The 113448-nt window shown below is 40.0% G+C and overlaps 8 protein-coding genes across 19 annotated transcripts; 4 read left to right on the top strand and 4 right to left on the bottom strand.

Annotated features, from left to right (window-relative positions):
* Window positions 1–985: 985 nt before the first annotated feature.
* On the bottom strand, window positions 986–10747 carry rx1 (retinal homeobox gene 1). Its single transcript, XM_051377983.1, has 4 exons — window positions 10432–10747; window positions 8781–9105; window positions 5352–5605; window positions 986–3951 (listed from the first exon to the last, which is right to left on the bottom strand). The coding sequence occupies exons 2-4, from the start codon at window positions 9088–9090 to the stop codon at window positions 3457–3459; spliced, it is 1059 nt and encodes a 352-aa protein (XP_051233943.1). The 5' UTR covers window positions 9091–9105; window positions 10432–10747; the 3' UTR covers window positions 986–3456.
* An 11230-nt stretch (window positions 10748–21977) lies between these two features.
* matk (megakaryocyte-associated tyrosine kinase) lies at window positions 21978–37600 on the bottom strand. Of its 3 annotated transcripts, none has more exons than XM_051377191.1 (13): window positions 37343–37600; window positions 37039–37084; window positions 34697–34810; window positions 34498–34610; window positions 33918–34137; window positions 29631–29724; window positions 29423–29488; window positions 29148–29247; window positions 28566–28650; window positions 27381–27454; window positions 27033–27228; window positions 26776–26862; window positions 21978–23865 (listed from the first exon to the last, which is right to left on the bottom strand). In XM_051377191.1, exons 2-13 carry the CDS (start codon window positions 37045–37047, stop codon window positions 23638–23640), a joined length of 1386 nt encoding a protein of 461 aa, XP_051233151.1. In that variant the 5' UTR covers window positions 37048–37084; window positions 37343–37600; the 3' UTR covers window positions 21978–23637. The 3 variants fall into 3 exon arrangements, with proteins under 3 accessions (XP_051233151.1, XP_051233149.1, XP_051233150.1); XM_051377189.1 differs by having other exon boundaries at window positions 34498–34613; window positions 37343–37599; XM_051377190.1 differs by lacking the exon at window positions 37343–37600 and adding an exon at window positions 37180–37319 and having other exon boundaries at window positions 34498–34613.
* Window positions 37601–39122: 1522 nt separating this feature from the next.
* Window positions 39123–59588, bottom strand: zfr2 (zinc finger RNA binding protein 2). 7 transcript variants are annotated; one of them, XM_051376237.1, is made up of 19 exons: window positions 59459–59588; window positions 56059–56308; window positions 55597–55714; window positions 54786–55013; window positions 53799–54139; window positions 53502–53690; window positions 53015–53252; window positions 52274–52461; window positions 51790–51909; window positions 50603–50766; window positions 49885–50011; window positions 49580–49785; window positions 48425–48593; window positions 46924–47098; window positions 44130–44218; window positions 42643–42738; window positions 42161–42290; window positions 41843–41940; window positions 39123–41386 (listed from the first exon to the last, which is right to left on the bottom strand). In XM_051376237.1, the coding sequence occupies exons 1-19, from the start codon at window positions 59509–59511 to the stop codon at window positions 41213–41215; spliced, it is 3153 nt and encodes a 1050-aa protein (XP_051232197.1). In that variant the 5' UTR covers window positions 59512–59588; the 3' UTR covers window positions 39123–41212. The 7 variants fall into 7 exon arrangements, with proteins under 7 accessions (XP_051232197.1, XP_051232201.1, XP_051232202.1 ...); XM_051376241.1 differs by having other exon boundaries at window positions 42179–42290; XM_051376242.1 differs by having other exon boundaries at window positions 50621–50766.
* Window positions 59589–60398: 810 nt separating this feature from the next.
* Window positions 60399–71952, top strand: atcaya (ATCAY kinesin light chain interacting caytaxin a). Of its 2 annotated transcripts, XM_051376244.1 has the most exons (14): window positions 60399–60495; window positions 61123–61523; window positions 63148–63247; window positions 65657–65715; window positions 65818–66066; window positions 66723–66896; window positions 67073–67175; window positions 67390–67521; window positions 67878–67964; window positions 68330–68428; window positions 68638–68673; window positions 68905–68970; window positions 69114–69172; window positions 70874–71952. In XM_051376244.1, the coding sequence occupies exons 3-13, from the start codon at window positions 63171–63173 to the stop codon at window positions 69145–69147; spliced, it is 1116 nt and encodes a 371-aa protein (XP_051232204.1). In that variant the 5' UTR covers window positions 60399–60495; window positions 61123–61523; window positions 63148–63170; the 3' UTR covers window positions 69148–69172; window positions 70874–71952. The 2 variants fall into 2 exon arrangements, with proteins under 2 accessions (XP_051232204.1, XP_051232205.1); XM_051376245.1 differs by lacking the exons at window positions 60399–60495; window positions 61123–61523; window positions 63148–63247 and adding an exon at window positions 63336–64681.
* A 4696-nt stretch (window positions 71953–76648) lies between these two features.
* On the top strand, window positions 76649–80230 carry mibp (muscle-specific beta 1 integrin binding protein). Of its 3 annotated transcripts, XM_051377303.1 has the most exons (8): window positions 76649–76838; window positions 77545–77635; window positions 78189–78237; window positions 78478–78652; window positions 79199–79270; window positions 79451–79557; window positions 79666–79751; window positions 79934–80230. In XM_051377303.1, exons 1-7 carry the CDS (start codon window positions 76813–76815, stop codon window positions 79749–79751), a joined length of 606 nt encoding a protein of 201 aa, XP_051233263.1. In that variant the 5' UTR covers window positions 76649–76812; the 3' UTR covers window positions 79934–80230. The 3 variants fall into 3 exon arrangements, with proteins under 3 accessions (XP_051233263.1, XP_051233265.1, XP_051233264.1); XM_051377305.1 differs by lacking the exon at window positions 78189–78237 and having other exon boundaries at window positions 76651–76838; XM_051377304.1 differs by lacking the exon at window positions 76649–76838 and having other exon boundaries at window positions 77557–77635; window positions 77784–78237.
* A 6282-nt stretch (window positions 80231–86512) lies between these two features.
* Window positions 86513–92545, top strand: loxl5a (lysyl oxidase-like 5a). The gene is made up of 7 exons (XM_051377616.1): window positions 86513–87593; window positions 88322–88430; window positions 89071–89208; window positions 90065–90221; window positions 90399–90494; window positions 90609–90724; window positions 90818–92545. The coding sequence occupies exons 1-7, from the start codon at window positions 86588–86590 to the stop codon at window positions 90822–90824; spliced, it is 1629 nt and encodes a 542-aa protein (XP_051233576.1). The 5' UTR covers window positions 86513–86587; the 3' UTR covers window positions 90825–92545.
* A 3783-nt stretch (window positions 92546–96328) lies between these two features.
* Window positions 96329–103640, top strand: mydgf (myeloid-derived growth factor). The gene is made up of 6 exons (XM_051376651.1): window positions 96329–96531; window positions 97492–97542; window positions 97640–97701; window positions 98000–98081; window positions 100258–100330; window positions 101980–103640. The coding sequence occupies exons 1-6, from the start codon at window positions 96385–96387 to the stop codon at window positions 102057–102059; spliced, it is 495 nt and encodes a 164-aa protein (XP_051232611.1). The 5' UTR covers window positions 96329–96384; the 3' UTR covers window positions 102060–103640.
* On the bottom strand, window positions 99696–112856 carry LOC127350228 (bromodomain-containing protein 4B-like). The gene is made up of 4 exons (XM_051376640.1): window positions 111226–112856; window positions 107010–108144; window positions 103375–103506; window positions 99696–99948 (listed from the first exon to the last, which is right to left on the bottom strand). Exons 1-2 carry the CDS (start codon window positions 112333–112335, stop codon window positions 107158–107160), a joined length of 2097 nt encoding a protein of 698 aa, XP_051232600.1. The 5' UTR covers window positions 112336–112856; the 3' UTR covers window positions 99696–99948; window positions 103375–103506; window positions 107010–107157.
* Window positions 112857–113448: the final 592 nt, after the last annotated feature.

The following is a 113448-nucleotide window of genomic DNA, read 5'->3' as shown; positions in this document are numbered from 1 at the left end:
AGCTGCAATTTTTTGATAAAAGGTCAATTGTGTGACAAACAGGATTATAATGAAGTACTTTCGTGCTGCCCTGACCTATATATCTTGTTCTCCAGATTTAAGAGCATGTTTGTTTAGTACAGACCCCCCAAAATGTTCACATAATGATGATTTAAATTGTTTTTTCAGTTTGTGATGAAAATAATTGTGAATCATATCGCAATCGCGATATCTCTCAAAATATTTTTTATTGTGCAACAGTTGGAATCATTCATACACAGAGTTAAAAAAGTCTTTAAAGGATCCTGGAAATATCTTCTGAACAGCTGTAAGTGTTGTTAAATTACCTTCTGGGTTTATAAAAGTATTTATTTATCTGAAAATCAGATGCTTAGCCCTGTGACTCGAATTAAATGCTAATTCATGACAGGCACAAACCAACAACCCACCACTGGAGTGTAACACAGTATCTAAATAAACATTTCCCAGTTACATCCACTGGCCTACCCATATGGCCCTTGTAGTGAGGTCCATCCAGGCCTCCATCTGTCCAAGAAAGTGATTCACACGCTGAGGGGGCCAGCTAGCACGGCGGCACCGGCCCCTCTGTGAACATGTGTTGCAGCGGCTGAGCCTGCCGGCCCGCCTGCCTGGGGGCAATTAGGGAGTTGGGCCCTGCGGTCAGAGGCCCCCCTGGGAAGCTCTGATTGATTGGAGTCTCATCTTCCTAACAGGCTGGCACCCTGCCATCAAACCATGGAACAGCAGAGAGGATTGGGAGGGGTAAAGAAAGAGAGAAAGAGCTCTTATATGACAGAAAGAGACGGGGCTCAAGTGTTAGAGGAAAAGAAAGAAAAATGTCTCTGCCCATGTATGTCAGATGATAACGATTATACTGTAGTAATCTTGGATCGCTCTTTAGACTTACTGGAGTAAAAGAAAAAAGTGACTGTGTGGGAATGAGTGCACAGGTCAACATGAAAGCACTGCAGTGAGAACGTGGAGATTCTATCAAACTATATTTATTTTCAGTAGATCTTCATTCTTTCCAGAATATAGACATCCAGACAAAATCAAAAAGAAAGAAAACAATGATATCACTAGGACAGATATAACTAGGACATGTAAGAAACAAAAGAAAGAAAAAAATATCCTGTACAAAAAACTAAAACTGTCAAACTTCTAGTGCATTTTTGCCCATTATCTAACCTTTGGCTTGTTCTTGGTCCAAACATTTATGTTGCAAATCTAAAGAAGCTCTTAACGTGCAAGGTAATCCTTATTTGCTCTACGCTGTGAGGTCCTGGCACTGTTCAATAGGGACTCTAATCTTCACTAACCAGCTATCTTAAAACTCTACACGAGGACAAATGACAAGCAGCAGATGTAGAACTGTGTTTTTCCCTCCCCGACCAGTAGTACAACAATGGATTTTAAATTGAACCAGAAATGACTTTATATTGCTCTTGCTGCTGTTGTAGCTGTAGTCGGTGTGGACGTCAGCACAACTTTCACGTCATATTAAAGAGAAATATCACAACCATACAGTTAACACAAAAACTGTCTCTTTTTTAAAACAAAATATAAAAAATAAAAAGGAGTCCGAAATTGCACTTTAAGATGAAGGAGTTTCTCTCCCTCTTGTTCCATACCAACAAGTCAAAAAAGTGAACATACGGGCCTACCATGTAGCTTCTCTGACTGTACTGTACATATTCAGTGATGTGAGATGCTGCCTGTAGATGCTGTTGCTAAAATGTCTCAATATCAAATACAAATCTGTTGAGCTCTACTGCTCATATGAAACACATTGTACTTCTCTACCTTTAAGAGCTCGGCTATAACAGATGGTAAAAGACCAATATTGTGTCACTAATGACCGTAGCAGCTACAATACATGTTTCTCCTCCTTTGATTGAGAAAGGAAAAAAAAACTTCCATGACAAAATGGTTACAAGGGCCTATTTAGTGCCGCCTGAGACCGCTTCCCCCCCCTCCCCTTCAATTTCGGACAAAGAGGATGCACTTGGATCAATTGTGCCGAACAAAGACTAAACTATGTGGGGTGACGCATCACACAGGGCTCTTTCTGCTGCCCTGCACGTACACGCAGCCACCCAACACTGAGCTGCCAACAGGTTTTCTCCTCCAACAGCCACTCAAGCAAAAAGAGGGTTACTCCGCTCACTAGCCTGTCTTTCTTTCTTTCTTTCATACTTCCTTCCTTCCTCCCTCGCTTCCTTCTTTAAAGCATCTCAGCATTCAGTAATAGTGCAGAATTATTTTTGGTATATTCTCAGCCCTGGTCCACTTAGAAGGTGCCATCAGATCTCTGACCTCTAGTACACTTTACCACCTAATAATTATCTATTTTGTAGTTTTTGACCCCATATTGAGAGATTCTCCTCTCCCTGTATATAAAAAAAAGAACACGACAGCAGGCGTCACTGATCCTCGGCTGTCATCTTCCTCCAGTCATACCAGGGCGTGCATCTAAGCTATAGGCTCAAATATTTAAACGGGGCAGTCAGTAAGTAGCAACATAAACCATGCTGTAGTTGCAAGATTATCTTCTTTTCTTTTTTTTTTTAAATCAACAGTGAGATATTAATTTGCAGTCACAGTCAGATACATTGTCATGTGTCTTCACATAGCTGCTCTCACATTAAACTGAGACTGGACTTTCATTCACAAAGTAATCTGAGACTCTGATTAGCTGACCCATGAAAATGCGACAATTGGATTAATTAGTAAAAGCACAAACTTTGTAAAAAAAAAAAAAAAAAAAGGGAAACATGAACAGCTGAATGATGTTTTGTCTGACTCAATTTCTGATGGTTTACAGAAATAACAGAAAAGAGATGAGAACAAAAATAATTCCATATTTGGGTGGTTTTCAATGACAGTGTTTCCCTGTTCATGAACAGCTGTCGCAATGGACATATAAACATATCTAAGTAAGTACGTTTGTGACCCATGCCAGTTTTACTAGATAAGCTGTTCAACAATATGGACGAACCAATGCATTGATCCAAAAGTACCTTTAAAGATAGTTTGTTATGAAAAGTAGTTGTTAAGGAAAGAAATCTCCGTGCTCCTGGGGTGCAAGTTTGCGTGTAGAGCATTGGTCATTAAGAAGACATTTGCTTTTACAGCACTCAAGGCAACGCTAAACACTTAGAGATTGGAGGGAAAACAGATGTCTGGTAATTAGTGCTTTAAAATTAACACTTTAACAAGACTGTAGAGTTCACGTTTGCTCCATGTCCTTGAGATGAAAAAGAAGAAAGGTCAAAGGCCTAAAATCCTCAGTTTTCACAGTTCAAAATTCATTTCCTTCCTTTGCTTTGCTGGGTAGCAGACATGTCACTGTCATTTTCCAACATTTTACTGGGTATCTTTTACCCTGAATCCCAAGAAACAATTTCAATTTCTTCATTTCCCAGTGTCATTCACATGTACTGCCAGGTTTGTTAGTCACATGGGTTGCCAGGTCTTGTCCATAGACTGGATGTGTTCCTTGGCTTTCATTCTCAGTGCAGCGATACTAGAGCTGCGCTGGTCCACGTCCTCCATAGGGTATTTATCAGGGTACGGTGCAGGACACTGGTATGGAGGAGGAGCCATACTTTGCATCCCCTGGCCCATGGACGGATGAGAGTGAGGATGAGAATGAGAATGAGGATGAGGATGAGGATGAGGACTGGAGTTGAGGAAGCTGTGGCTAGGGTAGCTGGGCTGGAGGCCTTGAGCTGGACCCATGAAGCCCGGGATGCTGTGAACTGGTGTAGCACTGGACAGGGGAGAGGACAGCCAGGGGTCCAAGGGGAGGGAGTTAGTCATCGGACCCATGCCGGTGTGAACTGGTGCTGGGCGGTTGAAGGACAGCATGGGCGAGTCGTGGAGCTTCATGGTGCTGGCATCCAATTTTTCCTGCCGACGCCATTTAGCTCTTCGGTTCTGGAACCAGACCTGGGGGACAAAATCAAGTTACATCACAGTATAATATCACGATCATCTAAATAAGAAATTATTGTCCATCAATACACCACTGCAAAATAATAGCACAATGATTATCTCAACCCAACTAAACTAACTTCAGAAACATAAAGTTGCAGTTAAATATGTACAAGCACTGCAGGTATGGATGGTGTTTATCATCATGTTTGCAGCACGAACCAAACATTTCTTGAGAAGTTGAGCTTGAAGGTTAATTTATTCAATTCTGCATTGATCATTGTTCATTGGCTGTTTCTACTCTTCTCTCTTCCTCTCTCTAACTCCAACCAGTCGAGGCAGACAGCCACCAACCTACAGCCTGGCACTGCTCGAGGCTTCTGTCTCTTAAAAGGAAGGTTTTCCTTGGCACTGTCGCCAAGTGCTTGCTCATGGTGGAAATTGTTGGGTCTCTTTAAATAATTTTATAAAGACTATGGTTTGGACCTGCTCTATTTGAAAAGTGTCTTGAGATAACTTCTGTAATGATTTGGCGCTATACATATAAAATTGAATCATCTCTTCAACCACTGATGGCCATAAGATTCCGCTAAAAACTCACAAAATGTCCAGTAAGAGGCCAATGTGTTAAGTTATTTAAGTTTATAAGTTGCCAAATTCTTTGAGAGCTTAATTTTCACGTAACTTCTTCCTCCCTCTGCTGAATCCAGCTGCCGACAACAGCCTGTATGTTCTCCCTGAAATTTACATTATGTGGAGATTGTCCGTTTGTGTTTTGACCTGTGTAATCCCACCGCCTATTTGGACACCCCGGGTTGCCACATATGAAACTAATTTGCGTGTGGAAACAGCATGCTGCAGCCGTGGTTGGAAGGAAATAAAAATGTGAATCAGCAGACATAATGCTGGATTCTGCCTCAGCATCCGGTCAAATACGGGTTAATACTGGAGATGGGTTTGAAAGACAGAGACAGGTTTTGTCCTTTTGTCCTTAGTTAGCCCATTTGATTCCTCTAAAGACGTTTAAAGACTGCACCTTTTTGTCCTTACAACTCAACATGACGTTGGCATTGTGGGATTTAACAGTTGGAAACACCCTGCTTGCGTAACTATCCAGTACAATCTCCTCACCTGAATACTGTCAAGCCAAAGGCCAAAGGCTTAGCGTGTTTCCTAAAGAGCACCTCAGCATTTGGAAACACACCACTCAACTAGTGATGTGGTACTGTAATTATTCTACTGCTGTAATATATTGAGGAACACAAGACAAAAACAAAAAACATGAACACTGCGGACTTGGACACTTATGTAAATATACACATTATCTTTAGCTTCATTAATGAGAAAACTGACTGAAGGAACATTTCTGATGTCAAAGGATCTCTGTGATGTTGACTTCTTGTGCATCCGCTTACCTGAACTCGGACCTCCGGGAGGTTCACCTTCATGGCGAGCTCCTCGCGGCTGTACACGTCTGGGTAGTGGGACTTCTCAAAGGCACGCTCCAGCTCATGCAGCTGGTAGGTGGTGAAGGTGGTGCGGTTGCGCCTGTGCTTCTTCTTGGGCTGATCGTCCTTGCATGGCTCCGGAGACTTGCCTTCATCACTCTCTACACTCTTCCTCAGCTCATTCAGTTCCTCATCACACTTGTTTGTGAATAAACTGGTGTCTGTTGAGCAAGAAAAATTTGTCAGGAGTGTAGATTTTCTTTATATACGTTTTCATAGTTTCGTGAATTGTGACTGTCTGTTACAAATATGAACTATAATTTAGAAGAAAAACAAAAGCAGAATGGTAAGTTGAAATGAAGGATGTAGTGCCCACTTTCCAGTAGAGCAGACATTGGTTTGACACCTGCAACAATAGGCTACTGTAGGTCAGTGAAGCAAGCAATCCCCTGAACTTCAATGAAGCTCAAAAACATTCCTAATCGGATTTAAAAAGGTTTATCTTTTCCAAAAGTAAACTTTCCTCAAAAGATGTTTGGAAACAAGAGTGTTCCCTTTCCTTTTCTGGACTGAGCTATAAATTACTTTGTTGTTTACATGGCATCACATTCGTTATTTAACATTTTATTTTTACATAGACTGCAAAGTCGTTCCTAGTTCATTCCCACGGTGTAGTTGATTATTCTGATTATTATTGAAGCAGTGGCCACAAAAATAAATATTCACTAAAATGAATCAAAAATGTGAATACAACTACATCCTGTCAACATTTAGTTTCAACACCAGAGAAACACAGTACCACATTACACATTACGCAGCAGAATGGAGTCCTTAACACTGAATTAGTCTAACCAGCAAGTAATTGAATTAAACAAAGTACAAAGATGATGATCCAGCAATCAGATCAGTCGCTCTTGTGAAGCAGCCAGAAGGGTTTATCTCTGCTAGGATCAGACCTGAATCAGGTACCATACACGATTCAGGTTGTGTTGGAGAAGTTGTCAATCACAGAAAGTAGGTTAAATTGACTTTAAAATGCTTTCCTGGTAGAAGGATTAGAATTTGCATCTAAGTAGAAAGAAACATTTGATCCTGATTTGGCCCACAAAACACTGACATATCAGCATCCCTTTAAAGTAGTATGGAGAACCTTATGCTTATTTACACATCAACAGTTATTAGGAGCATTATTATTCAGTCTATTGTATAATTTTTAGAGGTTTTTCAGTTGCCTGCCAAAGATGACACTATGAGAGCAGAATGAACCAAAACAGTAAATTTAAGGACTGCAAAGCTAAATAATGAGTTTACTTGCTATATACCTCCTTAGAGCTGAGGGAAGCTGCATATTCAAGCTGCACTGATAATCTCTGTATCACTACAAACATAGTTTTCACATTGTTGCTTGATACAGTGTAAAATGTTGATTATAGCTGCTTTAATTTACAGCTTATTATGTCGAACTAGTGATTCTAAAGTCAAGAATTAACCCTCACACTTAATGTTATTGTCCTGACTGTAGTGTGGAGTTAGAGGTTTTCTCAGCATCATTCTTCAACACATGTTGACTGTCAACCTGTCGCTGCAACTGTCAACAACTGACAATATTCAAATGTAAATGTGAGCATGTGTCTGTGACTGAGACGTGTTGATGGAGATAAAGTGGGGGTCATTGTGGTCTTTCAACTGGCAAATGGGAGCAAAGGCAAAGCAGGATTTTTAGGGGTTCATTTATCCACCTCTCATTAAGCAGCTATGACAAAGGCCAGGCTCTGACAAAGGCAGAGGTCAGGTCTGGTTCAGTGACCAGCTCTCGGCCTGTCAGACCATCACAGCCACTGGTCTGAAGGCTGCCCACTGTTTATCAGCCAGCAGAACATCTCAGCACAGCGAGGAGGAGGAGGGTGGGGGGGCAACTGACACCAAGCACAGAAAAGTTGCTCATTCAGGGGGAACTGGGCTGACTTCACAGGATAGTTGCATACAAAAGAGTGATGTCATTGGTGTTGATGTACGTTAATCAAGAGAAACGAATGTCCTCCTGGATTCAGCGACTGAATTTGAATCACTTATAATCAATTTTTTTGCCGGACAAGATATATCCGTGTTTCTGCCACAAAATCACCAACCACCTGCCAGATCCTGCATGTGAAAATAGCTTCAGATTAAACGTGATGAATTTGACTCTGAAGAGCGAATAATAATAACAATAACACCCGAATGAACTACTGTACAATCTAATCTGCCCAGAAGAGAAGATTAGGGGAATTCCACAAGGGGATGGGATTGGGCTTGGGGACATAAACCCCTTGCACCATCTTGTTCTGTGATTTATCTCTCAATCTCAGCCCACACAGTTAATGCAACAGGCTCGATGTGGCTACAGTGTGTAACACAGTGAGTCTACATGTGAGTGGTTTTAAATGAATGCAAGCTGCATTGCATAAGATCTGATGGTTCTAAAATTGGCTCATTTAAATAGGTCAGATTTCTAATTATCAGTTGTCTCTGCCTGTCAAACAATGGTTCAAATAATTAAACAAACAAACAAACTAAACACATTTCACAGGTCTCAGGTCCACAGAGTCCTGGCGTTGTGTTGTTAACAGAAGAATAGGACTGATTTCAACACTTTGTCTTCTCATTTGAATAATTGCTGAATAATTCATGTAATATTATACCAAAATGATGCTCCATTGTTTGGTTAATTAAATCTTTTTCATTGCCCTTGCAGTTTTTAAACTTATAGGCCTACAGTGCAGATTTGTCAACATACAAAAGAATTACATTATATGAAATAATAAATGTTTTGAGGATGTTTTTCTTTTAAAGCTGTGTCTTTAATCTCTTTTTAAGTGAGTCAGAAATAGTTTTTTAAGGTTTAAGTTTTGGAAGTACGTCTCTTGAGTGCATGCTGTGCTTGCTGTACATGCTCTTTGATATGCTTCCTTATCTTATAAACTTCATACCGGTCAAACTTAACAGTATAAACTCATATTTTGGCTTTGAAGTTTTTCAAAAGATCATAACTTCATTCTGGCATATTATTAAGTTTTGTTTGAACCATGAAAGACTGAATCTGTGTTGGTGGACAGATAACTTTATGGTCAGCTCAGTTTGCTGAGAGGCATCAATATTCTCACTTCAGTGCAGCAAAATCAATTCTTTCTTATCCAATTCAAATCTCTGAAACACTGAACCTGGACCTCATACTTATCCAGCTTTCCGAGACCAGAGGTGCGATAATCAATATCCTTGACCATCATAACCAAACTCTAAGGCATTATCTGCATTGAACCAAAGGAGCTCAATAAAATTGATACCTGGTGGTGCAGAAAAAACATCTGCTACTCCAGGATGGAGACCAACATCCCCAACATCAGCAGCCCGACTCACCGTGGTGGTACTGCTGCTGCTCTGAGCTGCCGTTTCTCAGGGAGGAAAGGTGCCCGCTGTAGGTTGGGTGTGACGAGGGCTCCTGCTGCTTCCCAGGCTCTGCCAGGCCATCTATGTCCACTTTATGGGGTCTTGGGGCCCCAGCAGGGTTGAGCAGGGGGTCCTGGTCCTTACTGAAACCTAGAATGACATCAATGCTGTGGACGCGGCCCCCTGCACCGATGCCCCCACCTTTCCCCATTTCGTGGAAGTTGCTGGGTGAGAGGCAGCTGTCGTCCACCATGCTCATGGTATCCAGTGATAAATGCATTCGAGCGTCTGGGCACTGTGATCAGAGGAAGAAGGTTTACAGTAAGCGAAGAACTAAAAGTGTAGTAGAGAGTAAGAGATCACCTGGTTACCCTGGATGACTCTCCTTCTATCCCTCCATCCATCTAAACCCACTTATCCTCTGCAGAGACCAAGGGGGGGTCGAGAGTCTATCCCTTAAACTCTGAAAGCTACAGTACATATGGAAGAGTGATGAACACTAATGGTACAAACGTTACTTCTTAATCCATACTTTTCACTCTTTCTATGAATGATCCACACTAATGGCCCCACAGTGTTGATTATGAATATGAATTAACAGCAACATTTTGAATTGACATTCAGTTTCCACTGTTTCCAACATTTCTCATAAAAACCAAACCCAGATCAGAAGTCAAGGTCTCTCTTTTTGAATAAAGACTTATATCCTGTCATTCTACTGATAATATTGCCTCTCATTACTTTTTTACATACTATAAGCTTATAACTAAAACAAGTCTTATTGGTGTCAGTATTGTGTTTTAATAAGTATAGATTGTAACTGTAGCAAAGATCCAAATCTTCAAAGAGTAACAAACTATTTTTTAGGAAGTGTGATGTCTGCAGTTATGGTCTGTATCTATCTATCTATCTATCTATCTATCTATCTATCTATCTATCTATCTATCTATCTATCTATCTATCTATCTATCTATCTATCTATCTATCTATCTATCTATCTATCTATCTATCTATCTATCTATCTATCTATCTATCTATCACATTTCATTCACAGGTCATGTAATCTTTGGATAAGTAATGCATAATGAAGAAAAATTAGGTTTATGTGTTGGAGAACATATGTCTGCAAAAAAGGTGGAAATAAGGTAACGTGAATGAAGTTGAGTAAATCACATTGTTAATTAATATACCATCCCAAATTAGAAAGAAAGGAGTGTAAAGTGGGAAAGTTAATTAATCTTACTGGATTTGATTTGTTTGTTTTTTTATTTGTGCGTTAAATTTATTTTGTATTCTTGTATCTATTACTTCTACAGACATAGAGCAAAAATTCAAGCGTTCACACACAGAGGAGCAAGATTGTGTGTCATTTTAATAAAACATATTAGTTTAAAGAGCAACAGCGTGTGTCTGTGTGTTATGTGTCTGCATCCAAAGATTTACAGTGATTTACATATGTATATATATATATATATATATATATATATATATATATATATATACTATATACATATCTCTATCATTTTGGACCACATCTCCACTTTGCATGACGAGTAACAGCTGAAGTTCAGTGTCATTGAGAAGTGTGACAACCATAAACCCAGACAGTGGCAGAGCTTACCTTTTGGAAGTAAATATGTTGAATTGTTAAAAGTTGCTGATGCCAGTGCTCCACCTGTTCCCCTCAGCAGTTCACCCTCCTGTAACTTCACTCTTCCCAGATCCGCAATGTGCACCGCTCGCAGTCACTCAGCCGGATTTGCTTACCTTGCATCTCTCTCTAAGTAATTTCTCTATGTAGCAAAACAGTCCTGACAGAAACACTCCAACAAAGTGCAACTAAACAAAAGCCGTCCAGTGCAGAGAATGCTCAACAACTGAGTTCAGACACCATGTACTCCAGCTCAGAGAGGAGAGTGGAAGAGGAGAAAGACAGAGAGAGAGAGGTGGACAAAGCTGAGGGGGCGTAGGAGGTGTAACGAGGGGATTAGGAGAGGGTTATTAATTGGAATCCTTCCCCTTTAAGAGTGATTGGCAGCTGTTTTCTGCTCAAGTAATTGTTTTAAATGTCATTTCCATTCACCCCCACAGGAGGAGGCCCAGGCTAATGAAGCCTGGACAAGACTTTCTTTCATAAATTTATTGTTTTAAAGACAAAAGACCCACTGAAAGTTTTCGCTGAGCTTACTCAGCCCCTCCATTATGTGTAATAACAAGGGAGAGAAAGGAAACTTGATGATAACACATGCGGTAAATACTAATATCAGCATAAAGACTATCTTCATGCAACAAGTTGATGTCCACTTATTCATTTACAGTTTTTCTAAAATAACATTTACACAAATATCCCACCAAAACCATAATGTTTATTTCATTCATCAAAACTGTAAATGACATCAGTGTGATTGTCTTAAATTTCACCAAAATATTTTATTTGCTGTAACATTCCTACATGTGATCTGTCTTGATTCAATCTGACATCCTAATACAAGGACCAATACATTTATTTTACATTAATGCAATGTAAGTCATTACTTATACTTAATTAACTGTAGCCAGATACAACTTATTTTGCAGTATTTAAAAAGAGACAAATATTGAAATACTATCTGTTACCTACAGTTTGGCTGAAATGGGTTTTACTGCCAACATCAGTTTTTTTTAAATCAAATCATTGAGAGATTAATATTTTATGTTGATGTTAATTATCTTGAAAAATCCACTTTAATTCAATTAATTCATTTCCTAGAAATTCTTCTCAGAGTTAAAATGACTCTGAAAACATCGCAGTAATATTTAAACTACATTATAATTCAGTTGGGACACACAGAGGAAACTGTTCTCCAGTCATATAAAGTAAAGTCAACCCACCATGCCCATTCACCGATAGGGAACACTAAAGCTTAAATACATTAATTAAAAAATAAATAAATAAATAAAATAAATGAATACATGAAGCGTGTAGAAAAAAATTGTTTGTATTCTGGGAGGAACTTCCATTGTATTATTGTCAGATGACACTGTTGGAGAAATACTGGCCTGTAGGAGGAGAGGATGATACAGGAACAGGAAATGTGACACAAAAACTCCCCTTGTGGAGATGCAGTGTGTCTTCAAGGCTTTTAATGGGAGGCTTTTAAAAATGTCCCATTGGCTTTAAAGCTGCATTTGACAATGAGATAAGACTATGATATAATGATTATTAACAGACTCCTAAAGGTTGCTTGATGTTTAATGTTGAGTGGAAACAAAAGCCTTCAGCGGATCAGAAACAGTCATAACTAGCTCTCTGGATACTGGGATGTTGTTTCTTTGTGTACTGGAGCACAAAAGTTTTGCTGTCAGCTTTAAACCAGTGGAGACGGTGCAGTTCAAAGCTGACCCCGGCTTAGTGTCACAGAAATCAGCCACGACTCTAAAGACGCTAAAGAGATTTCCTGTGACCTCAAACATATCTGAAGCTAAAGTTAGAGAAACATCGACAGCTCATTCAATTTCAGTCTTTACTACTGGGAGAAAGTGCACATGAAGAAGCCAAGTCTGCAGAGAGCAACAAGGAAGGAGATAAAAAAAAATGTCATTGTTTTCTTAGGGAGAGTGGAGATTTTAAATCATAACTGCTCAGAAACTAAATTTAAAGTGGATTATTCAGACACTCTGTGGCCCCTTAATGCACTGTTTGTGTTAACTATAATACAGCTTAGACATTAAAGCTGAACACGCCAATAACGCCAATCTTTTTTTATGTGTATTAGTATTTCATCAGCTTGAAACAGGTGGTATGCATTCAGATTTAACTGCTAACCCAAAACATGTACATAAACATACATACAAACAGAGATTATCTATTAAATTAAATGTCAAATGACAATATCAAAATTCATTATTGTGACAGATTTGTCTTCTAAAGTGGTATCCTGATACCTTGCAAATTTAGGCGAGAAAAATATAATTAAAAGGTAATTCTGATGTTTTCTTCATTGATTGCTGAACGCTTTAATCCAGGGGCCTCAAACTGCCGGCCTGGGGGCCATTTCCGGTTCAGTGATATATTTTTTTATCCCTTCATATACAATTAAAATAAAAACACAATTCTATTTTTAAAAATGTATTTCATTTGGCACAAAATAAGGGAAAATGTCAAAGGTGTTTTTAACAGAGGTAGAAAGCATCCTGACCGAAAACATCACAATCTGGCATTAGATGTGTTCGGCATAGGACAGGAGGACTCTGCAGCGGGTGATTAAAACCAGCCAAAAGATAATTGGTACTCAGCTACCCAGCATCAGTGATAATGGTGACGTGAGGTACTTGCACGGAGCCCAAAGGATTCAGCTGCTATCTGTGAAGAGGGACCACCAGACTTAGATCAGCTTCTTCCCTCAGGCTGTAAGACTGTTAAATACTTCCTCAACAATTCATCATTCAAATGGATATATTTTTTATTTTTATGAGCCATTAATCTGTTTTTATTTTGTTTTTAAAAGAAGTATAAGGGGAGCTGTATTTAAATTTCATTCTACAACCTTATATTGTAAATGACAATAGAAATAATGTAATCCTTGAAATTCATGCAAACAGTTGATAAAAAGGTTTATTTGTTGTTTGGCTGTGAACAACAAAGCTGATATAAAGATGTGTAGAAAGTAGTATGATGTTAGTAATGGAAATACTTTCAGAATATTGCGCTTTCTTGTAGTACGTTGACAATAAAGTGGCTACAATAATATTTGAGTTATCTTCAATACAACTGTCCTGCTGGTGGGACAGTTCTTACTTACTCTGTCAAGCCAAACTATCGTTCACACCCACAAATCTTTGTTTTTAGTTCTAGTGGATATTCAAAGTTTACACAGACACCAGATATAGCAGGCTAAATTTTGAGGAAACATGCTGAATGATACACAAGACTGGATTATTTCCACCTGACTGAATGTTGCATTCATAAAAATACATCCATATGTACAGTGCCTGAAATGGGTATGAGTACGCTTCCCTCTTACTGAGTACAGCCACCTCTGGTGAGCATGGCTGTACCCACCAGTGAGGTCACCAGTATTTTTTTGAAGGAGTAAACCATAAAAGTCTAAAAATAACTACTTTGATGCTTTGATGAATGCCCCAAAACCCCCTCTAACAAGTTCAGTTTTTGGACCTGGGTATTTGAAAAAATTTGAGTACAGCAGCGTTGGATGACTTACTCCTAAACAACTGCGTACCTGCTCTGTGTAAACATGTAGATGGTTTAAGGTTGTGCTGAATGATGGTACTGGAACCTTGTTTTGGTCCAATTCAGGCACTGCTTATGTAAATTCTTTATTTACTTGATAGCTTGATGACTGGATGTTAAGTGGTTTAATAAACCGACTGTAACATGCCTTTAATTTCTTTGTGACAACTCATTCATGTTATTCAAACTGTGTTTAGGTCGAATTATACCATTGACAGTATATGAGGTGATAATGTGCATCATTTCAATTTCAGTTGAAAGCACAAATAAAATATAATATTATATAATATATAGATATATATAATCAAATATCCATAACAGAGGCATTAACCCTCTATGGTACAGTGTTGCCCTCAGGCAACACACCCATTTTTGGCCTGTCAAATCTCCACAATGCATCTTTTTAAATGATACTATACTTTTAAAAAGAGGGAAGACCATAAGGAACCAATAACAAAGCTTTAATTTGTCACATGACTTTCAGGAAGCCATATTGAAACCCTTTTTGCAGACATTTTCAAAGGAAACAGCTTTGCAATTTTGCGCCACAAAAAGGGTCTGAAAACATCATTTCTGGGAACTTTTCAAGCTGGAAAAAAATATATTCACACTAATATGTGACTAACCCTTCATTTCTGATAGTTTAATGCATTTTTTTTTTGCTAATTAAATAATGGAAACTTGATAAAATGCAACTGTTGCCCAGAGGCAACAACGTACCATTATGGACAATTGCATATGTTTGAGGCAACAGTGAACCATTATGGAATCACCATGGCAGCATGAGATTTTGGTAGTGTGTGTTTAGGTATATATAATGTTCAAAAGCATATATAATGTTCAAAAGCATGTGATCTTTACAATTTAACAAAGATACATTTGATGTTTGTTGCAGTAAAGTAAAGTTCAGACTATTACTATACTCTGTAGGCCATAGTGAACTTTGCCTTATTTAGCCTTATAACTTTGTCTTATTTGCTTATAGTTTCCACACATTTCCCTCCATTTTTCTTTACCCCTTTAAGGAGGTAGAGGGTAGAAATCACACTTCAGGTTGAGCATAGTGAAGTTGAATAAGAATTAATTAGTGATGAAGAATGCAGTGCTATCATAACCTGTGTGTCAGGACAACACTGACCATTGACCTGTTTGGGTGGAGAAAAAGGGGCAGGTGCAAATACCCAGGATGTAAGGGTATAATGGAAGAGCAGTGCACACAATGTGTCACCTAGCTGTTCTTCACTCCTGAAATAAACTGCCATAAGCACTGAGCAGCAGTCGAACGATCATTACAGTGTGTTGTTCCACAATGGTACAATGTTGCCTACAGGCAACGTTCAGACAAGAAACCCTTTAAAATAGTTCCTTTTATAATATTTTTCAATTTAAAATGGCATGTAACCTGTTGAAGCTATTGAATCTTTTACACATGTTTATGAAATAAATTATGTTCAAATAAAAAAAAAACCTCTCTTTTTCACTTTAGCACCATTATTGTACAATGTTGCCTACAGGCAAAATGTATTTTTAAAAATAATTTTTATAAAATTTCTTTAGATTATGTTTATTTAGTCTATTTTAGGACATAAAAACACTCCAAACATTTTTTTCCTAACTGGCATCATAATGCGTACCATAGAGGGTTCAATAGTCATCTAAGTTCTAATCATCTAACATTATCTTGCCTCAGCAATCCTTCATTCCCATTATAGTCCCCAGTCAGGTCACAAAATGACTCTCACTGCCAACTAGTGATGATACTTTAAGATGTCCCTTTATCCCATTATGATTTTGCTAATACATTTTGTCCCTCTGCTGTTTCTCTTTTACCCTAATTGAGCATAAATTGGTTAAGAATGAGCAGTGTAGTTATCAAGCTGCTTAGTTTTATCAGATGACAATGTAATTCCCTCTGATCCTATTAGAGGTAAAAGCAGCTAACGTGTAAATGCGCAGTGTCAGATTACTGAGGCCGGTGGAGAGAGATGGTGGGCAAGAGGGAAGCGGGGTGGAAGGAGAGAGGCAGAAAGGGGAGAGAGAGAGAGAGAGAGAGAGAGAGAGAGAGAGAGAGACGTGGTGTAACAGGGAAGGTGGATTCATGTAGCTCTCTCTCTCTCTCTCTCTCTCCTCTTCTTCTCTCTCTCTCACACACACACACACACACACACACACACACACACAGGAAACGCTCGGCTGTGATTGGCTCCTCCTGTCGGGTTAAAACTTCAGAATTCCATGAAACTGTTGAGGTTGTTTCCATGGCAACGTTAGCTCCTTCCCTGCTGACACTGGCTGCTTTCACGCAATGTCGGACAGATTGGGAAGAACAGGAAAACCTCCCGTTACTCAGGAGTGTTCACACTTGGTTTCCTCCACTGCTAGCATTCAACTCACATCAGTTAAATGGCCTGAATTGGCGACTCTTGTGGTGGAAATGCAAACTGTGGACAGATTAGATTAAGTGAATTGATTGTATTAATGTTAATTTTTGGCAATGGTTTGTTTACACTTCTTAAGTCGTAAACAGGTAGTCACTCACATGGATGTATCTTTGATTGAAAATTATAAACAGCAGTCAGTTAATTACTGTCTGACCAATTTGAATGTGACAATAATGCAACCACATATCAACTCTGTTTTATTTAGGCCTATTTAATAATCTTTGAAACAGCTTCAGGCAGATTTGATCAACTGTAGCTGGATAACTGAACTAATGTTTGTTCAAAACTCGACTTTTTAATGTTTAAAATTATTTAAAAGCAGAATCTTGTGAAAGGATCTTAAATATTTACTTTTTGAATCAGTATGTTTGTTTGTTTTGGGGCTTTTATTGCCTTTAGTTAATAGTGACAGGTGAAGAGTGACAGGAAAGGGTCTGACACAGCCACAGGTCAGACTTAAACCCTGAGCCGTTGCAGTAAGGACTCAGCCCTGCTACATGGGACACTGAGTTTTTTCCTTCCCCCATGTTGATGCATTTTGTAAAGTTTCAGATCATTTAAGATTTAGATAAAACAGTGTTCATGATGTCGGCTATTGAAGCATATATTGATCACTCCATGCCATGATAATTAGATTCACCATTGTGGTTTATTGTGTGAAGATTTTCTTTGTGTTTGGTCTGAACCACTGACAGTATAAATATATATAATGTCTGAACACACTATTGAGGCCCTTTCAGACACAACAGTTTTTCCTTGCCCTTGTCGCCAAGTGCTTGCTCATGGTGGTACTGTTGGGTCTCTGTAAATAATGTTATAAGGAGTTCGGTCTAGACCTGCTCTATTTGAAAAGTGTCCTGAGATAACTTCTGTTATGAATTGGCGCTATACAAATAAAATTGAATTGAATTGAATTGAATTAGTTTTGTTTCCTTTGTTTATTAAATACGTAACTATAGGTTTACATGTGGACTTAAAAACCCACTACAACCCAGTATCTTAAAAGGTACTTTTTCTTTTTTTCAATCAATCAGCCACTTTGTCACGCAACCAATGTCCGACTATGACCAAGAGACAGACAGCTGCTCTTAACCTTCCCTAATTAAATTACAGCTGCCCCCCAGGGTAAGCTTTCACACTGTACACACAGTAACAGCAGGTTTATATTCAACCGGACTCACTAATTCAATTTCAATTCAATTCAATTCAATTCAATTCAATTCAATTAAATTAAATTTTTTTTTTTTAAAGCCAATTCAAAAAAAAATTAATTTCAAAAAACTTTTAAAAAAAAAAAGGTAAAAAACAAAATAAAAAAAAAAAAAAAAAAAACTAACAAATAGAATGACTGTCAGCAGCAAAACATCAGTAGCTGCTGTATGGTGACAAATTAAATTTCACTTGAAACATGAAATTCTTTCCCTGAGCGCAGTTTGATATTCATAGTTATTATTATTATTATTATTATTATTATTATACTAATAATAATAATTATTATTATTATCATTATTATTATTATTATTATTATTCACAGTATTACATGAGGCCTACGTTGCAGCTTGGTAATAGTTTGATAATAAAGTGGTAGTAATGAAATAATAGCATGCAATCCCTATACCTCATCATGTTTGGTTTTAAGTTCTAATATTACAATGACATTAAATAGACACTGATAGTTCAACATGTTTGGCCGTGGGTTGATGGTTATTACACAGAAAATACCAAAAACTACCAAACTACCTTTTAAGTGTTTCCAGTTAATAAGTCACAGCATTAAACATATTATTTGTGCAGCAAATATGGAGCATAAAGGGGGAAGGAAGTAAAGGTTTATAATATGGCAATTACCAGTTTTGACTTCCAAATATTTTCATATATCTTGATGTTATTACGTTGATAATACGTATGTAGCCTATAAAGGCATGAAAACATCACATCACTGCATTATTATCAGGTTATTAACCCATTGATGTCCCGATATTATCATTTTTAATCCAAATATTGCACTGATATAATCATTTTGTTAGCAGGTTGCCATATTGTTACCAAAATATTACAATACTAATACTATATAGTTTGCCATGTTGCTATTTTTATATGTGTTTTCTCTTTATTTTAACATTAACCTTTGTTTTTGGCCCCTTATTACCCTGTCCAGTCTATACAAATACAAATAGCTATTACCTCGTTATAACTACTCTTTTTACCATGTTTTTTTACCAAGCCATAATGCAAAGTGCTACAGAAACATTTTGTTCAAATTGTTTTATTTGGAGTAGAGTTGTTTCCACAAGGACACAATATGATTAGGACTTTACAAATATTCAATTCAATTCAATTTCAATTTTATTTGTATGGCGCCAATTCATAACAGAAGTTATCTCAGGAAACTTTTCAAATAGAGCAGGTCTTGACCGAACTCTTTAAAACATAATGCATATTATAAACTACAAATATATAAAAAATAAGAGAAAATGTCAGAGTTTGAAATGCCAGCAATAAACTGTGACAGGAACAGGAAGTAAGCCTTGTAGCTAATTTACTTGTCCTGTCTGGAGATTTAATTCCATGTATGGATGAAGTGTTGTTAACTGTTCAGTGTTAAAAACGCTGGTCAATCCATGACGCATATGGACTTTACTGAGTCTGACCTAATTACTCACCGTACGGTGTGTTCTGGGCTAAACATACTTCACACACTTCTTAGGGCATTTTTAGTGGGAAGTGCACCTGTTGACTCTGTGCCAGACTATTGATCCAAATGGCATTACGTATGCACTGATCAGAAAAGGACAAGTGACAAGTGTGTACTTAATTCTTATAAATGTTTAAGTTAAAGTAATCAGTCAGAGAGCAGAAGGTGCATCATTTACATTGAGCTGCATTAATTTGCCTTATTGAATTTTCTATTGAAGAGGTGGATTCTGTGTGTTAAAATGGGTTAAACTATCTACTTTGGGGGCATCTTGCCAACTATAACAGCAACCAGTGGTCGAAGAAGCACTCAAAACCTTTACTTAAAGCCCCGACAAGGAGTTTTTTTTAATGAAACTGTGATACTGATGCTCAAATGACCTAGAAGCAAACAAGAACATCAGCAAGAACATTGACTATTTCTACATAGTTGGTGTTGATGCTTGCCATCAGGTCGGATTCCCTGCGAAATCAGACAAAATGGCTCTTAGGTTGGGAGAGCCTATATTTTTATTTTCCCAGGTAAAGTTTGTGAGTGGTGGTTAGCAGCCAGTTAAAAGGAATCGTGGGATCTGAAAATATCTATGATTTTGAGCCAACATGCACCAGGCAATCGATTGTAGTTTGTGTAAAGTTGAGAGTTTCTGAAGTGAAAACAACTACGACCAGGCTGGGATCTTCCAGTATGTGTGGTACGTTTGATAGCCTGACTTCAGGTAACGTTGGCATTGTAAGGCTCGGCTTCAGGTGCTATATCTCGGCTAGGTTAGGCTTCAGTTGGTAGGTACTAGGTAATCGCTACAGTCAGTTGGACTGGATATTGTTATTGTTGTTGTTGCAGAGCCAACATGTAGAGTCTAACTCAAGGATGCCAAAGCTCAAACAGAAACAGATAGGAGTGGTTATTATTTGGTTTTCACTATAACACTATGTGGTGGTACAGCAGTGGATAATTCAGTTTCACCTGGCAGACAGCAGCAGAACAACTGGCTTATAATGAAGCATTTAATGTTGGCGTTGTTACTAGGGTATCTTGCTTATGAGGCGTCCTGTTGGCTCACCTGCTAGAGCTGGTGCCCAATGTACAAAGGCTGAGTCCTTGCCACAGTGGCCACGGGATGAATCTGGCCCCCTGCTGTGTGTCATCCCACTTTTCTGTCTATCTCTCAAGCTGTCCTGTCTAATAAAGGAAAAAAAAAGCAACATCAAAAATATGTATTTTTTAAAAAAAAGATATCTTGCTTATTATTATGAAGGCATAAAATTACTTACATTCTTAAGAAATCACAGAGAACCGACTCGGTTGTGGGCTGAACAGTATGAACCGTAACCCAGGTGCAGCCAGTTTTACCTACCCCCTCCAGGGCCACAAGATAAATCTGGAGGTTGTGAGATGATTAATTGGGTTCTGCTACACAAATCTGTATTCCTTTTTTCGGATTACTGCACTAATATTTTAATCAATAATTTGGGTCTTGATCAGTTATTTAAATTAAAGTATCTATGAAGTTTAGAGGGGAAATCTCTCTTTGGTGAAACTTTAAACAACTTCATCATTTGAAACCTGTGACAAGGCCCCAAGTAGATGCTGCAGTTTTGTTTTGTATTATCAAAATGGTTTTGAATGGATGTACAAAGCACAATATTTCCCTTTGTAGTGAAGTAGAAGTGTAAAGTATCATAAAATGTTAATACTCAAAACATAAAAAGGAAATAATCATCATGACCAATAGTCATAATAGATGGAAGAATAACGTTGCAGGTTTACAATAACAAAACAGAATTTCTGTTTTAAAATGGCACCGATCAGTCTGGTTGTACAGGTGGTGATCTTGCTTTTTGATGGGTAAGGGTTCATTTATAAGGCTGACAAAAGCCCCTGGTAAGCATCTGCTGATGATACCATTTTCTAGGAAGAGCATCTTATGTCTAATACGTATATTGGCTCAGAGAACCAAGCTACTCTTTTCCTCTTAACCTCCAACCTTCTGAAGTGACCACATCTACTTAAACCTAACCAACATAATCAGGTCAGTCCCTAGACCGTGTTCATACAGCTGCACATCCAGAGGCTGTCAGGTGCAGCACTGGCTCCACTCGGAGCAGATGTAAACACAAACGTGAGAGGTATTGAGCCACGATATGCCAGCAAGCAATAACTAGAATAACTTCTAGAAAAGAATGCATATGTTGGGACTGAACACAGTTGTTGTCAGAGACATGTGAGACCAGACCGAAAGCAAAAAAATTAAAAAACAAGCAAAAATTGAGGGTCGCTGCAGTACAGATCACAAAGGGGTTTACAACAAATATTAAATTTAAGGACTCATAAATTGATTTTTGTCCAATTACAGTTGGTTTCCTAATAATTAGGGGACTATTATATTTATAAAAAATTTAAAAGCCAAAAATCAAAGCTAAAAGTAAGCTCTTTGACGTCACAGTAATTGTTTCAAGTCATTTGCTATTTTGTCAGACAAACAGTTCAGAGAATTTGTCTTTCCTCTTTTTTGGAACTGATGAACGTGACAGCTGTCAGCTCATTATCTGTCAGTCCATGTCTCTGCCACAGCAGATTAGCTCTTCACTAAGTATCAGTAGAAAGCACACCTTAGAGGGCATTAGATCCTCTGAAAAACATCTCTAGAGCTCAAGCTCTTAACATATGGGTACCAGGAAAAAAAAGCTTTGTCCTGATATCCCTGCATTAGTGCTACAAAACACACATTGACGAGCAACGAGGAAATAACTGCTGATATTCAGAAAAAATCCTTTCACTCAATAATGTATAAGTCACCCCCATCAAAGACAGCAAATCTTTTATTATCATTTGGTTCCTTTATAAATCCTTGTGCGGAAAATTGCTGCTCATCCCATTAGAGAGATTCTGGAAAACACAGAGCAGATTGAACAAATCGTGGAGGACCCTCGCTCGCTCTGTGTGATAACAAGAGACGGAGGATCAAGCCTCAATTTGGGGTCCGTCTCCTGGGACAAATACCAGGCTTTTCGTAGACTTAAATCAAATGACATCTTTAATTTGGTCTTGTGACGTGACAACAATCCAAAAAAGAGGCTTCATTTTGTGGTGAAACTGAAAGTGTGTTAGTCTTGTCTGAAAGTGAAACATTTCATGACATTACTATAAAAAGCAGCTATCAATAACATCGTGTGAAATGTGTAATACATGTACTTTAATAAATAGAATACATACTATATATGTAAAAACAACAAAATAAAATCATCTGCAGGAAAGCAGAAAACATTTTGGACTTGAAAAAAAGAACCCCAAGAGGACGGCGGATAACACAAAGTCACTCCAATAATGTCAAAATCCCAATAAAAGAGGGAAGAGAAAGTAGGAATAAATACCATATTTCCTACAGATTCAGTCTCAAGAAACAAATTAAATTTGAATGAATTGAATCAAAGTTTGCCCCGAGTATGCTGAGTGGTGACGGACAAAGTGTCAAAAATAGTATGAGGGTTTGGTTTCTAAGAAGAAATCTGAAAAAATTAAAGACATACCGAAGTTCATCTTTGACTTCTGGCACTTCAACTGTGCTTTGTGAGAATTAACCAAAGACCTGCAGTGTATCTGCAGAGAATGACAAACCATCCAAATCTTCTCTGCACACAAGCAAAATGCAGCTTAGTATTTACATAAAATTATTTACTTATTGTACACCAGCAATAACATTACAGATTTGCCATGTTAAGCCCTGAGTCCATGGCATATTGCTGAGCATTAATGCTGGGCAGATTTGGCTATCTGTGATTAAATCCAGGATAAACATTTTTCCTCTCCTCCATCTCTGTCCTTCCCATCTCATTCCTGTACATATGTTTAATCTTTAAATGACATCTCTCCCTGACATTAAATATCTGTATTCACTCTTCATGTGAAACAGTAGATTTCTGATCATACAGGTACCACTGAATGAAGTGACGTTCATTCTTTCTCCTGATGAAGGTCTACAAAAACATCACAATTAAATGTTATATTGCAGGTTAGACAGTGTGCGAGAGTTTATTTATTAACTTCTGATCTACTCATTCCCAGTGTTGTAGTGGTGCCTGAAGAAGTGGGTCTACTCTTAATTTATGCCCCAAAGTTTCATCCAGCAAAGGATAAACACCCTGTGTTATAAACAGTGACGTGTGAGAATACTCTAACTTGTGCTGTTTTACTTCGGGGAATAATGATCATTATGAATATAACATCAGGTGCAGATTTTGCAATCAATACTGGCCCACAGATGGGTGAGACAACTACATTTTTCCTTTCTCAGATCCACTAAAGCAAAGTTTAGTCTATTCATGGCTCCATTATAAACAATTTATCATTGTCATTACATGATGATTGTATTGTCTCAACCATTAAAAGGAATCCAGCTGGAACTGTTTACTCCACAGGAGGGGTTCACGATGTGCTGCTGGAGTTCAGGATCCACAACCAAGATCAGCATCCAGATGCAGACCTGATCCCATCTCGACGCTCCGACCCAGGGCTCGGGCTGCATTTACCCATCTCTCGTTCAAGTTTCTCTCTCAGTTTGTGGAAAGCGGGCCTTCTGCGTGGCTCCTGCTCCCAGCAAATCTTCATCAGGGAATAAACACCAGGGGGGCAGTCCTCTGGAGCCTCCATGCGATAGCCCCCCTCCACTCTCTCCTTCACCTCCTTCAGAGACTACATGAGCCGGAACCACAGGAGAGGACGGCAGGATCAGTGAGGACAAAGAGGGAGAAGTGGTGACATTAGTTTGTGGTACAAGTGGATAAATTCAGAATACTAAACAGTGAATTAAACCAATTTATTTAGTGGAGTAGTTATGACTTCTTTATTATACTGTATATGTTCTCCCCCTTTCTACTTTTTCTTTTGGTCTCTTGGCCCCTCTTCCTGCCAACAGATAACAAATTACCAGGCGCAGGGTTTAATTGAGGGGAAAATAAACTTGACCCTAATAAATCAACCAGCGTATATGTTAAACAGGCTGTAATTAGGAGGTAATCATCTGTATTTAAAAAGACACCGCCTGAAATAAGATGCAAAAAGACACATGTAAGGTCGTGCTGTGCTAATTGTCCCTTCGATTAATGCTGCCTGATCTCTCTGTCCTCGCTGAACCACAGGCCAAATGACAAATCACCTCATGTGATCAGGGAGCAGGGATTACATGAGAAAGACTATGACAAACAGAGCTGTGTTTAAGTAGCATAGTTTCTTTCTCTCCATTACAGTGTCAACAGGATCCAGTCTTCGTGTGACGTCAATCTCTGACCTCTCTGTCTCGCCGACCTGCTCTGACGTCTACATGAATGCAGTGGCGGAAGTACTCAGATCCCTTACAACTGACATGGTAAAGTACCAATGCAACAGTGTTAAAATACTCCATTACAGCATTAGATTCAGTAATATTATCCAGATATACTATAAGTCTAATACTATAAAAATATAAAGTATCAAAAGTATGTACTCATTCTGCAAAAAAATCATGTATGACATTACCCAGATTATTAATACTGATGCATCAATGTGTACAAAGTATAATGTATAAAGTATAAATTTTATAGGTAATTTAAATACTTAATATAAAAAGTGGTTCCCACCCAAGAGTCAGAGTCATAATATAGATCTGAGGGGTTGTGAGATGATTAATGGAAGAGGAAAGTTCTGCTACACAAATGTTCTGATCTCTTGGTGAAATATTGGAGTTTATTTCTTTGGATTTGAACAAGGGATGCATGATAATTATTGGGACAGATCAATTATTGTCGAATAACATATTATTAATAATATAATAATTATTTTATTATAATAATAATAATAATTTATATTATTATGAATCAGCAGGATCATTAAATTACAGCTGATAAATAATCGGTCCATAATGATGATAATTTATTTTTAATTATTATGCAAAATGATTGATAGGTTTTATGTTCTATGAAAGCTAAAGTATGTTTGTAACTTAAATGTAAAAAATAAAAGAACATTTGAAGAGTCAGAAGTGTTGTTAATAATAATGATGTTAGTTAGAGTTGATTATAGTTATTGAATATTAAATCATCCATCTTTACTCACTATATTTTAGCCTTTCTTACCTTCAGGGGTGTAAAAACTACAGGTTATGAACTTCCTGATGAACTTTTTAAAATACAAAAATGTTCCAGTTATCAGTATCAGCCATGAGAAGCAGGTAATTATCGGTTATCATATCGGCTTAAAATAGAAATTCATATTGTGCATCCCTAATTTGAACAGTTCACATTCAAAGTGGGAAGTTCAGAGGGGGAAAAAACACTAATATAATATTTAACAATGTGAATTTCATAAACTTATGTGGTTTATTTTTTATTATCTTATTCTGAAAAGTAACCGCATTTGTCAGACTACTGTAGTAACTGAAAAGTACAATATTTCACTCTGTAAAGTAGTCTATGATTCAAATATTCAAGTAAAGTGCATCAAAACTGTACTTCCTGTACTTCAGTACTTTAGTAAATGTACTTAGTTACATTCCACAGGTAAAGGGTACCTTCCTCTTCCTTCCAGCACAGTTCATAAAGCAGATTATCTACTTGCTAAGAACATTACGGTTACTTTCTACACGTTATCCTGTCACAATGTACAGCAGCAGCAGAGACACTAAACCTCTAGCCTCACTGACGCACTGCCACTGTAGCTTCCTGCTCAGACACAGTAAATCCATTCAGAGATGACGGTCTGACGACGGATCTGACCCCTGAGTCTGGCAGCTTTCCAATGACGCTGCTACTACGTGACAGAGACGTGAATCCTGACATGACATGGAAGTCGCAGTTATGTAACAAGCTTGAAACTCATTCTTGACACGTTGAGGACAGTGACTCAGTCAGTGAGAAGCTTATGTTGCAGATGTTTTTAATGTTCCTTTATTTCTTAAACTAAGTTTCTTTAGTCGTGAGCACGGTGAGAAAGTGGTTTTTTTATTATTATTTACTCAATCAAACAATGTATCAAATCTAGTGTAATAGATTGTGAATATTAGATCATTTCACAGACAGAAGACTGATATTGGGAAGATGAGAAGATAAAGTTTGCTAGTTGCCCGGCAATAGTCCCGCACATAACCTCCCATAAAACTACAACTTGTAATGTACGAAAACCCAATAACTTTGGTTTGGGTATTGCTCTGTGCTAGGCTTGTCTATGTTAAAAAGACAAGCACATTTTGAAGATGGTTTAAATATAAAAGCAACATATACATATAAAGCAAGTTAGCAAAATGTTAGCTAAAAGGCTAGCTAATCAACAGCAAATTAGGTAACTTAAGATGTGACAATATATGTACATATGTAAATACAGGAAAGTTGACTGAGGTTTATGTAAATGTGTTTGGAGTACAGAGCAGAAAGAGGTTGGTGGATTTTATATCCTTCGGGCTGAGCCAGGCTAGCTCTTCCCCCCCGTTTCCAGTCTTTGTGCTAAGCTAAGCTAACTATCTTCTGACTGTTGCCTCAGCTGTAACTTACCTGCCTGTAATGTGCTGAGTGCCGCACATTATAAAAATACATTATTAATTAATAAATTATAATATATACTGGCGCTACATACCATCTTAGGGTAAGGTTGACGACCATAAGAGAAGATCTCCCAAAGAAGAACACCGTAGCTCCAAACATCTGACTTTGTGGAGAATTTCTGCACAATGGGAGCAAATGTATACACGTAATTAATAAATTCCCTTTAAATTAAGTGAAACAGCAGCGTATCTTTATTTTATGCACAATGACTGTATTGTTACACTTAAATATCACAGAGAGGCAGAGACAGATATAGAAATATAAGAACAAAAACAAACTCAAACTGACCTCTTTCTTCAGAGCTTCGGGGGCCGTCCATTTGACCGGCAGTTTGACGTTATCTGACACCTTCGAGTCCACCTTGGTCAGACCAAAGTCGCTGACCTTGGCCATGCTGTCGTCAGAGACCAGCACGTTACGAGCTGCCAAATCTCTGTGAACCAACTTCTTGGACTCCAGGTACTCCATCCCCTCACACACATCGCTGACCACATAGATAGTAAACACACAACAAACAAGTCTCATTTTAATTTTGTACTGTGAACACACACACACACGAGCGAACAACACAACGTCATGTATATACAGATATAAAGCAGTTTTTGCATTAAGATTGTCTTTGAAGTTTGAACTCACAGAGCGAAGTGGAGCAGCTGAACTGGGTTTACGACCGAACGTCCTCTTGTCCTGAGAAAGTTAACGAGGTTTCCCTGAAACACAAACACACACATACACTTATTATAAAATACTTGAATGAGATTTATCAGTTAGAACGAGGGGGGGTAATGTTTTGGTGCTGCAGTATATTTGTAAATGTGTTAACCCAGCGATAAACAAGTTATTTAGTGCCATAAAGTCGTAATAGGATGTATATAGATATAGACTCGAGGCCCAGCAACCACAATGAGCTTCCGGATTTGGACCTAATGTCATTAATCAGGAGAGGAAGGCAGACTCTGACTCCTTAAAGGTGCACTGCAATCATTGGCATGTTATTGCATCAATGGTGGCTTCAAGTGGCAGCAGGGCATTGTGTAATGTGACTTTTGGAGGTTAAGGTTACTTTTACAGTCTCCCATAGGAGAACAATTGTTTTGGATTAGGGGAACTGCTGCATCAAAACCAAACATCACAATAAAACCCTCATAAACAAAACCACATGGAAACAATAGCCTGAGATGAAACAACCAAAGCAATCTGTTAAAAATGACAAACATCTGCATCCATCCTAAAGCATACACATAAATTAGTACTTAACTTATAAACACATGCCTACAAGCAAACACACGATCAGTGAAAACCTGCAGTGCCGCTCTACCCTCTGTCTCTCCTCCAGGAGAAAGTAAAACAACCCCAGTAAATAATAATAACTCTCGCTAGCTGTACGTATAACTCTTATTTTCTATTTCTATTACATCCTGTATTTTCTATTCTATGTGTATTTTCTCGTCTCTCCGGTGTGGGAGAAAATAAAGTCTGTCTGCTGGTGGTGAATTTGCAGAAACAGGTAGATATATTCATCGCTCGTGGCTCCAGCTTCTTGTTTAGAAAGAGGGTTCCCATCGCTGCTATTTAAGAGACGCAACATCGAGCAGATTTTCCACCAGTGACTCATGTTGACTTCTGAAACTATTCTGGTCACAGAGGTCAAACCTGTTGGGTTCCACTTCCTATATATGATTTTATTTTGTTTCACTGTGTAACGTAATATTTATTTAATATGTTTACTATTTTTATTATTTATTCTTGTTTCTGGTTGTTATTATAATTAAGATTAATTTTCCAGCTTAGAACCAGTGATAAATGATGTGTTTACTGTACCTTTGTCATGAGCTCTGTGACAATATGAAGCCCTTTGTGAAGAATGACCCCCAACAATCGCACCAGGTTTTTATGCTGGAGTTTCCTAGAAGAGTGAAACAACATTAAAAACACAATAAAAATAGTTACACCAATACATTTAATTAAAAATGATATGATCACTTTCACTTTCATTTAGTGGCATCTAGCGATGAAGTTGCAGATTGCAACCAATATGAATACAGCTCAGCAAGTGTGCTTGAGATACTACGGTGGCTGTGAAACAAAAAACATGAAAGGCACAATCTGCAGCCAGTGTTTAGTTTGTGTGGACTACTGTAGAAACATGATGGTTCAACATGGTGGACTCCACATGACAGGACCCACTCCCTCTGTACATAAAAACGTCTCATTCTAAGGTAACAAAAACACAACGATTGGTATTTTCAGGTGATTATAAACTAACTATTTATATTATATTACGTTTCTGTCAATAGACCCTCCTAAATGTTACACACTGGACCTTTAATACACACCTCGTCAAAATGTTTTTTGTGGGAAAAGTGGGAAAAACATTAAAAATGAGCAAATCTTCAGACTCACGTCATAACTGTGGTCTCCTGCATGAAGGCCTGAGCAGTGACATCACATTTAATGGTCTTTACTGCCACCCTCTGGCCCATATACTCTCCTTCATACACAGCTGGGGTTGACAATCACACATCAGAGAACAACAACCAAGACAGCACACACACAACAACAACAACGCAACTCTTACAGACACTTTTTCATTATACATGTTGCTCTTTTCCTCAACACGTCAATAAATGTTGATATGCTGATAATAGTGACGGTAGATAGAATCAAAGAAAGCTCACCACCAAACTCCCCTTCTCCGATACTCTCCCCCAGTTTGAGCTTCGTAATGTCCAGCAACCATCCAGCTGGAGGGGAGACATGAACAATACTGTAAACCCGACATATACCATCACATGCTATCATAATCACTGTTATTATATTCAATTACCAATAATCCATTTAAATATTTTATGAAAAAAGACCTTATTTACTATTTAAACTACTTACTTTTAGACAGCTCCAACTCCGCTGACTTGGTTCCATGTTTTTGTTTGGGCTTCAGAAGAGTTGTAGCAATGGAGCCTTTGTTCTTTGAGTAAAACTAGAGACAGAAAAACACACAACAACAGATATTGACCACACACATTCAGTCAGTTTCCTTTGGTAAGCGCTGATAAGATGATAAGAGTCAAGGATCTGTTTTCTAAGTCTGATCTAAATGTTTTTGAATTAAGAGCAGGTGGGAGAAAAGTTTAGTTTATTTTTTCTTTTGCCCGGAAATGTATTTTAATTTAAAAAACATTACTGTAATGTAACATAACTTGCTAACATACATTATATGTACCTTGTGTTTAAAGCGCACAGAGAAATTAAAACAAAAAATGCTTTTAGTCCTCTTTAGAATTTGGGGTAGTTTTGCACTTTAGCCTCTTGTGACAGAAAATGAGTATTACAACAACACAAACAAAATAGGGCTGACCAACAAAAAAAAAAAAATATTTGCACGAGCTAGTATTACCATGGGATCATGTGATTTACAAACACACATCTGTGTTCTGTGCAGCGATTTCAGTACTGAAAGGTGGAGAAAAGTCTGTGGAGACAGCTGTGGAAACCGCTTCAGAAACCGCTGCATTCACTGTAATAATAACTTTACTAATATTACACATCAATGACCTGTATGACTCTTGCAGCACTTCTTCCACTGTGGCTCTGTTACATTAAAATACCAGTTAAATAAAAAAAACGACCCTAATTACAGAGGGACTAATATTACCTAATATTATAGGACCTTTGTGTAATTTGCGGTGGAATTTTTGGACGAGGCAGATTTGCACGGGATTAAGATCACAGACGTTCTCCACAATTATAACAAATCACATCAGGTCCCCTGATACTAGTAGTCCCGTGCAAACAGGGCTTTAGCAAGATTATTCTGGCAGAATGTTTTTTTTTTTTTTTAAACACAGGAGAAAAAACAATTTAGAGCAGACATATAAAATTAATCACCAGATTATTTTCTTCTCTTGCCTCTCAGGGCTTCCGTAATAAACAGGAAAAAGTTTGTTGTAAAGTGTTTTGTAACGGTTGACACAAACATCAGGTTTATGAATGTACAGTAGATATTATTATACAGTTCTCTAGATAATTTGAGCCCTGCAAGAGCCTTCACAGTACTCAGGAAGCCAGTTGCACTCTGGGCAGGACAGTGGCTTCACAGAAAAACAATGAAGTTAAACCCCTATTTATCTTTAATTAGCACCACACAATCTATGAACAGATACTCTTCAACTTTTCTGTTTCCTAACCACAAAATACAAAGCATCAACGGGCGGCAGCTATTGTACCAGTGACACATCAGAGGCTCGTTTTATATTGTCAGCAGTCTGCCAGCAGTGAGACATTTATAACATGATTCAGGCCAAATATTCATATGAAACGCCTTCAGTCTGCTTCCTCGCAGGAATCAGTCAGCCAGTCTGACTCAGGCCTGAAGCCATCTGCGGCTCGCTGATAAGATACTGCTGAACAAAAGCTGGCCGTCTCTGTTGAGTCCACATCCAAAACCTCACGGCAGTGAAGCTTTGGATGCACCCTCACATAAACACAGGCCAAACACAGATAAACCGTAACAGGACTGCGTTTCCTGGGCTTTCCTGTTTTCTGCTTAATTTTGACTCATGCAGTGTATATTTTTACACTGGTGTCACTCATGCTGATGGGTTTTCACACTTTGGCTGTAAATACAGCTGGCATCGGAGTGCCGAGGACTAGTAGATTTGGATGGATGAAATTTTGTACAAACTTTCATGGTCTTACTGACTTTGGTGATCCCTGGACCGTGTGTTTGGATTGCTATGAAATTTGGTGAACACAGTTGTTGCTGCAAAACAAATGACAATCCAATCACCCTCAGTTATACTTTGTGTGGGAGTTCTTTACTTTTACTTAAAGGTCCAGTGTGTAACATTTAAGAGGATCTATTGGCAGATATGGAATATAATGTATGTTTTCATTAGTGTATAATCACCTGAAAATAAGAATAAATATGTTACTTTAGATTGAGCTGTTTTTATCTTATATTTTGAACCACAGTGTTTCTACCGTAGCCCAGAACAGACAAACCAAACACTGGCTGTAGACATGTTTTTTGCCATCAGTATTAAGTTGAGACAGTTTCAGGACCTTATAAAAACTCCCTTTAGTAGGTTTAAGTACTTTTTCACTGTGTCCCACTAACGAATGTTAAATACATTTTAAGCCACACTGGCAGTGAAAGGTCAAGTGAAAAATTAATGAGAAACAGTGAGACAATGGAACAAAAGAAAGGTGTGAAGTTGGCAGCTGCAGCAGAGCAGCTGGTGGGTCTGCACCTTATATATACTTTCATACGTCTGCACCTGCACGTGAGCAGAGACATTCTGCATTTAGCTCACACTCAAAACATACATGTTGAATGCTCACTGGTTGAGTGTGTAGTCTCCCCCGGGTTGGGCCTAGCTGTCAGTGAGCAGTAAAACAATGCACAATAATGCACTAAAATTAAGGACAACGCCACTGTGCGTTATGGTTAGCATTACTGTACCTCGGCCTCATCTATAACTGACCTAATACACGTTAAGAGACCCAAATCAAACAAATCACGCTGTTGATTGCTGGTGCATGCTGGGTCTGGCAAAATGCTACAATTCTCACAGTTAAAGGGACTTTAACATTTGTTACATTTACTTTAGACACAGCTGGGACTGTAACACCTTCTTCAGTGGAAAATGTTTGGTTGGTAAGGACTTTGTGGTTTCACAGTGGTCACAGAATGACATTCAGACAGATGAATAGGCTACAACAACTACAGAGAGGGACAAAGAGGGAGCAGTATGTAAGAACTGTGCTGCTGTCTTTGATGTGTGTTTGTGGCTACCATAGCTATGGAGTTTATATTGTATATACATCTCTGTGTTCTCTGTTCTTAAAGTAGCAGTTATTTTTATTATTTTCTGGTTAATTCTGGTGAGGCTATTCAGAGGAAGGGCGTTGTGTGATTATAATTGTTAGTCAGTGATATGCACAGGCTGCAAAGTCAACACAGAATGTATTGTTGGTTTGGACATTAGGGCTAGGTGGCGTGATGTTGTTTGTTGACGTTTAATGCAGTTGTAGACCAAAAGAACTTGAATTATTTCAATTTAACGGTAGCATCATATATGACTAGATAAACTCTCTATATACCCTAAAATAAACTCTAAAATGTCCAAGTACTTATTTGACTTGAGTAAAAGTTCTTTAAAATAACAGTATTCTTACTTCAATATAGTATTCTATGACTCTTTCCATCCTACGTAGCATGCTAATCGTGTGATTAGATGACTCAAACCACTTGCTTGCTGAGGTGGTTCAGGACGCTTTTGATCACGTCTTCTGTCTGTGAGGCTTCTTGGGCCACAAGAATGACTGCCTACTCAACTAGTACCAACGAAACACGCTGTAAGGTACCTGAGTAAGGAGCAACCTTATAAACTTTGTAAAACGCTGTCTATAATAAATTCTTAATTTTTTTGGCCTTCTTGTAAATTCAGCAAACCTTCAACATAAAGTACCTACTCCTCACTCACAAAGCCCTCCACAACCAGGCCCCCTCCTACCTTGCAGACCTGCTCCATCACCTCCGCTCTTCCGATGCCAACCTCCTGTCTCCACCACTGAGGACCAAGCATCGTACCTGAGGCGACAGAGCCTTCTCCATTGCTGCCCCCTCCCTCTGGAATTCTCTCCCCAAACAAATCCGAGACTGTACTGATACAGCCAACTTTCAAATCACTGATCAAAACCCACCTTTTCAGAACTGCTTTTAATGTTTAATTCATTGAGTATTGTAGATAAGCAACAGCGTATTTGGTCTTTGTACACGGAAATGATCTAAGTGTTCACTTTTGATCAGATCACCCAAAACTCATGTTAATGCCAGTGTATACAGGGCCACAGAGCTGCGTGCAAAGCACAAAATTAAGATAAGGTATGATTGACTTTATTGAGTGGTAACTTCATCCACTGCAGTATTTTGTTATTACAATTTTTTTGTGGAAACTCCAGCAACAGAAAGAAACTTATATGTGAGATAAATCATGTTTTAGCTTGTGGGTTTCATTTGACCACAAGCTAAAACATGTTAATCTCACAACAAAGTTGTTATTTCTAGAACAAGTGTTGTTGGAGTTTCATTTGTCCATGCACCTTGGAAGTAGGTGAAGTTCCCTTCTCTCTGTTCTGGGTAAAGACAGTAGAAGTGGAGCTTCTTACCTCTATCATGTCAATGAGGTTGTAGAAGTACTGTGTGTTATCGATGGTCAGCTTGTTGTCCTGATAAATCACGCGGTAGTGGATGACCTCTCCGGAGACGCTGACACACAGGACGTAGTCTCCGGGATGGCGGATGGACTCTCGAACGAGGTACAGACCATCCTCTGCCGGCTGCAGCTTGCTCACCGCCTCTGGACCGGAGATCTTCCCATGAAACCAACTGGTTAAAGACAGCAAAGGGTGAGCCACAAAAATATACACATAACAAACCTGTGATCATACTGATACATTATACATCTCAAATAAGTTCAAGATAACTTGCAGATGCAAGAACAGGCAGGACGTGAAAACATGTCAAACATTCAGTGGTTCACTCGTCAGGAAGAGGAAGTTGAAGTGATTAATTCTGAGAAAAGGTTTCTTTGCACCAGTGTGGTCACAAGTGGTTGACCAAAGCAACGGCTAAAGTTAGAAACTAGTCTGCCTCCATGTGACAGTCACACTGCTTGTAAACTGCATGTAAACGTGCATGTGATGACACACAGTTGGGCGAAAAAAGGGTAAAATTGAGAGGACGTACGGCATGAGGCTGAGGCTGGGGTCCACACGTAGAGCCTCTCTTTCACGCACATTGGTGGAGTTTATGAGTCCCTCCTCTCCTGTGGTGTTGTGTTTGGCTTTGTAATAGCCCTTCTTCTAGAAAAGAACAAAGTTTGGTGTCAAAAATAATGACTCTGAGAACAAACGCAGTCTGTAGCTCCATTCACAGGCAACAGTACCGTGCTTGTGTCGATAATAGTGAGGATGTCTCCTTTGTGGTACGCCAGTTCTCCTGGTTTTGGTTTCCTGTGGTCCCCCTTGGCTACACACTGCGTACCGGCAGCCCAGCTCATCTGCAGCAGCAAAGGAAAAATAACAAGAGACCCTGTAACACCCTGTCTGTCTGATATTAAACAGGATGATTATATATATAACATTTCAAAGACCCATGTAGTTTGTTACTGATGATGGGGAACAGAGAGACACAAAGCCCTGTGGCTGCTGCGTTGAGTTTAAACTTCACTGTTGATTTCCATCTTTAAAGAACTGTTTCATTTAAACTCAAATAAAAAAATACAGATTTTCTCATTATTCATTAACTATTATAAACTCCATTCTTGTTGTTGAATAAAGTATTTAAATGGAACTATACATAAACGTGGCTACACGAGCAGATACCGGACTCCAACGTCACCATTCCCGGCTTCCAGACGGTTTGAGCCGACAGGGACACCACTGCGACCGGCATGAAGAAAGGAGGGGGACTGTCCGTGCTCATAAACAACAGGTGGTGTAACCCCGGGCACATCTGTGTGAAAGAGCGTGTCTGCAGCCCGGACATCGAGCTTGTCGCCGTCAGACTTCGTCCATGTTATCTGCCACTTTCCAGTGTTATCACCATCACTGTCTATATTCATCATCATCATCCTTCATCATCATCACTGTCTATATATTCCTCCGTCTGGGAAAGCAGAAGCAGCGTGTGACGTCATCCACACTGTGACTGCAGGACTACAAACGAAACACCCGGAGGACTTCATCATCATCACAGGAGATTTCAACTACGTTTCTCTCTCATCCACACTCCCAACCTTCCACCAGTTTGTCTTCTTTGCTGCGGTGTCCTGGGGTGTGGGCATCAAGGCAAAGGACGCCAACAGACTGAACAAACTCATTAAGAAGGCTGAGTCTGTTGTTGGCTCTAAGCTTGTCACCCTGGAGGAGGTGGTGGAGGAGAGGATGCTGGCAAAACTGCTGGCAATCATGGACAATCCCTCCCACCCCTCTACACAACACTGGACAAGCTAAAGTGCAGCTTCAGCAACAGACTCTTTCAACCCCGCTGCAATAAGACTTTCTAATAATAACTGACTCTTAATCAGCTCCTATAACATTAGAATTTCCCTTCGGGGATAAATAAAGTATTTCTATCTATCTATCTATCTATCTATCTATCTATCTATCTATCTATCTATCTATCTATCTATCTATCTATCTATCTATCTATCTGAGGTGTACAGAGGTGTAGTGGTGGCTGGAGAAGTGGATATAGGCCTACTCTTTATTTATGCATCAATTTACTTTTTAAAGCGGCTATTGTTATAAACAGTGACATGTAAGACTACTCTTGCATATTTATCTCAGCCAGGCAGTGAGGATCATTATGAAATTAACATTAGTCACAGGAGAGGTGCAGATTTTGCAGTCAGAACTGGCTCAGAGACTAGTGAGACAACTACAACACATCAGAGGGGATTTACACCCAATGCTTACTGGAAAATAAATGGGTATATGCTGTAGACCTGCAGTACTACACAACTTCACAATGTCTATATTGGACCTATAATCAATGTCAAATTACATAATTCTTTATAGGAAACTTCCCAGGAGATTGTTAGGACCAAAAAAATCAACAGAAAGAACATTTGTCCCTGGTTTTATCCTGTAATCATTAATGATTAAGTTCCATGTTTGACACGTTAAACTCTTGGTTGCTTAAGAGTTTAGAGATTTAACAGATCTCACTCACAACTTTGAGGTACTTGTACTTTACTTTTTTCTTTTCACGCCACTTTATAACCTCTACAATTTGGAAGTGTAATAAGTATGAAGTACAATACTTTATACTTATAGTACAGCTTTAGTTACTTTACATATGAAATTAGAAGAAGCTAAAAGGATGATTGAATAGAATTTTGTCCTATTATTTGGACAAACAAGCACTGTGACGATGTCATTTTGGGCTCTGGGTAACTGTGATGACATTTCTCACTATTTTCAGATTTTCTTTCAAATTAAACAATCAATCGATTAATGGAGAGACTAATCAGCAGATAAATTAGATTAGTTGCAGTCCAATACAAACTAGGCTATAAAAATGAGCTCCACCTATAACAGTAAAATCCAATTAATCCGTAAGTAACAATAATTTAATGTATCATGTAAAAGTAATATTTTAATGCATTACTTTAACATGTAACAGAGTATTTTTACAATGTATTAAGTATTCATACTTCCGCACAGAGTTGATACATTCAGACTGTAGTTTTTTAAAGATTTTGAACCACAGGAGTCTACATACCTTTGCCATGAGCAGGACAGGAGGGCTGGATAATTCTGTTTAACACCTGTCAAAGAGGACAGATGTGGACACATTAAACTCTGTCCATAGTACACACACATATATAACAATCCATGTAATAATATAAGAAGGCCTACACACTATTATCTTCCTCGATAAGAGTAGCTGCTGTCGAGGAAACTCACAATGAGGCTCCAACAAATACAATAAAGCAGAAAAAAGCTGCTCCTGTCGCATAAATTAAAAGTGAACCACCGGACAGCTCGCCCAGTCTGGTTTCGTGTCGACATTAATGTTTCAGTACCTGCGGCTGTGTGGACAGATGCGGATCCTCCTTCTTCTTCAGGACAGCTGCTGGCTCACTAAACTGAAAGGAAACATCACAAGAACTGGACTTTCTAGATCCTCCGCAGCCTCCGTCCGAGCTTCGTCTCAGTCAGCGGTGATATTTTCTGTCAAATTTCGTTATTGACACAAACAAAAGCGGGAACCGAATCTGTGGATATTTATGAAGCCAGACATGTAATGCAGCTGTGGTGTCAGTCTGTCACTCCACTTCCTCAATATTTATTTGAATCATTATTCATGAGGCGACGCGAGAAGTGACGCTGTGGGTGATTTCTTTTCCTGTGTAATATCGAGTCAAATTTGATTTATTTATTCGCCCCTGGGGGCTTTACAGTCTGTACAATATTCAACATCCCTCTGTATATTACAGAAGTCCATTAGCGCCAGTAAAATAAACAAATAAGATGAAAAAATAGCTTTAATAAAAAAAAAAAATTCTTCAGAACAAGTCAAATTACTCATAATTCATAAAATCGTAATTATGATATTTCATCTTTGCATCTAGTAATTTGGACTTAACATTAAGGTTTTTTTTTTATTTTACTGGCAGAAATGTGTTTCCATATTCTTTAGACCCACAATTCAGGTAAGGAAAAACCCCCCAACCCATTTTAAGGACCAGTATGTAGGATTTAGTGGCATCTTGTGGTGGAGTTAAAAATTGCAACTCTGTCACAACAAGAAATACGGTGGCTATGAAATGCGCAAAGTGCGTAAAAACGCCCCCATCTAGAGCCAGTGTTTGGTTTGTCCGTTCTTGGCTACTGTAGAAACATCAACATGGCAGACTCTGTAGAAGAGGACCCGCTGTGTCTGTAGATGAAAACAACTCATTGTAATGTAACAAAAACGTAATGATTGCTATATTCAGTAGATTATACACGCTGGAAAACATACCTATGAATATTTCATTATATTTACACACTGCAGTGGACCAGCAAACAAATGGAAGAAACATCAGGTAGAGCCACAATAAAACGTGCCTCTTGACAACAAGACACTACAGATGAATACGTTTCACATTTTAACTAATATATATATATAAATCAACATGACACTAACCCAGTTGATCACCTCCATTAAGACATTAAGTTTACAGAAGTTTTTTTTTTTTTTTTAAAATATGCAAATGAGGCAAAACCCAGGTTAAAAATTCTTGTTTCATTTGTTCACATATTAGAGTCAAAGAATTTTACCAAATGAATTTTAGATCTCTCTTTGTATTGCTCCATAAAACAGAAAATACTGTCAGCAGCCAGGGAAAAAATGTTACATAAATCAGGCTATGAATTATTTATGACCAAACCTCTCTGTAAAAACCTTCAGAATACAGATAGGAATAAAAATAGTTTGTTTGTTAGTGCTCCTGTAATCACGAGTACGACAGAAAAAACATCCTTCAAAATTTACATTTTGCAAGACATGTGTGAGTAAGGTAAAAATGATAATAGATATCACCATAAAACCTGCCCAGTTGATTTATTACATTAAGACCAAAATTATTTTATATATTAAAAGTTTTCAGAAATTTGATGTTTAAATATGTAAAGCATACTTTACCTAATGCTAGGTTTGGTGAAATTAGGAGAAATCTACAGATGCAGATAGACAAGGTGTAGTAAAATAAATACCTAAATGTGTATTTCTGGCATTTTTGAAAGACATGGAAGCAAAATCTCCAAAATGTGAAAGAAAAATGTTTGAGCCTTTATTAAAACACAATCCAGAAGACAAAGTGGCTTAAAAGTGTTTTAATATCTCCCATTAATTTTAGGCAACACTACAAAGACATTCAAATAATAAGACAGCAACGTTCACACTTTCCGTTTAAACAATACAAAATAGATTGCAACATCCTTCAGAAATAAAATAATCAATACTTATATGATGCTCTTGGTAAATGAAAAATCAAACTAAAACTGCACAACAATTCTCAAACGTCAACTTTCAAGCCAAACGAGTTGTGCAACTGTCCCTTCCCTGTTCTACATCTTTGTGAAATAAGATCATTACAATATTAACCTGACAACTCAAAATGTTCCCGTACTCAGACTTTTGTAACACACAACATGATGGAGGCACAAGGAAGAAAGTCAAAGGACTACTTGATCATTACAGTAGATATTCAGTCTTATAATTCGGACTAAAGCTTCTCTCTTCTGCTAACCATACTCTGGAAGAAAAAAGATTACTAGGCATTATTATTTAAATGATAAAATTATGGCTGCATACAGTAACATTGTCATTTCTTAAGTGCTTCATTTCCTCAGCATGCTACAGACTGTGCAACATAAGACTTCTCTCTCTCTTCCGAGACAGATTTAACCTCCAGTGTGACCTCTGCAGAAAAACCTCATGGGCGATGCTGCACAAAGCAAAAGTTTTCTCGTCTTTGTACACTTCTTACTAAAACCCTAGTGACGCATTTTCAAGGGAAGTTATTTTAGTGTAGCCTTGTTTTTGAAAGGTGTGATGCAGGCCGTTTGGATTTCAAAACTTTCTCCACTTAACTCTCAAGTTCTCAAAATGTGGAAACGGCTTTACAGGACACTTTAGAGGGAGTAAAGTCGACATGAAGAGTTCAAGGAGGAGGTTCGTGTGTCACCTCAGGCACAATAAACATCACAGTACTGTGTGTATGTAGATCCTAAACGCTGCCACTCGCAAATCATCTTCACACCCATCTTTCTTTTTTCAAACACAGATGTCATGCACCAACATTAGTTCAGCGAGTTCTGACTCAAGAGTCGGATGGTAAAACTAAACCAGCCTGAAGAGCGGTAGACTGTTTTGGAAATAAAGCTTAAGGTGCTGATGATTTAACTGGAGGCTTTAACATCATAGAAAACAATACAACTGTAGTTGACAGTGTTGGTTTAACTATAGTGAATTAATGGGGAGAGGTGGTCAGTAGTTAGTAGGGGTGTAACGGTAAGTGTATTCGTCCTGAACTGTTCGGTACGCCCTGTGACCCAAACAATTATTATTATTTATGTCTACTACTCACACGCTTGGAACACATGTTAGTGGTGAGAGAGGGTAAGTTGGCTCTGAAGGGGACAGGAACGCAACGTCTCATTAGTGTTTACTCTCAAACTACTCTAATCCGCTCACCTAGCATTTCCCTTCAGTTTCTCTCCGCCTGTCTGTTGACTTTCTTCATCAGCAGTAGGTTTTATAAAGTCGTAGAAAGAACACAACTTATGTTTTCGTGATTCAGCAGGTGAGCAGCGTGTGGAGGACCCTTGTTGTGAATGACGTAACCTATCGAAGCGACAGAAACCAACAACGTACAGAAAGCTCTACCTGGTCCGTGTTTGTGAAACAGGAGATCCACAGTGTCTGCACCTTGTACCGTAACAATGTGTCTCTCTGCAAAATGCTAAAATGGGTTGCAGGCCGTTAATACACCTGGGTGGACCGCTCAAATTCGAATACTGATTTGAATAAAGCTTCCAAGCCGAGTCATCCCCATACAAAGCCGTGAATTGTGTGTACCATTACACCCCTAAGAAGTGAGTGTGCAATTACACCGAAATGGAATGACGCTATCAGTAATTATCATGATTATTTACTGGACCAGTTTTCTCTGCAGGAGTTTACGATACGGGAGAAGCGATTGCAGTACAGATTCTCAAACTTCAGTTTCTTCCTCCAACATATTATTCTTCCTAATTCAAGGGTAGACATGTAACATGTACAGTCAGTTATATTCATATGTGTATAGCTGCGTGTTAAGATTGTTTTCAAGATAAGAAAAGTTTTAAAGTTGTGACATTCTACCAGTCTCTAAACTAGCAAACGCCTCCCGCTCTGGAGGTAGAGGTCAAGCACTCTCCGCTTCCTCCTTCTTGTCTTTTTTGCCTTCGCCCTCGCCTTCGCCTGTCTCACTGCCGTCCCGCCGGCGTTTGCGGTTGCGAGCGCTGGCTTTGGACGCTGGCAGAGACTCCATGCCCAGAACCTTGTGGATCTGACGGAAAGCAAGCAGCCGCAGAGCATGCTGGAAACGGAGAAAACAGGAAAGAGAAATGAAGGTTTGTGCAGCTGAAGGCATCTTTTTTTAGACAATTGTTTTGACATTTGACAGCTTAGAGGCCCACAGGAAATGGGGGTAACGTCATGCAACAAAGGTTGTGGTCCTCTCCTTTCCCCTACAGGCTACCAGCTTCACCGTGGCTACAGTTATTTTAAAGTCCACTCTTCCCTCCCACGACCGTTAGTCGACTTGGATGTCCAAATTTAAAGAAATATCACACACTCTTGAAATAAATTTGCGTGGTTTTCACAGAGCAACTATTTTTTCCCCACTTGTTATTGGTGGTTACACAAATAACTTCAGCACCAAGCTCTTTAGCTCTGTTGCTGTCTTCACACACAGTCTTATACTGCCGCTTACTAAAAGTGGAACCACACCTTCCAGCCAGTCAGAATCGATACAAATGCTCTGTATGGGTACCTGTGCACTGGCAGTTATGTCCTCTCTGGCTTGAAGCATCATGCTCTCCAAAGCATCTGTTGGCTCTTTCTCACAGGGGTCCATCAAGCCTGGTCCATCTGAGTGAGGAGAGGAGAAACACATTAAAACTGTACATGTGCTACAAGAAGTTACTAAAGAGTGACTGTCACCTTTCAAAAAGGTCTGACAGAGGGAGGCACAGCAGACAAGAAAATGACATGAAACAATCAAACTTGTTCTTGGAAGTGATAAAAGTTCTGTATAAGCATGAAAATATTTTCTGATACTGTGAAATAATCTTCTTCTACATCTCATTACCATGTATATTTGTCTGACCTGGCAGCAGTATGCCTGTGGAGATGCACTCTAGGACTCTGCGCATGGCCTCTCCGGGGCTGAGCGGGCCTGCAGCACTGCTGATCACTTTCTCTACCAGCAGCTCCATCGCCTGGAGGGAGGAACATACAGAGAGAAACAGACACACTGAAACAGAAGAATACACTCCAGACAGTGGATTGAAGTCCGCTCTACCTCTCGATGTATTGACTCTTCATTAAACAGCTGGTCATGACATTTGAATGTTTGGAAATATACTTTTTAGGTTACTGTTTCTGTCTCTAAGGCACCAGTAGAGACACAAAAAGGACAGAAATTCACAACAAACATTAGTTAAAAGTTAAAATCAAAACGTACAACGAGCTTGCAGAGATGAGATGACACAATGTTTAAAAACGTATTAGGAGAAGGTTCGCATCCCACCAAAAAAAAGAAAATTAAAAACACAGTTAAACACTGCTTACCCAGCCGGGCATCTTCCCCCAGGTGGGAACCCGCTGGCATAAATCTCTAAGCACCCGAATGATGATCACACAGGACTGCAGCCCGTTGGCTCGAGCCTAGAGTAGAGAAAAAACCCCAAACACATAAATTGACAAGAAAAAGGCATTTATTTTAGATAGTGTCATTATCAGCAGTCCAGTCTATGAAATCTAACTGGTCAAAATAAAAACATGTCAAAAATACAGATCTGTTTTGTGAGTTGAAATCTTGAAATGGTTGAAAAGATGGCTGCACACTCTTTATAAAACCGCAGATTTTAGAACTTTTAAAAAGGACCAGTGTTTGGGATTTAGTGGCGACTAGCGGTGAAGTTACAGATTAGAACGATTTGAATACAGCTCAGCCTTCAAAGTGTAAAGGAGAAACTATGGCAGCCGTGAAACTTGCAAATAAGGTGAAAGGTCCTATCTCAAGATTGAGACTGCAAAAAATCATCATAGTCAAGTCACAGTATAAAAGAACACATTATATTTAATCTCTGCCAATAGATCCTCCTAAATGTTACACACTGGACCTTTAACCAATTTTTTTTCAAAGTAACGTTTTAAAACATGTAAATCAAAACAATTCCTCATTACAGTGATATTCAGGTTATAATGGGATGCTTCAGTTATATGACTTCCTCCATAGTTATGTTACAGCCTACCGAACAACCAGTCCCAATAACAAAAGATGGAAGTAGGCATTATTCTCAAACGTCACATCACAATTTTTTCTTCTGTAAAACCACAACGAAAGCAGAATACCATGTAATGACTATTGTTAAGATAATGTGGTTGTCATTTTAAAGCAAAGCTCCACCATCTGTTTTTTAGCCAGATAGGAAGTGAGATCAGCTCACTGGCTCACTAATTCCCATGGTTAACCACTTCTGCAATATACCTTTCACACTTTATAGTGAGGGTACAAGAATTTACAGGATCTCATACCTGACTTAACAATACATTAATTAATGAAGCAACTAAAGTATTTCGATCATCATGACATCCTAGTTATTAATAATGTTCCCGCCTTCATCGTAGGTAAGTCTGCAGTTATACTATTAGTCCTTAAATGAATGGATCCCTGACAATTCATGTAGCCTTACCATAAAGATCTACCCATGTCATAAATATCTGATCACAAATTACAGACCTTTTTAGGTCAATGTGACTCAGAAGGATACGCACAGGTATACTAACAACAGTAATGCTGGCTCCACTGCATTCAGGTCAGAGTCATTGGTGCTCCTAAATGTAATGCAGCCATTATTAATGTTATTGTTGTTATGTTAATATGTCTGACAGATCAAAATGTAGCAACTTGCAGACATTTTATCACGTCACTATAGGAAAGCAGAGGTGTGCAAATGACTAGATTGTGGCTATTTTGCTTGAATTATACTTATTTTTTAAGTTTGAACAGGGTGACACAAAGACGGGAAAGAGAGCTCTTGTGGTGCATTTACCTGAAACCATTTGGCGTGACGGAGAGCAGCCAGGTATTCCAGACATTTTCTCTTATTCAGAAGATCAGGAGGGTCCTTCTCAGCCACATCTGGTGGAGATAACATGTACTAGCTCATGACTTACAGTCAAACTAATGCAACATCCAAATCATGACTGCAATACGTAGTAAGTGTCGATGTACAGATGTTGGATCAGGGATGAAATTATAAAAAACACTGGATGCTCATGTTTGTGTCATGTGACCAGACATTTCCTTGAATCCTTAAAAACTCAGTTTGTTAAAATAAAGAGCATTCGACCATCGGATAAGGAAGACTAGAGTGTTTCTGTGTTTCACAGATGGTATTCTGAGAGGGAAAAAAGAAACGCAAAGAAGTAGTACAATCACCAGCTTGTTCTTTGGAGTGGAAGGCACATGCAAATAAGAAGGAAATCCAAGGCATTCAGAGAGAAGAGTGATTAAGAGTTTATATTTAGCTCATTGTTTAACATGACTAAATCACACACATATTTTCTTGTTGTTTTCTTGTTACCTGATCTAGTTGATTTAATAGTGACCTCAAATTTGTCTGACAGAGTAGATCTTTCACTAGAGAGACATTTTGACTTGTCAAACATTTAACTGTCCATCCATCCATCCATCCATTCATCATCTGTAACAGCTTATTGTTTGCAGGGTTGCCGGGGGCTGGAGTCGGTCCCAGCTGACAGCCGACTGGCAGACAGATCGTTAATCATTTTCCTGCTATGTCAAGTCAAAATATCTGCTATGAGAAAGACGCATAAAAGACTATTTAAAGATTATTTTCCATCATCATGTCCCAGTTTCCATCTCACTACACGCATTATGAGTTTCATCACTTTCAACACGTCTAAAAAGTGCCGTAACCTTTATTCTCTAACTGCTCATTGAGCCCCATCTTTTGACACATTTTTTAAATCTAAACAATGTTAAATTTGGCGTCCTTCACACCACTAAGTCCTGTTACAATGTTCATACTGGAAATTCGTAATTATTTAAAAGTTACATTTTTAAACTGTTCATATGAAAACTTTTAGAATTTTCCCTTAATAAACTCAAACTCTGAGTGTTGTGGATTTCTTCTTTTTTTGCATTTGACTTTGCAACAACTGAAACATGGACTTTATCCCTTTGAAGATGTTCTCACTCTACTCCAACTGTTTTTAATCAGCACTACAATCTAATTCATAGATAGCGATGGGTCCCATCAATCCTCTGCAATTAAGGAATCTTCGTAAGCAGATAACGGCATGAGAGCAAGGATACTTCTTTCTCTATATCAGCATCAAAAAGTGAAGTCAGATCTTTTAGACAATATGGCAAAGCCCAAGATTAACTTAATTAGTAACACTAAAAGTTATGTTTGTGTCTGTGTTGGAGTTAAATAAATAGGAAAAAAAAGTTTGTGGACAGAGTTTGAGGAAAATTTTAAAGACACAGAACACATGACAAGTCTGTCCAAAACATTCAATGTGGTCTCTGATGATGAAGTAATATTTCACAAGATCGGCCTCGGGGCTTTCCACACTTCTATGTTCACTAGAACTGCTGCAACAACAGAGGACATTAGCTTTCTTACAGGGGAAATACATAACAAAAAAACAAAGCCACTTTATTGAAGTCTACACTACCATACCACTTAGAATCAAAGACCCATATTTATCATGCCTCTTAGAGTTGGGAGTTTTGATTTAGCAGCAGCTGGAGCCCCTCTGATGAGAGTGAACAAGAGGCTTTTTTCCTCCTCTGAAAAGCTTAATAAACATGGGCGACCTGGTTCCTTTAATTGTTCTATTCTTAGTGGTATGTGTACAAGTGTGGTCTTCAGATTAGCCATTGGCTTGCCTAGGTCTGCTGATACAGAATTAGGGGCACTGATCAACAAACCCAAACAAAATTGAAAAAATAAAAGACAACTGCCAGAGAAAACATTTCTACCATGTTTTCCAAATGGGAAAAAAACACATTAAAATACTGACAGATACTGAAGCAGGCGGAGGAGTGTTTGCAACACAATGATCTTGGAAATTACCTTCATTGTTGAATGGTGGGGGGAAGTAATGACAATGAATGTACTGTCATCTTGTTATTATTTAAATATAGATCATTGTGAGGCGATAAAATGACACTCCAACACCTTACCATTGATAATGCCACATTATGACGCAGGGATGAGACATGAGGGAATGGGAAGTCGCTGGACCTCAAAATCTCCTCATAGGTGTCATGGCCAAAATGCAACAAGCAAAACTTTTCTCAGGTCTAAAAATAAATAAATGAGGATATTTGTAGAAACAGTATCACAATTTGAAGCACTTTCATCCCTGGGCATTATCTGAACACTGATCATTACTTCAGTCTATTATTATAGTTTCCCAAAAGGTTTTATCTGAGCGTGTGTTCACCAGATAAACACACACCCTAGTGGCACAGAAAGGTCGGAGAGCCCGGCTTTTGATTCCCATGTTGTGGAAAAGAAATAAAGAAATTGGGGACTAGTGTAACTGCAAAAAATGCGGGAAATGAAAAGAGTGGGACAAATGAATGCGTGAGTTAATTCTTATTTTAGGGGTTAAAGAAAAAAAACAAACAAACTTGAATGTGGGCTTGGTTAAAAGTCCCACCTCTCTCATTTTGTGTAATTTAAGAGCTTTTTCAGCCTAAAATTTAGGCTGCTACTGGGTGGAAGGGTGGAGCAAGGGGTATATAAGTGTATTACACACATCGCTTACATTTGGTTGTCTGGTACTGAAAGCTTTGGCTTCTCTAACCTTTCTCAGCCGCTTTTCCTCCTGCCTGCTTGTCCTTCTCAGCAGCAGTGTCCTCCCTCATCAGCGGCGAGGTGAGAGAAATGGTCACCTGCATTTTGGGCTCCTTGCTTGAAAATATCACGATGTTCGCCTCCTCGGGATGAGCCTGCACCTCATACTGATCTTCAGAAAATGTCTGCCGGTTAAAAGGACACTTGGGATTACTCACTACAGAGGAGGAGGGGTGTAGGGGCAAAGAATAGCCTCGTTTGGCAAGGTTACGGGGGCAATACTGTTACTGTTTTTAACCCTGGGTTTTGCAATTTTATTTCTCAAAGTAGTTCCCTTATTTAAAACCGGGTTGGTGATGTTGCCACGAATATATTTCTCAGCAATTCATTATATCTTTGTAACTGTAATATTTAGGAAAGCCATAGGACGGTTTAAGAAAAGCCCCATCTCACTCTGTAGGATTCAGGTGTCATAACCAGGCAGTGAATCTAAAGATCAGTCAAAAGCACCTTCAATGAAACACTCATTACAGCTAAAGCAGGAGGGAGGAAGAGTGAGGAATTACAACACTTCACAACCTTGTACTTGGTGTCAATCCTTTGTCTTGTGCTCCTTAAATGGAAGTGCCAGTAAATTCAAAAAGCATTGCGCTGAGTTTTTCTCTTAATGCCAGAAGCAGTTCAGTCATTTGTGAACATGAAAAAATCTCCCCCAAAGTTAGAAACCACACAGTATCCCTATGGCACAGCAGAATACACAGCATGGAAGTCCTCTAATAAGAATAAGTAAGAAAAATACTAAGTTGATCTACAGAAATTAGCTTTACAGAGAAGCAGGGCTGTCCGCTCTGAAACAACAAACATGTATACGTATACCCACAGAAAGCTAAATAACAGCAGTCAACTGTAGTGATTTTACTTTCACAGCTAAGATTTTAATCATAAATACATGTGTGGACGACAAACTGTGGTGTTGTTTCTGGCTGTGGGGGCAGCTGTACATGTTCACTACTAATAAATGAGCTCTAGCATATGAGAAAAACCCATCTAGGATGAAGTGATTCCGCAGTGGGATTTTTCTGTTTTGTATTTCAGTTGCTAAAACGCTCGATAAAAAAAGCATCAAGAGGGAAAACTTCTCCTTCCCATTCTATTTGTTACATAACTATAAAATCTTTCAGTCCCTCAGTGTCCAGCTCTTATGACACAAGTCATAAGGCAGTGGATGAAACACAATAATTTCCTCTTTCTAAAAATCTACTACATCGGACAACATGATATTTAGCGAAATACAGTTGAAACTGGCAAAGGGAGCCTTTTTCCAGCCATTTTTTTTGGTCAGGATTTTGTTTACAGTCCGTCTAAATGATCCCATTCCCAGGTGTAAGTCACACCATCCTAAAACTCAAATGTAAGACTGTCAGTGTTGTGAATTCCAAGTTCGCCACAGTTCTTCCCTCCCTTAACCTCCACCTAAATGAACAATCTGTTAACGGGTGATGTTTTCTTACCTCCAGTTCCTTCGGCAGCTGCTTGGCAATGTTCTTCAGTAAAGAGATGGTGGGTTTCTTAGCAGTCAGCAGGATGAGCTCCACATTTCTGTCCCCACGAAGCAGCAGGCCTTTGGCCAGGATGCCCACCCTCATCACACCTTTTAGCAGCCGTGCTGAGTTCTCAGTACTATCAGGAGAGGAATAGAGACCAAGATGAAGACTTGCAGGAACAGTTCAGCTGCTACAGTTGTTTGTTTTGCAGAAACTTAATAGGTCACAAATGGAGACATAATGAACATTATATTTATCAATAGCTTCTATTCTTTCCTGACCACACATCTGTACGTACTGTATCCATGTCCTGAATTACATGTGAGGTTGTGTTGTTTTAGGTGTGTTGTATTTGCCTTTAAAATGTTTATTTCATTGTGTTATTGGTCTCATTTCACTTATGATTGGTTCTATTCATTTATATATTAATTGCCTAATACTAATACACTGTGTATATTTGAATATACTGTTTGTAAATGAAACATCTATGTAGTAGCGTTGGGCATTTGGGCGAATATATCAGTCCATCTCTGGTTGTTTTTTGAGAGAAGGGGCGATTTTTGTCATTTTATTTGGCTAATTTAATGGTCTGCCTCCGGAGAATAAGAGTGGCTTTGTGACAGATGTTCAGTGACGCAGTGCACACACTGAGGGAGTCAGAGGACAAACAGCTGTAGAGCCAACAGGGAACACAGTTACAAGGTGAGTCACAGAGGCTCCAAAGTCTCTGACTCCGGGAAAGATGAGGACACAGCAGGGACAGGAGAGGAACAGTGTAAAGACTAATAAAGACAGTTTGGTAAATTTAATTTTGTTTATCGGTTTGAATTAAGTGTGTTTTATTCGCTTAACAAGGTCTCTGTTTGGTATAAACAAGAAGGTATACGGTTGTATTTTTCTGTTGAATGTGGAAAATAAGTGTTTGTTTCTTTTCCTTTCTTGACATTTGTTGTGTTTAATTTGTTTATTAACGCCATTAGAGCTGGCGCAGCGCACATGCCAATGTAACCTTTGTAGCTCTGTGCAGCTTTTCGCTTGTGCCAGACAAGAAATGTGTTTTTAGGCTTTCACCATATTAATCCTTGTTTTTACCAACAGAGAAATGTGAATTAAATGTTTTACCCTTTTTCATCTCCTCCTTCAGTAGCAGCGGTAACAACAGCTGGTGTGTCCTTATCCAGCAGGGAGTCTGACACCAGTTTTAGGGCTCTCTCAGAGTGGGAGACAATCCTCTGAACAGCCTGCAGCTCTTCCTCTACTGGGTAAATGGTCGAGTGTTTTGCCATGATGTGTCGATCGTCAGGAGAGTCTGGCCGACGCACACACGTCTTGAGAGAGAGAGGTAATAAAGTGAATGATCACACTCGGCAATAAGTCTCAATGAAAGTTCATTTTAAGTTTAAAGTAACTGCTAATGCAACACTCACCAGTAGAGGGGGTACTGGCATACCAGGGCGGCTCATAAGTGGTGGAGGAGCCATCCTGCGTCTCTGCTCCCCCCAGTACATCTGCTCCTCCTCCATCCTCCTCCAGTACATGTCTTCCTCATATCGCCTGCAGAAGCGGAGGAGGTTTTTAATGTCATGTCATTAAAAGTCATTTATTCCCTGAGGGGGATTTTATGGATGACATTAAAAGCAAACAGTCATCCATTAAAAAAACACCAAAACATTTAGTCTAATCTACCACTGATCACATAAAATATACAGACATTGTGTCAAATGTACTGTGGTAGTTGAAGGTAATCAAAATGTGCATTTCCTCTTGTAAAACAACAATTAAAGCACAGGCTTAAATGTCATTGTACATATAGGAAACTAATCTGTACAGTTTTCATGATAAAATGCTCACATTCAATTTGATTAATATGACTTTCCTCTGGCTGTAGCGACTGTATTTTATTATTCATGCAAGGAAGCTCATATGATTGACTGTGTAAGAAAGAGTCAAGAAAACAGGGAAAGAGTATAAAATGAGGCATTAAATTCCCTTCCCCGCCCCCATATGTACACGCAACAATCAACAGTCAGCTGGTCAACTTTAGAGCTTCCTCTTTATTAATATCACATGTCTAAATATATCTTTCCCTGTTCAGTCTATTTTGTGAAAACCAAGGAAACTTGAAAACAAAACGTCAGAACTAACTTTGGCCATGAGTCTGACCTCATCTCCATGTGCCAGCGCTGCTCATCATCCCTCTGTCTCTTCAGCACCGCCTTCTGCTTCTGCTTCTTCAGCTTGCTCTCCTGCAGCTTCCTGGCCCGGTTACTGGGCTTGATCTCCACAGGAAGCTCTGGGTTCACTTTCTTCTACAAAGGGGAGAACAGAACAAACATAAGGGGAATGCAGTGAATGTAAGTGCACATTCTCAGGCCACACTAGTACGGATAACATTTGAAATAAGCTTTTTCTTTCCATTTGGGCCTCCATCCACTCTAAGGTGTAATTTTTACCCCTAGAAACCCAGGTTTTAAATAATAACAACACTCCAAACTGACTCAGTGACAAGATGAAGTCTTCATCACCTCAGTTACTTTTAAAGGGTCCTCTGGAGGTTTCTTGTAAACAAAATCTTATGTTTACATTCACTGTTACTCACCAAAACTCATTGTGTGGTCTAACAAACGTGTTGAATGAATTTTCTCCCTCATAAAACATTTGAGTATTTTAACTCCAGCATTGTTTACATCCATGCCTACTAGCTTACAGTCTTTTTTCGTCCCTGTCTTTGCTGCCACATTGCTGCATATCTTGGCGTATTACTGCCACCTGGTGATCAGTGAAATAGTGTGAAACCATTGGTTGGACCAAAATGGGGAATAACTCATCAGAAAACCGTGCTTCAAGAGGTCTTAAAACCAACAGGGAACCTTTGAGAAGCCAACTTTTTGCCTCAAAATCTGATTCTGACTGCTCATTTTGTGGATTATTACAGTACATCGCACAGTGCAGGTGTCTCAACTGACATATTTCTATGTTGATTCAGCAATTTCTTTGACTGTCTCAATGAAGCTGTCCAAAAATTACAGTAAGTTGTGGTTAAAAGGGAGCATATATGACCTGTGACCACCATTTAATGCACATGCAGTCATCTGCGAGGTAAGAGAAGCTGCTGAGACAACGCAAAGTATCCTCCTACTGACCAAACCTGCCCATTGGACTGTTTTCTTATTGTTTCAGTGTTGCACAAAACCCTGTTTGACAAGTTTCTGACTTCCAAAAATACAAAAAAAAATACTTGTATGTCTGTATGTATCTGAACCCTGTTAAATATGTCTCTCTGGATAACCAGTCAGACAGGAATCAGCTCAGTGATTATCCAACTTTCTTACCTTGTACTGGAGTCTGTGCCTTCTTCCCTTCAGATGCATGTCTTTAGCATTGGGGTCGTTGAAGCTGCACTCGCACAGTTTACAGTGGAATCGAATCACCTTGCCGTCAACGTTACGGACCTGAAACAGAGAGACAGTTCAAGAAAATACACATCATGCAGGACAACAAACGTAACATAAATGATCTTTTTCTCTATGTCAAAAAGGACACAGTTGATTTGATATACAAGCAGAATATGACTTATTAGAATCATCAATGATACTACTAAATAATTATAACTGAAGCTTGATCAAAACCAAGATTTAGGGTCCGATGCAAATACAAATACAGATTACAAGACAGTGTTTATTTTAAGACCCTGCAGAAAACATCTTGTTAGCTGTGACAGCCTACACCATTAACTCACGTGTTGTAGATTGTGTACTGTAAACAATTTAATTTAGCATACTAACCAACATATATTCTCTCTCTTTTCCTGCTTACCTCCTCTACGTAGTCGTGTCCCACTGGCTGGATGTCTCCCTGGCCTCCAGCTCTGTCACTGTCCTCATCGTCACTCAGAGGCTCCATCTTCTGAGCTGAATGTTGCGTGGGCTCCTCCACCTTGGCAGCAACCACCACCGCCGCCACCGCTGTCACTGCAGCTGCTGGAGCGCTGGCAGGCTTATTGGCTATGTGACAGGCAAGATTTTACCGATTGGGGTTAATTTAAGCAACGCTGTATACCCATTTGCTTGGGGTAAAAAACAACATCTATTTTTATCTCTAAATTCTATCTCTACTTCTAATCCAAAAGGTTGGTAAATAACCTTTCAACCATTCAAGGTCTTACAGTTTCATTATTTATGTTAGCACATTTTGCTGGTGCACAAAGCTTATTAAGTGCTGTTATTGTCTGAAAATTGCATCTGAACTTCAGTATTTTGCTCATACAGACGATGAAGAGGGGCTACAATGTCTGTCCAGTGTTTATTCTTTACACGACTAGCTCTGATCAAGTATGCCCCAACTCTCCTCTCTGTGAGCATTATACAAAACACTACAATAAACAATTAAAAAGGGAAGAAGTGATGCAGTTGTCAAAATTATGGCCCTTTTTTACAGCATATCTTGTGTGCACTCACTGTGTAGCTGTATCCCAAAAGGTAAAAATTAATGTCAGACTAGAAGGAAAACAAATAAAAAACATCCCTAATTATCTACATAATGAATCAACAAACTTACAAATGACAGTTATTTTGGAGGGAGCTGGTTTCTTGACTGGTGCTGTTTTGGCCGTGGCGCTTACAGCCACCTGTTTGGGAGTCACAGTGGGGGTTGAAGTGGTTGAGACGGAGGCAGGAGTGGACGTGGACACTGGAGGTTTCCCAGCTGTCGAGGTTGTGATAACTGGAGCCGAATTTACCAACACTGGCTCAGTGGAAGGTATAGGTTTGCCCAGCTTGGTGTGAAGTTTCACCACCTTGTGAAGAAACAAAGAGAGATATATACAACTGTTTAAGACTGCTGATACGTAATCCCATGCCAAATCCCTGGGCAGGTTTTGTTCCAAGACTTGGCAGCTCAGATGGAACATCACATGAGTACACCACAGTCACATCCAATAACAAAACATGTTACATCAATATCTAGGAGTCTTTATTTTTTTAAATACACAACAAGTGTTGAAACACTTGAGGATAAAAGATAAAAGCATGACAGCTGTGCTAACCTTCTGGTGTTTGGCCCCACGGATATGAGCAGCGTAGGCGTCCACTCCGGTGCAGGAGACGTCGCATAACTCGCATCGTAACTGAGTCTGGACGCCTCTGGGGCCGTTGCTGGCCCCCGCCTGCCCCCCGGATTTAAGGGCTGCCTCCTTTTTCTTATGCTTCTGGCCCTCAAGGTGCTCTCGGTATGTCTGATGCAGTTAATCAAACCAGTTAGCAAGATGAAGCTTCCAAATGCACAGAGAGAAAAAGCTTTTTAAAAGCAAAATCTTGTTAATTCAACCATCATAAACTCCTACCTGGGGACCTGCACAGCTGATCTTGCAAATGTCACAGTAATGGAGCTGGGGCTGCTTGGGAGGCCCTTTGGGCTTCTGCAGCTTGTTCTGGTGAAATGTGGGCTTTTTGTAGGTGTTTACAGCCGGAGCTGTCACCATGTTGCTGCCTGAGTTACTCCAGGAAGAACTTGTCAGCTGCTTTGGTGGTGGCTGGATGGGGGGCTGGGGTTGGGGCTGTTGCGACTGCTGTTGATGCTGAGGTGGAGGCTGTGGCTGGGTAAGAGTCTGCTGGGCCGGCTGGTAATAGGAGGGGGCGGATGTGGAGGTGTAGCCGGTTGAATCATAACTGGAGTAGCTAATGCCTGAGGGTCAGAGAGCAGGAGAAAGATAGTGAGGACAGAGAGTTATTAAAGAGAAGAAAAGCACACAAGATGTGGGTCACAAAGGAACAGCCAGCAGTCATGCAAGCCATACGCTGCACTTAAAGGCAGAGGAGGACAAAGATGATCCCAAAATCGGCTTTGACAAGCATCAAGGATGTAATAAAGTCAAGATTAATGTTAACGTTAATCGACACGATCAGATTTGCATGCAGGGCGTCAGAGGTCAACCCACAAAAAAAGTACTGTCACCAAGCTTGTATAGTTTATTATTTCTCAAAGATGAATTTTGCGGTGCCGCTTCCTTGTTCTTGTTACATACACTGTTTATATCTAACATAATTATAAAATGTTTTCTTTTCAATAAAAGAAATGTAAAATAGTATACATCTATATCTTTTTATTTTTTAAGTTCTGTTTAGACTAAGTTGCAGTTTTCACAATGAAAATTGTTTCCTTCATGTATGTATAGTAAATTACCTATAGTAATCTTAAGTATATATATACACACACACACACACACAATCTGAAATATTTGGTTATATTGCCCATGACTAATATAAAGCATCTTGAGCACAAACATTTTGGCATGAATTTCCATCTTATCTTATCTCTTGTCTTAAGTTACCTGAATAGGTGGTGGCTGGAACGGTGGAGCCAAAGGAGGAGCCGAGGGTGTAGGACGAAATGGGTGTGGGCGGCTGCTGGACACTGGTGGACACTGGGTAGATGTTGTAGCTGGTGGACACAGCACTGGAGGGGGCCAGAGGTTTCAGGGCCGTTACCTGCCTCTGGGGAGGAGGAGGCTGGCTGTACACCGTGGAGGGGGCTGGACTGTAAGCACTCTTTACTCCCACTGACACAGAAAAGGGTGGGGGGGGTTTAGGGTGAGGGGCAAAGAGAAGAGAGAGTGGAGGTGGACAGGAAGGGCATTAGAGCGAGGAGAGCAATAGAGATCCGAAACGTCCATTGAATCCTCTGGGACTGCCTGTCCGAGAGTTTTTGGCAAGGCAGGAAGGATCCTCATTTCATGAGCAGCACACACATTCCTTATATATCATATTACCCTTCAAAAGTGCAAAGTAAATAATACCTGAACTGATGATCCACAAATCCCCCAGCAAGACTGAAGTGTGTGTGTCTGTGTTCTACAGTGTTAATTAGATGTGAAACACTTGTTTGTGAAAGTTATATGAACTGTTCAAATCCACACACACTGTAATCTCATTACTATTCAGCCAGTATATACCCGAGGACCTTTATTATCTATGATTATACCTCCATGTTGATGGAGCAATTTATCAGATTCACAAAAGGTTTTAAACAACTTTTTATATACAGTAATACTCCCAGAGATCTGTAAGCAGAGTTCCAGTTTGATATTGAACAATCACTCAGCTCTAATAACAACTGAAACTTGAGAGTAAAAATAAACTCACCAGTCTGGTAGTAATTCTCTGTGGGTGTCCTCTGAGCCGGAGCTATAGTCGTCTGGTAGTACTGTTTATTGTCATAGGTAGTCACAGCTGCAGGGCGCCCGTAGTTATAGTTGTCCTGCTGGTGTTTACAAGAGAACATTTAATCACATAGTAAAGCAGCAAATTTAGTAGCTAACTGCAGCATGATATAAAAAACCTCACAGATATAATATCATTGCATTAAAGCCACTGAGGGTAGAATTACAGCATCCTTTAAATTCAGATGCCATATGTTCTTGAGAGTTGGTGCACAAGGGGCACATATAGCGGTCAGCCTCAGTGTCTTAGTGGCTTAAAGTAACATTTTATGACCCAAAACAGAAGCCATTATATAATATTATCTTTAAATATATTGATAACATTCATCACAAACATATCATTCTATAAGCAGATATCAAAAGGGGAAGCAGAAAGGGGACTGACCGAGTATACCTGGTACGTCTGTGGGGTGGTGGTGGGCTGTGGGGGTGCTGGGGGGTCTGGTTGCCTGTAAGCATAGTCAGGGGGAGCCTGATGGCTCTGATAGGCGGGGTAAGGGGCGGAGACCACAGGCCGGGCTGCCTGGACTGGAGCGGGAGAGTAAGACGCAGTCACAGCATGAGCCACAGCTGGAGCCTGCTGGACACTGTAACTGGCTGTAGAGGGATGGGAGTACGCCGGGGGAGGCTGGGTACTTAAGGGGAGGAGAGGGAGGGGAATTAAGTGAGACAAGAAGATAAACTTTATAACAGCTTCATGAACGACATTAAAGTGCCTACTTCACGAGAATGGATACTTTGGTACCAAGTTGATGCTAAAGTTTGTAAACCGTGATGGTAGTTGTTTTTCGACAGTACCGTAGATACCGAGGGCTGATGAGGGCAACATATACACTGCTCTTTTTATATACTAGTCTACCATTAAAAGCCTACTCGTCGAAAAGAAACTGTTTTGACATATGAACTCCAAAGAACATCCTGAGAATCAGGTCAGGACATTGTCTGAATTTGCCTTAAAGCATTAAAATGTGAAATTAAAAAATGAGACTCAAATAGAAGGCTGGTACTGATGGGCACAAGGTTTATATGAAAAAAACTAAAGAGTGGAAAGCAGAAAAGAGTAAGTTGAGTTTGATTTTAATTTATTTTAACACTGACACTGAAATTAAAGTTCAAACTGAGGAATGATAATCAGGATAATTTCCCTCAGTTTAGCATAAAATTCAGTTTAACTGCACTTGAGTATTAACTCTCACTCCATTATGAACAAAACTTGCTTTTAATGTATGTATATTTAAACAACATTAAGAGCCCAGAGCCATGTTACCAACTCAATGAGTCTGTATTTAGGGAGAGGACCACCAGAGTGATTACAATTCATTCTGAGGGGCACGTGAATGTCTGTACTCTGATCTAAATATATAAGCAATGCTATAAATAGTTGTGGAGATATTTAACTTAAAACCACAAATGTGAACCTCATGGTGTCATAAGACTGCTGAAGTCAGTACAACTCCATCGATCTGTGTACAAAATGTAACGTAAATCCAATTAACAGTTTTTGAGATACAGTCTGGACTAAAGTGGTGCTGGACCGTCCAACATGTCAACACCCAAACAACATTAATTAATTAATTAACATTAATTGTGGAGGACAAAACAGTGACCACTACCATTATATGATAGATTAAGCATCCATGCACTGGCCTCTGGTTGAACTCTTATTTCCATTATCAAACAGAGAAATACGAACAAGGACGACTCCACAGCAGCTTTGTCGCTAGCATGGTTCGAGATGCGAACAGCAGTTACTGACAACGACGTCAGTAACTGATGTTATCAGCATCTTTATTAAGCTTTCAGTGTCTGCATGGACAAGAACGAGAGGGCTAAAATTAAATGACGCCTAAAAGGTCACGAAAGAGCCTTGAGGCAAAATGCTGAGTAATAATTTATCAGATCCAAATCAAACACAAAACAGTTGGGTGAAAAAAAACAATGTACACAGGAAACTGTGGGACTAAAAAGTAACAGACAGACAAGAAGGAATTTGGAAGAACACATTTTCCAAGGGTTGACCAGTCTGTTCATTGTCCACTGAGTAGCTTAATCGCTCCTCTACAGGAATGCCCGTAATTCCATTATCTCGTACTGTGGGCAAGAACGTCCAAGATCTAATAAATAGATTATGTAACGTTAAGTGCCACCGCCCATCCTCCCTGACTGAGTCTGATATCACCCATTTCACCACATAAACGGGAAAACAAGTCAATAAGTTTGGCTGATCACTCGGCTGTCGACCTACTTGTCTGCTCTGATCTCATCCCGGTTACCAAAAGGTGTTAAATACTGTGAGTTTTAAACAAGGGTGTTTTCACTCAGTGCTTATTAAAGTTGCTCAGAGATAAGACCAGTCTTTAAATTACTTTAAGTTTATATGTAAAGTAGCTGATTCACTGTTAAATCATCTGTTGGATAAATCTAATGGGACACTGCAACCTTTGATGTTAGAGACGGTTGAGACTGACCAGATTAGATTAGATTAGAAGACCTTGGGGTGCCTCAGTTTCATAAGATAGGCTTGTTGGAAACAGATTCAGAGCCATGAAGAAGAGCCATGAACGCCCCCTTTTATGGTGGGGTCATGGAGTATTAAACTGACTGTATGTAGCCTCTGATGAGTCTGTGTTTTCTTTATTCATCAGCTGTATTGTTTACGGCGTTGTAGGTATCCCTTTGATATCTGTGTGAGGTCGTCACAGACAATTTTCCAATCAGTGAGCAGAAGAGTAGTTTTTATCAAGTTCCTTGATTTCACAGCTATTCAACTTGCTGGATTCACTTCTTTATTTAAAACCAGTTAGTGCACTGATTCTTCCAGAAAATATACTGTATTGCAATATGTATTGATTTCTACACTATTAAATTACGTATATCATGGCAGAGGATTGTATCCTTATCGCTCACACCTAACTACAGATATTGTAACCCTGCACTTACTGAGCATCTTATACAGACTGAATCCTCACTGCTCCTCTGCAGCTCTGTAGAGGTTTATGTTGAATGAAGAATTAGGATAAAAACTAAATACTGGTCAGCAATGAAAAGTGCTGTGGTGAAGGAATATATACTTGAGAGCTTTGTGGTGCAGAGAAAACAATCCTGTTTGTCAGGTTTGCTGCTCATGTGCTGACCAACATACCAAAACAGGAAACATTCACAGTGGACTGATTGCAGTGAATGACAACTTAATGACATTATATGCTCATTATAATCAGATTAACTGTCAATTAAATGGTTTAACTGTCACATAAACTTGTCAATCCCTGCAGCTGAGTCGTGATGGTAACCGGTGCTGCACACAAGTATCTGTTAACATTTCCCTTAATGGCAGCATAATGTTATTAAACATATAACTAAAAGAGACACCGGACCTTCAATCCACCGGACCAGGGCTATCATTAGCCCTCTTAATCCTAAACGCCAAAAATCTGCAGCTGCAGCCGCCTCGATCCACTAAAAACCAGCTGCCTGACACTCTCCATTACTGACATCTTCAGCCCGACGCCGAAGTACACTCAGTGGTAAAGTGTTGAACCACCAGCAGCCGCTTTCAGACCGATGATGACCGTACTGGGTTCACGTAATGTCAAGAAAGCGTGTCGGAAAGCGCCGGCCTGCGAGCTCGGCTAGCTTAACGTTAGCTAACCGAACTAGCGGGTCAAGCTAGCTGTCGCTCCAGTGAAATCCCACCGGAAACGGAGTCTGTAACCGAAACACACCACCGACTCATTAACGACACTACACACACACATACTGACAACAACCCGCACCACTTCATTTACCTGTACTGCGGACCGGCACCATGTGTGAAGCCGAAATAATTGCTTGCAGCCATCTTGGCATCTCCAGTACATTACAGTAGCGACAGACAGCGACGGTCCGTCAAGATAGTTCCCCCCCCCCGACTGAAGCCAATGGGAACGCTGCTCTGCTACACCGGAACTGCGTAAGACGACAACATAATATCTTAGGAAGCTGCCGAGGAGGGCACAGAGGGAAGAAGTCATTGAAATGCATTATTTATGTTAATTTACGGTAGTATGTTTATAGTAAACTGATTTTCATGCTTTGGCATTATTGTATTGCCTAAAATTGCGTTACGCATGCGCACAACATGAGAAAATCTATCTGCGAATGTGTTTTTTGCTTGTAAGCCCCTTTAAGGAACTACAGGTGAGGACAAAGAAGAAACTTACATGGGGGAGAACTTTTTTTTTCTTTTTCGGGAATGCAAAAGTTTCTCAGTGTAAGCAAAAAAAAGATTCCACACATTTGTTTTTGTATTTTCCCATATTTTTTATTTCTCTCCCACCGATGCCCCCCAGTTTCTCGAGGGGACGCAAAAATATGTATTTTTTCACCCCACATTTTTCCTCTCCACGATGTCCCTTAAAGAGCTCCGTAGAAATGTGATTTAAATGAAAACTAGAAGGAAAGGGAGGCGAAATTAGGAAGAAGAAAATAGTACTTTTGGGAAGAAACTTAATTCATAAAACTAAATGGACAAACAAATCACTTTAGTTAAGCCTAATTACCTGAGCCCGGTTCACAAACATTAAAACTGCAACACTTATTGCAAAGCTTTTGTGTACAAAGCGAAGGCGGAAGTAGATTGAAGTGAACTGTCTCGCTTCGCCTGCGGTGAAACTGCTGAATGTCGCGTGTGTCAGTCACGCTTGCAGCGATGATAAAGGTCCAATCTAATGTAAACCCAACCACCAGGCAATGAGTCAGTACACAACAACAGAGCATCACATCCAGCTCCTCTGTCAGGAGGATGTTAAACTCCCCGGGAATAATATTTCAAAGTGCTAATAAGGTAAACATGATCTTGCGTTTTAAAGGCATCACCTCAGAAGAATATAGAGGAGGAAATGATGCTGTAAATCTAAAGAAGGATCAACATGTCACCTAAAAACGTGAACTTATATATAAACACTACTGTGGATTGTAGGATTAGCACTGCCACCATGGTGAGAGTAGAAGAATACTAGCAGGGGTGATATGATTGGTTGGGTGCAAGTGAAGTAAGGGACTGAATAATTCATGCATGTTGGTAGAGTAGGGGTATATTATCTATGAAACAGACTGGGGTGAGGAGACAGAGAGGGAGGGGAGAAGGATGGAGAGAGAGAGAGAGATGCTGTTGCCAGGGAACAGCAGCCACATAGAGGACCACTGAAAACAACAGCAGGATTATCGGAGTAAAGAGACACGGGGACTGGTGCTCATTTTTCCCCAAGTTGCTGTAGGGATAAATTAGCTGCCTCCATGAGATTTGAAATCAGAGGCAGCTCAAGGGAGGATTTCAATTGATATTTTTGGGAGTGGGAGAAGATACTCCAAAGGTATTAGGATCTACCAGCAGAGAAAAGAGGGAGATCGTGATGCCAGAGCAGATGCATTCTGATTAAAGGAATTTTGTGTCTTGGTGGTGTGGATGCAGGAGCTGAGAAAGCAGGCTGTTGGCTCGCTCTTCACGTCCAGTCTTTCCCCAACAAAGGTGGCCAGAGGCGGAGGAGAAGAGGGGGGAGTCCAAGCACAGAGGTGCCCCCTGTCTTCAGACACCTGCTGCTGGCTAGCGGCTGACATTGAGGACACTGTATGACTGTGTCTGTGTGTGTGTGTGTGTGTGTGTGTGTGTGTGTGTGTGTGTGTGTGTGTGTGTGAGTGTGTGTGCATGTGAATGAGAGAAATTTCAGCCCGACCACTGCTTTTTTTCCCCCCTGTTGGTGAGGAGGATCAGGACTTTCTCCCTCTTGAATCTTTGCATCTGTGACTGAGGAGGAGGGAGGACACACAGACACGGAGCAGCGAGACGTTTTGTGGGGATCTCACACCGCTCATGTGAGTACAGCCACTGACTTAACGTCCTTGAATCTTTGACACCTTAAAACTGAATGCAATGCACATCAGATTGTCCACTAACACATGACACATCCGGTTGGGTTTTCCTGCTGTTGGCTGTTCCATTTGAGATGACCTAGAAAGGCTGTGGGGCCATTTTACTCTGTGATGGTAACATGCTGCACATTTGGTGGCGATTCATTTAGTAGAAATTGGTTGTTGACGTGTGCGGCACAATATAATGACATAATGTAATGGATTACATCTTGAATAGAAATCTTCAATGGTTGTTGGAATATTTTCTCTGACATTACACACATGGTTTTTCCAGTTGTCAATATTTCCATGATGTGAGAAAGAAGAAACCTCCTTCTATTTAATAAATGATGATAAATAATTTATTCTGTTTTCTGCTCTAGCTAATCTGACAGTGTGCACCACACACAACATATTGTGACATTGGATTATAGATGAATTTAACCTGCTGCTCAGTGGATTTGACTTCATGGTACAATCTGTTGTTGCTCACATGGAATTTAAGGCCTGAATAAATGAATTATTTCCTCTATGTGAGGCTTGGCTCTCCTCCAGTTTATACTCAGCCTCAAGTGTTGCTGCCAAAACCACAAAAACCGCTTCACTCCTTCTACTAATTATATACACAGGAACTCATGTTGCATTATGTCTCATTGTGATTAACAACATTATGCAGACAAGAAAGTCAGGATCACACTGTGTTTGTTTTTATTTTCCTATAACAATATTTTTGTTGCACTGTAGACATGTAACATGAATTAATGCCTCCCAGAAGAGCACCTACAATACACGCCTTTCCTCAGAATCTGTTTCTAAGAATAACCTCCAGCACAGACGTGGGAATCCTCTGTCAGCAGAATCTGCTCAGATATCGAGGATTTTATACTCGAGTGGAGAACTACAAAGAGAACAGGTCCAATTAAATACCCACAGTGCTCCTCTCCTGCAGTCCACCATCCAAAACTGTGCATCTGTAATTAACGTGTCAGCAATGTCTTGTGATAACGAATCCTGTACTTTAGTGGAATAGAGTGCATCCTAATCCCACCATTGATTAGGCAGTTTTTAGTTCATGTGTTAGACCTTCTGTGTGTGAATTCTCTTCAAACTCTTGAGCACAAACGATTGAATATTAGATCAAAAGTGAAGTTTTGCTATTGGTGATATGAAGCTTCAGTGTGAGTAGAGATCAAACAGGCAGCAGTCACATCAGTGTGGAAGGATTAGGAAGCAGTGAGGGAGGATTAGGTCTGCACATCGTCCTCCTCATTGGCCTCTTGAATTCCACTCAGGAAGAAATTCATATGTGATATTCGACTTTGAGGAGAGCTGAGCTCAGAAAAGGAGTCAGAGTCAGTCACATGCTTCTCACATGTGCTCCCCAGGGCAGGGGGATAAAAACCATGTGACCAACAGCCCCCAAATTGTAATGAATATTTTTAGATAAAATCCTCCAACAATGCTCCATAGTCAAACACGTGTTCCTGCAGTGCAGCCATGAACCTGACAGTCTAGTTAGTGCACTCGTTTTATGTTTACCTCTGTTATTGTAATGTTCATTGATAGATGTTTATGTTCACACCTCCAGGCCCCTGCTCTCCTCTCCGAGGGATGGGCACCACAGAGGCGACTCTACGAATGGAGAACATGGAAGTGAAAGACGAGTGGCAGGATGAAGACTTTCCCAGGTGAACATCTTTTATTTCTTACTGGTCATCATTACGGCAGTTTATTGGCAATAAATATACAATTCAATATCTGCAACGTATTGAGATACAAGGCAATATATTGCAAATTTTCTAAAAATCTAGTTTCTTAGTTAATCTAGTTAGTTAGTTTTTTGCTTTAGTTAGAAAAAAAGTTAAAGGTCCAGTGTGTAGGATTTAGTGGCATCTAGAGGTGTAATTACAGATTGCAACTCACTTGCTTCACCCTCCCTTTCCAAGCATGAGGGAGAAACTATCCCATCTAGAGGTTTTGGTTTGTCCGTTGTGATTAATAAAAACATGCGTATGAATATTATATTCCCTTTCTGTCAATAGAGCCTCCTAAATGTTACACACTGGACCTTTAAACAGAACAATGAGATCTGCATTTGTGTTCATCACACACACAAACAAATCTAAATACTGTAAAATATTGCAGTTTATATTTTTCATTATTATCTTACACCTCCAGTCATTACCAATAAAACTGTCTTATTGATGGCAAGTACAGCCTTGTATGTTAGAGCTATATGGCACATTCTTGTGTATGTGTGTTTCGATGAATATGCAGCACATTTTAATTTGCAGATGAATAGCTCATTATTTAGGATTAAGTGTGCAGTTAATTATCAGTTGATTGCCAAACAGGGTTTTGTTTATGGGCCAGCTGCACCATATTACTTCCAGTACAGTTTAGTCTGGGTGGATTTAGAAGCAGTGCTAATTATGTCTGTTGTTTGTAATATTGAGACTTTTTTTATTTAATGGAATGAATTCTATTGTAATTGAATGTTTTAATAATTATTGTGTTGGTGTGAAATGATGTGTACAGCCAGGTTTGAGCACAGTGTGAAATTGTTTGATTATAATGTTCAAAGTAAGAGGCTCTGAGAAGGAGCAAAAAGAGAAACAGTGAAAGATAAATGAAGGAAAATATATTCTTAATGCGCCATAAAGATGGCTACAGAAGGGTTTAAGAAAGTGTGTATATTTGATGTTCAGAGGTTGAGGTGCAGAGCAGAAAAAGAGCAGGGGAGAAGTGTGATGACAGTCAGCGCTGGGCTCCCTCCTCCTCCTCCCCCTTCCCTCCTCCTCCGTCAGATTGGGAGGCAGGAAGCCAGGGAGCAGGTGCAGCTCTGTAAATGGTCTCAGGCTACGTCATGTGACGCAACAGAGTCGCTGATCAACAACACAGCATCGCCAGGAAAATGGTGGCAGGTTTTAGTTAAAGACAGACAGACACGGAGGACCAGCCAGCATCAAAAGGATTATTAAAGTAGACCTCTGAGGGATGCTCTGCTCTGGACTGCCTGCCATCAGCTGAGGAGACAGGGAATGAGTAAGCAGATATAAAGGTGTGAGAGGTTAAAAAAGCTCATTTGAATCGGTTCTGACAAAAGCAGCTAATTCCAGAAGGTAAGCATCATCGGTTCATCCTGATATTGATGTTTGTATCTGAAGGACAAAGCGGCCATAAACAGGAACAAAAGAGATTATGTTGCTTTTGTTAAAAGAGAAAATAAATCCATAAATCTGTTTTGTTTATAGAAAAAGGGCTTCATGCCTGACAAAGGAAATGTTGGGCTAGTAATCACTGCAGGGGTCCCCGGGGGGAATAGTGTCGGACCGTTCATCAGTGCCTGTTTCTCTGGGCTAAAGCCAGTATTGTTGGCTGAAGAGGAACACACACTGTCACACACTGTCCTCCTCTAGATGGGAGGATGAAGCAGTTGGCTTTCACAGGACTGCAGCTAAGTCCCTCTCTGCTGAACAACACTGCGCTGTAGCTCTCTGTGTTTTTTTTAGTTGTTGCAACCTTGTCTCCAGTTCCTCGGTTGCACTTGGTGTTGTTTGGTGATATGCAACACAAACACACACACACAAACAGGCAAGATTGTGACCCAATGTCTGCTCCTCCTTCTGTGCAGTGTGTCAGCAGTAAATAACAGGCATCGTAAAGGGAAAGAGAGCTGCACCACTTTGCCTGTATGCAAAGACACCCTTCCTCCCTCATTCTGTCTCTTATTCCTCCCCTTTTCTCCTTTATTTCTCCTCGCCTGGCAGCCCTGTAATCTTCATCTCTCCCCAGAGAGAAGTTAATTAGCATCTCTATCCTCTTCTGCTGCTTGCTACTCTTTTTAGTGCTTAGCCAGATCAGTGACAACACCCACGACATGACTGGTCCGTTGAACGCCATCCTAATCACAGTGTTACATTTTATTGTGAGGCCATAGTTATTAACTAGTGCCTGTTGAAATAAATCTTATTATCCTAAAGCTAAGGTTGCTTTCAGGACCCAGTAACGGATCTTTATACATGACTCTCTTTATATTGTGTATTATACTCAATAAGCACAGTACTGGTTACTTACCTGTGTGTGTTTCCCTCCAGACCACTACCAGAGTACGGAGACATGGATTCCTCTTGTGGTCTCACAGACGACAGAGCCTGTAAGTACTACACTGAGGGTTGGAGGGTCAATAATGGAAACATCACAATATCCCCACTTTACGATATCAATTACTTTTCCTGGTCTTCTGATATTGCTGCAGCTCCCCCTAACTCCCTGAATGTGAGCCCACCTGGAGGAGGAGGCGGCGTATCCTCATCCCACCGTAAACGGCGTACACTGGTTGCCCCGGAGATGAACCTTTCACTGGACCAAAGTGAGGGTTCTTTGCTCTCAGATGACTTCCTGGATACACCGGACGACCTGGACATCAATGTTGATGACATTGATACACCTGATGAGACGGACTCGCTGGAGTTCATCACCAATGGCAACGAGCTTGAGTGGGAAGGTAGGTGGTTAAAAATGCACACGCTTTAACCTGTTTCATTATCTGTATGTGAAGCTATAACACTGATCTTCAACTTTCAGAACTGCCTTTAAGATGATGTTTTCAGTTTAATACATATGAATCTTGATGTAATATCTGAGTCTATATACTGAACCCTACAGAAATAGTAACATATTTTATTGGAAGCATTTTATTAACGTTACCTCCAGGTTTAATTTTCCAGTTCTCTTTTTAATTTCATTTGTATATTTCCTTTACTGTACTTTTACCTTTACATATTTTGTACCTTGAAAAGCACTGTTTGAGTTTTTATTATTATATTTATATATTCTAACCCTACAGTCTGCAAATTGTCCTCACAAATGTATCTACAACTGAAGAGTTAAGATATCTTGAAACTAAACTTTATTAACATTTCATTACAAACCTGATTCCTAATGTCCTAATATTTCATCTTAATCCTTAGACAGTGATACAAAAGGTATCTGTATCTGTAGTTTTGGTAACACTAAAAATTAACCCAGTTATTGAAACCCCACTCAACAGTAACCTACAGACAGACAATATATTTGACTCTTATTGGAACCGATGCTGTGCAGCGTGGTACATGTTTCAGTGCAGAGTTTAGACCAAAATCTGTCTCTGTGTCTGTCCAGATGACACACCGGTGGCCTCAGCCAAAGCAGGTCCCGCTGACGGCTCAAGAGATGCGGATCAGGAGGGGAACGCCAATAACGGACGCCTCTGGAGGACGGTGATCATCGGGGAACAGGAACATCGTATTGACATGCAGGTCATCAGACCTTACCTCCGGGTCATCACACATGGAGGTCAGTGAAAGGACAGAAAACAATCTGATAACTCATGACTAGCCTTGGAAGATGGTCCCCAGTACAAAACTAACCGAATAAAATATGCAGCTCACGTAATATGATGAGACCAGTGTTTATTTTTAAGTATTGTGCTGACGCATTGTTCACTATTAACTGAAACTCTCTCCCTTCAGGTTATTATGGTGAGGGCCTTAATGCCATCATTGTTTTCTCTGCCTGTTACCTGCCGGACAGCAGCTGTCCAGACTACCACTACATAATGGAAAACCTCTTCTTGTAAGTCTTTTATTTTTGAAGTGCAGGCTTTGATGCTGTGTATGAATGGATTGCTGAAAATGTGTCAGAAGTAACTGTTAACATGTCTTGTAGGGAAGTCCGGTCAAAATTATGCATGTTCTTGATGATGTTTTGTTCTTTCCCGGTTCTTGTTTATGTGTCTGTGCTGCTGTTGTCTCACAATCCGTCCATGACGCTGTACCGTTTCCTGCAGGTACGTGGTGAGCAGTCTGGAGATGCTTGTCGCTGAAGATTACCTGATCATCTACATGAACGGAGCCACTCCTCGGAGTAAGATGCCTGGGATCAGCTGGCTAAAGAAATGTTACCAGATGATTGACCGGAGGTGGGAAAAGGAGAAACTATTGATTGATGTGCTGTGTATAAAACTGTACTGCTGAAATATAAATTAGGCCCTCTAATGCTAGCTGCTGAGTATTGTTTACCATCAACATAGAGACATGCATGGCATCGATACTGACGGGAACAAAATGGAGAGTAATGGAAGTTGTCACTTGTTGTCAGTCAGTAGGAGACTGAAGATGACTCACAGGCTACATTTACAGCAATTTAGAGACAACCTCTTTGTAATTCTCTGTTTAATTTTTTAATGTATAAATGTTTATATGATCATTTTAGCCTTTAAACTTGTAAACACTAACCTAACTGTGAACTGACTAGATATTTGTGCTGTGATTGTAGACTGAGGAAGAACCTGAAGTCTTTGGTCATCGCTCATCCCACATGGTTCATACGCACTGTCCTGGCTATATCCAGGCCCTTTATCAGGTAATAGCCACACAAAGCAACAACTAAACAATTATGTTTTAAAGTGCGAGACCTGGTCCTCAAGTTAAAATGTTTTTTCAAGTATTAATCGCAGTGAACTAATGAGGACCAGACTTTGCGTTTAATTCATTCTTGCTGTATGAAATGCCTTGTACGTGAATCTTGGGGCAGTTTTCACTCAGTGTTATTGCATGTTTTGGCTGATTCGTTCTTAACTATTTATTTAATCCAAAAAGCATCTGTGCCTTTTACACTAAGAACTCAGCATACCATTTCTACTGAATTTGTAGTGAATGCTGCATATTTCATATTGACTGAATCACTATGGCATTAATGATTCATTTTGTTGTTGTTGTCCTCTGCAGTGTGAAGTTCATGAATAAGATCCAGTATGTCCACAGCCTGGATGAACTGGCAGAGATCGTCCCCATGGAGCACGTCCATGTCCCTGAGGGTGTGGTGCAGTAAGTGTCTCTGACCACTAGATGGAGAAAATGAGCTGTAGCAGTGATCCTGCAGGCAGCAGTTGCACCTTCTGTCCTATTATTCGTTTAAACCTTTGGGAGAATAAGTCTGATGTGACATTTATTGTGTTTTAAGAGAAGTAAAATAATATTAGTTCTAGTTTATTACTTTGCGGAATGAGGATGTAACTGTATTACTAATTTTTCAGATTTGACGAGGAGAGGATTAAAGCACGGAGAGAAAGGTAAAATACTTTTATCATTTATTGTTTCATTTTCATAAATGGTACATATATATTGCTCATAAAGGATTGCATTAAAAATGAACTGTGGTTTAAGCACTTAATCTGAATTGATTGGATACCAAAAACTACTTTTAGATTGACCAACAAATGGGTAACTGTGTGTGTGTGTGTGTGTGTGTGTGTGTGTGTGTGTGTGTGTGTGTGTGTGTGTGTGTGTGTGTGTGTGTGTAGGATGGAGCAGGAGCACAGACAGCAGCAGCAGTCAGTCCCACAGGAGCCAATTAAAAAGTCTGAGAGGTACTGGTCCACCCTAGATTTTAAAACCTGTCATATTTTCACATCGGACATTTTACTAGTTGGGACATTCATCACATTTCTGGTTCCCTGTCTTCTTTCCAACTTAAAAAAAAAAGTTCTGTGTCCTTTTCCCTCATTTTCAGGCCGAAGTCAATGATTGTAGATCAAGGATTATGAGAAGGACAGAGCTTTGCAGGTGAAGGTAATATAAAACTCTTACTTCACATAGCCCTTTACATCTACACACAAATGTCCTAATTGTGACCAATAATTATACATTTTATTTATATTAGTACAAAGGTCAGATTAAGCTCAGTGTCATATATTTTAGTAATTGTGATCACTGTTGCTGTCAAGAAAACAAAAAAATTATATTAGATTTCATTTATTACATGCGTTTTTGAAGCAATAGCATATTTATCCATTTTGAAATAGAGTAATTGTGTGAATATTCTTAAAACAGAACAAGTGTGCTTCAAATTTTATCTGAGCAAAAGGCCATGGGTGTCTATGGGGCAAAGGTATAGGAAACAGATTTTGTCAATACATCTGTGCAACAATGAAAGCTAAAGTTGAGTTTAAATAAAGCTGAGAAGCTGAATATGGTAGATTAATATGCAGTACAATCATGTAATCTTTGCACAATAACTGTATCTATTGTACATTATAAACAGGGGGGATATTTGCCTGTAGTTTGGTATGTTTTGCAGACCTTTACACTGTTAGATGGACTTTTCAGAATAGCTTCTCTCAACTGTCCTTTTCCTCTCTTCAGTGCTTGTTATACAAGGTCCTGTCCATTCAGTGCAGACGCAGTGTATGCCCTTGAGGGAGAACACATTTCCTTACAAACGTGTATATAAAATGACACTGTCCTGTAAAGTTTGTCTATCTGGTCCAATACGAAATGAAGAGATAGATAGATAGATAGATAGATAGATAAGTATGGTAAGATAGATAGTAGATAGATAGATAGATAGATAGATAGATAGATAGATAGATAGATAGATAGACTTTATCAATCCCCAAAGGGAAATTTGGTCGTCTTAGCAGCCAGGTACATTTAAATAGAATAAAAATACAATAGAATACAATACTAGGTAGAAAAGATAAAGAAGACAAATAAGATAAATAGGCAAATAAGGTGCAAAGAACAATATTAATAGTTCCAATATTGTGGAGTGGAGTGTTAGGGTGCAAAAGGTTACGGGTAGATTTAGTCCAGTTCTGTGATTGTGGATCTGATAGAGGCAGATGAGTTATAAAGTCTTATTGCAGTGGGGAAGAACGATTTTCTGTATCATTCCTTAGAGCAGCGGGGTTGAATGAATCTGTTGCTGAAGCTGCTCTTTAGCTTGTCCAGTATTTTATCATATCATATTTAAATTAAACAGCATCCATTAGTGACAGTCATACCAGCAGCACCCTTTAGAGCCAGAGTGTTAACGAGGTACATACTTTATGAGCTGGTTTAAACCAGCTGACTGTAGGATATATACAGTGGTGTGCAGTAGTGGGAATGTGTCACTGAAGGTCATAAGCCTGAAACGCCAACGAAATAAATAGAAGTTACCGTGAACAGGATGCCAGCACAGGGGTAAGAATGTCCTCTTATAACTTCAGAGTTAAACAGGAGCAGTGACTTTTGGTGAATTAACAACAGTTTATTTTTACATGTCAGGATCAGCAGATTGCCTCTGCTGTAGTTAAATTAATCTTATAAAGTACATTAAACAGCTATTTCATAGAGTTTGATTGAAACAACTGACTGAGTACCTTTTTTCATTTACAGAGGCAAATTTACACATTTCCTTGTTTCAATTTTAATTTGAGCAGCAAAATGTTTTTATTGTCCCGTTAAACTTTCATCATCCACAAATATTATTTCCCTGTCTTTACGCAGTGTTTGACAGACATATGGAGCATGAACCTTTATACCAATACAAAGCAGTGGTCCAACAAACCTACATGTGCTTCCTTGTTTTACCAACATCCAACTGATGATTTGCTGCCATCCTTTTCCGATCAAGATGGTGAACGCTGCATCTCATTTTCCTTCTGTGTGGAACCCTGTCTTCATCTCTGCCAGAGGGTTTCATATTGCAAATGGTACGAAGGAAGCCACTGCTCTGTCACAAGAAGTGTTTAACAGTGGAAACTGTTGTTGGGCTCATCGATTCATTGACCAGCTGTGTGGTCAGACAGGTCGTATAACTCATATTGTAATATTACATCATTGTGAAACCTTATAACTTAACACAAAATTAAGACAATTGATTTTGGCAATGTTGGGTGAAACAATTGTAACTTAAATTGTCGGTTGAGATAATTGGGAAAATGTTTTTTTTAATAATTAATGAAAAAATACTAAATTAACTGGGAAAAAAAGAAAGCATCCAAAATTCAGAGTTCCTGGAAATCCAACACAATTGGAGATATAAGCTTTTCCCTGATAGTGACGTGTACATATGTTATGAAAGAGTTAACACTTGATCACACCAGAGACGTCTGACAGCAACATTACTGATGTAGCAGATGCTTCAGCTTCAGACCAAACTGGTTACACACATTTATATTCATGCTGGTTCGTGTGAATATGATATGTGTTAGATGTAAATAACAATGGTTTTCAAATGCGTCAGATGCCTTCATATTTATTTATTTTTTGCCTCACAACAGCTGTATCATAAGGCCTTTTCAAGCTCCCTCTTTTGCTGTACGGACATTTTTAAAATGTCCTAATGTACTAACATTTGTACTGTATCTTGTGTTATGATGTGCCTCAGTCGTCTTGTGCGTAGAAAATGCAGGAATATGATCAATATTTGCATTTTGTGACCTTGAAATCCCCACATAGGAAAATCTGTTCATATATATGTCCTAAAATGTTTGTAAAGCAGTGGTTGTTTATTTTGTGTAACATGGTTATGGCCACATAAACAGATTCAATACAAGCATTAAAGAAATGTGCTTTATATTTACTACATCATATTCAGACTGTATATTCTGCACATTACATACTGTATGTTACGTATAAGATGCATATAATACCAACTCACCATATACAAAACATCTACAATAATGTTGTGTGGAATCTGTGTCAGAGTGGCCACAATCAGGTTAAAATACACAAGCATTGTACACAGGAACCTTTTTTGCCTGGGGTGGTCCATGGTTGCAGTAATTAATAATTGACTTTAATTACTAGCATTATGGTATCACAACCCAGCAGTTGTACAACAAATTGGACTGGATTGGAGTATAATTTTTTTAAAGCTTACACACTTGATTAACTCCTCAATATATCTTGGCAACCCATACATCCTCTTAGAGTTCAAAAACCTTAAAGTATAGGTGAAAATGATATAGAGTGTGCAAAATGTTGCCTGTTTTTTGTCCAAACCCTCTACCCATAGAACCCATTTTCTTTCAGATATCTTGAGGTCAGAGGTCAATGGGATCCCTTTGAAAGTTGCTATGCTAGTTTTTCCATTATAGCCTAAATTTAGAGCGTTATTGAGCCTCCTTACCGACAAGTTATTATAACACGGTTTGTACCAATGGATGCGTTAGATTTCATATTATACCAGTATCTAAACAACTGAACCCGCTACAGCCTCTAAAACACAGTGCAGAGTGGAAGAGGTAACGATAATGGGTTGGCCAATCAGATTTCAGGCCCCCCGATCTCTAGACACACCCCTGGTGTTACACATGTTTATAAATTGCACCTTTCTATTATTCTTGTAGATCTGTTTCATACGGGAACATTTGTTGTTCAGATTGTGATTAGATTGATTAGGTCTAAAGTGGCCTCTGAAAGGAACTGTGATCTAATTTCAGAATGATACAGTTAATGTATCTTATGAGGAGATTTAGTTTATGATTTCAAAGGTTTTGTTTGACATCTCCTTGTGTTTCTCTGTGGTTGTTTCTGGTGAACATTTGGGACAATGTCAGCACATTCTCATCCTAATGCATTATGGATTGTACATTTTCCGGGGTTACATTGATTTCCTCTAATGTCTTCCATCTGTTCAACTTATTGTAGCAGGAGGGCAGAGGAGTGAAGATTTTTTATTTTTGTAAGGAACTGCATACTTGTATTGCCTGCCTGCCTTGTTTTGCACTATTGGATTTATTTGTCACATAGCCTTTTGAATGGTTTCAGCATATATGTGAGTTATGATTTCTGTTGAGGAGGTGCTGTGTTCTCCTAAAACGTGTTTTTTTGTTGTTGACTGATGAGTGGTCATGCAGTTGTGTAGCTGTTAGTAAGGCATGGACACGTTTATACGTCTTTGGTACAGGAAATAGTGCTCATGAAATGTTGCTTTCTGAAGTGCCATCTCAATTCTTCTTGTTCTTTTGCCTTTCTTATACAGGAATGTTAACAAAAAGGTTCAACTTTTCGATTCTTTTCAGTCCTGTTAGGCTGTTTTCACACCAATAAACCAAAACCTGAGCAGTTTCATCACATATTTGCCATCTGTGATGAAACTATCGTTGAAAAGGTTCCTTTGAGGTTTGTTGGCTGCACTGAGTGCCTATTTTTCAACCAAATGATTGAAAGAAATCCAGAAAATGTGAAGGAATGTGACTTTTAGTTATTATAGTTTATAGTTTTGCGATCTGATCACATCCAATATCGTAAGCAAGGTTTGCATACAAATGGTTGATCTGACCTTTCCAACTGTAAAAGCACAATATTACAAATGATTTGCCTTCCATTTGTCTGCTGTAAAATGTTTGCTCAGATTTAAAGACGCGCTATCATTGGCTGTTCTGACGTTCTTTAAATTGATATGATCGGTTCCTTGTAAATAAAATAAATAAACTGAATAAACTGTTCCTCCCAAAATCTGCTTTGTTTTCATACTTTGTGTGTGTTCATTCAGAGATCATTTCGAGGCTTCAGATATACAGCTGCTGTATGAACTCAAAAGGATTTAAGTAGCTGCTACTTTTTTATTAATGCATTTTAATTTTACCCTTTTAATAAAGTAACTGCCCAAGGCTAAGGCTTTCTGTTTAGTCTTTTCCAAACTGATAAAAAAAACATAACAATATGATGTGTTTGCATTTGTATAAGTGCACCTTTATTTATTAAATTTTATCTATATAGCTCCAGATAACAAAACATATCTTGATATCTTGTATTTTTTCCATTTTATTTTGTTATTTAATGTGTATTTCTTTTTTTCTCATCTGCTGTGTTACACATCTGTAGCTGCTGTAACAAGTGAATTTCCCCAGTGTGGGATCAATAAAGTCTAAATCTTATCTTATTACATACAACATACTCATACTATCCTTCCGACAGTCACATTCAAAATACAAAAAGACTGTCTTGTTTTTTAGTTAATTGTCAATATAGCACCAGTCTTGTGTGTTTTATGTGTACCTCACCTGGTAGCGCCCCATGTACCACAGCTGAGTCCTTGCTGCAGCGATCATGAGTTTGACTCCAACCTATGGCCCTTTGCTGTGTGTCACCCCTCCCCCTCCCTCTCTCCCCTCTCTCCCCCTTTCCTGTCACTCTTCAGCTGTCACAATCAATTGAAGGCAACTCAGCTGAACCAGTTTATATGCAATAAATGTATGTGTTATAGGGATAATGCACCAATATTACAGCGTCTGTAATCACACAATGTGGCTCACACAGCTCTCCTGCACTATAGTGGCAGATAATCTCTCTACTATAACATATTCACTCTTTTTGTGTCGTCTGGTTTCTCCTGCTGAGCTAATTTTGCCCGAATGGCTTCTCAAGTTCTGATGTCGGGCAGAAAATGCCGAACTTGCAGCCGGCTGAGGACATGCAGGAGCTGGAGGACAATCCCAAAAAGACACCTGCTGCCTTTTCAGTGTGACGTCACAACTTTGGGATGTATGCCATGTTTGGACAGGGCGATCGAGTCCTGTGATGTCCCCACATATCACATGACTCACCCATCGCACCCTTCTCCCTTACACACTAGTATGACCGTGTGTGGCCCCGACTGTTGACCCCTGACCCCCGATGGCTGTGACAGGATTCACATTGCACTTGGACACGTACACACAAATAGATCACACTGTCAGAGAGAGAGAGACACTACACAGAAGGTGATTTCTCTCATGACGCTGCGTTGTATCATCCAAAATTAATACATAATTCAGTTTTCTCCAAAGATTTACTTCAATGTGAACATTCCTGACAGAAAATAAACCATCCGGCATGCTGTGCGTTCCTTTGGCTCACATCTGAACTCATGACATCTATCCCTTTAAATTTAGAGCTCAGTGGAGCTCACCTGCCCTCACACACACACTCCTGACACACTTTACCTGACACATGAAAGTTTATCTGGGATGTGACATAACGTCTGGTGGGTTTCTATCTGTGTCTCCAAGGTGTATATGAGTGTGATTTGGAAAAAGAACAAGTGCTGTGTAAATTAAAGAAGGTGTGAAAAGTCAGTTGAGCAAATTTTATTACATCTGATAACAATAATTCATCCTATCACGCTCCTTACTGCTTTTATGTGTGACTAAACGCTCTGTAGGGTATCAGCGCTGTACTGTAGACCAGTGCTGATACAGGGACTAAGTACATTTACTCAAGTAGACAAGTCTATTTTATTTCTTTGATCCTATCCTAAGTACTCTATTTTTAGATACAATTTTGAGGTATTTATACATTTTTTTCTGTTACTTTATATATATACTTTTACTTCACTAAATTTCAGAGGTAAATATTGTACTTCTTTCTCAACTATTTATTTAGAAATTACAATTACTTTGTAGATGTAATCTTCTTATAAAATATAGTTTGTTAAGGAGTATACTGTGTAAAGTATTTAACATTAACTTCCAATAAACACAATATATCATATCATTGAAACTGAATAGATGAAGTATATTCAACGACATGATATATATAGTATTAAACTCTAACAGTGCTTTTACTTTTTTATTTATATAAATTAATTATTATATAAATTTATACATATTTAAAGCACATTTGGCTCATAATATGTAACTACTTTAATTTACTTTTAATTATTTTCTACTTCTAAACAACATATTTAAATGTATTGTATGCAAACTATTGCTACTTTTACTTAAGAATCTAATACCACTGGTGGTGAAATGGCCATAAGTCAGTTTGAGAAAATAATCAATAATAGTGTAGTTATTATTCCTCCTGTCAAAGACAAAAAAATACCTACTTTTTGTTTTTAATTAGACCTAACATTTATATCAGTTTAAAATCTGTTTAGCCGATACGTTTCCCCCATAATCTCTCCATACTTTAAGCCTCCTTACTGGTAAACGACAGTATGAAAGCAGCTGTTATTGATTGTTTCTATAAAAAACCATCAGCGGTAGTTTTCCACAGCGCGCGCGCTAGGTCATCAACTGGATTAACTACTGAATGGAATAGCGCGAGCTCACCGTCGCTGGGTGACGGACGAGAACCAACAGGTGTTCTGGAATATGTAAATGTGTGAAAGTTCGCGGGCTGTGATTGGCCGGCGGCGGGAGCTCGGCGCGAACTGATTGGTTCCCGCGAAGGGGCACGTAGCAAGCGTGGAAAAGAGCACGAGCACGTCGGACCACGAGAACGCCCCGTGCCAGCGTGAGTGATGACGCAATATGACGCAGGTTGTATATAAATCGCAGTGCCTCGCGAGGGAGCAGTTAATGGATCAGTAGAGAGAAACAACGTCGGATAAAAGTTTATATTTATTATTATTATTATATATATTTAACGCGTTTAATTCTGGATTTGTAGCCTTGATTTCGGTAAAAACGCACTTTTAACTGTTTCTTTAGCTGACGACTGTCGAGAGAAAGATGAAATACATTATAGGAATTGGCGGGTAAGTGTTTTTTAATTTTAATTAATCGACTAACATTGTTGTTTGCTAACAAAGTAGTGGTTCTGATAAAGTTGTTTTAACGTGTATAACTGTTAATAGTGTCTTTATATAGTTATTATCCCTTTTGGCCACATGTGTAATCAGCTGCGCGCCAGAAAGTGCAACAGTGTGTTGAATCGGTCTTAAAGCCATGTCCGGTTTGTCTGGTTTGTTGGTTTGTTGTCATCCATTGAGCGGGACATTTGAAAATTCACCGCGAGATTCAGTTCAAAAGTGGAGGGAGATTTAATATTAGTATTGTCCACAACTGTTTAATGTTGCCATCATTATTCTCTCTATACAAACCTTAAGTTAGGTAATGACACAGTTTTATTGCAGTCTATTTTGGCTGATTTTATTAAAACAAAGCAATGTGCTTTTTATTCAGAACATTTCTCTATTAAAACGATGCAACTGTGAAACATTCATCACACACATACTTTTTTATTATATTTAACTGTTTTATGAAAATGTGACTTTTTGGACCAAATTAACTACACTTTGCATTATAAAATGTAAACAATGGGTGACACATGTTCTCTGGAGGAAAGCTGGCGGGTTCTTTTTTTTTTTTTTTTTTTCTACTAAAAAAATAATTTAGTTTTAAACCATAATTGTAGCTGAAAATAAATTAATAATGAGCATTTTATCACCTTTTTGTTTACAGAGTCACTAATGGTGGGAAAACCACCCTGACAAGTAATCTGATCAAGACGTTGCCCAACTGCTGTGTTGTGCACCAGGATGACTTCTTCAAGGTGAGTTTTAGTGATTGGATAGTAAAGCTGTTTTATTGGTGTTACTATTTCCTCTATGAGCACTGCATGAGCATTGCATGTAAGTAAAGTAAAGTAGTGGCTTCTGTAATTGAGTAATCTCACGTCCCACACACTCTGTTCTCCACAGTAAATATGGAAATCACCTTGATGTCTATGCAACATAGTTTCTTTCCCTCGTTGTCTCTTCTCACTGCATCGGTCGTGATTTTCCTGCCTTTTATATCCTTTTAATGTCTTTTTAATAATTGTCTTTGTGTACTGTGAAAGCCACCTAACAACAAGCTTTAAAAAACAACTTATGGTCACAGTGTCTATTTTCTCCTTCATCTCCTTTAACACCTTCATATTATATAGAGCATTTCTGTCTTTCCCCAATTTCACTGAGTCTGTACTTTTATAAATGGCTTGCTTTATTTTGTGCATGCCTTTTGGTGTGTGTCTTTTTTTTCTCTTTCTCTGGCATTGAGTGGGATCTGCAAGTGTTCAGAGCTGTGAGGTTGCAGCAATGTTTTATTGGTGACTGTTATTTCAGAAACCTGATCAGATAGAAGTCGGAGAGGACGGCTTTAGACAATGGGATGGTAAGACTTCACTGAAGACTGCCAATGACTCGTTGTTTACCCTTTAGTGTCGTATACCCCCAACAACACATACGTTATATCCATTTAACATGCACAACATTATATTAACATTACACTGATAATAACCTTCAGTAACTTGAAGGTAAATACAAAACAATTTTTTATATCTTCCACTTGTATCCATTCTAATTCATTATGTCCTTTCCGTTGTTTTCCTTTCTTTTCATTCCTGCTCTACAGTGATCACAGCTTTGGATATGGAGGCCATGACAAACACGGTAAAAGGCTGGATGGAGAACCCAGTGAAGTTCGCCCGTTCCCACGGCGTCCCTCTGTCCTCTGCGTCCAGTGTGACCAACCCTGATGAGCAGACCCACATCCTCATTGTGGAGGGCTTCCTGCTGTACAACTACCCGTACGTTTGGTTTTCGTTCTCATAGTTTAACTCGTGTGCCAGCTTTAGAGGAAACGTAGCACCGTCCCAGAACAACAAAGACTGACCTGTAATGATTTTACATATAAACTGGTTCAGTTAATAAGAAACTTAATCTGACTCTAAATTGAATTGGGTCACCTCACATCACAGAAGTTTCTTTGAAGGGCAACGGGTCCTTCTCGCTAATTCTACAAAATTCATGACAACAAACATTGGCCAGGCGGTGTTATTTCTGGAGTGTCACGTGGTTATTTTGCATGCTTACCACTGGTACACTCACATGGATGCAGACTTGGGCGGGTCCTGCAGATAGAGATAAGGGTTTCAGCAGAAAGAGGCTCTCTGAGTTGTCCTTAAAGCTGGCTGCTGGGTGATCGGTACTCTGTGTGCTACGGCTGAATGTTGAGCATGCTGCAGAGATGCAGATAAGAGACTATGAACAGTTGCATAACGATGCTCCTCTGCTCTGGTTTGGTTGAAGACATTATGTATCATTATTGATGACCTTGTTCATCTCCCCTGAAGGCCCCTGCTGGATGTTTTCAACAAGTGTTACTACATCACGATTCCCTATGAGGAGTGCAAGAGAAGGAGAAGGTGAGGATACACAAAAAGGATTTGTTCTTATTGTTAGTCTTTACCTTTTTTACATTTTAATGGCTACATTCTTACATTTCTTTTTTTTTTTTTTTTTTTTTTTGTCAACAGTTTCTTTTTCTCCAATAATCCTGTCATAGCAAATGCACATTTTCTAACAGTGTGTTTTATTATTTTCAGTACAAGACAGTACACCGTCCCCGACCCTCCCGGCCTGTTTGATGGCCATGTGTGGCCGATGTACCTGAGACACAGGAAATCAATGGAGGAGAGTGGCTTGAATATAAGTACGTTAATATTCTTTTGAAAATTCAGTGTAATCCTTTTGGGGAGAAACTGTTTGTTGATGATTTTCAAACTTCTGCCTAACTTGTCAACTTTTTCATGTGTTGCAGAATACCTGGATGGTTTGAAGCAAAAAGAGGAGATCTACAACCAGGTGTACGAGGACATTCAGAACAACCTGCTCAATCGTTCATAGGTAAGAAGACAGATTAAGAGTCATTGCTTCTAATTTGAAAGAAATTACATTTAGTGGTTTCTATAACGGTTTATTTTCTGTAGCAAAAATATTCTGCTTTTGAAAAACGTGAAAAAAAAAGTTAACCTAAACAAAGTGCATGTTGTCAAAAATTAACGTGTTATTTTCTGTGTTTCTTGCAGCAGGAAGACTTCCTCTCCATCCTTGTACAGAATTTGTAAATAGTCCCATGGATTTTTGTTTTTTATGAAGTTTTTCTAATTTTATTCTTTGTATATGCGACAAAGCAATGTTAACTTATCATTGTCTTTTTTTATCATCTTCAGATGATCTATATTTTGTTTTTCCTTTTTATGTGATTGTTAAACGGATCGTTAGTATGTTACTGTGATATTAAACCACTCACTTGTACTGGACCAGTTGTCACTTTGTCCTACAAATAAATGAATTAGTAGCTGTTGATATACAGTACACAACAATGTCTATACTTTTGTCATCAAGTAATGTGTGTGTGTGTGTGTGCAGACCTAAAATACAGAATACTACATACCTTTTTATAATAATAAATACAGATAATCATGACTTAGGTCATGTATTAATTGTGTGGACACTGGTCTTCTGGAAGCAGCTGACTTTTATTGTCTATAACTTGACCTTGTTCCAGGTCTTCATATGAATGATTCCAAATTTTAAAAATAGGTTATCTTTCTCAATGTGTACACATGATAAGGTTGTGGTTTGGCAGGAATAAATATCTTTCCAGGTTGTGAGAACCAGCAGGCTTTGATGTTTTGTTGGGTTGTAGCTAAAGAATTATTCTACCATTTAGAGGAGATATTGTACCTGTAACTAAGATTTTAATTAAAGTAATTTTCTTGATTATATCAGAAGGCAAATAGACTCAACAGTAACTGTGCCTCTCTGAGTCTGAATACACGTACAGTTAATCTGAAGCATATTTAAGTTAACTTTTTGAAATTAAGACAAATTAGATGGTTGGGTGTGTTGAAGAAAAATCATTCCAGTCCAGTTAAGGTTTGCTGTGGTGGTGTCAGTTTAATAAAGCGTGCCGGCATCCTGGTGAACTTACATACACAGAGCAGGTCTGAGTAGGTAAGCAGACCCAGAGCAAATGAAACAAGGTACTTTTATACATGGACAATACAATAGACAGTATGTAAATGGTATTCAGTCACCAGATGTTACATGATTAACATCGGAGTCAGAGGGAAGTAAGACAAAAGGTAGTGGTCAGACCAAATGTGATGGAGACAAAGGGCAGGAAAGGTAGGTGTGGGTTTGGTCAAGGGGACAGGAGACAACACGAATATACATTTGGGTATGAAAGGGACACAACCAGCGGGGGGGAAAGCTGGCTGCCACCTCTCATTTGGTGCAAGTAACTAAAATTTTCCTCCTCAGGTGTTTTGTTGGTAGTGTTTTTGTATTAAAAATTACAAACAGACAAATTATTAGATTATTTTTAAATAAAAATGAGTAGCACTATGTGTTATGTGTAATTAACTGTGTTAATTAGTACTTCAGTCTGGGTTGTTGGTTCTCATCTCAGACCTGAGATCTGGAGCAGTGGTTGCCAACCTGAGGGGCTGGGCCCCCATAGAGGTCGCAAGATTGTAAAGGAGGAGAATAAAGAAATGTGAAAAGCAAATTGTTTGTATTTTTCTCTATTTTTGAAATGCTGGATAGTATTTCTTCTTTTATTCTCTGAAAACTTTTTGGTTTTATATATTTCACTGTCACTCTTGTTTGAACTGCTCAGCTCATACAGTAGGTGTATTCATCCTTTGAGGAGTGAGTATTGTTTTTTTTTTTTTTTTAAAGTTACACTTTAAAGGTACTAATGAAGAGGGATACCAGGGCCTGTTTTGTCAGGGAGTATAAATTGAGAAACTGGGCCACTCTGGATTTCATATAGCTCAGTTTCAACTGGACCAAGTACACAAGATCTAACTGGCATTTGACATTTAATTGCTTTAATGTCATCATCTGAATACCTGAATTACAGAATGTAGACAATCCATATGAGCTAAATCTAGGTTGAGCCCATTTTCCTTGCATCCATTTTAGAAACAGGAAGTTCTGTTTTGAACATATATCTCTCCTGTTGCTCTGAAATAGCTGCACTCGCTTTACCTCGAGTAGATTCCTGAGTAGGTCACAGACTAACCACAAGATTTAGGCTATTAGCACTAGATTTACAGCTCATGAGGCCCGAGGCACGTGCTGATATCACCTATGTTTCCACACGTATAAATAGGCCAGAATAATTTCTCATTTCCCCTGAGAGAATACCTCATCCTGTCACAGAGTTAGTTAGCGTGAACAGCTTATTATCCACAGCTAAATAAAGAACAGGTCAGGTAGCTGCGTGTCTTTTGGGGCTCCTAATTTCCAAAGTACACTGAAAACTAATATTTCTTTCATTAGAGGAACAAAGGAACATCTGGATGTCTATAATTCTATAGGCTCAGTCAGAAAGTTGAAGTGATTTGGGTCATTTTGAGTTCCAGTTGTGGAAACTTCGGGACTTAACTTGTTATTTTATCGACACCTGTTACAATAACAACCGGCTTCAGCTACACGTAATCTGTCATGTGCGTGTCTTGTGGAAATGGAGTGACAAGGTGATTGTTGTGACGCTCTAACAGGTGGACGTGGAGTAAACCACCCTGGCCTGGACTCCCGGTGCTAAAACTGACAGCAGTATGTGTGATGGCTGCAGAAGCTACACACAGGTGGATCTGTTCCCCCCGAGGACAAACATGAACCAAAGAAAACACCCGAGAGAAAAAAAGATAATATTTCTGTGTTTAGGATAATAAAGTGTTCCTATGATGATGATGCATAATGTAATCATGCTAAAAAAACAGCAGTCAGCTGTAGGTGGTGTATACGTGTACTGATGCACATTTGTGTGAAACCGTGGCTACATTATTTACAGTGACAACAAATCCAGTCTAGACATTTTCCTGGACAAACCTGACCTCATTACTCACAGCTTGGTTGAATCATGTGACTAAAACACACATCCATCAGCAGCGTGGGCCCGTCTAACGTCGGTAATATCAGGTGTTACACTGAGGATGAGGGCTATTTTCTGTTTTTATGATGTTTGTTCATAGCATGTGTTCGGATATGTACGCACATACAGAACATAGTGCAGTATAACCATTTGTAAGCGCTTATGTTCGGAGTCATCTATCCTTGCTCTTAAATTCCTGTTTGGAATAAAGATTGCTGGATGACTTTCATCACACGAGGTAAACACATGCAGAAGGTCATCATTGTGGATGAATGAGTAAATCTGGGCCTGTTTTTGGATTCACAAACCTCCTCCCAATGTGCGTCACAGGACACTGAGGTTTATTACCTACATGGAAAAGATCTCACTCAGGGTTGTAGCATGTAAACTCGAGTTTACTATATAGCCGCATGTCAGACCTGAAGGGGGGGAAAACTAAGTACATTTACTTTAGTATCGTTCCTTAAGTGCAATTTTGAGTTACTTGTTCTTTACATTTACTTTACATTTCTACTCCACTATATGTCACAAGTGAAATATTGCACTTTTTTACTTCACTGTATTTATTTGACAGCTATATTTAGATAATTTGCAGATATATTGTTATAGGTGAAACAATCCAAATAAGTAGTTCAAATTAGCTGCACCTCAACCAGACACATAGTTAAATGCTACTTACATCTTAATGCATCAGCAAATAATATAGTAATCCTAAAAGGAGCCATTGTGCTGCACTTTTAGTACTTTACTTCAAGTACATTTTGTTGCTGATACTTCTGCATTTTTACTTAGTTTTGAATGCAGGTTTACTTGCAACAGAATATTTTTATATTGTCATATTAATTTTATTTACAAAGGTTTTGAGTACAAATACTCAATGACAAGTAAAAGTCCTGCATTAACATTTTACTTAAACCTACTACAAGGAGTTTTTTACTGGTTGTGAAACAGTCTCAATTTAATACTAATTCCTCTATATGACCTACATAAGATCACTAGACCATCAGTAAGAAGATTGTAGATTATTCTTGCCTTCTAATGGGTCGGATTCCCCTTGAAATCAGTGAAATAGGGCGGCAGAAACACTACTGCTTTTGTCCAGAATCGACACAAAATAAAAGTTCCTTGTTGCTGCTTTAAGTACAGAAGTATTTGTAACACAAAGTACTTTCAGTACCAGAAGTGAATGTATTGATTGGACTGTGAAATGGCCCTTAAATCATACATTATTGAATTATTATTAGGGAAGGTTTATTTATGTAACTCAGTTCATAAAGGTATAAGCAGCATTTTAATGTTGCAACTGGCCATGTTAAATTCTTGTGTAATTTAATGTATGACAACGCATCATATTCATTATCACATAGAGCAGGATGTCTATTTTTCACAAAGTTTGATCCCCAGTTCCTCCTGTCCACTTGTCCAAGTGTCCTTGAGCAAGATGCTGTTCAATATAAGTGCAGTCTATTTACCATTCAATATATATTCTACAAAGTGACTAAATCTATAACTACTACTTTCCACCACTGGACTTATTGAGCAGTATTGAGCAGGAGTTAGGCTTGAGTGCCTTGCTCAGGAGAACCAAGTGACTTTTTCTTCACTTTCCCCACAAAATGTTCAGGTTGTATCTTGAAATCCTGCCTCTTTAACCTCCACAACAGGTTTGAAACTTAAGCCAGTGTTCATTGATGGTGTCAGATCTCACGTTGCCCAGAAGAGGTGGTAGTTTAAATCATGTGTGTCAACAAGTTAGGGACCGAAGAGTGTCACTGAGTGAGAGATCTTAAGCGCTTACACTGAGACCCACCACACGACATGCTGGAGGAATGACACCCATCCAGCTACAGCCTGCCTGAGCCAACTAGACCTGGACCCCGTGATTATGTCCCAGTCCTTACACAGACTCACACACACACACTACCTTACTCCTGTTACTCACACTCACTCCTGGATTTACACTCACACAGATTGCTGAGAGGCTCTGAGTGCTTGCCAGGGTGTTTGGGTATATTTAGAGGGGGGTTGTAGTGGTGGTGCAGGAGCAGGAGGTTTTATACACTCAGACCTTTATAATCCAGAGTGTGCTGGTTGCCTTTGTCACCATGCACTCGGGACTGGCACCACGCTACTGGCTACCAGTCTGCCCACACGTCCAAGCAGCCAGGATGGCTGTGGCAGAGGATGAGTCGGACAAAACAAAGGCAAAGGTGATGATCTCTCACCTACTTCCTACCAATCAACAACCTTATCATCATGTGTACACATTGAAAATAAGAAAGCTTATTAAAAAACGCACCACAAAAGCCTGAACTAGCTCAGAGCTTTTGTCTGGTATACAGGTTATGAAGGATTCCTTCAGGCATTGAAAGTTTTTAAGCGTAAGAAAAATAAAACAAAGTTTTTGTAAATTAAAAGACATCATTGGAAGTATTTTTCCAGCATGTTTCAGTCCCTTGAAACTCTTTCTGTCCTACAGAATCAACACTTGACATCCTTCCACAAAACACCACGAGGGATTGTGTTTGTTACAGCACCTCGTAATATGACGTGGCACGCAACAGGATTTTGTTTTACCGATGTCAGTTTAATTTCTCACCTCAAACATGCATATATCGAGTCTTAAATTTCAACAAAACATTAAATAGTATTTGATTCTGACATCCAACTGAGAGTAAAAGCAATTGCATCAACCAGCACCCTGGAATAATGCAATATAGTTTTATCAATATTAACAACACTATAGACCAGACTAGTTTCAGATATTGAAATTAAAGGAAAAGAATATTATAGAATATCAAACGTAAAGTACTGCACATACACAGTTAGGGATAGATGTATTTTATAAATTTCTGTATATCCTGAAATATAAAGTACACCTAGGCTATGCAAAGTCCTTTAAAACTCTACAGTGAGTAAGGACTATAAATATAAAGTTAAGGTGTGTCACGCAGCACAAGTTAAGATATGAAGAGCACACATCCTTGGGGAGATAAGATGGGTGTTCTGTCTTAAATACACGTTGAAAGACTGTTTGCAGAAGTTTTGCAGGTTCAAATTGGGATTCATAGATTACAGTCTCGTTTTAACTACAGCAAAAGGTTTGGTCCCAAATTTCAGAACTTTCTAGTCACTCGTTTTATCTCCATTCATGTTCAAAGCTGCGGTCACGAGACTTGGATGTGAAAAATAGTTTTGAGTCGCGCACCAGCAGAGCGCTGACTTTCAGTGAGGGTCCACCGCCATCATGTGGTGAAGAGGTCGACTCATCCTGAGTGTGGGGATTCAACAGGTTGAATACTCTCACTGCGTTTCAAATGGAGTCAGAGATATGAGAGTCATGGCGCACGGAGTTTCATGTGAAATAGTATTTTTTGGAAATCTTTGTATTGAATAAGCCCAATGTTATGTTAGTTAATAACTGGCTTCTTGCGCATGCTGAACAAACATGAAGCCCATATTTGAAATGTTTGAACTGAGACATAAGTCCAGCTGCTTGTTGTGCATGGGCGGATTAAAGTATTTTTTCTGAGAGTAACTCACATTACAAATATTTGAAGACGTCTCAACCCAAACTCTCTCTGTGTGTGTGTGTGTGTGTGTGTGTGTGTGTGTGTGTGTGTGTGTGTGTTCTCTCTCTCTCTCTCTCTCTCTCTCTCTGCGGTGATGCTGTGCGCAACTGCGTGACGGAGTCGAGTGTATTCAAAACACCACCCCATCACCCGTGTCAAATGTTCGTCGTTAATGTCTCAGTGTTGGAGCTCTTCGGATAGAGACACCATTGCTTTGAGCCATGGAAAAGTTTGTGCTTGTATTAATTTTTCTACTAGATGTTCTAGTGTGTTTGGGTACCGGTCAGCACCATTTACGCACACGTGCCGGACCTTGGAGACAACGGATTCAGTGGGAGAATAACGGTCAGGTGTACAGTTTATTGAGCACGGGGACTCAATATCGCTCACCTGCGCAGGTCAGAAGGCGAACTCAGCTTTTATTGACAACTAAAAACAGTTTTAACCGACTTCACCCTCCTGTTGCGCTCAGCAGATCCACCAGAACCAGATCTGGACTCCCCGAGGACGCAACCGGGGGTTACTCTCAACAGAACGAGGTCAGCCAAATGGACGCGTCGATTCTTGGTGCGGATGCAGGTCCGTATTTACTCGCCTCGGGACGACCCGGGACACTCAGCCAGTCCCCACCGCGCATCGCAACCACAGGAGAAGTTGTGGCTGTGGGATACCGTTCACAGCAGGCACCGTCTAACGACAGTGCTCCAGCTTTAACCACCATTCAGGAGTTCTCCGGCAGCGGAGTCCCGAGAGGAGGTCGGAGTACACCTGGAGATGACGCTGGCGCACAACGGGCCACTGCCTCACCGGTAAGATCACCCGACTTTACGCACAGTCGTGGCGGCACGACAAGATCTGAGAGCACGGAGTCAACTGTCACAGGCGGATGGGCCACGATGGCTGAGGATAGTGGGAATACACGTCGGGTCCCACAGCAAACCAGTTTAGGAGACGCTCGCAGTGCGCAAAGAGCGCACTCACTGACCAGAATCACACCGGAGTCAAATGTTTCTCCCACAGCGCTTTCCAGTAACTCTGTAGAAATACACTTTCCTCGTCCAAGGCCCGACTCAACCCGGACTACGGACACGAGTGACCCACGAGATCCGCACAGTATTCATCACAGAAACTCAGTTTTCTACGATGTTTACCCACCAGACCGCAGAAACAGGATCACCGTGCGCCCGGCACCTGGACCGGGATATGGCACCAGGTTCTTCCACAATGGTGAGGCGGACAGGAGACATTATAACCCAAGTGCATAAAAAAACATACAGTTTGAACGCAATAAAACATATATATGATATATATATATATATATGCACCCTAAAATCAAAGTCTAAATCAACAAGCTCTATCAATTATAGCTCATTCTCGGGGAACCATAAGTAGAGCAAAGCTCAGGCACAGATGCCCCAGGATCATTTTTCACCTTCAAAATTTAAATCCCCTTTTTTCTAATGCAAATTTTAATGCATTTTTAATGAGACTGAGAGTTAATGCCCCCTTAATGACAATACTAATGTCTCCAGTATGAGAGCCTCTGAGCAAAATAAAAATAAATGGTGGATTTATAGCCGAGCAGTTAATGGCCACTCAAAGTTTTCCATTCAATAATCCCCTTGATTTAGGTCGTTGATAGCAAATGTTCTTTAAAAAGTAAAATTAATTTAGTCATTTGTTATATCAAATCAGTAGATACAGAAAGATTTCTTCACTTATATATACAGGTGAGATATTCAGAAGGATTTCTGCCTGCATATTTAAATCATCACATACATTTCTGTGTTGTTTTCTGCCTCACAGAATATAAATGAAAAGCTGCCACCTCTTTGAGAGTAATGACCCAAAAACAGTTTGAAGCTGCTACTTCAAAAATGGAGGAAAAATTAATTCCCCTGCATTTCTGGCTGAGTCCATGCATGTATTTACATTCATTATTTTTCTTTCTGCAGGTCTCCCAGACTTGGTTCCTGACCCTTATTACATCCAAGCTGCCTCTTACATCCAGAGGGTGCAGATGTACGCACTTCGCTGTGCTGCTGAAGAGAACTGTCTTTCTAGGTGAAAATTATTTTCACCACACATTAATCAACTCAAAAGCAAAGAATTAATTCTAATAATTAGTGAAAATATAAGTAGATTTAGTGTAAGTCTATGTAAACCTTTTAGTTATTCTTGTGTCGCTATTTGTCCTTGACTGACATTTAGTTGTGCTCTCTACTGTGTCATAACATTTTATACCTGTAGATACAAATATCAATGAGGGTGTGCTCATATAAATAAATAAATAATGATCAGTTAGGATTCCTTTGAGGGTGCCACATTAGGATGTGTGCTGGCCTCAGTCCCATTTGGAAGCTACAGCTGAGTGACAGAGCGGCTGGACACAAACCTGGCAACCGCCCGAGATTCTCTCCTCTGATCTGAGCAGCAACTTTGCCAAGTAAAAGAGGCTCTGAAATGAAAGGCAAGGGATTCCTGAGGTGAATGTAAAAAAACTACCAAGGCAAGACCAGAAACCACCTCTGCCGCTTCAAACTGTAAACCACCGTCATGTAACCTGGTTGGGGAGGAGAAGAAGGTGCAGTGCGGTGTTTGTGGAGGATAATGTGTTGTAAGAAAAAGGCCTTATGAGTCAATCAACAGCTGTACACTTGAGGTAAACTTGGCTCGTTCCCTTCCTGTTTCCCTTTTCCTTCAGGTCTGCGTATCATCCGAGTGTGAGGGACCTTGACTACAGAGTCCTGCTGCGGTTCCCACAGCGAGTGAAGAACCAAGGAACAGCAGACTTCCTCCCAGTGAAGCCCAGACATGAGTGGGAATGGCACAGCTGTCACCAGTGAGTTCAATGTTGTTATACAAACACACCACCCAGTCCAGACTCAGAGATAGTGTCATTCAAAATTATTCCTCAGTTTATGTTGTTTTTATTATTTTACTAGTCTCATAAAACACACACGGCTTCTATTTATTTATAAAGCCATTAAACATTTAGGAGGCTCTACTGGCAGAAATGGAATATAATATTCATACTTTATGTTTTCATTAGTGTTTAAACACCTGAATATTGGAGCCGTTGTGTTTTCGTTGCCTTGTGAGTAGTGAATGTTTTTTTTAGTTTCACAGTCACTGTAGTTTCTCCTACACACTTCACAACTCATTCTCATTCCCGCCAAATACAGACGCCAGCGGTGTTCAGTTGGTTGCAATATGAAACTTCACTGAATCCTACACACGAGTCCTTTAATTCTTCTTGGTTTTCTACTGTAGTTTGATTGGATGCTGCCGAATGGGTTCAAACAAAGTGAATGAATGTTAACGTTTTAGGAAAGGATTTGATTCGTGTCAACATACTTTTCTTCTTCTTTGGGCTTGAGGGAAGTCCAAGTGAAGTCACAATTCATTGGTGTTCAAGTCGAGTTGCAAGTCTTTTTTTATTTTGTAAAGTCGAGTCTAAGGTCATGAAACTTCTGTCATGTGACTTGAGTCCAAACCTCCCATCAAAGAGCATCTAAGAGCTCTATTTTGTGCCACTTACAGTTTGTTCCTCTTTTGGTGCTGTTGATCAAACAATATTTTAGACATGAAAATGATATGCATGCACTGTTCCTATTTTGGCCACTATACTGTCAACATGAGCTGACCAACACACTAGAAATAAAGATTTCCATAACACATTGTCTGTGTGTCTCCAGGCATTACCACAGTATGGAGGCCTTTAGTAACTATGACTTGCTGGACGTCTCCACTGGACAGAAGGTCGCAGAGGGACACAAGGCCAGTTTCTGTCTGGAGGACACGTCCTGTGACCCGGGAATACGACGACGCTTTGCCTGCACAGTTCACACACAGGTTGGTCTTCTTGGTCTTTTTCCATTGATCCATCCAGTATTTTATTAATTTATCGGTTCATTTATATTTGTTTGGTCATTTTATTTTCTAATATTTGATTAGACGACGAGTCATTACTGTATTTTTTTATATCACTGACATATATTTGGAAGTAATATAAGTTTGGTTTTTTCTCAGGGGCTCAGTCCTGGTTGCTACGATACATATCATGCCAACATCGACTGCCAGTGGATCGACATCACTGATGTACCACCTGGAAACTACATACTCAAGGTGGGAGTGGTAGAACTGCTTTATGAATAGAACCTGATGAATAATAATTAACTTGAACAGAATTCACAGCATCTAACTGGATATATTCACATTGCTGTTTCTAATGTTGCTCAGGTGACAGTGAACCCCTCTCAGCTAGTTCAGGAGTCAGATTTCTCCAACAATGAGGTGCTCTGCGACATCAGGTACACAGGAAGCTACGTCCAGGCAAGAAACTGCAGGATCACTGTGTAAGTCAGTCTTACGGTGTTCTCAGTCTTCACAGCTGAGATCAGAAGTAAAAAAGAAGAGCTCATCCCTGACGTCTGTTCTTTGTTTCACAGAAGCTGACCTGACTCAAGTTTCCCTACAGGTATTCTCTTGTTGCTCTTAATGTACAGTTGCTACTCCGATGTGCAGCTGATTTACATTTAAATATTTGCTACTATATAAATAAATCTGTTTGTATTTATGTCTTATGATATATTGTAGCTACAGTCAGGCTGGTTAGATGTTAAGTTATGTTGTTTTTAGCGATGCAAGAGGAGAGCGTGATTCAAAAATATAAAGAAAACAAGTCATTCTTAAGGAAGCTGTGGGAATTAATTCATACTGTATGACTGAATTGGTGCTCATTTTAAAGAAAACAGTTCCTCTTTGTTGAAATGTATTAGTATTTTGAGAGAAAAGATCCTCTGTCTGATATTGACCACATATGTACTGGAGTGAAGGATTAATAAGTGCTGTTACAATATAACAAATACTCTCATGCTTGCCTTTTAAGCAGCATGCCATGTATGATTTTGTGCATTTTGGTGTCTATTACCCGAGTACAAATGTATAGTCTGTTCTTTTACAATCTAATGAAAGAGTTGATTGTTTGAAAGTTTTTTTTATCGTGTTTTATAATACATTTTATTTGAGTTTGGTTGGAAAAAAATAACATACCAATGAATGCCTTATTTTGAAAAAAAAAAAAAAAAGATCTAAATAATCACTACTGATGGGATAATTTGAGCAAATATTTAACAACATGAAGTCTTCCACTGCCCATTTACCATGAACAGCAGTTAACACAGGCTGAGGGCCATTGCTGTGGGGAGTGGTACATTTCTTAAAAGCTTTTGGAATAACACACCTCAGAGAAATACCTGAAATGATTCCACTTAGCACGTTTATGTCGAATGGAAACGCCACAAGCCTGTTGTTGTGTGTTTGTCATGTTGTGTTACAGTAGATGAAAAACATTTATTCACCTGGAAATAACTCCATGTGAGGTGTCTGGGAATGTCTCGCTCTATTTACACTTTGTCACGGATTTATTAGGGACACCGTCTGACTGGTGCTATATGTGGAGATGTATAAATAATCACCACAGCTATTTATAAAAAACCACACAATTCGATCATTTAGCTGTATTTGAGCAGTTCTCTTTGCAGTCCAGTACAAATATATTGCTTCAGAGTCCTGTAATGTTAAATACAGAGCGTGAAGGTAAAAGGTTTTTAGGTTTTTGACTGTACAAACTCTAATTTGTTACAGTACCACAATTCTCACAATAGCTCAAGATAGTCATATTATTTTAATAAATTCAACAGAGTAAATTTGTGGAAGATTTTCTTCTTTCCTTCTTTCATGCCTTGATGAAAGAAAGAAATAGTTTCAGGATGTTAATGAGATGAAAATGCAGGCAGGTGGGAGCTGAGGTCAGGGAATATTCTCTCTACTCTGTACAGCATCTGTTTCTGTACTAGACTTCATGGTAATTGTAAGAGTCTGTTTTCAAAAGGTTGCTGTGTGTCTCTCAAATGAAGACCTCCATCTGTTATTCTACACTTTGAAAGTTATGAAGGCGCCCAGAGAACCAGCAGACTGTTGGGATGTTCACACTGCGTCAACATTAGTGTAGTCTGCTACTCAAACACACAGATACAGTGGTGAAGTATATGTTCAGATCCTTTACTTGAAGGTCCAGTGTGTAACATTTAGGAGGATCTATTGTCAGAATATAATATTCATAGGTATGTTTTCATTAGTGTATACTGAATAAAGGAATTGTTATGTTTCTGTTACCTCAGAATGAGCTTGTTTATATCTACAGACACTGCAGGTTGCCTTCCATGGAGTCTGCCATTTTGACCCGCCATGTTTCCACAGTAGCCCAGAAGGAACAAACCAGCAAATCAATGAAATGTACTTGAAATATGAAAGTAAAAGTGTGAAATATTCTATATGACTGATATATTATCATATATAAAATTATAAAATGATTAATACAGTGTAATTTTACTGTTGAGGTAGAGCTAATTTTATCTACTTCATATACAGTTTGTGGTTAGTTCAGTGGTTCCCAACCTATGGATCGGGCCCCTCCAAAGGGTCACAAGGTCAATCAGAGGGGTTGTGAGATGATTAATGGAAAGAAAAAAGTAAAGCTCTGGGGGAAGAAATGTATTAATTATTTTGACTTTTCTCTAATCTTCACTGTTTTGTGAAATATTAGATAATTTGACTCCTTTCACTCAATTCCCTCTTTGCTGCTAACAACTCATAGACATCTGAAACATGACAAGGATCCCAACTAGAGACTGCTTTTTTGTGAGGAAAACTTGGAAATCACTGGTTAAATCTTGCATTTTTTTTTTCACGTTTTTTGTGGGTAAAAATGTGAATCTGAAAAGTAACCAGTAACAACATCTGTTAAAAACAAAATATACCACCTATACCCACATCGCACTGGGCTTGAACCCGTTTCACTCAACCTCTTATCCAAACACGGCCTTCTCTGTCGAGCCCACTCCATCTTTGGTCAGAGAGCCCTCGAGGTGTTTCACTGATGTGAATCTAAGTGTGACGGAGGGTCACGGCAGAGCCTCCTCCACCGCTCCAGGTGCTGTTTGCTCAGGGCAGGCCGATGTGCTAAGCCTGCAGGGCGTGCACGATGGACAGAGGTGCCGGTCGCCCCTGCCTGCCCCCGCTGGAGATGGCGAGGAGGAGAGAAATTCCACAGATCCACAGACGGCCAGGCAAACCTAAATGCAAACCGCTGACATCAGCAGCACCACAGAAACCATCCTTATCACGGGCTTACTGTCTGTGAGGCTGTGCCCAGAGCCCTGACTGTCTGAGACTCCCAGTCAACAAGTGTCAGAGCCAACAGGCGAGACTGCAGTGACACTTGATGGCAGTCAGTTTGCTCCTTGTACAGACACAAACTGTCAATAATGACCCCTTCGACCTTTGTGCTTCTGATGTTCCCCTTAGATTTGATTTGATTTATTTAAGGATAGACTCAGAGATAGATGAAACTTTATTCTGTTGTTCAGCAGTTATTCTGTACTTCACTGAAGTGATATAACACTTATATTAGAGCTGAAATCAAATCAAATTGTGTGGGTTTTTTTATCCACATGAGGCCTCAGGTGAAGCTATAAACCGAAGATTAACGATGCTAATCAAGGCGGAGTTTGACAGAAAACCAAAACCAATGAGCTGAAAGAGGCTAAACTTGCTCTTAAAATCTCCGATAGTGCAGCTTTAAATTAAACATTCAAATCAGGTTTATTTTATAGCTGCACTGTCTGTATGTCACACATTGGTAAAGCTCGTGAACCATAACTCACAATAAACTCCTGTGGGTTTGAGCGTGTTCACATAGTGTGAGTTCATTGTGTCAGACCTGCTGAAGAGTCTGTGGGACTCGAGATTAATCTAACTCTGACAGTGTAATAATCAACACTATGTCAGTCTTCATATGAATCAACATCCTTCACAATTTGGTTAACACTTTTAGGTGATTATGAGCTCACACATCAGCACCACGACAGCACAGATAATAATACATTCATCAGCCGTGACTAACCAGGCAGTTCTCCACAGTTTAGTTTACATCTGATTTGTATTTCGAGTTGACAGGAACAGATTGGAAAGTTATTTTTCCATCAACAGAGCTGATTCAGCTCCGTAACAGCTGTTCAAAACAAAAAAACGTGTTGAATTAACTCTGATGTATTTATATATCTACACATGAACAACCACTGACATACTGAAGTGTTGATTTTAAAGCCTCCCTACTGTGTGCGTACAGTCTGGAGCATCATTAGTGAAATAACTTGACGCCAACTCTGTACTAACGCTCTGTTTCTCTGTCTGGATATATGGTCTGTATTTACCTTTTATAGAGAACTGTTTGTTTATAGCGAAGGAGAAGCTGTTTGTGTGAGCACAGTGGAAATGACTGGATATTTTTCTCTCCTCCTAGTATTACACAGCCGAGTGTCTGACATCCTGAAAAGGGAAACAATGTTTACCTGGGCAGGACAAGGACTCCCCGAGTCTGACCATTTACACATCATTACAGATTTAACAGCTCTGCCTGTTTGAAATAGAAGAATGTGTGCCTAATGACCCCTGTACTTTTCCTCCCGGAGCTGCTGTGTAAATACTAAAACACTCAACAGGCTGTCTGAGTGCATACATGCTGTTATTAATCCTGTTATTGTATTATTTTTGGGCTGGGAAGTGGGATTGGACAGGGCCGGATGAGGCTGCAAACAGGGAAGTAGGGGTGGAGGGTGAGGAGAAGCATGGAGGAGGCGGACAGGTTATTCAACTGAAGCCCTCCAGTTATTTTGGGTCTGAATTTGGTTCTAAATGCTCGTATTGTTTTATGGGTTTTTACACATGAGTGTCAGACAATGTTAAGGTGTCTCCTCTGGTTACAAACACATGTTCAGCTGTCACGCCTCATGGCTCCAGAGACGTACATGTAAAAACACACACACACATGCAGACTGTTTTGGTTTTTTTTGTCTCCTGTAAAAAAAATGTTCTCCCACTGTGAAAAAGAGAGGAATGTACACATGTAGTATTCGTTGTTGAGACTGGGCAAACACATTTCATGTTGGTTAGCAGGCTTGCTGTCTAGTTTTTGTAGACATTGTGTAGACACAAGAGGATGACACTCATACTCACAATTATTAGTGCTGTATTGTGCAGCAGACCTGAATGCAAGAGGCACACGTATTCACAGCTCAAAGGATACAAATAAAAAAACAAAAACAGCCTAGTGTAAAGTGCAGAATAAAAGTGCTTTAAAAACAGTGAAAAAGATGTTTTACTCTTAGTTGTTGAACCATTAATAAACTATAACACGTTCAGATAAATCCGCTGAAATTCAATTAAATATCTTTCACCAAATTATAGTAGTATTACCAAATATACCAAATCATCTCACTGTACATGCCTGTATATATACCTATATATATATATGTACTCACTGTGCAGTAATAATATTGTTTTACTGTTAAGTGTTAGTCTAAACAACAGTTTTAATGTCAGATGGTGTTAAGTATAATTTGTGTTGCTATTATGGGTTTGTATGTATATTTTAAATGTATTTAGCACAGTCCCAAGGTCCACACACTAGCTTTTCTTCTCCACATGGTCATTGTCAGTGGATGGAGTTTGCTCTGTTGCCATGGAGATTGATCAGTAGCTATGAGCTTTAGTGTCTAAATGAACTGTGATTATACTTTTGATGGTCTCATACAAATCCAAACTGAGTTATTCAATGATGATAATCCCACTCTCGCCTTGTTGAGAGCTTTTAAAAATACCTGTAGAGTTTTAACGGAGGGCGACATCAGGTGGACACGGACGGTACCGTTAAAGTCTCATCAATCAATAGTGTCATTGATATTATCTGGTAGTCGAGATATTTGTCTTTTTTTCTTTTAAATAAATAAAAATAAATAAAAATAAAATAAATAAAAAATGTTTTCTTATATTTATTTTCTTTTCCTTGCTTTGCTGCGTGACGCACGATGTGACGACACCCGCAGTCGACGGGAGACCTGGTAACCCTTGGCACACACACACACACACACACACGTCCCAGCAGCAGGAAGAGATGGAGACCCAGAACAACTTCCACGCTGCTCATTTGTTGTTGTTGTTGTTGTTGTTTGTGTTTGTGGACGCCGCTCCTGAGTCCACGCGGACGGTGGAGTTCAACGTTAAACCGGGAGGAGTTGTGCACACGTTCACCGAGCGGATTGTAAGTGACTGCATCCATTAGTCTGTTTCACACTGTTAGCTCGCGTTATAGACCCTAACCCGGGATATCGATCCAGTTCTATCGATTGATCAGCAGTTGATACTCTGATTACACATTGGGAATGTGTAGTGCGCGTGTAAGACGCGTGTGTCTCTCGTCAAAGTGAGTCACATTAGTTTTATTCGATGTTTTTATTATAAAGTAAAGCGGAAAAACTACATTCCGCCGCTCGGCTGTAGTCGCAGCTCGATGACGACACAGCCCGTGAGAGGCTGCCACGTCGCTGCCGGAGTGACACAACGGCTCCATTGATTGGCTGACAGCTTCAGTGACTGTTCAGTATGACGTCTGCACATTAACACTAACACTAGATTGTTGTTTTGGTTTTTTTTTATGCACTAATATTTATCTGTATGTATTTATGTAAACGCTGATCAATAATTAAAATAGAGGCTCAATATTGCCTTATATATATTGATCACTGTAGGTTTACTGCACAGCTGACGTCACATGACAGCAGGAAACCCACAGGTGTCACTGATGGTGGCTCAGGGCTCAGGGTCGAGCTGTGCTGTGGTCAGACAAGAGACCATTGTTGTGATTGAATAATCATATATAAAGTAATCAAACTGATGCTCTCCATTCAACTGGTCTTCATATATGAAACTAAACTGTTTATATGTAGTCAGTTACTAATTAAACTGAAAAGCAAGTTAATCTTTGCCCTTTGTGAAGCTGCAAAAATGTTTTCATATGTTCACTTGATAAATGACAAAGTGTGAATTTATTCAAACAACGAAATCAACACTAACACACTCTCCTAATGCCGATTTAAGACATTTCTGACTGAAATAATAACAGTCGCTGTTTATTAATAGCTTGTTAAAGGAATTATAGTGGAAATAATGTGCAGATTTAACTGTGCAGTAACCAGCACTGTGTTACCCTGTCTTATTGCAGAAGGAGTATGAATGCTCGTTCACCTATGCTTCACAAGGGGGAACCAATGAGGTGAGTGTCTGTCTTCTTCCTCTCCAGCATCATGGCATTGATTTGTTACTACAGACAGTTTTATGCATAAATATTCTTCTGTTTCTGTGCCAAACAGCAATGGCTGATGAGTGTGGGTCTGAGTGATGACGACCGACTGTTTTCCTGCTCTGTGTGGAGGTGACACACACACACACACACACACACACACACACACACAGCAGTCTCTCCTTCAGCTCAGTGACCCTGATGTTCAGTGTGTCTTCAGTGAGAATCTGCTCCGTCTGTCCAATGAGTCATTTTTTTATTTTAGTTAATCGTGACAGTCCCAGTAGACAGACGGAGAAGAACAATAGAACAGAGTTTCCAACCTCAGTGGTTTAAATATATTCATGTCCGACATTGACTTAATAAGCAAATCGATGTATGCAAATGACTTTATGTTGGTTAACACATATTTCCTTTTCATTTCTGCCAGGCCTCAGGGGAAGTCCTACCTGTTTTTCACTCAGTTCAAAGCTGAAATGAAGGGAACCAAAATTGAATACGCCAATGCATATGTAAGTATAAAAGAAACACAATTCCCTCAGCTGTTTGTTTTTATATTGTTGGTCGTACAGGGACTACTTGGTCTGACTAATTGATCTCTGATCTCTTTCAACTGCAGCTTGATTGTAATGAATTGAATAAATTAAGGTAACCGCATACAATCAGGTAACAACTTAAAGTGTGTGTGACATTGTCAGTTAGAGAAGGAGCTCTGTTGTTTTACATTTCTCTTTGCTTTGCCTCTTTTTATAACGAAAGGAAGTGAAATGTATGCTGAGTCAGACTTAAAATTACTGTCTAGGTCCTCCCACACACTACATAGTTTATCTTAAATAATGACCTGCAGATCCCTAGTCCTCAGTGCTGTAATTTGTTGGAAGCTGAATTGCACCACATCCTGCAGAATGTAATTATAATACTGCAGGTGCAACACATGACAACCCCTTCAGTTTTAGCTCCTCGGCCTTCCCCCTGCTGGATCATTAGCTGGAGTGGAGCTCATGTTGGACAGCAAAAAGCTTGCAGCACTTTACTGCCTAACAAAGATGTTGGTTTGAACAGAGCTTTTTCTTCGATGTTACGTCGCAGTGTCGTTCACCCTGTCAGTGCTGAGATCAAAGCTTCTCGTTCCTAAGCACAGAAGTTACATCGTCTGCACATTTGTTAGACAATCAAGGCAACGCACAGTTTTGCGTAGCCTGCAAATAATAAACCATCCATGTAAGCTCCAATACAGCGATAGATTTATCAGGCTCACGGTTGAGATTAAGGAGTTTTCTGACATTCAGTTTTTAAACTTTGCTTTTCTTGACTGCGTAGAATCAGCTGTCATCTGCACTTTGAGCTTGTCTTCTGAGACAAACTAGAGAAAGACTAATGGGTGTCACATGTAAGGACACAATTAATGATCAATAGTCGACCTCTTTCCTGCGTATTTATATGTATATGAAATGTATGAAACATTTCTCTACACTTATATAAGTCTTAAATTCCACGAACAGGATTAGGTGTCACCAAAAGTCATTCTCAGAGAACTTGAGGAATTTCAGTACTGCCACAACTAACAATTATTCTTTATTATCGATTCATCTATTGATTATTTTTTCAATGAATCAATGACTCAAATAGCTTGTTTTGTCTGTGCTACAGTCCAAACACTAAAGATATTCTATTTATGATGATATGAAGCAGATAAAAGATCCTCAGATATGTGAAACTGGAACCAGATTCAAACTAGACATTTTCAACTAAATGGTTAATTGTTTAATTTCTAAATTTAACTTACTTTGAATCAATAAAGTTAAGCTATGAACAATTCATTGTTACCCCCAGAAATCAACCAGAGTTTTTGGTTTCCCAGATTATTTAAATAAGATTTTCTTCAGGCGTCTGTTAACTTGAGGTCTGGCTATGTAAGATTAAATATCATCTAACATCACCTGAATGTACCTGCCATCCACTCCTGAGTGGAATTGAATAAAACCCGCTTTCTGCACTCATGTATCCATGGAAACCTTTCATGTGCTCCACGTGTCCCTGTACAATTTTTAGATTCTCCTCTCATGATGACTGGAGCTACATGGCAGCTAGTACCACCTTGGACAAACGAACACAGGCAGAGACACTCAAAAAAAAAAACAACAACTTTATTTCTCCTGGAAGCCAAACTCGTGTCTTTTGCACATAATGTCTGCTGGAAGGTTAATGTCTGGACTCTTTCTGAGCTCAGTCACTTAGCCGGAGGTCTGCCGTGTCTGATGGTGGTCGCCGGTGAAGTGAAGCACACCTTGACACGCCTCCTTCCCCCAGCAAGGACAGTCCTGACACTCTGTCATTAGTGAGAGCACATGTTTCCTCCTCCTGCTCTGGCTCCGTGCCCTGCAAGAAGAAGACAAACACACAAGATAATAACCTCACTAAATGACGGGACAAAAAAAAACATCCTCACACACACAAACACACACACACACACCTGCCACCCCCGCACAGCATCTCCTTGACCTTGTCGTCATATCCTCCTACTTTCCCGGCTAGTCTGTTGCAAAAAAAATAAAAAACTGCTGTCTCCTGCACCGCCTCTCATCCTGTTTTTGTTTATTTTTTCTTTTTCTCGTCTTCCCTTCCTTCCTTTCCTCCTCCTCCTCTCCTCCTCCTCCTCTTCATCACTGCTGCTGTATGTGTCTCCAGTCGCAGGCGGCGACGGCAGGACAGGGCGACGTGCCTTTGAAGCCGCAGGAATTTACCGTAGGAGACTCAACAGGTGAGAAATTGATTGAATTTCCAAGTGTTCAATCAACTCCCTCTGCTTGTCACGTCAATCTCTCCTTCCCTCCCTCCCTCCTTCCCTCCCTCCCCTCCATCACGTTGTGAGTTCCCTGCTGATTTCCCTCTAAAGCATATGCTCCAGCTGTGAGTGGGTTGCCATTTGTCCCTGTAGCATTATTTGTTGTTATTCAGTTTCTGCACAAATCCCCACCGTGGCTTCTGTTCCAGACTGTGATTAGCAAGATTTTGAAAGAGTCATAGCGCCTTTACTGTAACTGCCATTTTCAGCAGATTAGACGCTACAGTAGAACGGAGGCTTATAGACTCACAAACCCTGCTAACTATCACAGACTTGAGGATAATCCTATCTCTGTGAGACCTCTGGAAAACACTTCCATGCATGATTTCTAGAGAAAAACTACTACTTAAAAGTAGCACAGTGGGTAAATTGCTCGTACATTTTTTTGTAACAAACGTAAAAGCACGCTGCGGATTTTCCACAAGGGGGTGCTGTTCAGTCAGTATGAGACCAGTTGTACACATGCCAACCTGCACCGCCTATAGGGAAGAAGAGTAACTGCAGTTTAGGCCTACAGACGTCTCCACATAGAGGCCAAGTGATAGTTTTCATGATTGTATTGTTTGTGCCATCTGCCGGCAATGAATGTGACCACTGCAGATTGTTCTAGCTGCTGATAGCCGCGTGTGTGTGTGTGTGTGTGTGTGTGTGTGTGTGTGTGTGTGTGTGGCTTTACGTTTCGTTGATGGCTAACAGATTTAAAAAGGAAAAGTGTTCCAAATATAAAAACCTTCCTGGTTTAAAATTCGTAATACAGAGTAATTAGGAGAGTACAGAGTATTAGCTGACTCTGTTTGCATTTCGACGTGTTCTGTCGACAGTTTTACAGACGTCTCTTTTATAATAGAGCTGTATGGGGAGAATGCTTTCTAAAGCCTCCATAAGTGGCCACTGAGACAAATAGGCAGCAAGGTTGTATTTAGCTTTCTTTATAAATGTGTGGTTTTGTGAACTTAACGCTTTCAGACCCATGAATATCAGACGGGTGAACTTGAAGTGTTGATATTAACAGAATAAATGGTCATCCGAGTTCAATATTCAGCACTAAAGTCAAAAGTAAGTCAACCTAATGTACTTTGCAGCCCTTTTCTGCCCAGGAATGTGGAGGATGGCAGATACAGTATGAGCAGGATGAACACTAAGGTCTTCCTTATTCAGCAGAAAATATGCTCTAGTGAACAAAACTATTACATTTTTTAAGGTTTTATATGTCAAATAAAAAAAAAAACCCACAAGCACCACATATACTACCAGCAGCAGCCGCAGTACAAAGAGGAAATGAAACTGCAGTTTTAACACTCATTGCTTGCAGGTGACTCTAATATAAGATAGCATCAGCTCTTACTTCCTGTACCTGTAGATGGAGCACATCTACATCTGCAGGACTGATCTCCTGCTGCTTTTACTTTCCTTGCCAGCAGACAGTGCAGGTTGGACTGGACCCGCAGGTCTCAAAGTGCTGGCTCTGCAGCTCTGCAGTTAGACAGCACTGGCTGGTTTCTGGTGCTTTGCATAAATGTTTGCCCTTGTTTTAATATTGTCCGTGTCTCTTCCGTGACCTCCAGTGACCCACACAGATGGAAAGTTCAGCGCTCAACTCTCCAAGCTGACCCTCATCGGACGGACGCGACACGACGAGCTGTAATTGGCCAGAAGTCTGACTTGGCTTTTGGTCTTGTTTTGACCAATCAGAGCACCTTGGGGAGCTCTGAGTCAGGCCTCTGTGATTCAGCTCAGTAGTCAATGAAGGATGGATTTGGGAGAGTTCTTCCTGAGTGGCAACCAAAAAATGAAGTGGGATGATAGTGATGTAGCCTTTTGAGGCGATTTGTGTGTCAATACAGGAATAACCTGGTATGTTTTTACAATGGATTTATCTGCTACTTTGGATAAAAATAAACACAGGAATCAGTTGAGTATTCATATTTCTTACTACATAACGTTGTAGTTTCAATTCTGCCATAAGATAAAGTGCTTCCATAGTAGTTTCTGAGGGTATAAGATTTACAGAGAGCAAATCTCTCCTGATCCACTGGGGACGTATGTGAATGTATAGAGGATTGCTGTCCGGGGGGGTTTGTAAAGTATAGATAGTATATTTAGAGTAGGGAGGGATTTATCCATCTTGTGTAATCCTGAGGGGAAAGTGAATAATCCCGAATAACGTCATCGCACACACAGAAACTATTACATTTTGCACAATCTCTGTCTGTTCTACATAACTGTAAGCACACATCTTATCCCATAAATCACCAATTAGTACCACTTGCGAAAGCCTTTTTCTTTTTTATGTTTGTGTTTTTGGCCAGAAGGGATACAGAAAACAGATAGCAGCTTCATAACATGATATTAAGAGATAGAAATACAGTATACACTGAAGATCACACTGCGTTTTTGCATTTTTGGATAAACCTCAAACAGCGTCAACATGAATTCATTAAAAAAAAAAACCCAAGTTGAGAGAATATGACAAGTAATAAATAATAAATGGTTATTTTATTTGAAATTACCTTAATCGTGATAATTTTAATTAGACACCTGCAGCCGATGATGCAGCAGAAGATACATGTTTCTAATTTCATGATTTTTCAATGACTTCACAGTTACATTGTTTGAGTTTTAACCCAGAAATACTCAAACACAAGGCATGCTCAGACATTTGGATGAGTATATCTGGCAAAGTGATGCCGTCATATATTCCTGAGCCCTTTGAGAACCTTTTGCTTTCATCCTTCAGTGCCACAAGTGTGGATCAGCGAGGATATTGTGCAGGTTTCAGAAGTACATCACCATGATTACAGCCCCCCCCCCCTCTCTCTGCACCCTTATGTAGCGAGTAGGATTGCCTTTATCTTCCTTACATCGATCCAACCCTCTTGGATCCACACGAGATGAGTTCTGGGGATTGATTTCAGATTTGAGGATTTTGCTGATTTGATTCTGAGGTCTGAGATTCGTACCTTGTTTGGTCTGAGTTCGGATCCTCTCATCACTGTCTAGCGGTGATCCTCCGGAGTTGAGGAAATGCTCAGTTTGTGTCTCTTGTGTCCGTCAAGACTCCCTCCGGGGTCACAACAGGAAACGTTCAGATGCTGTTTCAGAATAGAAAAACCACACACGATGTTACTTATTTTATACATGTTTTCTTTTTTCTACTCCTTGATTGTTCTGATTCATGATGAAATGTGATGTCAATAAAGACATGTTGTCACTGTTCTGGGGATAACTCAATGTTTTTGTCTTGTTATGTCAGTCATGATCTGATTGAACGTCCCACATCCTCGTTAAAGGGTAAACATGAAAAGAGAGGAGGAATTTGAGTGCCAGCATAGTGGCATTAAATATTCTGAGCCGTGTCAGAGCCGGGCCAGAGTGAACATGCCGCCGTCATTTCTGTCTAAAATAACAGTAATTTTAGTACCAGCACTAATGTATTCCTAATTTGAACACGCAATAGAAATCAGCCAGTTTTTCAGCATACAAATGAAACTTGATGTGAAACTTTATATTGGAATAAGCTTTATGAAAAATTTGCTTCAAAATTTATTCTGTAAGCGTACTCAATTAACATATATTGTCCTCGGATAAATGTTTCCATGAGATAAAGAGCTTCCATTGTTTCTTCTTAATTTCAGGGGGAGAGGGGCTTTGCAGGGAGGATCTACTAAATCCAGAGGCACATATGGGAATGTATGTTGATCTTTGTGGGCTTACAGAGATATAGAGTCAGGAGGGATTTATTCATCTTATGTTAAGCCAAGAGAAAATCAGTAATCATGATTGTCCTCAAATTAGCGTCAGTTAGTTTGAATGCTGTGATGTAACAACTACGCGTTTATACTGAAAGCACGGATTTTACCAGTGCTTTAACGTAAAATCTAACCATGACTGTAACTATAAACCACCTGGATTTCATGTAGAGGAAATCTATTGTAGTAGCTCTTTAGCAGTTTCAACAAGATCACGACAAGCTGTGCCAAGAAACTCCCACAGTTTCCTACTTATAATTAAAGCATCTTATAGCAAAGATGTAACTGTTTCGGGCTCTGATTTCCAGTTTTGTGGCCTTGTAGAGAAAACATTTGATCATTTGTTCTCAAGATGGTTGTTCCATTGAGTAATACGTCTCCACGGCACAATAGATCTTTGTATACCGCCGGTTTACTCTGTCTCTGTGACTCAGAGCTGCCTCTATGCTGTCATCCAAACGCTAAACACATCACTACTGTTTACCATCTGGTACCAGAAGAGATGTTTACTTTCAACTTTTCCCCCTACAGTACTACCGTCAGGAAAATATATACACTTGATGCTGCCAAGCACTGGCTTACATTACGATGGCGCACATTAAAGAGCCTAGATCAGAAACATTTTTTGCCACGCTATCAAAGTGGCTCCGGGGAGGGCATTGTCAGTCTGTCCGTCAAGCTCTTTAGTGCAGACGGAAATATCTCAACAACTTTTCAATCAATTCCCGTGAAAGTTTATACAATCATTTATGGTCCCAGAGGATGCATCCTGCTGACTTTGGTGGACTTTTCCTTCTAGCACCACCTGCAGACCAACGGATGTAAAATGTCTCAGCAACTAATGGATGCATTGACATGAAATCTGGTGCATTCATATTCCCCTCAGGATGAATTGTAATAGTTTTAGTGATTATTTTAAATTTGTCTGTAGTCAAGTAAACCTTTTGGCTTGTAAAACAAAGCAATGTCTACTTGCATGTCTACCAGTTGTGACCCATTCAATCAAAGATATTTTTTCTCCTTGTTAAAGTCCTAAAGAAGTAATTTATGATGAAAAACATTGGAGATGATCAAAATCTTTTATTTTCTGTTTATCATCTCGCAACCACTCAAATATATCTTGCTTCCCTCCTCACATGCCATTTAGGAGCTGAAGCTAAGCGCCATGAATTCTGGCACCATCTCTGTGTTCCTTCAATGAATGATCATACAGATCGTCCATCTTTCCTGTTTCTGGTTTGTCGCGCTCAGCTGAAAAAAAAAGAGTGGTGTGCGACCTGGTGCCACCGGACCAAAATCCTGGCGCGCCAGCGAGATCTGCGTCATTTTGACGTCACGTTGTCGCGCGACAGGTCGGGTCAATGTCCACTAATAACATGAAAAGACCCAAACCAACAATGAGTTGATCCTACTAACAGGTTATTTCTGTGTATTCAGAGCCTGATATAGCTTATTCCTCAGTGCCATAAAGCAAAAACTATTAAAAAATGTGTCAGTGAGTCACACCGCTGCACTGGGTGGGTTTCCGTCACTATGATGAACTGTAGATTATTTTGAGTCAATCTCACATACGCCATCCTGCTGCTGTAAATACTCACAAGAGCACCAAGAGAAACTATATATTAATCCACAGCAGAAAATAGTCCCTAACAAATGCACTATTTCTTCCTGTTTGAGCAACATTTACTAAAAACGACAGAACCCAGCTGGTTCATGAAATTACTGAGCCGTAATGGAACTCCATATTTGTGGGCCATTTCTTAAGATATACTTCTTCAGTAGGAAGAAATGGGCCACAGGCAGGGTAGAGAAGTCAGAAAGTAGTGAGACACAGACTAACACACTGTTGGATTTGGTCTTTTCATTTGATTTGTTGACAATGAGAGAAAACATAGACCACAATCTTTATTTATCCTGTTTTTTTATGAAAAAAAGAGCCACAAGAAGGCATTGAATTAAACTACAGAAACATTTCAGAGAGGACAACATCAGAAGACCTAAATAAATGAGCCATCGATTTACTGCTTGTATTTATGTAATCAATCTGGCTGGCATTCCTGTTTGTGTTTCTCTCGATTTCCTTTCACACACACCTGCCCCCCATTTCTCTCTCTTTGCATCTCCTGACATTTGGAGGGGAACAGATGGAGATTGTGGCCGGGTCGGTCAAGCCAGAGGCAGCAAAGGAGATGGGATTTTTGTAACACCAGGGGCTCGGTGAAGGGTACAACGAATGGCCAGCTGCCCCTTGTCTCCCCTGACGCGCACCCAGGCGCTGGGCTGGTGACCCAGTCAGCTCAGCGCCACTCGTCCTGTTCACGTCTTATCTGGCCTTGCTAAGTTCCTCATATTATGAGACCTTCTCTGTCTCCAGATCTATCACAGATCTCCAGCCTCTCCTCCTCCGCGTGAGCTTTTCACACCGCTGTGGCAAAGTAGCCTGGGCTGTACTGAGTTCTCGTTATACCATCACGACTCCTGACAGCAATTACCTAACCCAGACAATGCTGATACATGTGAGTGGATGTGTCTGGCTGCACAGGTTGAAGTGCACTAATGTTATCAGTTCTTTCTTTGTCTTGACATCTTGCAATAATTTTAATTTCCTTCATTATTCTATCTAATTAGGCTTTCTCCTTTGCCCTTTAGCTGTGCAATCTGTGGGAGTCTGAGAGCTGGGATGCAAAGTAAGCATCTGTATAGAGGCTCTTGTTACCAAAGCAGTAACCCAGACAGATGTTATGATGCCCTGTGTATGTTCAGCTTATGTACTCAAGAGATTTGTATGGAAGAAGAGAGGGGAAAGGACGTCCGCAGAGCCAAGCTGTTCTTCCTAACATACTCACCCCAAGTTGCGTCTGCATCTTGTCACCTTGGAAACTTGGTCTCAGCTCAACTTGGCGAGCCTTAAATCACTCTCCACTCTAGCAGACCCGTGGCTGGTGCTGTGAATATGGCTCTGGTCGATCAGCCTCCCCCACCTGCTGCATTGTCTCACACTGTGGTCGAGAGCAGCCTCCTTTTCTCAGGGTACGGAGGAGCTTTGCGGGGCTCCTTCACTTTCTTTGTGTGCTCAGAGGGTCTGTGGTGGGGGTACGGAGGAGGCTTGCGACCTCTGCGGCCTTGTGCTGTTGGTGGTTTAGCTGTGGCTGTGGGGGCAGTGCACACCTGTGAAGGTCTATGAACAGACCCTGCTGAGGATGTTCTCCGCTCTCTGTCATTGTTGGACACAGTTTGAGTTTCTGAGTTGGTGGGTGGGCAGCTGGCAAGGGGAGGCTGAATCGATGATGGAGAACACTGAACACCAGATGGGTGGTCACTTTGTGGGGTCTGATAAGATGCGATTTTGTTCTCTATGATGACAGACGGGCTACGGGTGGGGGGTGGGTGAGGCTTTGGGGACAGAGGGAAGGGAGGGGAGACAGGGCTGACCCTGATACAGGAGGAAGGCCCAGGGGAGGGAGGCTGAGAACCAGGGCCGTTGGGGTGATGGAGGTTTACAGTTAGAGGGGAGAGACCAGGAGTGGGAGGCCGAACAGGGAGGTTTCTTTGAGGAGACAAGGCGAGGTCATGAGAGGTGAGGTTTTGAAGTTGAGGGCGGTTAGATGGAGGAAGATTATTGTTGTACTGCAGCTGCCCACCTTGTCTGGGAGAAGACCCCAGACTGCATGTGAACCGAAGAGTTCGACTCCTCTCTGATGAAAACGCAGAGTTTACTGGGCACAGCAGCACATTTGGTGGAGATTGGCTCCTGCTATGATGATCTCTCCTGAGGGTGCCAGATGAGTCTGTAGTTCCTGGCCCGTTTTCAGGCTCTGAAAGCCTCTGATGGGTGCTGCCTACTGTCACCTCGCTGGAGCTGGAACCTGAACTGGAGCTGCTGTCGCTGGTTGGCTTGGCCATGTCGCCTCCTGCAGTCCTCTGCTGCTCCTCCTCATTCAGATCAATGGATGAAGTTAGATTGTCAATCTGCTGCACCACCTAAAAAATACACACAATCGATGGATAAATACAAACAGTATGGTAACTGGAGTGCTTTCAGACGGTTTGTTCTGCGGCTCTGAATTGAACTTGAAAAACTACCCCAATGACGTCATAGTAATGTCATCATGTTTATGTCCGAGACTTAAAGGACCAGTGTGTAGGAGAAAGTATGGTGGCTGCAAGAAAACGCAAAATGCCCTCTCTAGAGCCAGTGTTTGGTTTGTCCGTTCTGGGCTACTGTAGAAACATGGCGGACTCCATAGAAGACGTACCAGCTCGCTCTATAGATATAAACAGCTCATTTTAAAGTAACAAAAACAACAATGATTCTTATTTTCAGGTGATTATATACTAATGAAAACATACCTATGAATATTATAGTCAATGTTTGCTAATAGATCCTCCTTAATGTTACACATTTGACCTTTTAACATTTTTAACAGAAAGCCCAGAAAAGCCAAACTGGATGCATTGGAGTGTTTGTCAGGCAGGGAAGGTCTAACCAAAACCCTCTATTAAGTTGCATTATGGGAAAGGAAAATGAAAGCCTGAAAGCTCTTATTGTTTTCATTGTTGTTTAATCTGCCAAGTGATCGTTCAGTCATTTAAGATAGAATTGCTTGCTTTGTCCTACAAACGGTCCAAAACCAAAGAAGTTTACAATTTATATAAAACAGAGGAAAGCAGCAAATCCTCACAAGGCGTTTGATTAATAACTTGATTAATCTTTACTCAGTTAAGTGACTTCAACAGTGCTTTGAAGTAACATGTCTTTATTTTGATAGACAGCAGCCATCCCAGCCAGATGATCAGCGGTTTAGACCTCTATGCCAACAGGACACTACAACACCATATGAATCTAAATGTATTTATATATATATTTATTAATCTCTAACAAATAGATTGATAACACACATAACCAATCTTACCGCTGTAGCCTTAATGGAGATATTAGAACTTTGAGTAATCATGTTTTCCTGCATTTGCATGTCTGCATTTATAAACTGGAGCATTTCAGCTGTGGACTCTCACCAGATGTATAGCTGTAATCTGTAAGTATGTCACACAAGCTACTACTTAGTGCAGAAAAATGTTCAGCTCAGCCTAGAAAAGAAGAGATTACTATTATGGGAAATGTGTAAGATACATTTAGATGGGTTTCCCTTCTAATGCCTCTCAGTTGATAGTGAATAGCACACCATACAATGCATCATATGGAGGTACGCATTTAGAATATATGTAAAGCATGAGTGTATGCACAACACACATATGGACATAAATGCTTAACACAAAAACACAGTCAGGTTAGTGGACGCACACACACACACACACACACACACACACACACACACACGTGCAATGACGGAGGCTGGAGAGATTGGGAAAAATTACACTGGGGAAAATGTTTGACCTATCTCTCCACCTGTTCTATGTGCACAGATAAATCCTCAGCCCCTGCTGGAACCGATGAATTATTGTTTTGTTCTCTGTGTTCAACAACATCCTTGCTGATGTCAAAAGATGACCTGGTTTGTCTTTTTTTTTTTATGCTGTAGCTTTTTGGGTGAGGCATTTCATATTACTTTGAAGTACAGCGTGTATAATGCACATCAAGTGACTCTGGGCAGGTGCTTCTTGTTAATGTCAGAAATCAGAGGAGATAAAAGGGAAGAGGACCCTGGTTTTCATCTGCCGTTCCCCAGAGTCTTTATTAAAAACAATGTTTTTTGACCCCTCCGGTCTTCACATGCAGTGCTGAGAGATGTTTGTTGTAGAGCTCAGTCATTTAAGTTTCATTTAACTCTTTCGGTTTAACTCTGTTGTTGTTTTGCTCGGAGTTCTGAGTCATAGTGCAGTTTTTGATCTGTCGAAAAAGCCTTTGGAAAAGATCCTCATATTCATGTGTGAGCTTGCTTTTGTTTTCTTTTTCCTTCTGCTCCATAAGAGAGAGGTCTTTAACGTTGCTTTAATATTTGTGTAGTGTCTGTCCAAAATGCTTTAAAGACTCACTACAATATCATTGTATAACAGTGATTGATTATTAAATAAAGCTGAGGGTTGCTGCTCATGCAACAGAATGTTAAAACAGGGCTTTGAAATAAATATGCGACCAAAGTCTTCTCTGGTGCCTTATCTTCCTTTGATCTGTCGTCTCTGTTGTGAAAATTTTGGATTTTCTATCACAGTGTCTAGTTGCTCCCCCTCCTCCTACCCCTCTTTTTGTGTAGCCTACAGTATATGCTCTTTCATCAGTGTTATATTAACACTGTCACACAAAAAGCTCGCAGCCAGGATGATGAGGTTACTACCTTGGGTTTAGCAGCGACCCCGCAGATGCAGATCAAATGCCAAGAGGCGAGATTTATGTGTCACTTTTACTGGCTGAGGAATACGAGGCAGAGATACTCAGGCATAAATGGATTATAAAAAGCGTCGGACGCTATCCAGCTGTGCCTGGAGCAGCATCTGTCCATAAGGAGGGAGAGTGGAGGAAGAGATGAGAGGGGATGTTAGAGGAGGAAAGACAGAATGAGAGATGCAGAGAGGAAAGCGACTGCTTTGCCTAATGTCACACGGCATCATCTCAGCAACCTCCAAATGCATCATGCAAATGGGGCATAACTATTGTTTCATTCACCTCTATGAAAATCTACGCTTGAATTGAACACAAGTGGTGTATATCTTTGGAGACAGATGACAGAGGAGAGTTGGAGTTTGCAGACTGTGGTGGATTCATGCAACCCTGCTGCTGACTTTTTAATGCATGTTAAATTCTGCTGAGGACGTGCATTTGTAGCCTGCATTGTTATCTACAAACCCTTAAGGGTTTTTTCAGCAGAAGCATGAACACTTTCCTGCATGAGGAAATGTCTGAGTTAATGTGAGAGGATGCAGTAACTCCTCTGCTCCCATTCTCAACTGATGTGTTGCTGTTTGTCTTGTCGGTTCAGGAATGACATGTCATGATTGTGTAGGTGAAATGGTTGAATAAACAATGAACAGCTTTTGTCATGTTGTGTCTCTCTTATTCCTTTTTTGGTGAGTTATACAGAATGAACAAAAAATCCAACACTTTACCTCTTTCATTTCCTGGTGAACGTCCCTCAGTGCTGTAAGAACCTGCTCCAGGTTGTCCACCACTCGTTTTATCTGGTTTCGAACCACCTTCCTGCTGCAACCTGCTTCCTTCCTCTGTGACTCCCCTTCGATGGTTGGCCTGTATTGGACCCATGTCTGGTTCTGACCCAGGACCCCAATACCCTCCGAGCTTGGTCTGGGTTTCCTGGGGCCTCGTAGAGTTGTGGTGCAGCCCAGGCCTCTCAGAGGAACCTCAGTAGAGAAGATGACTCCATTGAGAGGCCCGTTGAAACCCTCCACAGGTGGTTCCCTCAGCGTTGTCAGGTCTCTCTGGCTCTGGGAGTTCCTGCTCTGTTGTTTGATGTAGCTGAAGCTGGAGGTGAAGCCGTGCTGCCTCTCTATTAGTCCCTGAGTGTCTGAGCTCACCCAGCTGGATGAATGAAGGTCTCTTTGGCGGTAGGTGGTACTGCTGCCGTAGTCCCACACCTTCCCCCTCCTGTCCTCCGTGCCCACCACAGCAGGCACCTTACAGTTTGGCTCCTCCTGAACAGGAGCAGGAGGGGGTCCCACTAGCGGCCCATATTTCCTTATTGAGGTGCTGGTCCCGTCATTCTGCAGCTGAGGGAGGCTCGGGTGACTGCTGTGGTTCCTAACAAAGGTGTGGTTCTCCTTCGGGGGCGTGGAGCTGTTGCTCAGACCCTGCGGCCCGTCCCCTGGACTCATCTGCGTGTTGGAGTCTGGGTGAAGCTCTGGAGACTGGTTCCATCTGGCAGGACTATCCTCCCTCTGCTTCCCCAGACTCCCTGGCAGAATGTGGTGCCCCCTCAGCACCACTGGCAGCATTCTCGCCATCCCCACGCCATTACACCGAAGCTCCCCCTTCTTCGCTCGGTCCTTTCCCTGAATGGAGAAGAACCCGATTCCTTTGCCTTTCTCCAGCGGGGTCAGGCTGTTGCGGGCCTCTGAGGTGGATTTGTATGGTCCGTTGAGCCCCAGGTCACTGCTGTGGTGCGGCTTCAGACTATTGCGCAGCCAGGGGATGAAGTGAGGGGCGTGGGGCTTGAAGCCTTTCTGCTCCCCGGGCGCTGGAGCCCTGCTGTCAGAAAACATGGTGATGGATGATGTCCAGCAGCCTCACAGAAAGAAGAAGAAGATGAAGAAGAAGAAGCAGAAGAGGAACAGGAGGACTCCTGAGACACAGAGAGCTTCTTCCTCTTTTTCCATGAATCTCCTCCTGCCTTTGCCATTAACATAGACTGTATCCACTCTATCTTTAGTCTCTTTTCCCCTTCCCTCTCCCTCTCCTACTCTGTCTCCAAAACTTTTATCTGCTTTTTCCTCTCTTCATCGCAGATCCCACCCACCCACTCCCCTTTTCCCGCTGAAGCCTGTTTCTGATTTTATCGGCCTGCCTTTTTCCCTCTTATTCCTCCGTTTCTGCTTCTCCTCCCACTATCCTCTCCGTTGTAGTGCTCTTGAGCCCCTCACCCCCTCATTGGGCCGGGCTTGGAGATGCCGAGGGCCTCTCTCTCTCCGTCTTCTCCCTCTGCCTGCCTGCGTCTCACTGGCTCAGTAGCAGTGGAGGCTTCCTGTCTCTACATCTCTCTCTCTCTTTCTCTCTCTCTCTTCCTGTCTCTCTACCCCCCCCCAGACTGCGCTGCGCTGCCTCCTATCCTCGCTCTTTCTTCCTCCCACTCCCTCTCACTGCTCTAACTCCCTCCTTTCTCTATTTCCCTCTTCTCTCCCCATCTCTGTCTCTTCTCCTTGTTACTTTGCTCTCATCTGAGAACCCCTTATCATCCTCTATCTTTGCAACTCTCTTTTCCTCTCTTTTCCTCCCCTTTCTGTCACTCTCTTTCTCCCCCCCTAGAGAAGCTGAACTAGTGTTATTAATCCCCCGTTAGCCTATGTATACCCACGTGATTCACCCTGCTTCTGTTCTCATCTGATTACGCCTTCCCTGGCTCAGCCCATCACAATTAAATGCTGCTTAGGATACCAGAGGGGGTTTAAAGGAGTAGGGGAGGATGGCAGCAGGAAGGGATGGAGGAGGAATAGTAGGGGGGCATATAATTGCGACCTACAAGATCAGAGATCAGCAGCAGTTTGACAGAAACTATAAGCTGCCACGCTACAAACAACAGCCTGCCTCTGGCACGGCTCTCCCCAGATTATTGTAACTGTCAGCAAATAGTGTCCCGTTACATCCCAGTTGTTTCCTTG

The sequence above is a fragment of the Dicentrarchus labrax genome, unplaced genomic scaffold (assembly GCF_905237075.1).
Source record: "Dicentrarchus labrax unplaced genomic scaffold, dlabrax2021, whole genome shotgun sequence".
Lineage (NCBI taxonomy): Eukaryota > Metazoa > Chordata > Actinopteri > Moronidae > Dicentrarchus > Dicentrarchus labrax.
The sequence above is the reverse complement of the archived record's forward strand: the minus strand, read 5'-3'. Positions and strand labels throughout refer to the sequence as shown.

Coding starts and splice junctions, on each gene's coding strand:
- LOC127350228 (XM_051376640.1), bottom strand. CDS start 112,335: ATGTTTTCTGACAGCAGGGCTCCAGCGCCCGGGGAGCAGAAAGGCTTC. Junction 108,145..111,225: donor TTCACCAGGAAATGAAAGAG/GTAAAGTGTTGG, acceptor TGTATTTTTTAG/GTGGTGCAGCAGATTGACAA.
- matk (XM_051377189.1), bottom strand. Junction 29,725..33,917: donor ACCTCATTGACATGATAGAG/GTAAGAAGCTCC, acceptor TTCTGTCTCTAG/TTTTACTCAAAGAACAAAGG. Junction 23,866..26,775: donor GTCAACCTTACCCTAAGATG/GTATGTAGCGCC, acceptor CGGCTCATGTAG/TCTCTGAAGGAGGTGAAGGA.
- zfr2 (XM_051376237.1), bottom strand. CDS start 59,511: ATGGCTGCAAGCAATTATTTCGGCTTCACACATGGTGCCGGTCCGCAG. Junction 51,910..52,273: donor GACACGACTACGTAGAGGAG/GTAAGCAGGAAA, acceptor TCTCTGTTTCAG/GTCCGTAACGTTGACGGCAA. Junction 41,387..41,842: donor ACATAACTGCCAGTGCACAG/GTACCCATACAG, acceptor CTCCGTTTCCAG/CATGCTCTGCGGCTGCTTGC.
- atcaya (XM_051376244.1), top strand. CDS start 63,171: ATGGGCACCACAGAGGCGACTCTACGAATGGAGAACATGGAAGTGAAA. Junction 63,248..65,656: donor CAGGATGAAGACTTTCCCAG/GTGAACATCTTT, acceptor GTTTCCCTCCAG/ACCACTACCAGAGTACGGAG. Junction 65,716..65,817: donor TCTCACAGACGACAGAGCCT/GTAAGTACTACA, acceptor ATATTGCTGCAG/CTCCCCCTAACTCCCTGAAT.
- rx1 (XM_051377983.1), bottom strand. CDS start 9,090: ATGCATTTATCACTGGATACCATGAGCATGGTGGACGACAGCTGCCTC. Junction 5,606..8,780: donor GCAGCAGCAGTACCACCACG/GTGAGTCGGGCT, acceptor CTTGCTCAACAG/ACACCAGTTTATTCACAAAC. Junction 3,952..5,351: donor TCCCGGAGGTCCGAGTTCAG/GTAAGCGGATGC, acceptor TTTGTCCCCCAG/GTCTGGTTCCAGAACCGAAG.
- loxl5a (XM_051377616.1), top strand. CDS start 86,588: ATGGAAAAGTTTGTGCTTGTATTAATTTTTCTACTAGATGTTCTAGTG. Junction 87,594..88,321: donor CACCAGGTTCTTCCACAATG/GTGAGGCGGACA, acceptor TTCTTTCTGCAG/GTCTCCCAGACTTGGTTCCT. Junction 90,222..90,398: donor CCTGCACAGTTCACACACAG/GTTGGTCTTCTT, acceptor GTTTTTTCTCAG/GGGCTCAGTCCTGGTTGCTA.
- mydgf (XM_051376651.1), top strand. CDS start 96,385: ATGGAGACCCAGAACAACTTCCACGCTGCTCATTTGTTGTTGTTGTTG. Junction 96,532..97,491: donor ACACGTTCACCGAGCGGATT/GTAAGTGACTGC, acceptor GTCTTATTGCAG/AAGGAGTATGAATGCTCGTT. Junction 97,702..97,999: donor TTTTCCTGCTCTGTGTGGAG/GTGACACACACA, acceptor CATTTCTGCCAG/GCCTCAGGGGAAGTCCTACC.
- mibp (XM_051377303.1), top strand. CDS start 76,813: ATGAAATACATTATAGGAATTGGCGG. Junction 78,238..78,477: donor CGGCTTTAGACAATGGGATG/GTAAGACTTCAC, acceptor CCTGCTCTACAG/TGATCACAGCTTTGGATATG. Junction 78,653..79,198: donor TTCCTGCTGTACAACTACCC/GTACGTTTGGTT, acceptor TCTCCCCTGAAG/GCCCCTGCTGGATGTTTTCA.